The 142,043-nt window shown below is 51.0% G+C and overlaps 3 protein-coding genes across 3 annotated transcripts in view; 1 reads left to right on the top strand and 2 right to left on the bottom strand.

Annotated features, from left to right (window-relative positions):
• Nucleotides 1-17,667: 17,667 nt before the first annotated feature.
• On the top strand, nucleotides 17,668-39,084 carry IGFBP5 (insulin like growth factor binding protein 5). The gene is made up of 4 exons (XM_075152946.1): nucleotides 17,668-18,996; nucleotides 37,506-37,732; nucleotides 37,908-38,027; nucleotides 38,440-39,084. The coding sequence occupies exons 1-4, from the start codon at nucleotides 18,666-18,668 to the stop codon at nucleotides 38,569-38,571; spliced, it is 810 nt and encodes a 269-aa protein (XP_075009047.1). The 5' UTR covers nucleotides 17,668-18,665; the 3' UTR covers nucleotides 38,572-39,084.
• A 7,598-nt stretch (nucleotides 39,085-46,682) lies between these two features.
• On the bottom strand, nucleotides 46,683-111,033 carry IGFBP2 (insulin like growth factor binding protein 2). Its single transcript, XM_075152945.1, has 4 exons — nucleotides 110,631-111,033; nucleotides 52,950-53,173; nucleotides 51,337-51,477; nucleotides 46,683-49,106 (listed from the first exon to the last, which is right to left on the bottom strand). Exons 1-4 carry the CDS (start codon nucleotides 111,031-111,033, stop codon nucleotides 48,939-48,941), a joined length of 936 nt encoding a protein of 311 aa, XP_075009046.1. The 3' UTR covers nucleotides 46,683-48,938.
• A 27,706-nt stretch (nucleotides 111,034-138,739) lies between these two features.
• Nucleotides 138,740-142,043, bottom strand: part of RPL37A (ribosomal protein L37a) — a 10,599-nt gene continuing 7,295 nt past the window's right edge. Inside the window, exons 5-6 of the transcript XR_012674067.1 lie at nucleotides 139,458-139,613; nucleotides 138,740-139,350 (exon numbers count right to left, since the gene is read on the bottom strand). The gene's annotated coding sequence lies outside the window, so the exon portion shown is untranslated. The remainder of the gene's footprint in view (nucleotides 139,351-139,457; nucleotides 139,614-142,043) is intronic.

Below are 142,043 nucleotides of genomic sequence, written 5' to 3'. Positions count from 1 at the left end.
ACTTTACGGGTTTTAATCACAAACGGTGCTCTCAGCAAGAGAACCCAACTTCCCACAGCTTTGCATACTCTACTGTAGTCCCATAAAGGACCCCGTTGCACCTCAGGCAACTAAACATCGACTGCTGGCCAGCACCTCGGCTGCACAAAGTGGGTGTATCAAAAACCAGCACAACAGTGTTTCTGTGCATAACTGGACATTTGTTCCCAGGTTCAGCCACCTCTACAGTTCAATCCAGCCCTTGAAAAACATGTGAGTGTGGTGTTATCACTCAGGCCTGAGTGACCTCAGGCAGGAGGAGATCTGATTGCTGGAAGGAAGAGTTGGGAGCCAGCACCAAAATCAGTGTGAGGGTAGATGGCTGCAATGGGCCAAAACTCCAGGCATACTGGAAACAAAAATCTGGGGTTGTCTCACGCAATCACCCAGCACTTGATGGAGGAAAGCATCATTTTCCAAGGCTGCTGCTCTGTCTCTGTCCCTCTGTCTAAGTGTTCTGTTTGCTGAGGAGCTCTGCTTTGCACCACTGGGGTTAAAACCTGAGAGATAATGCAAGACAGAAAGAGAACATACTGTACAACTGTCTACCAGGCACATCTGGATGCAGTGTAAAACTCACCTCTTCATCAATATAATAGTATGCATTTATTTCTCCCTCTGGGAAAAGCAAAACCAGTTCAGATCTGTGAAACAACAACAAAAACTAAACCAAAACTGTGATTAGTGATGTGGAAATGCTGCTACAGGAGGACACCCTGCAAAATGTGGACTGGTTTAGATAAAGCAGGTGAAATATCCAGCTCTGTCCAAAACAGAAGCCAAAGCCCCCTTCAACCAGGTTTTCTTTTCCCCAGGGGAAGGAAAAGAGAAGCACTGAACTGCAGGACTGCTCACAATGGCGATTACCCCCATCTGCTCCCTCCTGGATATAACCCTGAGAGTTATTGTCTTCTATAGTTTCAATGGACTTCCCACTTCCCACTCTCCCATCCTGGCCACTGTGATGTAACAAATGTGACAGCTTCTCCAGTTCTCAGCTGAGCAAATATCCCAGCCACAATCATGACCGCACCGATATATCTCCTAAACTTCCCCGCCGCCTCCTTCCCCACCACCCTTCCTGCTTTGCCTGACATGATGTTGCCCACGTGGGACTGGCCACCCTCATCCTGCCATAAGCATCCCAAAAGTTTCCTCTGCTGTCCTGCCGTCGCAGTAGGTTTCACAAGAAGCTGACACCAGGCTCTCCTCTCCTCACATGGTCCACATCCAGCAGATTATGTATAAGCACAGATGGCTCCGCCTGCTAACTGGGGATTGTTCCTTTTTATCTAGTCACTGGGGCTTGTCCTGGGCAGGGGCTGCCTCATTTCTTTCTCTTTGATTTCAGAGGGTTTTGTAAGAAGTTACCAGGCAGAACTGAAGGGTTGGTGGACGAGGCTTTCATGAATGCCTCGATTTGCGTGGTCTGCTGGGCGGTCTGTAGCTGTGCAAACACACCAGTGGCTTTTCAAGGATCTTACCCTACCTGCACCAGGCAGAAGGGTTACGCAGGATGTACAGAAATGTGACCCAACAAGTCCCCAATCCCCAGGACAAGGATGAAAGTGGATTTAGAGTAGGGATGGCTATGTTTCTCCTACCGGCTCACCCCCTCTGTCAAGTCCCTGAGTACCAAGGGTGAATAAGCTCAGCATGTGCCACAGGCCATGCGTAATGAACTGGTTTTATCACCCAATTCTCAGAGCTACATAACATCCATGCACCATTCTGCTCTGCACCGCTCTGCTGGGGATGATGCATGGGAACGCTTCAGCTCAGAGCAGCTTATGCCTCGCTATAGGCACTTCTCCATCACTGCCTGCCCATGGCTGTAAAGCATGGGCCAGGATGGTGCATGCAGGGAAGTGACTCCTTCTGGGTGCCTTTGAACAGTCTTTTCAGGCCACTACAACTCCTGTCTCCCTGCTCTGCTTCCCTCCCTCCCTAACGCACCTTAGCCTCTCTGCTTGAGGCAGCCTGCAGCACAGTGACAGGGCGAACAGTGGGCAGAAGGAAAAGCTATAGTACATCATCCAGATGGACAGAAAGACAAGTGTGAACACTGGAGATGTTGCAGAAGAAAAGCTTGCTTGGAAGTGTGGGGAGAGCAAAGAGAGTGCCCCAAAAGCCATCCATGTCACAGCGATGGAGCTGTGCCTCCCACAGCAGGGGAGCAGGGAGGAGGAGGAGAAGATTTCGAAGTAACAGCGAGCTCCAGCTCCACAGGAGGATCAGCTACAGCAATCGCCTCACGCATGTCAAACCCGTAGCAACGAGCAGGCTTCACAAACTGCTCAGCACATCTGGCCACACGGTAATCTAGCGTGGCTCATCCCACAGCCTCCATTCCCCTTGTGGACACACTCTGCCGGTGGTTCATGGGAGGGCTGAGCTGATGGTGTGATTCTTTCCTACATTAGCCTTTAAGAGGGAAAACAAGCCTCAACTAGGACATCCAACACCTAATAAAAATTGGGAGAGACTTCTGACAATATTCCTTAGACCCCACATTTCAGTTACACGTAGGCACAAAACTTTCTGGTGGCAGGGCAATTCTTATGCCGGTCAGGCTATTGGTGAGTATTTCCCAGTGTAGGAACACCTTTGGCAGAGGAATGAACTGTCTGGTTGCAAAATATCATGCAGGTATTCCTTAGACGGCCATGACCAAACCCCCACCAACTTGGAACAAGTGAGACAGGCAAATAGACCTTCGACTCTGCTGTCGAGTAGCATCTCAGCAGGGGAGCGCTCCTTTGCCCTTCCTGTGAGCATCCAGGCATCATTAGCATCCCTAGCATGTGGAAATCCTCATCAAGGACATGACCTCATTGTTTCAGCGGCTGCACAAATGCAGCTACAAGCTGGTCTCTGCCCCCAAAGAGCCCATAATCATGTGTAAAATGCTGGATGGGGAACACAGTTTCATTGAAAGAGAGTGTAAAGGAATAATAAGATAATACTGTAATATGTCCTTGGCATGCCTCCCTTTCCTCAGTGTGTTACTCTCTCAACCCTGATGATGTGATGTCTCATTTACAATTCTGGAAATGCAGGCCATATATATCCTTGTAACTAAGAGATCAGGGACCGTACTCTGGAGTCTGCCTGGCACAAGTCAGCTCAGCTTGGCTCATAACAAAATTCCCTTCCCTCCTCCATGCTGTGGTAGCCACCTCCACAATCCTCACTGGGAATGGCCTTGGGACATGCTATTCCCCAGGCCAAGCCTAGGAAACACAGGTATGAGCTGGCCAGCTAAAAGGAAATGTTTATTATGCCCAGTGTATAAGGCTAAGAAGTTGAGGCTAAGACTTGCCTACGGCCATGGGGAAAGTCAATGTCAGAGACCAGGCTTTCCTTTCCAAAGGCCAGACCAGGAGACAAAGAGAAGCATTTTTTCAGGTTAGGATTAGCCCTTATGGCATATCTGTTGCTTTTTTTAACACATCATTCAGAATTAGTTATCACCTAAGGCTCAACTTCATAAGAGTGTGCAGGCACATAAATCCTAATGTCTTGTGCTGCGTGCACTTGTGGGTCTTGCCGAGGTGTGAGACGTATTGGCTGCACATGCAAACAACCCCTGCCACACACAGTGAAGCCTTTTCAGCAAACATAAATTGTTCTTTTTCCACCAGTATATGGTTGGTGTTGCATATAGTGCCCTGGCAAAAATGGCCTGCAGCAAGTTATTGCAGTGTTCTGCAGAGGGCTTCTGGCATAGGGTACCTGAGGAGGATCAAGTTAGCTCCAGCTGAGCCTCAGATGTTCAGCCACAGCTTCTGATCCTGCACTCACTACTGAGCTGGAGAGCAGTTGTTATCAAATCTTCACCAGTGGTGTCTTTGGCCACTTTTGAATTACGGCTTGAAGTTAATCCACTGGAGGTGTTTATCTCCAGTGTCATGGCTTGTAGCATAAGGAACTTGGATCTGGGAGTCCTGGGTAGCTCAGGGTTCCCGTGAATCTCTACTCCTTTGAATTAGGAAGAAGCATTTGTCACACCTCTGTTAAGCAATTATAATTAGGAACTTTAAGCTACAAGATCACATTGCCTAGACGTGAGGCTTTACTGTGCATGGCTGCAATGGCAGAAATGTCACGCTGTCTGCTGGTGCTTCTGTCCTTCCTCTCTGCTGCTGTGGAATATCTGCAGTGAGAGAGTGGAGAAGGGATTTATTTTTTTGGGTGATATAAAGTGAGTGGGGAATAGTGAGAAGAGAACTGCTGATTTGACCTTGAGTGCTGGGAGAAAGCATAACACACAGCCTGTATAAAGTTTCCTCTTGAAGAAAAATAATAATAATAATAAAAAATCTTTTTGTTCCTCTACCAGAGAAGACTATAAAAATCTGCTCCTGCAAAGCTGAAGTGGATTTCACAGCCAAAGCGAGGTCATTCAGAAACTGTTGCCAGGTCAAGTTTTCACTTTGAACATTTTCACAGTTAAAGGAGGATCCAGAACATGTAAGAAAACACAGCCCCAGACTTTCCGCTTTAAACTGCTTCTTGCTTGAACTATAAGGTGCAAAGAAGAGAGGAGGACTGGGGGGGCTGGAGTGGCAGGGCTTGGGTGATTTGTTTATCTAGCAAATCCTTGCATCTGCTCTTTTGAGTGAAGTTCCCATTGCTTTTTTTTCTGTACTCCATTTTCCAGCTGTGTAGCACAAAGCACAGGCAGGTCAACAGCCTTGCCGAAGATCACAGAGTGAGTCAGTGGCTCTGGAGAGATCAGAGACAGGACCCCACTGTGTGCCAGTTCTTTGTGCTTCCCTCTGGTTTTAAAATTCATTTCAACCCCAGGTGCTAAAACAAGGTGAAACAGGACAAATTCCAGACGATGACTTTGGCAGAGGCTTACGAAGGACACGGTGAAAATGCCACCACAATGCCGTGACACCAGACACCGCGGACCGAACGGTGCTCAGTCATATTTATGCTTAGGGGTATGGGCATTTCTGTGTCCCCATGACTTTGCAATAGCTTTTGAACCCATCGGTCCATTTCAACCCAATCTGACAGCACTGCGGGGTCCTCTAAGATGTAACATTTCTACAGTTTTCATGAAAACTGGCAACCAGATAAATGAGAGAGCTGGAAATTAAGTACCCGCTACAGGAAAAGGTGACTCAGCCACAGCATTAGCCACCGGCAAATCCACACGAAAAAGGGGGGCATAAACCAGAGGCTGTGGCTGCACTTGCACAAGCAAGTTAAAGAAGACAGGGGCTCAAGCACCAGCATGTGACTGTCTGCGCTGTGTAATTGCTGGCACACTCCTCGTCACAGCTGTCATAGCATCTTCTAAGCCTTGGGATAGGTATCACACAGGCAAGAGAGATGCCCAGGCATAAGATGGGTGACATCCTCCTTTTTGGGGGGGAGAGAATGGAATGAAGTGCCATAGATGTGATCTGTGCTGTGCCACAGGACTTGGATCCTCCAGACTGACATTGGGTGTTCCTTCTTTTTCCTGATTGGACAACTAACCTATTAAAAGCGTTCTCTGCCTTTTCCCCAAAATTACTATTTCTTTGTGCTCAGTTAATCAAAGTTCTGGCCATAAGTTTTAATTTCTGAAATGGCTAAAACAACAAAAAAAATTATTTAGAGAGCTGTTTTGAGGTATTTGCAAAAAAATAAAAATATCTGACTATTTTGCCAGCAGTGGATCTCTATTTGTTATTGTAGGGTCACTCAAAAGTAATGGCTGGCAAGGGTGAAAGTAGTTTGCAAGCCCTGAGCTACATTGATTAATTGTGGCCAAGCTGCACAGCGATAGTGGGGTCTTTTATTGGGAGGTCACTGAAGGGTACGGGGCTGAACAGAACAGATCATTACTGGAGGGCTGCTGGTTAACAGAAACTATGGAGCTGTTTATGAACAGGGGGCTCGGCTGGTCTGAACAGGATATTCATGAAGACTGCGCTACAAAATGGTTCGTTGTTGTGGTCATGCGCTCTGGGCTGCTAATATTCGTGGGTGCACTTGTGTGGGCATGTTCAGTTTATTTAGAAAATAAGGGCATTGAAGCACTTGTTTTCTGAGGGAGGGGAAAAAAAAAGCACAGAGTAAGAATTACTCCAACTGTGCAAATATTGAAGAGAGAGAAAGGAGAATGTCTCATTCTCCTTTTTACAAGTTTTTAAATGACAAAGCGAAAGATGTGAAACGCTGGGCAGAGCTGTGCTTGCCATCGCCTGGGGTCCCCAGCGCAGCAGAAGGCTGCTAAACCAATAATCTTGCTTTCCTGACCTTGCAGCCTCCTAACAAATCCTTTCTACTTTAGCAGGATTTGTTTCAGAGAACGAGGCTGTGTAATCTGGTACTCTGGTAATGTCCTCATTCAACAGATTCAAGGCCAAATCCTGCTCATACCTCCACTGGCGCGGTCCCACCACTTCGGGTGCGACTGCTCTGGCTGAGAGCAGACCGTGACGTTTTTCCCATTAATCTCATTCCCCCTTCCTATTGTGTTTCATTTTACGGTGCCCTGGAAACTGGGAAACCTGTATGTCTTCAGCCATTGATGTACAGGAAATGTAGTCGCTTAACTAATCTTTTCCCTCAATAGAGGTTTTTTTTGGTTTAGTTTTTTGGGGTGTTTTTTTTTGTTTTTTGTTTTTTTTTCCAGAGCTGGCCTCACAATGCTTATGGAAACTGGTTATGGTAGAGGGGAAAAAGATTAGGGATGGTAACTCAGCAGCCACATACATCATGCTTGGTTAGAACTGTATCCAGGCAGCTCCAGGAACAGAAGTCCCAAGTCCAAACTTTGTCTAAGGCCACTCTCCAGCTACCCTTTCAGCTAAAAGAGCAGCCTTTCTGGCTCGTCCACCAGCTGGAACGGATGCAGGCATGACTGAGCCTAAGACATCCCGTGCAGGCTGCAGCTGTACCAGGGTGACTGCAGCCGTCCGCCCCTGCCTGGTCCTGGAAGCTGAGCGGCCGTCAGCCAAAGGGCTCCCAAGCCTGCTGGAAAAGCAGAGTCCAAGGCATGAAAGCCAGGCTGTTTTGGAGGAAGGACTGACTGCATTAGCCCTGCGAACACTGGAGCAGTCACCACTCAGTCAAGTGACCTTGGAAAGGACTGGATTTCTCAACATCCAACAAAACTCTCAGGTCTGGGGACATCTCAGATCCCCTACACCTATCTTTAACTATGAAAGAGCTCAACAACTACCTTCAGCCAGACAACCAACTTTTAGATGTGTAAAGAGAGGTGGGATGGAGTCTGCAAGCATAGCTAGTTAGGGTGTACAGGCTACTACATTGATTTGGAAGAGTGTGAGTAAAGTTGATGACGAGGTGGTGGAAGGATGGAGATGAAGGTCTTACAGGACTCTCAGTGTGACTCCTCCGACATCTTGCACCACTGCACTTGAAATATTTCAGATTTATGAAGGTTTCAGTGGACAGTGAGACATACAATACAAGGTCTAAAAACTTTGCCCGCTCTTTGAAATGATGAGATTTTAAGAGGCAGACAAGAAGGTCTTCAAGGAAGAAATGGGAAATCAGGCAACGTGCTGTTCACAGACTTGGAGACATCAAAAATGCATCAAGGATCAGGCAACAAGTAGTGGCTTCAGGCAGAGCTAGAGTGGAGAGAATAGCTACAGGAGCCAGTCACCTGGGAAAGCTGCTACAGTAAAGTTTATATTGGATCAGGCTGTCCTGAGGGATTTCTGCAGGAAGATTGAAGAGGTTGCTGAAAACTCTGGAAAAAGACTGCAAACGGGCTATAAAAGTGACAGCAAGTGGGAGGCATGATTTTTTTCCTTTGGCCTAAATTTGTGCACAGGCTTTTGTTCACAAATGAAGTTCTTGTCCTGAGGAAGAATCCATCACTCTGGTATATGAATGCCAGGATGCTTGTTTACTGTGCTGCTTCCTAATGTGACCTTTCAACACCAGGAAAGGGCTCTCCAGCTTTCTTACACTGCAGGAGAGGGAGATCCCGGCTCCTTCTCTTAACTTCATTGTAAATTGCCCGCTCTTCATGGCACTATGTCCTCTAAGTCTACCCTGTCAAGTTGGTCCACATTTCTTTTGAGCCCTTAACCCTCTGTTGCCCATTTTGCACACATTGGTTCAATCCCAGGCTCCCATCTGAAATGTAAAAATTAACTGCCCTAGAGGAAGCCCAATGTCTTAAGGCATCATTTACACCAGACTTTCTCCAGACAGAGGGATGGTGACCAAAGGTCCGTGGATCCCAGTGGAACATGAGACCCACAGCTATGGAGAAGCTTTCCTGGAATTTCCTTTCATAGGAGGGCTCCGCTTCCTTGCCCTGTTCCCGTTACCCTCCTCTTGCCAAGCAGCACACACTTGGCTGGCATTTTCCCGAGACCGTTGCGAGGAGTGCCTTCAAAGACGCGACGTCACGTGTACCAGAGCATGCCTCCTGTCTGAGTGAGTTCCTGTCAGCCTGACGTGCGGGAGGAATACTGAATTAATTCCTGATGCCGCTACATGCATCACAACACAAAGATGTCACCCACTGGCATGAGTGTGTTGAGTCACTACATTTCCCCAGGCTGCAAAAGCACAAGCATCATACCCGTTTCCCAGCACAGACCCATGAGGGTGCTGGCTCCTGCCGAGAGACCCACGTGCTCCGCTCAACCTCCCAACGTCTTTTCCGAGGAGTTAGCACCAATGCAAGGCACAAGCGGGTCTGCCTTTCCCTCTCCCTCTCTCAGCCTACCATGGCATGGCTGTGAATGGAAAATAGGAAGAGTCCAGAGAAACCTACGCGCCTGCCCCAGGTTGTGAAACTTGGTTCATATGAGGCTGTGGAGATTCCCCCCTCCAAAAAAAAAAAAAGTTGGGGGGGGAGAAAGGAAGAAAAAAAGAAATTATGGTTTGGACCAAATTCAGGCCTTTGATGTGTGCTCTGAGTCTGGGAGCCCAAGAGCCAGTTGTACGTTTAATGCCCCACTATTTCTGTACTGGGCACAGACTCCGTTTTCCCTCACCGCCTCCTGGATTGCATCTGATCTTATTTCAACTACCTTTTTTATGCATATGCTTGAATACCACTTTTTTATTATTTCTTTTAACATTGAGTGAAGCAATGATAGGTTTTATGGGCCAGTCTCAACCCTATGGACCAGCGTGTCCCAGGGCTGTTCATCAGAGGGTGGCAAGGACTCTTGCTGAGTCATCTGTGAGCGATGCTCCGCTCCGCCGGGAGGACCGGCAGGGCAGAAATGGGAGTCAGGATGCTTCCTAGGGAAAACAAAGTGCAAGGGAAAGGATGTCTTGTTCACAGGGTGAAAATGCCTCCCCTCACCAACGAGGCGAGGGAGTTAGGGTAGCAGACTGGTAGCAGGGCCCTACAGCTTTTGCTCTACGTACTTTTGCTACTGCTGCACAAGCGGGACAGCAAGGGGGACCACCGCCGCAAGCCATTTGTCAGGAGTGCCAGGGAGATCTGTCCCGGGCTTAGAGACACCCCCCGTGGCTCTCTGCTGTGATGACTATGCCTGTCTATGTTAAGGGAGCCGGCAACTGGAGAGCAGAGGAGGATGATGCAAAAGGGGAGGCAGGAAGGCTGCTGGTCCTGGATGGACAGACAGACAGATAATTATTGCCTTTTGGATCCTGGGGGACAGGTAAATTGTAAGGGAAGCTGCAATATGCCATAAGACAAATATCTCTTGTGGGGGCTGTGATTTGTCACAGCCAGGAGAGTTATGAATTTTAGTTCAAGAGTCGGGATTATTTTAGCTTACCCTCGAGGATCAGGATTCACAGGCTGGAGATGAAGTGGATGTTGTATAAAAATGTTTCCCCACTGGTAAGTGGGTGTTTCTGCTCTTCACTGGCTGGTCTGCGTGATACACAGTTTAGGGAGGGCATTTGGTATAAGGCATAAAATATAACACATTACAGGTGAGAATATGTGGGATCCAAAGCTTTTGATGGGTCTGAAGTGAGACAGCTCTGGAAATCAGATAACCGGGTCAATGACAAAACGTGTTAATTTAATGCCTTTGAGGTTTTGCTTCTGATGAGTATTTGGGTCCCCACACTTCTGGCTTAGGAGAGGAGGTGGGGTTTCAAGCAGGAAATGTCAAGCACAGGCAATGAGAGGAGATAATAACTTGGGCCGTGGCACAAGGGAGAGACTTCTCAGGGATCTCAGCACTGCAGGAGACTGGGGAGGACGGTGGCCTCCGAAAGAGGCACCAGAAGAAGGGGCTGGTTGGAGGACAGCCAAGTGCCTTTTGACATGTCTGCTCTCTTCCCTAATTGCTACACCCCTCCAGATAAATCAGGAATGGTCTGACTCGCAGGGGCTGCTCCGAATCGCTGTGTTTATCCATTAGACTCACCCACGCAAGGGCATGTTCCCGGGAGATCTGAATGAGGCACAGCTCAGCCCATAGCTAGGAGACGGCATCCCTTAATTCTTCTTTGCCTTGAGTAACAGCTTTAGACAGTCACCCCCCAGCCCTGCATCCTGCACCCTGCCTCTGCCGTGCTCCGGACTGTCAGGGGATTGGGTTAACGAAACATGGCACTGAAATTCGGCCTCAGAGGAGGTGGCAAACTGGCAAGCCAAGCTAGGAGCCATTCGCGGGAGCAAGCTCTGCTGTTGAGGGGGTGAAGCCATTCGCCCTCCCTCCACATGCACATTGTCCTCTCCCTCCCACTGGGGCGGAGGTGTCCCAGCAGCAGCTGCGAGTCACAAAGGACTTGTTCTAGAGGAAAAGCAAAGGCCAAAATGTGCACACAGGTTCCCCTGCAAGAGCTGATCCTCCCGCTTGTCAGCAGTGTAACCGTCCGGAACAGTGTAATTATTGTAAATGTAATTAATAGTGATCTGGGAAGATTATAACTTTCTCTCTCTCTTCTTCTTCCCACCTCCCCTCCAAACTTTCTGGTTGTGCTTTTTTTGGCAACCCCAAAATAGTAATTTGATGCACTCTCTGGCCACAAATCCAATGGAGCTTGATAGGCTTTAAACGAGGGGAGGGGGGACAGGCAGGGGTGATTGCCTTAATAACTGTTCTTGGAGAAAGGCCATTGATGTGTTTTCATTACTCAGAAGAAGAAGAAAGCCAGAAAGAAAACAAGTGGCAGGACAGCCATTAGAAAATAACTATGAATAATTATAGAGTGGGGGTAAGGGGAAGTCCAGGGAATTACTTCAGGGATATAATCATGAGCCCACATCCAGGCGAGTTACTGGTGGCTAAGAAGAGGATGTATCCAAGCAGTGTTTGAGGGCCCCTCTGGTTTGGGTCCGTCTCCATCCAGTCTTGCATGAGCCTGCATCCCCATCACAAAAGCTGTTGTCCCCGGTGTCTCAGCAGGACCCCGAAATGCTACACGCATTCCTGACCTTACAGCGCTCTGCAGACCTTCAGGGATGAGGCTCCAGGCATGGTCTGGGACGGGATGGAGACAGGATATTTTCCTTTCACAACGGGGAAGCTGAGGGTCTAAGCTGCAGCCTGAATTAGATCAGTGAGGATCTTAATCGTCCTTTGAATGACATGACTTCTCTACTCATTGTGGGTATTTAATGAAGGAGGCTGTACACAGGCATCCCACCAGCAGAAAACTCTGCAAGAAATCGAGGTGTGATAGTCAAAGGGAGGAGAAAGGAGTTTTCCCTAGTCAAAAGGGCTATAAATGGGAACAGCCAGTTTTTCCCATCCCCACATCCCAGAGTAGTTTGGATGTCCCTGGGAACTTCTGTGGCACCTTAGCAGAAGAGACAGCCTGGTTTCTGAGTGCTGCTCAGAGGCAGGCTGTAGAGGTCACATCTTCTCATCTCTAGAAAGCCTCCAAACCATCCATACTCACTCCTGTCAGCAGTGCAGCCAGACACCCACCCATGGGGCTCTCCATGAAAATTATACCTCTCTGCCCTTTGGAGAGAGGTTTTGGTGTGTTCCTGGTGGTGATATTGATTCAGACAAGAACGTTTCCAGACAAGTGGCAATGCAAAAGGAAATTAAAATCCCAAATCCATCTTGGCCCATGCATAGAGCAGGAGGGAATCCAGAGTGGTTGAAAGATGAAAAAAAAAAAAAAAAAATCTGCAGGGCCCAAGAGGTTATTTTCATGCCAACTCCTCAGGCACTATGCAAAGGTTCAGGAATGAACGTGCACACCGGCTTGGAGGGAGCTGATGGTCACAGTCAGGAGTCATCTCTTCCAGCACTGCTTACTGCCAGGCAGCAGGTATGTGATCACAGAGGCAAAGGGCACCCCACGTCACACCCAGCACAGAGGTCCTGTAAAGGACCTCTGGATTCTTGGTCAACTCCAAGCATATTTTCTACAGTAAATCATTATCCTAACGCTCACAGCAGAACCTGCAAAAAGAAGCATCCTTCTGAGGACAACTGCTTCTTCCAGAAGATGCCCTTCTCCTGCCACAGCAACAATCTATTGTATTTCTGGGTCACCCATCACCATGGCATCCATCTGCACAGCAAGGTTTCTAAAGCTCCTTAGTCTATGAGAGAGAGACACAGCAACCCCCTGTATTTTATTGCACTACAAGGTAAATAATTAGACAATACCTCCAGAAGACAGCAGGCTGGGGCATCTGTTCAAGTTTCCCAGAGACCATCTGAATTCATACTCTTCCTTTTATTTATACAATTTTTTTTCTTCTGGTTATTGATGATGTTTCTCATTTGTTTTTATTAGATGCAGGTGTTTTCTGCACTTCAGCTGGGAGCACTTTCCCTTTTCAGCCAATTCCAGATCTACTTTGTGTCTCAGTCACCTTTTGACTGTGATACTGGAGAGGCAGAGAAAGAGAGAGAGAAAAAGAGAGAGATACCGGTTTTTGCTGCCTCAGCAGATGTGTGTTAAAGTGTTTTAGTGATTCAGCCTCAGCGTCTGCCTGAGGCCAAAGGAGAGGCATTGTCTGAATCTAAAACAATTAATAACAAAAAAAGAATGTGGGCAGCACAGAGCGGGGGAAGGTGGAGGTGGAAAGCGAGCGAATCACAGGGATATTTCCAGCTTGCAGAGCACCTTGACAAGATCTCCAACCGCTTTCAAAGGTAGCCCTTTAAACCCACCCAGTCCCCCCCGAGACACAGAAGCCTCATCAGCCCTGTTGCGCAGATAGGGGAAACTGAAGCTGCTTTTGCAACTCATCCCCGGTCATCCAGAGCCTCTGGAAGAGGGCCAGCCTCCTCCCCAGGGCCAGCCTGCACTTCCCCGATGCCCCAGGGGAGCAAGACCCCACAGGCAGGCCCATACCCATGGCACGCGCGGCCGGGGGGTGGGAGAGTCGCAGCACCCACCCGTTGCTGGGCCAGGCACGTGTGCTGGGAGGGACGCCGAGCCACTCACCCTGCACTCGGGGACCGCTCCCAGGTCCTTCAAGAGCCACCAGCAATGCAATGACTTCTGCTCTCCGCTCCGTCCGTGAAGATGCAAAGGGGAATCTCTGTTGTCTGCTCATGATGAAACATCTGTCTTTTCCCCGTTAGTAGAAGAAACTAATTTTGTCTGTGCTCAGGCAAGAGGAATTTGTCCCCTGAGCCATTTCTGCCTCTATCATTTAAACATCCAGTATAGCCTTTATGCTTCGGTCCTTGTGAAAGACTCCGAGGACCTCTTGATGCTCAGGATCTGATGTCCCTCACCTACAGAATCCCCCCACCTTGCAAGCAGGCTCGGGTGGGCTACGGGGAGATGGAGACACCCCAGTCACCAGTCACCACTGGAAATCTTGGCAGCCGAGCCTTGATAATGTGAAACAGAGCCAACACAGCCCCGCAGAACACCCAGGCGCTGATCTGGTGAGGGGAGACTCCATTTCTACATGCGGTTTAAAATTGATACCCCCATGAGGCATGTTAGAAAGCAAAACATTGATGCTGTCTTCACTGGAAGCATCGGTTGCTTTGTTTTTTTAATGACACAGAAAGCTGCTTGCAAAGAGATAATTTCATTCAGCCTAGCCCTTGCTGGATGTGGAAGGAAGTCCTTGGAGGTGACTCTCCAACGTATCCAGTATGCCACCTAGCCCTCGCTAGCTCTACTACACCCACCGCTGCAGGACGGGTTGCTCGCGCCTGCTGGAAAGGCGCTCCCAGCCTGAAGCTGTGAACACTTGTTGGGGTTATCATCGCAAGGAAGAAGGCACCGTCCAAGGGAAGGACAAATATCTTGGGAAGAAATCACATTTTACTTCCGACACTCAACCTGGTCTCTATGCAAAGTGAAATATCTTGTCGATATCTGCACCGCCTGCTGTTGCCCACCTTCCCTTTCTGCACCGCTGTCTCAGACTTGCCCCGTCATTTTGCCACTTGTCATTTTTCCCTCCAAGGATGAAATATTGGCTTTTTTTTCGTAACGATGCTGCAGGCACCTGATTTCACAACCTGCTGGTGTTTTTTAATACTTGCACATGAAAAAAAATTATACATTCTCCTGTATAAGCATTATTTTGCTCATGAGTTTCAGATCTACACAAACTGGACAGTGTTTTTGGAGGGAGAAGAAAAAAAAATCTCATTCTCGTATCTGTGATTCATCTCTTAATGTTTCTAGATTGCCTGAACTTGTTTGATGTTCTAAGTGCCTCCAAAACACACAGATTAGCCCAAACTGATTAAAGCATATGTGCTATCCTCTTTATCATACCCAGGAAAGTCAGTGCTTTTGCACATTAGAGAGAGTATCGTAATGAAGTGTGACGTATCTGAGATGTAAAGAATGGTAACTGCCTTCCAAATAATTATTTCTTTTTTTGCAACAGAGCCGTATGTAACACATGGAGCCTATAGCAATGAAGTATATTAGAAGACACTAATAGAAACCTTGGTTTCCTCTAAACACTCTCTGTTCACTCCCCCAAAATAAGAAAGCATGTCTTACAAACATAAAACATGATTGTGATCTCCCTTGGAAGAGCACAAGCCAGGAGAAATGTGATCTTTGTTAGCTGCAGGCTCTCCTACAGCTCACGACCAGGGTAGTGGGGTTTTTTGGAGTGTCAGCAAAAGATGCCAAAAAGACAGCCCTCATGAGGAGCATGGACCAGGTGTTCATCTGCAACTCCATCCTGACTGCTGGGCTCAGTGGTTCACTGTAGTGGTAGCCCCAAGATCCCCATGGCTGAGGCTACTTTCACAATGTGGGAGAAAACGTACCATCAGGGCACATCTCATGGCTAACACCTTGTCATCTTCTGGTTGAGGATATGACTCGGTTTCTGGGCGTGCTTTCATGGATGAAGGTCCTCACAGCACAGTGTAGGAGTGAAATGAGGGTGGCTGCTAGACAACTTCACACCACCTGGATTTTGGCCTCCTCTGAAAGCCCAGGAGAAAGTTCCCGGGCAGACCTAAATTAGAGCAGCTTCCCCAGGGATCCCTCGCGGGATCTCTGCCCCACGGCGATCCAGCCATGCCAAAGCCTCCTATGCCAGGGCTTGCAGCTGGGCTCGATGGAGGCAGTTCTCTACACGCCTCACCATTTTGTGTCTCGCAGGTTGGAGTGGGAGTGAAACCTCCCCTCCACCCCTCTAGATACTCTCGTTGTCTCCATACCAGGTATTAATACATGGGGCACACTGTTTCTTAAGGGGTGGAGGAAAGAAGGAGGAAAGCAAATTCTCTCCTGCCCTAAGCCCTCTCACAAAGTGCTTCCAGATCTCCAGGTGAACAGTGCTCGCCCTCTGCCTGGTGCTATTTTCTGCAAAGCACCCATTCAGACTTGGTGGCAGATTCTCATAAAAATGAGTGGCAGGATGCAATTAATATGCTGTAAAAGTCATAAGTCTCAACTGGAGAAACCATTTAAAAACACTTCTTGATAAAATCCTAGGGGGTGGCTTTTCTTACCTTAAGGGTGCCTATTTTTTGGCAGTTAACTGTGATCTAAGCAGAGATTCAGGTAGGATTAAATAAAACCTCTGGAAAACCTCTTGGTAGAAAGAAAAGCAAAAAAAAAAAAAAGCTTAGAAATGTGGATTTCTTTTTTGAAAAGCAGGGGGGAGGACAGGAGTGAGTTGATCTTTACTACAGAGTCCACATGGGGCAGGAAGGCAGTAAAACATGGAACACCTGAGGGGTGCAAAAAAAGCCTTAAGCTTGGAAATTTTGGAGAAGAAGGAGTTAATGCTTTTAAGCAACCATCCGTCCTCTTACCATAGATAAGGGTGCATTCTAGTGGCAAAATCCATGCAATGCAGCTGCACAGATGACTGATCTAAAAAGAAACCTGGGGAATATGAGGCTTTGGAGGAGTGTGTGCATATGTGGAAGGGGGGTTGACTTGAATCGCACATAAACCTCACCCAGAATTGGCCGATCCCTTTTAATTTCCCACTCCCCTGGTAAGTAATCCTGTGCTTGTGAGCGAACTCCCACCCCTTCCCTCAGCCATTCCTCAGGGCTGGGTTCAGCTCGTCCTTCTGCTCCAGGTGTAACATCCCGGTGCACAGCTGCCTGGGCGGGCCACGGGCCTGCACACTCCAATTTTGGAGATTCCCTTCGCCATGCTTCCAGCTTCCCCGCTCCGAGCAATGAATGAGCACTGAGGGAGGCAAGTGTGAAGGACCACGGCCCGGAGAGCTGCAACCCTTAGGAATGCAGCGGTGGAACAAAAGACAACAAACCCCAAGCTGCCCAGGACAGAGGATGAGCATTGCAAAGTGCTTTGTTTTTTTTTCTTCTCCCTCCCCACTTTGTGCAGGGCAAGAGGCAGAAGAAGAATGAGCTAAAACGTGCAAATTGGACTTCACATGGCAAAATTCCCCGTTTTCTGGCATGCCCTAAGCAACAGCGAACTTTTCCAAAGAGGAATCTAACACAGTTCTTACAAGCAGCCCAGCCCTCTCTCCTGCTCACTGTCCAGCTGCCTTAACCCTTGCTGTTTGGGGGTGCCAGGGGCACACCCTGGCACCGGGCAAAGCCTCACTGCGTTTTTAGCCCTTGCCCTGGGGCAGAGGGGCAGGAGAGGAGAGCTGGGCACCCTGCACACACAAAGGCTCCTTCCCATACCAGGGCCGGCAAGCGTGGCTCCCTGGCGCGCATCCAGCCATCTCCCTGCTGCGCTCACCTTTGGAGCTGATGGGAAGGTGTGTGCACCAGCTCCCCGCTCTGTGAAGGTCTCCAGCCCGCCAGCTGCCCAGGCAGCGGATGGGGGTCCATGCCCCACCAGCACAGGGTACAGCGTGCAGGATCAGGCCCTGCTAACACAATCCCCCCCTTCCTCCCCAAACTCGGAGCCCTGACCTCTCCCTCCCAGACTCCCTGCAGCCCAGGCTGCTGTGCAACCCGATTGCAATCACTTTTCTCCTTTTTTTTTTTTTTCGCTTAAACCGTGAAGATCTGAACTTCCCCCACCCCACCCCCCCCCCCCGCCATCCTCGGCTTCCCCTTCCCCCTCCTCCTCCCCTTGTCTCTCCTCATAATATTATCCTTGATCACTGCCCCGGGTTTGAAGCCCAGAAGTCAGAAGCTGTGCACCCCACCCCCACCGGCTGGAGTGTGCACTGATAGGGCCCTCGCTGCTGGCACCTAGTCAAGCTGAGGTGTCATTGGGATCTCAAATTGCAGCTAGGGGCTGGCAGGCAGCCAGAGGCAGTCTATTTAAAAGACAGCCTGTTCTGCAGTATTCAGTCTCTTTAGAAACTTCTCCAGGGGAAAAGTGTTGGGAGATCTACAAAGTGGATTTTTTTTTTCCCTCAATTTTCTTTTTTTTCCTCCCCCTTCCCCCTGTTTTTTACCGCTCCTCTGCAGCCTTTGCAACAAAACACTCCAACTTTGCAGAAAACTTTTCTTTTTTTCTTCTTTTTTTCTTTTTGCCTTTTTTTGGCTTTTTTTTTCCGCTTTTTTTGCCTTTGCAAATCTTGGAAGAGGAAAGCGGGAGGGTTGAACAGAGCCGATCGAAACACAACTTTGCTTCATACCAAGCTTCCCAGCAGCTCGCTGCGTCGGGAGAGACTTTTTCTCCTCCTGCAGAAGAAGAGAGAGGGAAGGGGAGCTTTGCATCCCCTCTTCCTTCTCCTGCGTTTTTTTTTTTCCTCCCCTCTTGACTGCTTTGATGCATTAATAGCAGGACACTGGTTTTGAAGGAACTTTGCTCCCTTCCCAACCTGCCTCCTCCCAGCCCTTTGGGAAGAGTGTGTGCGTGTGCGTGAGTGTGTGAAATCGCCGTCCCACCTCCCCAAACCCCCCTGCTCCCCCACGCCTCCCCCTGCAACCTGTAGGCTGTGCAACCCCTGCAGGCTTCTCTCCCTTTTCCCCCTTCTTCCCTCCCCCTCTCTTTTTGCGCTCCCGTGGATCGCGGTGTGAATCCCCCCTTTCGAGGCGAGACAAAGCTGAAAGAAGGAGAAAAAGGAAAAAAAAAAAAAAAGACAAAAAGCAAACCTAGACGCCCCCTCTCTCCCAACGCCAAAAGAAAAGCAGGAGAGTCTCGCACCCCGAGAATAAACCCCGGAGTGGGGCGCCTGCAAGAGGGGCTGCGCTTCCCGACCCCTTTTCTTTTTGAAATTTTTTAATTTTTTTTTCCTTGTTTTTGCCCCCGAAGGGGCAAGCGGAAAGCAAGCGCCGCCCGCCCCCCGCCCCCCGCCGGCGGCAGCCCCCCGCGCCCCGTCCCGCAGCATCCCCGCCGCGATGCTGCTGCGGCTCCTGGTGCTGCTGGGCGCCTGCCCCGGGCTGTCGCGGTGCCTGGGCTCCTTCGTGCAGTGCGAGCCCTGCGACGGCAAGGCGCTGTCGCTCTGCCCGCCGCCGCCGCTGGGCTGCGAGCTGGTGAAGGAGCCGGGCTGCGGCTGCTGCCTCACCTGCGCCCTGCCCGCCGGCCAGCCCTGCGGCGTCTACACCGAGCGCTGCGCCCGCGGGCTCCGCTGCCTCCCGCGCCAGGGCGAGGAGAAGCCGCTGCACGCCCTGCTCCACGGCACCGCCGTCTGCCTCAGCGAGAAGAGCTACCGCGAGCAAGCCAAGGCCGGTGAGTGACCCCCGCTTCTCCCACCCTCATCTTTCCCGGGTGCCTTTCCGCCTTGCCGGCTCCTTTTCCAGCTTTCCGCCTGCTTTTTCCACCCCACCACCATCTCCCGGCTGCTTTTTCCCTCTTTCCGGGTGCTCTTCCATGCCCCTCCGCTCGCTTTTCCGTCTTTCCGGCTCACTTTCCATCTTTCCGCTTGCTTTTCTACTCCCTCCCACTGGCTGCTCTTCCCTGCCCCCCCGGCTGCTTTCCCACCCTTCCGGCTGCTTTTCCATCTTCCCAGGTGCTCTTCCCTGCCTCCGCTTGCCTTCCCGGCTACTTTTCCGTCTTTCCGCCTGCTTTTCCATCCTCACCTTCCCCAGCTGCTCTTCCATCCCCCCTCCCCCACCGTGTGCTTTTCTGCCTTCCCGGCTGCTCTTCCATTCCCCTCCACCACCACCAGCTGCTTCTCCATCTTTCTGGCTACTTTTCCATCTTTCTGCCTGATTTTTCTCCCACACGCACACATGTACACACGCCGGCTGCTTTTCTATCTTTCCAGCTATTTCCTCATTCCTTCCCCTCCCCACCCCCTCCACCGGCAGCTTTTCTAAGCCCCCGGTTGCTTTCCCACTGCTTCTCCACCACCACCACTTCTGCTGCTCTGCCATCCCCCTGTTGCTTTTCCACCTTTCCAGTTGCTTTTCCATCTTTCTGGCTGCTCTTCATCCCCCCCCAGCTGCTTTTCCATCTTTGCAGGTACTCTTCCATTCCCTTAGCTGTTCTTCCATGTCCCCGGCCCCTTATTCCCATCCTTCTTTCCATCCATGCCCTGGTCGAACCTCCTGTTGCATCATCTCACAGCCTTCCCCACCCCCCCTTCCATCATCAGCTCTGGGTTGTCCCATCCTCAATGGAAACCTTTTCTTCCCCCACCTTCCAGGTGCACCCTCTTCGTCACAGCTGCATCCCAGTCCTTCCCCAGTTGCATCCTTTACATCTTTCCTGCATCCCTGTCTTCACCCTCTCCCTGACCCCTTTCTCTTGCCATATCATCCCCCTTGCTCTGGGGCCCGAGCTGGCCTCTGCGGCTTGAGATACAGGGGAGGGCAGGGCACCTCCTTGCAACCATCTGCCTGATCCCCAAAGTCCTCAGCCCCCCCAGGTTTGTTGCTCAGCCTCCGGCTTTCTCCTTGTGATCATTGCAGCCTGCTCTTCCTGGCTGCCCGCTGCTGGACATCTTTGTTGGGCAACGGGTTTTAGCCCAGGGAGGTGCAGGTGCATTGGGGACAGGGAATCTGTGAAAGCAAAAAATAATGATGGTGTTGCTAATAATCAGAAAGAATAGGTTACAAGCAAGGCTGGTGTGGTAGCAGCAGTGCAAAGCCAAGCTTCTGAAATGTTTGCACCTTGCACGTGACAAAAGCACGAAAGAAAGCGCTCCTTCACTTTGGCAGGCGTTAAACTCCCATTTCTGGATCCTGTAGCTTGTGCAAGGACACTTTCCCTATATTCTTCCAAATACATCTGTATTTCTGCCACGGCGCGAAGGGGAGGCAGGGAGGATGTCTGCATGTCCAGAGGACAGGGAACCACTTGGCAAAAAAACCCGAGAAACAAGCCCCCGCTTTTTTTTGGTCCATGAAAAAGTCATTTTTGCTTGTTAGCAAGCTTCTGCTTATACCCGCGCAATGGGAATCCGTTTCTCCTTTCTAGCACCTAATAAATCTTGATGCTTTTATTATTTTTCCCCTTTGCTTCTTGCAGGCAGTGGTTGTGCTGCTATGCTCCATCTTTCAGAGCAAAACCAAATTCTGTGTGTATAACTTCCCCCCTCCCGCAAATGACAACAAATGTCCAAATTCCCTTAAAATCAGCCAGAAACAGCAAAGCTGAGCTTGGTTTTCTGAAGGGGAGCTGGAAGGGCGAGGGCTGGGAAGGGACCTGCGCAGGGAGCGGAGGGTGAAGCCAGGAGCCGCGTTCCTGCCGTGGAGCCCAGGAAGCCGGGCAAAAACCCGCTGGCAGCGGAGCTATGCGAAGTATCCCGGAGCACGTCATCCCCGGTGTTTATTTACTCTGCGCGTGTGTGTGCGCGGCTGGGGGCAGGCGGTGTGGTCGGGAAGGCAAAGCTATGCAGCCGAAACCCGGCGGCGGCAGGGAGAGTGGGGCCGAGGGTGCCCCGTGCAGATCGAAGGCACCCGAAAAAGCTTTGGCGCTTGGCTCCCAGCTGAATCTCCTTTCATTCCACCTGCCTCGCTCTTCCCAAGGAAACTGGTCCTTTGGCAGGTGCTTTGCGTGAAAACTTTGGCCGGTCACCTCGTAATACCGCTGCTTTGGGTTTTCTTGGGATGGGGAGTTGAATGAACAAGGAGAGGACAGGAAGGAGGTTGCAGGTCTGTTGCAAAACCAACCCCCTGGCACTACCTGCACTTCCAGTTTGGACTCCCGAGCGCCGCAGGGGGCTCTTTTCGACGGGTTTTGCTCGCAGCCGGGAGATGAGCCTGGATCGGAAAGGCTGCTGCAGGAAGCCGCGGGAGACTGGCAGGCTCCTCTTGAGATTTGCGCGATTGCAAAAAAGAAATAAAAAATAAATCAGGAATTCCTGAGGACGGGAGAGGGAAAAAACTCTCTTGGCATTCAACTGGTAGCGTGTGAGAACAAAGTATATTTTCATAGGCGTGTTTCTAAGCAACGGGAAAAGGAAAGAAATGAAGTTTGACTTGAACTTTCTGGCCTCTGCCAGTTTGGCCAGCATTGCAGGGACCGTGCACTGGGGAAGCTGGCCTGGCCCTCTGATCTATCAATGACCAAAATTGGCCCTGAGCTGCGAACCGCTGAGAAAGAATCAGCACTCTGCAAAATAAACTTATGTGACAGCGGCGAGGACTAGATCAAACCGCATTTCTATCTATTTCTGCTCTTGCGCTGGCCAAGTTTAAAATCGCAGATGCTTTCCTCCTTATAGTCGAGGTGGAGACGCAACAAGCAGAATCGCAAGAGCCTGGGAGGCCGGGCTTGGCTCTCCTGTAGACCAGATGTCTCGCCTGGGGACAAGATGCTCTGCGTACCGTGCCTCAGTTTCCTCATCTGTAAGCTGGGCACAGCGGTACTGAGAAACGCTGGAGGTGCTGGGCGGGATGTGCTCCTGGTTTGCTGAGAGGTCGGAAATGAAAGCAAGTGTGGGATTAGGAGCTTTGGTAAGGCTCGTTTTAAGTAGACGGATGTGTAGGTACTGGCGGGACGGTCCCCGCAGTCCTTCCTGGCACAACAGTCAGACACTGTCCTTTACCAAAAGCCAAACATCACGGCTGTAATTGACTGTTCCTGGTAAAAAACCATGAATGAGCTTCATTTATGGCATAGGCTGCAGGATTCGGATTTTCTCTGTTTTGTTTAGGTTTCCTTTGAAATACACCACGTCTTTCCATTTTTCTCCCCTGTGCTCCCGCCAGGCTTCCTCCTGCTGAGACAGCAAGGTCAGGCCGAGCGCCGGGGAGCGGAGGGCACAGATTGGAGCCTGCTGCCCTAAAAAGGCTCGTGGAAAAACAAAGGTTGTCAAATATTTCCTTCGCCTCTCTCATTCCTGCTCTCTTTCTAGAAAGCGAGCAAGACTTGGCAAGTTTCCTCATGAAACCGTGAGCCAACGACAACCAGGAGGGGAAAGGGGGGGGTGGAGAATTAGCCCTAAGAAAATCGTCTTTGCTGCGTCAGCTGGAAGTAGGCAGAGGAGAAGTGCTGCCGAGCCCAAGTTTCCTGCGGCTCGTGTTCGGTGCAGTCCTTTATCCCTCCCCAGCACATTCCCCCCACCCCATTTCTCCTCCCCGTTCGGGGATGCGGGGCTTCAGGGGCGAGCGATGGGGACGCGGCGGGGCAGGTGGGCAGCCCCGCGCCGAGGTCCAGGGCGAGGGTGAGGGTTAGGGCAGGGGTCGTGGGAGCAGGGCGCTTGGACCGCGCCGGCTTGCGGACATGTGTCGCTCGGGGAGGGACCCGGCTGGTGCCGAGCGGCAGGTCCTTTGTGCGAAGCAGCTCCCAAGCTGTCAAGGCAAAAGCTAGTAGCAACAGGCCTGCAAAGCCTCGGATCCGAAACAGGAAAATCTCCATTTTTCTTTTGATCTGAAGTTTCAACAACAATAACAATATATTAAAAAAAAAGCAAAGAGAGTGAAATCCATCGTGTGCCAGCAAGAGAGCTGGGTTTTTGCGGGGTGTGTGTACGGGGGAGGGAGGGATGGGGTGGTTCAAACAGGAAAGGAGGGGCCTTGGCTGGAAAGATTTTTCGGCAACTTGGTTTCTAAGGAAGGAGCGAGAATATTAAGTAGTTGATACAAATGAAATTCCTGCCGGGTGCCAGCAGAGTTCACCGGAGAAAAGACGTGGCTCTGTGCGTGCGTGCGTGCATGAGCGATAGAGCTGGTCCCGGGCTCCCGTGCAGCGCTGTCAGCCTGGACCCGCTCCAGGTGAAGGAAGGGAGCCCCTCCAGAGCCCGTACCGCTGCGGGGGAGAACAGGGGCTGGCCTCACACGGGAGCCTCTGCAAACCTGAGGGATGCTGGAGGGAGGCTGTGTGCCTCCCCGTGTTGGTATTTAAGCACCAGCATCCCGTGCCCAGATGACCATCGCGGCTTTGGCACGTTTGGCGTGAGCACGGTCGTGTGCGGCTGGAAGCGTTTGCGTGACTGCGGGGTGAGGTGTCCCGTCAGGCTCGGAGGAGAGGGGTAGGAAAGCTCGGGTACGTTTTGTGCCAGCTTCGGGACAGCCCCTGGTTTCTTTTGGTCACGTAGTTTGGCACACGTGCGTCAGGGCAGCCGGAGAGGAAGGAGAGGAGGAGAAGCAGCGAGCGGGTGCTGCCTCGCTCGGAGCGCGGTGCTCTGCTTCCTCCTAACGTCCGCTGGAAGCGTTACCCACGCTGGATCCAAAGGCGTCGCGGATGTAGGAGCAGCTGCGGGAGCTGTTGTAGCGGTGGCGGTTCCCAGCGCTCTTCACCCAAACTGGAAAGCCTGGGAGCAGTCTGGGAAGGGGGGCAGGAACCTCAACCCCTCCGGGGCTCGCCCTCCCCTGCTCAGCGGGGCGAGCTGCTAGGAACAGCTGCAGCTCGGTTCACCTGTGCTAAGTCACAGGGGAGATAAAAGGGCCCAGGGCACAGCAAATCCTGCCTATTTTTTTACCGAGCACTTAGTAGTGCAAATTCAAGGTCGGACATAAATAAAAGCAGAATTTCGCTGGAACACACCTGCCCCTCGATGTGGGCTGCAGAGCAGCAGGATTAATATGCACAAGGAAGATATGCATGTGAGCATACGCACACATGTACCCGTGTTCACACGCCCACGCACGCCTGCACAAACATTTAATGTGTGCAAACACACACACGGAGCATTTTTGTCTCTGGGAGCAGAATGGTTTCCAGGCTGCACACACAAACCTCTCTTAGGTGCAGTGGTTCTGCTTATGACTGGCACATCGGTATTTTGCTGTCAAGATCAGATGTTGGCGTACAGACTGGCCTGCCCTATCCTCCCACTGAGGGTTGAGAAATGAGGTGCAGCAGGTGAGCATATCAAACAAGGGGCGGCAAGGAAGGAGATGGAGGCAAGATATTCCTCCCAGCCAGCTGTGTGGATCCGAACTCACCCCCCGTGTTTGGAGGTGGGATGTATTTTCTGAATGGACTAAGTCTACATTAGTTAAATACCCCGAGAGATATCCCAGTGAAGGTGCAGATAGGTTGTGGCTTGCAGAGGGCAGCCGATCCTGCCCGGTGGCAGTGGTTGAGGAGACGGTGCCTCGGGCACTGAGTGCGCCGGGACCCTGCAAACTTCTCTTTGCCCAGGCAGCAACAGCTGGCCTTTGGGAAAGTGGGAAAGAACTGAATTGGGAAAAGATGGCAAATTTGCTGAAATATGGCAAGCTGAGGGCAGGAGAAACAACTTCCAGCCTTGAGGAGGAGGAAGCAGCAGGACTTGAAGACATGGTGCATGCAGAGGTCAAAGATGATCCGAAGAGTTTGGCCTGGGTGAACTCGCTGGCAGCCAGCACAATAACCACCTAGTCATTTGTAAGGAGATTTTTTTTACAGGTAAGAAGATAGATATTATCTGTTTATCCTCAGGACAGGTGTAGCCAAAAGCACAAGGAGGCTCTGCTGGCGAGGAGGAGAGGGATCCCTGGCCCACATGCTGTGATCCTCCATGACCTGGACCCCCCAGGCCCACTTAGCAAGAGCCTCCATGCCAGCTCTCCCTGGGGCGATGTGCAGGGCTGCCCGTGGGTCACAGAGTGGGGTGGCAGCTGTGCCAGCACGCCTGGACCCCGGGGCTGCCCATTTGAGATCACTGGGCATGGGTCATGCCTGATGCCCCTGCCCATCTGGGAAGGGTCACGTCGCATCTGGTGATGAAGGAGTGAAATCCCCCACCCTCTCACCACTCAACCCCCATGAGACACGCTCTATTCCTTCAGCCGCATAGCCAAGGCAACTTTCAGCAAGATTTGTTTTTGAGGTGGCTCTTTGATGCTAGTGATCTGAGGGGACCTCTTAGTGTATGTCAATCCATGGCTCGCAGTTAATCCCAGCGGAAACCAGCGTAATGTGTTTGCGAAAATTGGGGACTCTCGGGGGTTTGATGTGGACAAATTTGCTCTCAAGAAAGCCATTTCTCAGCATGTTTTGGTGGATCTCCTGTCTGTTTATGATGTTTCCAGGACAAGTGTGCTAACTGCCCATCAGTCCATGTCTTTTAACCATCAGCTTCTGGCTGGGAGACCACACCTGCCTTAAGCTACACCTGCAGGAAGGTCCAAGCCTCCCCAGCTGCAGAGAGACTCTGGTCAACAGGCTAAACCTTGAAAAGGCATCTTAAATTTATGCCTGTGAAGTCAGTGGGCACTTCTTGTGTGTGTTTGCATGAAGCCTTGCTCTCCCTATTGCTCTCATGCTCCAGATCCCTCTGATATTCCCATAATTTTTCCCTGTGCCTCCACCCTTTTGGTACTGCCTCTTTCACGCAGAATGTGGAAATGAGGTGTCAATACCCCCCACAGCACACTGGCACATCATTCCCTATTAGCCTGGCAGGGCTTGATCCTGCAAGACGCTGAGCACCTTTTCAGTAGGCCCAGAGCATCATAGGCTTTCAGGCACCTAATCCCCTTCATGGGAGCCAGCTAACTCAGTCCTCGAAGGACTGTGAGGCTGAAGCCAAAGATGCTGTTGGCTTCAGTAGGATTGGAAAGCTCTTAGCAGCTGCCTGCCTCGAGGGCTGTTATTGCAGTTTGGTTTGTTTGCTTGTTGGATGGACACAGCTGGCTCACTGATGGAGACAATTGTTATGTTGATGGAGATAACTGGTCTGGTTGCTATTTAAGGGCAAGAAGGTAATCTTGACAGATACCTGAGGAAATGATCCCCTAGCTAAACAAGAGAGGGAAGGTATCTTAAAGGTAACTTTGGGGGCAAAGTTAGCCAATAGTCATAATTATTTTTGTAGAAAACCAGTAGAAATGTTTTCTTTTTCCAAACTCAGATGGGATTCATCTTTGGAAGACAATTAAATCAACAGACCCATTTATTATTCATGCTTAAGAAATCAGATGTTATGTGTTGGACTAATGATGAAAATCTAGTAATTAAATAAGCCAGTGAACAACTATGGAACCTGGCTTTCACTTTTTAATTTAAAGGACATGCTGGAAAATGAAAAAAAGTTTTATGAGGGAGGAACTGCATGTCTTATAGCTGTCCAGCAGTCAATTATGGTGCTGCCACAGCCACATGTATGTCTTAATACATCTTAATAACGTCTAAACACAAAGTGACATACAGTCACTTTGCTTTCACTTGTGACTCCTGCTTTCCTGAAGAAATAGCAGAAATGGGTGAAATTTTACCGCATCATTTAATAACCATTTCAGTGTTCAGTTATTTGGTTTTGTAATAGCAAGGCAGATTGAGGTTGCAGGAAAAACAGCGAAGTGCAACAGGGATTTTATCATTCCAGAAAGGCTCCGGACTTGTGGCAAAGGGTGACCAGTTGTCTTTCTTGGAGTTTCAGACCCCAAAATGGAGGTCTGCACCCTTTGCTCCATCAAGGGACCTGTGATTTTTTTTTAACATTGAAAAGCATCTTTGCATCGTGTTGGACCAAAGGGAATTGGTTAGGGTATTCAATGGTACAGTGCAGGAAGGGAAATGGCTAGAGAGGCAAGAGTCATCCGTTAGGATCAAGCTTGAGCAAGTTTCTGCTTATTAGTATTGTCAGAGTGTGAACATCAAAGTTCTGGTACTTTTTTGTGGTACTGCTTTAAGTGGTACTACTTAGGAGGTCGGAGAGATTAAATAATGGCCAGGCCTACTCAAGGCGAAGGCTTTCTGAGAGAAGGAGCCATTAAGAAAGTAGAAGGGAATCCTGAGGGCAGAGGTGGAAATCTCATCACTTGGAGCTCGTAAAAGTCAGGTCGGACGGTACATGTGACGATGTGTCATCTGGTGCTGACACAGAGATGAGCAATGGATGATCTCACAGATCTTTTCCATCTGGTTTAAGGCAGAGCTGTGAAAGTCAGTCTGAAGACCTAGAAATTAATCCAGGCTAGGCTGGAGGTTGCAATCACAGCTGCACGCCTGAAATACTTGTGGTGTTGGACCAGTTCTCATCCGGCACCTGACACAGGTGCATCTCCAGACTCCACCTGATCTGCCTTCACCTCTCTCTGGGGCGGGCAAAGGGTTTGACTTTCTTGGCTCTCCCAGTTACTGGCTGCTGTTGACACTGACAGAGACCCTCAATAACATAAGTGAGGATGGATCCTGCAATGGAGACCACCAGCCTCCAGTGGGAGCAGCCTCTCCCAGATTCAGTTCCAGTAGGCCAGTTGTTAAAAGCTTCTGCTCAGTATGAAACTAAATCAGATTCAAAATCCTGACTAAAAGGCAAAAGCCACCTTTACCCATAAGCACGCCAGAGAGCTTAGCATAAACTGTAGTGACTACATCTCTGGTAGGACATCCTCTTCTCAGCATCATCTCCTTTAATATAGAGGTTTCCTCTTAATTGCACATTGTTCTCAGGGTAAAATGCTACAATATCCACTGTGATATCCCAGCTTTTGATGGCCGCCAGCAACACTCTTGGTTGGGTTACGGTTCTCTTTCTAAGGCCTTCTTAGCACCTGGCTCTACTATGATTTGTCACGTTTAGGTTTCAGTGATCAAAATAGTATCAGCGTCCTGGCAGCATCCTGCTTTCAAGTCCAGGTTCCTTGACATCTCGTGTATATTGCCACCCACCTTCAGCTGAGTTTTGGAGATAGGCCCCACACAGTCCAAGGGGGCAAGGCTACCTACTCTTCCTCCCTAGTGATGTTTCCTCCACCACTGCTGTTGAGCTACCTCCATCCAAAACAGTCCTCCTTGTTCCCTTCTTTCTCATACAATAATGATAGTTGCTGGATGCTATTAGGCTTCTCTTCCAACCCATCATACCTCCTTCATTCCTAAAGACATAGTGAGATTTTTTTTCAAGTGATCCCTTCCCACCTGGTGGCCAGATGAGCAGTTCACACCCTTTTGTTTTCATTCAGAAGACCTGAAAATCTGTTTGTTTTCTAGGAAGGGTTTTCCTGTCTTTTTGCCACAGATGATAAACCCCACTGAGAAACTGCTGGTAAACAAACGATGCTTGTCAGGGGCTACTTTAGATTTTCCTCACCTTTACTGTCAATTAGGCTGAGACTGTCACGCAGTCTTCTTCCCTGAGTTTTCCTTCTTTGCGCTTTTCTGCTCTTAGTTCCTTGGCAGCCTGGTGGGGTTTTTGCCGCCTTTATTACAACCCATGGAATCTGCCGCTAGGGTGGCTTTGTTGGAAAAGATGCAAGACTAAGAAAGACTGAATGATTTCATCCTTTCCAGGAAAGAAAAATATGTCTTGGTCAGTATGATATTGAAAGATGATTTATTTAGATTTCTCTGGGTCATTCTTCAATTCAGCTCTCAGCTTCTGCAGTTTCAGCATATGGAATGGGGAACATCTGTAGTCTCCAGATGATGTGAAGGAAATATGTTTTATCTTCCTATCGTCAATGCATCAGCAACAGGAGCTTCTTGATGTAAATCTAATCCTGAAATACTTCCTTCCCCTCCACTTGCCAGCTCAGTTCCCTGGAAGATAACTTTGTTCAGGAAATGTCAGGCTGATACAAGCAGCTATCTAGAAACAGAGTGCCTGCAATTTTGCAAGATAGCGCACGTTGGCATCATTTAATTGTAATGGATGGATGTTTGTTCATCATCTTACCGGAGGGAGAAACTCTGGAAAGTTTCCCAACTCTTTTACCGGTTAGACATTTTGGGTTCCCTCTTGCACTGAAATGGTTGTTGCTGGGATCCCCAGCAGGCCACACTGCCTGTCCACCACAGGCCCAGACCTTCACCTGAACTTGGTGTGTCCTGTACATGCATTGCTAGCTCCCAAGCCTCTGCTGAGAACTGATCATAGCCAGATTTAGGAGCTCTCTGGAGAGAAAGACAACAGTGAGCCCCAGTCCTTGCCTGTACATCCCAGGTCAGAATGAGCCCAGCCCTCCAGCTGATGCCCAAACTTGGTTGTGCCAGCACAGCATAGGTGCTTGGAGCCTGCTGAACTAACAGCTAGCAACACGTAGGGAAGGAGCTTACATCATGGAGCTCCCCGTCTCTAAACCTGCTTTTCTTCTTGCTCTAGAGAGTTGCTCCCAGGGAGTTTTATTTTGTGGCTGCAGCAAGGAAGGGCAGCTCAAGGAAGTATCATTTGGCACACAGCAATGCAGATCCTTCCTTATGGTTCAAGTTCCCATAGCCATACCTCTCCCACCTCCGCAGCACTTGCTGGCACTGCGGAGAAGTGGTGCTGACCCAGAGATCCGTTCCTACAGATAGGCCCTGCGCTTCCAGAGCAGACCAAAACATGAGCTGGTTCCCTTGAGAGCTCCTTTCCCACATGCTGAGCTGCATTTCTCCCCCATCCAGCTCTGTATGAGGACACCGAGGTCATCAGGACGATGATCTCCCTTTCCCATGAATCCTATGTGAACCTGGGGGCAGCCCAAGCACCTGATATTCACGCTCTGCAGGTGAGCCCTGGCTGATGCAGCAGAATCTGCATCCGCAGGTTTCTGCTGAGGAGACAAAAATCTCCTGAGAAAGAGCTGGTCTTCCAGGCTAGTTCAGCAGAGCCCAACAATAACTTTAAAAAAAAAAAGGCCACACTATAGCACATCCCTCTGCCATCCATCCCTGCTCTCTGAGGCTCTTCAGGTATTCCTGAGCTGTTCCCAAGCATCCTGCTGGGTCTTGGCTTACTAAAATGGAGATAAATCTTAACTTAGGGTTGAGTCCTTCCGGCCCTCTGGCTGCTTTTCCATCTCTTCTCTGAGCTTGGTCCCACTGATCCGTATCCTTCTGTTTAAAGGTGTCTCTGTGGGACAAGAGAGTGGGGTCCCAGCAACTTTCACCATGCTGTCACAGGGATTTAAGGTACTGGGATACCTCAGAACTCTCTTCCAAAAGCTGGTGTGGCTTTTGGGCCATGGACTATTTGGACTCTGATCATATATCTTTGGTAGGGGACTGGGCATGGTGGGGCAGAGTGGGTGTTTTTGTCGGTGCTCCACGATGCTTTGACTGCTAAAGACTTCCTTCCACACTGCAAAGGTGATTTGCTGCCTATGGCAGTCGTTGAGGTACCTAATTCCCAGTGAAGGAAATAGGATCTGGGTTTTCTTACCACTGCTCCTGTGCCTGTAAAACAGTTTGGCACTGCCACCCATGAGAGCTGCACCACAGGCTGCAAGGGGACCAGTACTGAAGAGGTGGTGGGATTTATCTTTCTTAATTTCAGACCTTTGGAGGCCTAAGTGAGACCATTGGAGTTACAGGAGGAGAGACTGGAGTCTCCAAAGATATGTCGTTCCACCCTAAAATCGGCGCCTAAGCCAAATGATGGGGCTGGTCACAATTTGGAGGGTGCAGCATCTCTGCAATGACTTAGCCATGGAGTTGAGCCATCCAGCAAAGCCCCAACACCTCTGTGTTAGCGGACGGGCGTTATTTGACACAGATCTGTCGTAAATGCCTGTTGCGCGTTGCTGGGGCTTGGGGGAGGTGGGGTGGCAGTCGAAGCAGGGCAGCTGTTTTTGTGTCCTTCTCGGTGTATGGTGTCTCCTTCCAGTCTCTCATTGCCTGCGAGCATCACCAGCATGCTCCCTCGCCAGTCCCCACCAGACCGGCCGCACCGGCCTGCCGTTGAGACCCCACCAAAGCACAAAAGTTCGTCGAAAGTCCAAGGCACATTGCAGCTGGCTCTCTGGCAGCCAACGCCCTGGGCTAAGGACCGGCCGGAGGGACCGGCCGGAGCCTGCATCCCCGGCCCTGGCTGCTCCTCCTCTGGTGGGTGCCAGACGGCCTCGGGCTGGGCGGCCGCCTGAGATCACCGCCTGACTTCACCGGGGCGGTGGTCCAGAGCAGTGACCCCAGCCCCGGGCATCATGCCTGAGCCGGCTCCACTGCCCGCCCCTGCGGGGCTGAGACGAGGGGCTGGGGGTTGTTCACCGCCACGCTGGGGGCTTCTGCCTGCGACGGGAACATGAACGAGCTGTTCTTCGTTAGGGCGGTGAAAGCTCCCTTCTGTCTCGGCTGATCCCGGTGGCCTCCAGGGAGCTCAGGAATGCTTTTGCTCACTTGTGCTCTCCAGCTGCCAAAGGGCGCGAGATGAGATGACCCTCCTCGCCCTGCATCCCTTCCCTGCCTGCATTTTGGGAATGCAAACACAGCGGCTGTCCCTCTGTGCTGACCAGGAGGGAGGGATTTTTATTTTCCCGTCATGGTCACAGGTGCAAGTCCAGGCTGGGGAGGAACTTGCCTGCCCATCCCAGGAGGTTTCGGCGTAGGTCAGTCCCCTCCTCTGGAGTGGGGACAAGTGGGGAGGGCCGCTGGGGGAAAGGCCTGATGGAGGTTTTTACCAGCCAGGGACCTGAGCACAGATTTCCTGCATAAGACCCAATCTGAAGAAAAATAGGTACACCTCTAACGTGATTTGCAAGCGCAAAAGCTGTTTTCTGGGACAACACCGACGTTCCTCCTCTCCCAGCCACAGGGAACCCAGGGAAGCTGTTTTGCATTGCCCAGCAAGAACCAGTACCATAAAGGATGGGGAAGGAAGGAGAAATGGGAGGATCCCGTCCGTCCGGCAGGTACAGGGAAGAAGACAAACATTGATTTCAGCAATCATTGCCTCTGCCTGTGTGCATGTGTAAAGTCCAGCAGGAAAATGTAAGAAGCTGGCATGGGGCTGGGCAGATAATGGAGCCGCCGTAGATAGGAGTCTGCAGCTGGTTGTGCCGGGTGCTGTTGTTTATGGGTGAAGCTCGGAGGGAGTGTCCGGATCTGGGTCTGATTAGCACTTCGGGGTCCTGATTGATGGGAACTGCAGAAAAATCTCTCCTTCTCTCCCGCAGCCTCTCACGTAAATTTTTTCCCTTCTCTGTTGCCAGTGTCGGCTGCCTAGGTGACTGATCCCAAAATGTTATCCCTCCCCCCAAAAAGAAAGCCAAGGTGTCAGAGATCACCCAGCTAGGTTTGGAAAATGCCACGTTGTTATAAGCAGTAATGGGACAGAAACTGTGGTCCTCCAAAGACAGCTGCCACCAAGGCCCAAAATCACAAGGACCCTGTTGGAAAAGCAGCGTGGGGTGTCACTCATGAAGCCCTGTGGCTAAGGATATTCCCTTCATGGGAATACTGGGAGGTAGCTTTTCATCCTGGGGGTAAATACTCCCCCGGTGGAGAGCAGAGACATTGTGCGCTGTTGCACCGCGCTGTACAGTGGGAGAGACTTGCTGCTCTCTAAGCAGCGATGTTTTAGCCCTGGGTAATGTAAGCCCTAATTTCCATCTTGCAATAAGCACCTCTGAACAGAGATGGACAGGTTTGGGGGACAAAGGAAGGACTGGGCAACTTCTCAAGGTCTCCATCAGTAACATTTGTTGTCGTTCCTATGCTAGAGGTTTAACTGAGATCCCCGTTAAGTCTTTCTCCAACTCCTTCCTGCTGAAGCGGTGTATTATGCTAGTGCTCATGCCGTAAATAATAATAATCACGATAATAATCAAGAGGGCTGTTTAGCAAGGTTGTCCTATGGTTGTGCTTGTCCTTCTTAGGTGCATGTGGCTTTTTTGGGGGGGTTTGAACAGGACAGCAAGTCCTCTAGCAGCGGGCTGTGGATGTAACGAGCACGGATCATTAGCAGCAGCGGTCAATAGATACTTTTCCTACCTTCCTGCCAGAAACCGATGAAAATGTGTTACGAAAATTCAAGCCTCCTAGCCATTTGGAACAAGCTTCCTGCTCCTCTCCCCAGCAAGCAGGGAGGCGGTGTTCCCACACGCCCCGCACCCACATGTGTACACACACACACACCCTGTGGGGACCTCACACGTGTCCAAAACGTCTGGAGCACAGAAGCACCCAGGCTGGGTTTTGGCCCAGGTGCAGGAGGGTGCACGGGCTGCTCGGGGTGATGTCTGTCAAGGACAGCAGGCAGCCGGACAGGAGCAATTTGCAGCTTCCCACAAACTGTGCCTGGTATTCTGTTACTCTGTGTCCCTTCTGTAGGGGCAGGGTGAAAGGGTTGGAAACGGCTCCTGCTATGGAGCTCCCTCTGGCCAGCCTGGAGCGGGGAGAGGGCACTAAGCCCTCAGCCCCGGGCAGAGGACAGCCCGTGCTCTGCTGTGGGTATTTTCTGCCTCCCAGGGCTCATGGGAGCCTGCATGAATTAGGACATCAACAGCACAGTCCTTCTGGCCTGACTTGTGTCAGGAGCATCTTCAGATGCTCGCCCCTTTTTCCTAGGTCCTCCATGGGCACCGCAGCATCAGACCAGACACGAAGCCGTGGGGTGGCTCTGAGTTAAGTTCAGTCTCTTGCCTTGGCTGTAGAGTCAACACTCCCTTGAGGTGGCTACAGCCCAGGTCTCACCTCCAGGCTAGCCAGGCATCCTCAGCTTGGCCAGCAATGTCATTCTTCTGTGTGGCCAGCGAGCCTGGGACCTCGCTGAGAGGTGACCTCCTCCTGAGGAGTGGGGAGAAGGGATGGAGATGTGAGAGCCACCTACCCCCTGCTTCCCACTGTCCCCTGGCTGGGGACACGGTGAGTAGGGCCTTCCTGCCTACGCCTGGTGCCCATAGCTGAAACAGGGAGATGTACCATGCTCTGCCTCTGCAAGCAGCCGCCTGCCTGCAACGCAGTTGCCGGGTTGGCAAGGCAGATGGGAGTAGGCGGGAAGGGGCTGTGCAGCGGGCCAGATCCTGACAACGAGGGAGGAGGAACTCCAGCTCCTTCCTGAGTCTCAGACAGGCACATTAGGGCTCATTCAGGGAAATTGGGTGTTGCTCCTGCCAGCGTCTCCTCGGGAGCAGAGGTGCAGCGGTGCCAGCGCTGCCTGCCATGAGCCAGCCCCGGGGTGGCAGATGGAGGTTAACGAATGAGCCGGTGGGTGAGGATGGCGGCGGGTGCAGGGGCTCTGGAGATGCTGACGTGGGTGTCTGGTGCCGGCTGCAGCGGGCGGCTGCAGGTGGATGTGGACGAGCCGGCCAGGAGGCGAAGCGGCAGGACTGCGTCGGTGCTGCCTGCCCTGGCTCTGCCTTTCCCTCTTGCGTTGGCACCGGGAAGGTCCCTCACCAGCTGCCCAGAGCTTGTCAGGAGTTTGTGAGTCAGAGACCTCTGCCCTTCAGTTTGTCAAAATCATCTTGTTAGTATCAAACTAGGGAACTAGTCGAGTGCATGAGCAGGGACTGCTTCAACCTTACTGCTGAAGGAGATGAGGCTATAAAAAACATCAGAGGGTGGAGGAAAGGGATCCCTCCAAGGCATCTGTGGGGTTCTTACTGAGAAACAAAGACCCAAACTAGACACCACTGCTGAGCAGCAGACGCAGGAGTCCCACCACAGCCATCCCTTGTCGTATCGCTACTTGAGCAGGGACCCGCGCATGCTAGGGAGGGCAAAGGGGGTCAGTCCCAGGTGCTTTTTCGGCCCTGCAGGAAGCACTGGCCTCGGGCTGGGAGCTGGGCAGCTTTCAGTGCACACCAGCCCTCGGCTCCTTCTGAGAGCACTGGGCTCCTGTGGCTCCCATCTCCCCTTGCCGAAAGGGCTCTATGTTAGTCCCCAGCTCCCAGCCCGCTCTGGCAGCTTGCAGGAAGCAGAGAAATAAGGTGTTTGGAGAGGCTGAAGCTGCTGACCATATGAGCAGGCTGAGCTGCTGCAAACAGCCATTGCACCGCGAGTCCCGGGGACTGGACACCCCGTGCTGTTTTTCTGACTGAATCCTCGCTGCCTTGTCCCATTTGTTTGTTATTTTAGGTTTGCCCAGGTAGCTGCGCCTCTCGTATTTGTTATTGCAGAGGTAATGAGCTGTGCCCCTCTTGTGTTATTGTAGGGTTGCCTGCGCCGGTGTGAATCCTCCCCTCCCCTTAATTACCGTAGGGCAGCCCAGGGAAATGCCCTGGCTCTGCCGTGTCCGGCCCTGGCAGTCGGTGCCAGAGGGGATTCCTGGGACAGATCACAGCGTGTTTCATTGCCGTGGAAGGGCTTAGTCACTGCGGATGTCTCCAGTCTCCTTTCAGACCTCAGATTGCTGCAACATCTTTGTGGCACTTCTACTGCACCTTATACAGTGTCATTTCCTGGGGGACAAGATCATTCCCAATTTAATCAATTCACTCCCTATCCCTTGTCTGTCATCCCCTTATAATAGAGGAGCCCCAACCTGTGGGGGCCTTTGAGTCCTGCAGCAAGAAAAAAACCCCAAACATATGAGCATCATGGGGCAAAATGGCAAGAGAATCCCATCCTGGGGATACGTGAGAGTCCTGGGGGTGGTGCATGGGGCTATTTACATTGCTGTGGGCAGTTAGGAGGGTGCTGAGTCTGGGATGCTGACCCAGCTCGGCTCCTGTGGAAAGAGAAAAAAAAAAGAGACTGGTTTAATAAATAAGTGGCCGTGGAAAACTTTCCAGTTTTGCTGGGAGAGGGCAGGTCCGCCTTGGCAAGGAGGGAGGGGAGACTGGCAGCCGTGGCAGGCTTGGGGGTCCAGCGACCAGCCTGTCCCTGAGGCCACCTCCGAGGCCACCCCGCTGGGGGGGATGTGACAGGCCGGTGCTGCCATCTGCCGCTGAGCAGCGCCTCTGTCCCCCCTCGCCGGGCGTCCCCCGGGCACCCCGGGCAGCCCGGTGGGGCAGAGCCACCCTGCTCCCCCCGGGGTGCATCTGCCAGTCTGCAGGGAGACTCCTGTTTGCCTTGTTGGGGGGGTTTATCCGCTTTTATTTTCATCCTAAGCCTTTTTCTTTTGTCCCAACAGTGAGGTTGCAAGGAGGGGCAAAATCGGTGCCCTGCTATCTTCACCATGGGGTTGCAGGAGGGGATGAGCTGGGTTCACTGGCATCGAAGTCACAGGAGATGCCGTGCAGGGAGGAATTTCAGCCGCTCTGATGCTTTTCCTCCTGCCGCAGTGGGTTCCCCCGTGCCTGCCCGCTGGCCCCAGCACAACCCTGGTGTCAGCGCAGGGCTGCTGGGAACCAGGGACTGGGAGACTGGCAGCCTCAGGAGCCTTAAACTCTATTCAAATTTAGTCCAGAAATAACCTTTTTTCACGCCGGTGGCTGTACTAAATGTCACAAGTCATCTAAGTTTAGACTGTCACCAGCTCTCTCCTATATATAACCACGCAGGGCTCCTGACTGCATCCTGCTGGCACGGGTCACGCTGGGGCGATCCGGGGGGTGTATAGGAAGGCGACCGCTGTGGGCAGAGCCTAAGCGCGCTCCTCCCTTGCCTTCGGTACTATCGGTGGCAGCTCCGGTCAGGCAGCACCGCTCGGCAGCTGCTCAGTGGGTGCCAGCGGACGGGGCTGGTTCGGTCCCGTGAGCGTGGGGCTGCAGACTGAGGACCCTGGAGATCCCAGCATTTGTCAGCCGCATCTTTGGCATCGCTGCTGTCTGCCCCACCACGTGGTGGCTTTGCTGTGGGATTGACCTTGACTTTGGAGCATCCCTGGCTTTTGCTCTTGCATCTGCAAGGCGGGGTGGGGTGTGAATTTGTCACTTAATCCTCTCACCATGACTAAATAGGGGCTTCTCTGCCACGTTTTGTGTGTCATCTGGTCCTTTCTGGGTTTGGGATAACCCTCCCACCAGTCCTTCTCCACTGACACTGCAAACAAAGGTGGCCTTATATGTAGGAGCCCATCCTGACGCCCTACTCCTCCATGCCTTCAGACACCTTCCTGTCCTGAGCTCGGGGGTCACATGAAAGCCACGCCAAGTCCCACACAGTGGGATAAAGCCAGGGCTGTAGGCAGCAGCTGGGAAGGGGATTTCTTTGGTCATTTGTTCCCATCCTGCCTGGTGCAAAGATGTCCTCTGGGATCGGACAGGAGGCTCTCTGTGCAAAAGCAAGCCCCAGTCAGCTCATGGAGACCTGATGGTTTGGTACCCCTTCCCTTCCAGAACGGGAGTCCCGAGAGCATGAGGAGCCGACCACGTCAGAGATGACAGAGGAGACCTACCCACCCAAGGCCTACCGGCCCAAGCACGGGCGCCTCTCCGAGCTCAAGGCTGAGGCCCTGAAGAAGGACCGCCGGAAGAAGCTGACCCTGGCCAAGTTCGTGGGCATGGCGGAGAACACAGCTCACCCCCGCGTCGTCATCCCCGAGCTCCGGCAAGAGTTTGAGCTGGTGGGTGCCTTCGCCTTCCCTCTGCGGGGTTCCTGCGGGCAGGGGGCTGCGGGAGGGCTTTGCCCCCCTGGGGAGCAGGTGCCGGTGGAGGGGACAGGGGACCTGGGGGCATTTGCAGCTGGAGGTTTGCTGCAGCGTGCTCCCCTTCTCACGCTCCATCTCTCCCTGCTCGCAGGGCCCCTGCCGCAGGCACATGGAGGCATCCCTGCAGGAGCTCAAGAGCAGCCAGCGGATGGTCCCCCGCGCCGTCCACCTCCCCAACTGCGACCGAAAAGGCTTTTACAAGAGGAAGCAGGTAAGAAAGAGCCCCACGGAGGGATGCTTCCCACCCAGGGAGGGTCTGCTGCCCTGGGAGGAAAGGGTGGAGGTTTTTCCTCTGCTGGGCTGGTGGGGAGGTTGCTGTGAGCATCTCCAGGCACGGCTGGTGGCGGGTGGCCTTGCTGATGGCTCCGAGTGCCGTCCGGCCTGAGGCGAGCACCCTGAAGGAGCTGGTGTGGGAGGAGGAAAAGTCAGCGAGCCCCGGGCTGGGGTAGCAGCGGGGAGGGAGATGTGCTGAAAGCAGAGGGCAGGAGCTAGGTCCTACCCAGGGGATCGCATCGCTGGGGTGAAAGGGGCAAAGCACAGGGCTGATCCTGATCCCCAGCGCGAGGGAGCCACGCGGCGTCTGGTGGCCAGCTCCCCATCTCTGCCCTTGGGTGTCTCCCCAGTGCAAGCCCTCCCGGGGCCGGAAGCGTGGGTTGTGTTGGTGCGTGGACAAATATGGCATGAAGCTGCCGGGGACTGACTACCTGAGCGGAGACCTGCAGTGCCACGCGTTCGACAGCAGCAACGTGGAGTGAAGTCGCATCCCCTCCCTCCGCCCCATCACTACCTACCCAGGCTCCCTTCCACCCTCCCCTCCGCACCTCCCCGCGCCCCGGGACTCCGATTCCTTTCATCTCATGTAAGAAGAAAAAAAGAAAGGAAAAGAAAAAAGAGAAAGGAAGGAAAAGAAAAAAGAGAAAGGAAGGAAAAGGAAAAAAGAGAAAGAGAAAGAAAGAAGAGAAGAAAGGAAAAGCAAAAAGAGAAAAAGAAGGAAAGGAAAGGAAAAGAAAAAAAGAAAAGAGAAAAAAGAAAAGAAAAGAAAAAAGAAAAGAAAAGAAAAGAAAAGAAAAGAAAAGAAAAGAAAAGAAAAGAAAAGAAAAGAAAAGAAAAGAAAAGAAAAGAAAAGAAAAGAAAAAAAAGAAAGAAAAGAAAAAGAAAAGAAAAAAGAGAAAAGAAAAGAAAAGAAAAGAGAAAAACAAACCCTGAAGAAACTGAGGACTCGGAATCTACAGCAGCCTCTTGACAACAAGGACTCAGCAAGGAAAGGACAGAGCCAGAGACAAACCAGCCGCGGCTGCTCCGCCGTCCCGTGCCTCTCCCCAACGCCACCCGCACACCCTGCCGCGAGCAGAGGCCACCCTGATGTAGGAAGCTCTCCGAGTTGGTGATTTTCCAGTACGGGTTTCGGGCGGGTTAATTTTTTTTTTTTTTTTCTGGGTTAGCCAGTCATTTTCTAAAGGGTCTTAAGAGAAAACCTTGCGGCCACCAGCGTTCCTCCTCCTCGCTGCGGTCCTCCGGAGTCTCTTCCCCATATCGCTGGGACTCACTCGAGTTGATTTGATTTGACTTCAATCTCAAACGACCGCCCTGGATCCAGGCAGATTTCAACACGTCGGGAGGAGGAGTGGGACTGCTGGCTTCGTGTCTGGAGATGAGCCGGGGAGGGAAACACAGCTCCTGCGATGGCATGAATACTCCCCCCAAAAATATCCATGGACTTCAAAAAGAAATCATCCAAAAAGGAAAGATACCCTTCTCCGTCCGGTTCCTTTCGAACGGGAGGTCAGAAATCTTTTTGGACAAGCGGGACTCTGACCGTTGTCCATCCAGGTGTGGAAGCGTTTGTCGCCTGCGTGCGTGTGCGTGCGTGCGAGCATGTGTGTGCACGGACGTGGCTTTTCCTCCTTGCAAAACTTCACCTGCAATCTGGAGGGCTTAACTGTAAGCAGGGTGAGAGATGGTCCCCCCTCCCAAAAAATAATAATAACCTGCCGGACTAAGCACGGGAGCAGAGTTATGGAGGAGCATCAGTGCCTGCGAGATCAGGGCCCCGCTGACGCCGAGGGCTGCATCCGAGCTGACCCCGCAGATACGCCATCGCTGTCCAGACTGAAGCATCCCTACATGGGGATAGGGGGATCGGGGCCAAAACTCTTCACCACCCTTTGCCGCCACGAGGAAGAACAACTATGGAGATTTTTTTTTTTTTTTTTTTTTTCACAGCCAAAAAAGTGGTTTGCTCCAGGGGAAAAAAAAAACAAACCTACACTTCGTTTTGTCTTGGATTTTTGTTAAGGCTGTTTATAGCCTTCCCCGTGGGTAGGAAAATGCCGGTCTCCATCCTTTCGCATTGAGGATACTGCTCACGTTGCCACAGCTGATTCCCGCCACCCTGCAGTAAGATCCTGCAACGGGCCCTTGCCTTTAACCTGGGATCCAGCTCCTTGTTGAGTGACAGCAGCCACCACGCCGCGGAGACCCACTGACTCAGGCGTGCTGGGACAGCCCTCAGCTGCCTTCCTGACTTTTTTGTTGTTTTTAATTTTTACGTTAAATTTTGGGACTGTTGCCTCTCGTTTCCCCATGACAAGGGTCTCCAGGATGTTGGTGCTCAGAGGAGAACCTGCAGCAAAAGGAAGGAAGGAAAGGAAAGCGAGCCGTGGGGTCTGGGGGCTGCGGTCCCAGTGGGCAAACACGCACCCACTAGGGACCACATCCCACCACCGCGGCTGGAGCTGGCAGCCGGCACTGCCCAAAGGACACGGCTGATCTCAGGGGGAAAGTTTCTGCACCCCCGAAGCCCCTTTGAGCATGCCAAAGCTGGGCAGGGAGGAAAGGGGGTCCGCAACGCCACCAGGTCCCCGCTAGCGGGGATGGGACAAGGGGGATTCGACACTGAGGGGCTCCAGCAGAGGCTCCTCTCCATCATGGATTGGGCACCCTCGTAGCCTCCCACAGCATGGCATCACTCCCCCGAGCACCCCGCGGGCCCCCCACCAGGACACTTGCCCCAATCAAGGGCAGGACTGGACACCCCACAGTTATTTCCCCCGGAGTTACGGTGGGGGCGAGTTTTGCCGATGGACTTCCACACAGACCTGGTGGGGCATGTTTAGAGCTGGGGGCGAGGCATCTTCCCTTGCTGAAAAGAAGGGGGTGCCACTAAATGACCCCCCAAAAAACCCACAGGAGCAGGGTGACCCCTGTGTTGCTGGAGGGGAGCACGGCAGGTGCTGGGGCCAAGGGAGGGACACCTCCGGGCTCTGCAGGGCTGATGGAGCAGGGTCAGTTTGACAAGGGTGGGGGGTTAACGGTGCGGTGAAGCTGGGGTGAAGAATGGGGTAAAGAAGGCAGGTGGAGGAGGAGGAGCCACCTGTGCCAACCCCAAGGGCCATGGGTGCCATTATTGCCACTGTCTCCTATCTCCTCCACTTGCCGATCCCCGTGCAAAACCTCCTGACTGTTACAGGCCAGTACCACCTTCCCCAGGACCCTTCCCTCCTTCTCTCTCCCTCTTTCTTGCTTTTTTGTTTGTTTGTTTTTGTTGTTTGATTTCCCAAAACTTGAAAGCCTTTGGCTGCAGAGAAAGGAGACGTGCCGCCGGGGCGGGATGGGAGCGGGCAGAGGGACGGCAGCTCCCCACGGACCTTGTCTTTTGGGGCTGATGCTTTTGTAGGGTGAGGGTCAGCTCACAGGGGATGCAGCCCAGCTGGGGGCCCGGTGGTGGTCTCATGACATGGCCACCACAGTGACACTGGGAGGGGGACACAGGGTGTCTCCCCAACCTCCCCCTACAAAGCGAGCCTCAGCCATGGCCTCGGGAGCCCAGAGCACCAAAATCCATCTGGCACAGCCTCCCTTCCCCTTGCACATCCAGCACTGGGACGGCACCCCCTGTCCTGTGCCCCCCAACCTGGGGGAGGAGGATGTGAGGAGGGGGCTGCACCACCCTCACCCCCCCAGGCCACCTCGGCTCCTGGGTCAGGGCACCAAGCGACCCCCCGGCTGCCCGCTCCCTCGAGGCTCCCCGGCAGGACGAGGCTGTTTGCAGGCTGCACTTAATATTTAGGACCGGGGTTGGGCTGGGAGCGAGAGCGGCTTCAGGAGGGGTTGGCCATCCCCTGGGGTGGCAGTGACGAGGTGCTCCCATTCTCAGCACCCAGCAGCACCCCTTTGCATTTGGGGTGAGAAAATAAAAAGGGGTAGATTTGGGAGCTGGGGAGGGCTGGGGAGGCCAAGGCATATGGGGAGATGGTGGTGATTCGTGCATCAGGGGGAGGTGTGAGGCTCGGGGGTCTCTGGCCACGGTGTTTGCACCGAGCCCGTGCCGGTACCCGGGATGCTGGCTGGGAAGGAGAGGACAAGGATGGCGCAGAGGTCAGGACAGCCCTTCCACCACATCGCCCCGGGGAGCGGCGCTCAGCGGCTGGGCTACCCCTTGTCTGTACTGCAGTGGACTTCGAAAACCACTAGTACAAGAGCATTTTGCACTATTTCTCCGCTCTCTCCCCCCACTTCTCTTTCTCTCCCCCTTCCCCATGAAAACTTTCTTTTTGTTGTTGGGTTGGTTTTTTTTTTGTTGTTGTTGATTTTTTTTTTCCCAAACGGAGCATTGTATATTTAAGGACCGACAGTTCACCTCGCTTCCAGACCGCTGTCCTGGCCCTGGCTAGGAGCCCTGCCTACTGTGCCCCGTCCCCAGCCCCCGCCACTGCCACCGGGACAGACGTCACCGCGCACGTTACCCACCGTTGTAACACAGTTGTTAAAACACACCAGATTCCGAGTTTCCTGCCTGGTTTTTATCTTTAAGCAATACTCACTACACATTTTACGGTAGCTTTTTATAGCTTTACATACATACGGTAGCTCTGTTGTTTCGTTTTGTTTTGTTTTTGTTGTTTTTTTTTTTTCCAGTAAACAAGAAATACTCATAATCTTACTGGTGGGAAAAAAAAAAGCAGTTTGTGAAAAACTGACAATGGAAGAAGAGCTTAATGCTCTGTTTAGCATTTTGTACTTAAAAAAAAAAAATCTCACATTTTATTAAAAAGTGAAGATTGCTGTATACTATTTATTCAACTTATAATTTATGTTACTCTTTGATCTTTGTCTTTTCTCATGACAAAGCATTTATTTAATAAAGTTATGCATTCAGTTAGCTTGTGCCTGACCCTCGTGGAGCGCCTGTCTGCCGGGGCCTGCCAGTGAGCTGCTCCGGCCCCGAGCATCCCCCGGCTGGCCACGCCAGCATCCCCCTGGGGGGCTCAGCCAGCTCCATAGGGGTGCTGGGGGAGGTACAGGACGCGGGGTAATGTGGTGGCAATGGTTTAGGAGAGCTTTTGATACTGGAGCAATCTGCTAAGTCAGTGGTAAAATTGAAAGTTTGAGTTTAGAGCATCCTTAAAGCAGAGCTGCCCTATTTTTTTTTTTTTTTAGCAATTTATTTGCATGTATGTGGCAGTGGGGCACAGCACCCGCATTCAGCTGGGTTATGGGGCGAGAGGGCCTGGCTGCCGGTGATGCTGAGCCCCCAGCTGCTGTCCCAAACTGAGCCCCCCTGTTTGGGCTCTGACGTGATACTTGAGCCTCAGACCTCTCTGGGCTCAATTGCGAAAATTTGCCCCAGGGCCCCCATGTGCAGGAGCATCCCTGTGCCATCCCTGGGGCAGCCCAGCCCAGCCAGGCTGTGGTCCTCAGACACCTCGTGGGAGCCCTCGGTGGCCATTCCCACTCACCCATGTCCTCCCCAGTGCCGGATCTGACCCCCGCCCTCCACCGATGCAGCCATCGCTCTTCATCCTCCCACTCCCCCCTCATCTCCCTCCTCCTGTGCCCCCCCATCCCCTCCATCCGCCCAGCTGCCAGCATCACCCCCTGTGCCCAGAGCAGGGTACAGGCAAAATCGTCCTCTTTGGCCCCCGGTGGGGACCATGGGTTGCCAGGGATGTGCTAACGCGGATCCCACATCCCATTCGCACCACTCGGGGCTGGCAGAGCCACCCGGTCCCCGATGGCCTTCTCGCCCCATGGCACAGCTGGGGCCAAACCTGCTACCCCAAGTGAGCGAGGTAGGGGGCGGTCTGCACCCCGGTGCCCCCCCATGCCACCCCGCGAGGCTGGGCCCGCTCTCCCCGGGCACCCCACGGTGCAGGAGGCGCACGCTGCCGCAGCTGGCACCAGGCGGCGCGCCGAGCCTGCCTGCGCGGCCTGCCCTGCCCTGCCTGCGTGGCCTGCCCTGCCCTGCCTGTGCTGCCTGCCCTGCCCTGCCTGCGCTGCCTGCCCTGCCTGTGCGGCCTGTGCTGCCTGCCCTGCCTGCATGGCCTGCCCTGCCCTGCCTGTGCTGCCTGCCCTGCCTGCACGGCCTGCCCTGCCCTGCCTGCACGGCCTGCCCTGCCTGCGCGGCCTGCGCTGCCTGCGCGGCCTGCCCTGCCTGCATGGCCTGTGCTGCCTGCCCTGCCTGTGCTGCCTGCACGGCCTGTGCTGCCTGCGCAGCCTGCCCTGCCTGCCCTCCCTGCACGGCCTGCACAGCCTGTGCTGCCTGCACTGCCTGCGCTGCCCTACGCTGCCTGCCCTGCCTGCGCTGCCCTGCGCTACCTGCCCTGCCTGCGCGGCCTGCCCTGCCCGCGCTGCCGGGCAGGGAGGCATTGCCGCTGCTTTCAGCCACCCAGGCACTGAAAATGAGCTTTCCACCCGAAAAGTTAGTATTCTTCCCCCCCGCCCCCAGCTAGTGGGCTAGTAAATCATACCCCTACCCACGAGCTACAGTTATACATAGGTACAGCCATACAGCCTTATACTAGTTATTTATATGAAATATTATTATTTGTATTACACTAGTGTATAATTTTTATGCTACACTAAAAGTGTAGTTTGCCCACGGAGGTAGTTTTGTGTGTGTATGTCAGAGCTGCTGGGTTTCAGCTAGCACCCCACGTGCTGCTGGCCAGGTCCCGATGCCCGACCACACGCCTCATTACCCCGAGTACAGGAGGCACAAAGGCGGCCCAGAAGAAACCCCGGAGCCAGCACCCAAGCAGTGACACCCGTCACACATGCACATACACACGCAGGCTTCAGGGCTGTGTTGCAACCCTGGGGAAACCTAACCAGGTTGCTCCCCTTGCCTTACTGCTGTGTCTCTGCCCCTCTGCAAGGAGCCTGGCCGGCTGCAAGCCCCCTTTGCTGGGCTAAGGGCACATGTCCTCCTCAGGCCCTTCACTCAGGTGCAGAGGCCACCTCCAGCCTTTGAACCGCAGCATGGCCGAGGCATGGCCGGGCTCTGGGCTCGGGCACCTCTGCCACCCCCAGCCCTCCCTGGGCAGCACCTTGGAGCATCTTTGTGCTCCACAGTGCTACTGGCATACGCCCTGCGGCGTACTCCCCTCCTGAGCCGCCTTCAGCTCCCCGCAGGGGAACAAAACAGGATGATATTAAACATTAATTTTGCTCCTTTTCCGATGTTCTCCAGCTTACATCCCCCCCCCTATCCTGGCTGTCCTCCCCCCCACCCTGCAGTCCCATGCACTCGCTGCCTCCTGTCCCCATACATTTTCCTGGTGCTCCCCGCCACTGCCCATCCCCTCGGCATGCATCGATCCCACTCAACATCCTGGCATGGGGTAGGAAAAAACAGATGGGGAAGCAGCCCGGTGGTTTTGCCTTCCTTTGGCGAGGCCAAAGGGACACTGCAGTCACCTGGATGCTGGCAGTCAGGCGCCACACAGGGTCCTCTCCCTCAAGACTGCGATTTTAATTCAATGCAGTATGGGTTGGGGTTTTTTTTATTACTATTGTTCTTTGCCTCCCCGTGGCGCCCCAAGCACGGAGCTGCACCGTCACGCTCCCTTAGGCAGCACCTCTCACCCTGGGAGAAGGTGCAGGACCTTCAAGGGACCTGTCTCCACAGCCCCATGAGTGGAGCAGCTCAGCCAAGCCCCGATCTCACAGGCAGCCCAGGCCTCCCTGCATCTTCCCAGCAGCCCATTCTGGGCAAAGACTTCACACGGAAACACTAAGGCTGGCTTTTCGGCTGGCTCAAATTTTGCTCTCCTTGAGCAAACAAAGGGGAGAGCCCTTGGAGGGTCCTCCGTGGAAACCCATGGAGGGTTTCTCCCTGCAGAGCCCTGCTCAGCTGAGAAACTCTTTGCATGGCGTGGAGAGACCAAAACCGTAACGAGATGCTTAAAGGAGCCTGGATGATTCATGGAGAACAGGTCCATCTGCTGGCTAATAAACAGCACGGTTGGATGCAACTGCCAACACAAGAAGCACCTGAAATACCAAGTTTGGGAAGCTGGAAAGAGCAGAGCTCCCTTCTCCTTACAGCCTTTGCCCAAGCATCTGCCAAGGTCCCTGAGTAGGGTAGGAGGGACCTTTCCGTGCAAAGCTGCTCCCCTGCTCAAGGAGCAGGAAACCACTGCTCTCACACAGCCTCTCGGCAGCTCAGGGAGCTCCACGAGCATCACACCGGACAGGGCATTCACGTTGCCCACCTCCCTGCCCAGCAAAGTGGGACACAGCCACCCTTTTCCACCAAATATAGCTGCTGTCAGGCAGGGAGATGGTCTCCGCACACGTGCTGGCCAGATGCCAACTTGAGAGGACTCGAGGGCATGGTTGCATTTTGCAGACTTACAAGGTACCACGCGTGGAGCAGGAATGTAGCAGGCCAGTGGATGAGCGACACCAGTTCCTCCCCGCTCATCCAACTGGGACCAGTAACGATAAAAGGCCCAACTCCCATTGCTGCTTGTCCGGCCCACTGTTTAAACACTTCCAGGACAAAAGCTGAACAGGCCCAAATTTGCGTGTGATGCATCAGGAAACGTGTCCTGTGAACAAAGGGGAGTGGGGAGGGGGAAGATGACAGTTTTCTGGCATCCCATTTAATTTATTCCAACTTTATGCAGCTCAGCTTTTCCAAAAGAGAAAAAGAAAAACACAAAAGAAAATTTCCTGATTCCTAAACAAAACAAAAAGTACAAACTGCAGGTGAGAGCCAGCATGTGCAAGGTTTACATGAAAAAGCAGAACACCCTCGGATGTTAACAGAAAACAGGTAGCATTTTTACAGTTACTTGGCTTTGCATGCAGGTGTGTTTTCTTCTCTCTCATGCGCCCTCGCTCCCCTCATACACATCCATGTGCACGCTACCTCAACCCCCGACTTTCCAACGGGGGTCCTTCCCCTGTCTCCTCCACTGCCACATCCAACTCCCTGCAAAGTCGTGAGGGGCTTAATTTGCAAAGACCACCTGTGCCCTTTGCACTCGGGATCTGAAATGTGGAGCCAAGAAGGAGGGAAAATGCAACAAACCCCAGCGCTCCCCTTCCTCCAGAGCCCGTTGGGCTTTTTGCTTTTCCTTATCCAGATCAAAGTCCCCAGATGAGGGGGTGTCAGCAGTGGCGACCCCGATGCGGTGTTTCTCCAGCACCATTTGGTGTTTCTGGGGTGTGCCGGCAGTTACCAGGGGCTGGCCCCATCCCAGCTTTGCTGCCTGGCTCATGCGGTGCAGGCACAGGGTGCTCCCAGCCAGACCCCGCACTTGCCAGGGAACCTCTGTCCTCCACCCTATTCAACCTAACCCCGTGGAGGACCTGGGATCTGGAGGCTGTTTGCTACTCGGAAGCATTTGCCAGAAATTAGGAGATGCTTTATTTCCCCCCCTTGATTTCATTTAAGGAAAGCCCGAGACTTTTACTGTAAGGAGAGGATTTTTGCAATTGCTCTGCAAATGGTATCCATGTTAAAAAGGAAAAAAAAAAAAAGAAAAAGGAAGAAAATAATAAAATCTCCTTGCTTAGGCGACGGGGAAGTTATTTATTCTCAGCATTGGTGTGTTCTATACAGAAAGAAATCAACAGGTGAAATAACAGCAGAGGCACATCTCTCCTCAGAGCGGCATGTCCAGCGCAAAACCTCTCAGAGCGCCTGGAATCACTTGGATTTAATCTGTACAAATGTGTGTGTGGGCAGAAGGGGATGTGTGTGACAGGGCCTTTACAAAGCAAGATATATATTGTAACTTACTTACAAAAAAAAAAGAAAAAGTGTGTGCTGAATAGCAGATGCTCACTCCAGTCCCAAGCAAAAATGGAGGGACAAGGGCAGCTGCTTGGGAGTGCAGGTTTTGGGTTTTTTCCTATCTAGAAACAAAGAAAGAATGTGAGAGAGAGAGAGAGAGAGAGAGAGAGAGAGAGAGAGAGAGAGAGACTCCCTGGCTTGTTATCCTAAATCTACACAGGCATCCTTCTACCCAGCCCCAGCAAGTTCACTTTAGCTCCCTCAGCATAAGCTGATCCTAAGAAATACTGGGCAATAGCCCTTTAAACCCCCTGGAAAACCAAGCATTTAGCTTCGCCGTCACTCAAAGGTCCCATCCTCCCGGCCCAGCAACTGGAGCCAGGTCCCTGCAGGTCTGGCTGTGCCCCAGCACCAGGAAGGGAAGCACCCAGGGGTATTTTGAGGCGGGCTGTCTCATCCTTAGCCCTTTCCCTCACTGATGCCTCCTTGGGGGATGCATCCCGACCGAACCGGCATGTTCCAGCTGGGAAGCCGGGGGCTTTCCTTCTTCCCTCCCTCCAACACCACATCCCATGCCAGGACTGAGGGCTGGGCTGGGGCACAGGGACCGGCAGGACACAAGAGGCAGGCGACACAGTATTTACAGTCTTTGGTCTTGGGGAAGGAAGGGAAAGAGGGGGGAAAGGACGGGTTTTTTCCTTTGTTTTTTGTCCCCCTCCTGCCCATGGCGAGGGGTTTTGCCCCCTGGGAGGTGTTGGGGAGCACACAGCGCTCCGTGCTGGAGGGTGCGGGAAGATGCCGCGAAGCAGCAGGGAGGGCAGGGCCGCGGGGTGAGGAGCAAAAAAAGACCGGTTCTCTGGCTTATGTTGGGTGAAAGACTATAGGAAAGCAGTCCCTTCTCCTTGCAACCCCCCCACTGCCCTTCCCCTCCCGTCATCCCTCCCATCCCCAGGAGCCGGGCAGCAGGGGAAGGAGGGCAGCACGCAGGACCCAACCCCAGTCTCTTCCAGAGCCTAAAGAGACACACTGAAACCCATGTAAAATCCAACACTGGGGCCACGGCAAGCCACCTCCAGAGAGCAGGATCACGTCCGTCTACTGGCTCCGCAGGGCATGTGCTCCCCGGTCCTCCTGCTCGTGGGCTGTGTAGAAGAGGTGGCACTCGGGGTCCCCGCGGATGGTGGGTGCACCCTGGATCACCTTCCCGTGGATGGGGTCCACGCACCAGCACTCGCCGCGCTGCCCATTCACCGACATCTTGCACTGCACGAGGGGGACAGGGCAGGCATCAGCTGAGGAAATAGGGGAACAAAACCCCTTTCCCCAGTCTCACCAGTCCAAAGCTCAAACACAGGCAGAGCTGGGGTTTCTCCAGGGATTTGGCACTAGTCTGGATTAAGGCAAAGATTCGGGGATGTTGCACTCAGAAACCCCAGGGTCTGTGCTGCACCACAGGGGCTGTGCCAGGGACCAGGAAGCCAATTTTAGTGAACCACGAGGACAATTGCCCCTGAGATGCATTGCTCTCTGTCAACTGTGGATGAAAGCATCCACAGAGTCAAAAATCCCTGGGGGAAGAGGAGCTGTGTAAGCTGCTTCTCACCTGCAAATTGGGCTAAACAAACTGAAACAAGAGAGCAAGGTCCCCGCAGCCAGACCCAAACAGGGTCTCACTCTGTCCCAGCACAGAGGTAGGGACTGTGGTGCATCTGGGCCTGGACTCTGCCCGCCCCAAGCCTGGTCTGGTTAGAGAGAAGTTTCTTGCCCTAACGGTTATGATCCGCCTCTTGCCCTGGAAGGGCTGCAGGCACTTTGAACCTGATGCTCATCCCTCCATGCCCAGCAGATACATCTCTCAATAGGGCATAGCAGGAGACGCAGAGGTTACTCCAGCGGGCTGGGCTCTGCGTGCACTCTGTAAAGCTGAATTCAAGCCATTTTCTGCAGCTGGACTGAGGTCAAAATGCAGCCTTGTTCATGGGAATAAAAAGCACAAAAAGAGAGGAAGAAAAAGCCTCCCCAGCAGGAGAATGCATCCAGGCACCCTCCACCCAAGTGCTGGCCCATGGGAGGTGGGAGCAACTGGGAATGCTTTTGTTGGCTTCCGCTTCCCAGCAAATAAAAAGGAGCTGATGCTCAGCTCTGGAAGCCTAGATGGAGGGAAATGGGTAAAGCTTCACATTTGCCTGGTTTGCCCTTAGCCAGGGCAGGGCAGGGGGAGAAGAGAAAGCAATTTTTGTCCCCTCTCTTTTTCTGCAGCAGAGACCAGTGTGCAACCCATCTGCACCCTTCAGTGCAGGCTGACTTGTTTCCCAGGCACAAGGAGCAGCAGAGACTGTCTTTTTTTTTTTCCTGTAGCACACGATGCACTGCTGCATTGCCCAGGCTCGTTCCCCAGACCCAGCTCATCTCCTTACAGGGAATTTGCCAGCTCTGCTCCATGCACCCCTTCCAAGCGTGCTCATGCTGGGGGATGCAGCAGGCCCATGGGGTGCTGCAGGGCGAGGCGGAGGGTGAGGGTCCAGGTAGGACAGGGAAGAGAGAAGGGATGGAGGGAGATTATCTCAGAGCATCCTAATTTTTTTAATGCCTTTTTTTTTTTTTTTTTTTTTTTTTTAATGTTCCTGATCAAGTGGTAGAAGCAGCCCTGAGAAAAAGACTTAGCCATGAAAAGAGCAGGTTTTCTGGGAGCCCCTCCAAAGGCTCAGTCACACATAGCTATAAGGGGTGCTTGTATCCAGGTACTATTCACACGTGGCTGCCAGGCAACCCTGGACAAGCTGGTGTTTTGCTGCCCAAGAGGTTTTTCCTGGCGTTTTTTTCCCTATGCCTCAGCCACTGACACCTGCTGGTTTTGCATGAATGAAGTCAAGAAGTCAGAATTCAGACACACAACATTAAGTCGTATGAGTCCTTTTGGGTCCCATAAATACCTTCAGAAGCATGCTGCACCCCAACCCCCACCTCACCTGGAAGGAATCCCTCATGGAGCTGTGGGACCAGCCTCGATTTGTGGAGGAAAACCAGTAAAGTGTGCTAGAAACCTTGCTGACCCCTGGAAAAGTGCTTTCTGCTTTGTCTACAGGAATGGCCAGCATTCAGCCCTCCTCTGCTTCTCCCCTGTAGCGGGGCCCAGCCAGGACAAGACTTGGCTCAAACCACATGAAAATAGACCTGGACAGATAAGCAGCTCTCGCGGTGAAGAAGGGGCTCTGAACTAAACAGATTCTCCATTTCTGGGCTGCCCACAGCCACGTGTGGATGTGGGTCTCACATCTCCACTTGCTAGCCTGTGGCTGCAGATGCAGCTGTTGCTAAACCTGTCCATGCCACGTGCGGTATTTGCCATTTACCTCACACCACGCACGCAACACCAGCCCAGCCCTGAGCTGCTGCGTGTCCCTCTTGGCTGGGCACGGCGGGGACGGGTGTTGAGCCGAGGGCTGCTGCTGGGAGTGCAGCCAGCCCTGGGGCTCTGTGTCTCCCCACTTGCCTGTTTGAGATTGTACAAGCCATGCTTGTCGCAGTTGGGGATGTGGAGGGAGTAGAGGTGCTCCAGGGGACCTCGCTCATCCGGCAGCCGCATAGTGGAGATGCGTTCCAGGACCTGATCCAGCTCCTGCTGACAAGGGGTCTGAAAAGAGCCCGGAAAGTAGAAAACAAACAAACAAAAAAAACATCAGGGCATTGGGACCATTCACAGTATCAACAATTTGGACAACGAAAACACCAGTAAGGATGAACACCTGTGTGCACCTCCTCAGGACACAGGTTTGCCACTGGGCCCCACTGCTGACTTCACCTACAGGCACCCAAAGGCATGCCCGCAATTGCCGATGTGTGGAGATGTGCACATCTCTCCCACGTGCCTCACGTGGCCAAGAGCCAACATGACAACAGGTCACAGGCCCTGGAGGCACGGAGGAAGAGAAGCCTCAGAGATGCTTCCGTGGGTCCCACTGGTGGTGATAAGTGATGTGAAGCAGGACTCATCTGGACAGACCAGGAGGGTTTCCATGAGCATAGCCCAGATCCCACATGCGTGATGCAGTTTTGGCCCAGAAGTGCAACTCAAAGCATGTGAGACCCCATGGCAGTGGAGGGGAAGCCCCGGGAACGAGAGCACCCAGCAAAGCCAGCTTCTGGAGGCATCCCTCTTGCTCCACAGCAGCCCCAAGCCAGGGCTCCCAGCCAAGGCAGCCTGGTTGAATTACACCTGATGTGAGCCAGAGTGAGTCCACACCTCTCTGCTTTTGCAGTTGCTGTTTTTTTCTCCCCAAAGGAGCAGCAGCAGTGGGAGCTCTCTAAGTTGGTGATGCCTGCACCTTATTTTGAACCTCTGCTTTGCCTGTTTCTTGGAAGGGATGAGGGCTCTCTTTTAAAGCCTCTTGCTGACCCTGCACTCCCCAGATATAAATACGCTATGCGTTTACAGAGATATGTATTACGGACCTTTTGGGGTGGCTTTCCATCCCCATCCCATCTAGTTGCCTTGACCAAGCTGCCCACTAGAGGGAAACCATGGCCAAGGACTGGAGGGCAGAGAGACAGGGACAGGGAAGAAGGGGACAGGGAGGACTCCAGGCACTCTCCCTGCTATGTGACAGCCCCACAGCCCATCCTCGGGGGCTCTGGGTCCCCCCCTCAACCTGGACTGACGCTGCCCTACAGCAGGCAGACACCCTCCCACCCCCCAAATCCCCTTGGGCCATCCCTGGCACTTGCTTAGGGAAAAAGGGTGTGAGAAAGCCAGTCCACGGGCAAAGGGCACGCTCGCACCCCTGCGGAGGTAGGTGTCGAGCCAGCGGGACCCCCCTTCCCCAGCTCTGCCGTCAGGAGGTGAAGCTGCAATGAAAATAACGCCTTCTCACCAGCACATCAAAGTTCATTAGATGGTGTGTTCGGCCCCAGCTTCAGGCCAAAACAAATGTTTGCTTTTCTTTTTTTTCCTCTCCCCCCTCTCCATTCTTTTTTCTTTTTTTTTTTTCTTTTCTTCCCCCCCTTCTTAAGACAGTTTGTTGCAGATGTCACTAAGACCTTGCATTCAGCATTTCCCGGCAAGCCCACAGCTGCCTCCTTAGCTCCCCACACCCTCTGCCCTCTCACCCTGCCCGTCGACAGCCGTGACTTCTTCGAGTCCTCGTGGTTGTGATGGGGCTTGCCGACTTTGCCCATCTGCCGCTGCTGCTCGTTCACCTTCTCCCTCATAACCGCCAGCTCCTTCATGCCCGTCTTCATGGGCTTCCTCCCGCCAGCTCCGCTCAGGATCCCTGTGGTGCCATCCACGTGGTTCTCAGCAAGGATGCTCTCGGACCGGTCGTCACCATTATCTGCAGGAGACAGGGCAGACAAGGAAAGGGTCAAGCTCAGCCAGGCGCTCTCTCGCATGTTCATCCCATCCTGGATCGCTTTCAAGCATGGCTGGTTACCAAGCCATAAAATCTTTGCATGCAAAAATTTTAAATTGCATTAGCCCTTTCATCTGGAAGGTGAGAATAGATCCTTTCATTCTGGAGTTATTACCACACTAAAAGGCAGTTTAGAGAGCAGGGGAAATCGCTGCTGGAGAAGTTCTTTCTGGTTTTCTTTTGACCTTCTAAATTACTTCCCGAAGAATGTAATTTTCCCATCAGAAGTCCAGTTGGGTTAGGGATGCCAAGTGTAGTTCAGCTCCAAAACTTAAAACCACAGTGATTAGTAACAATACCTTGAGTCCATCTATCATCCCCCAGTGTATCTCCAGGAATACTTACTCAATATTAATGTGCTAAAATAAATTCTCAGGCCTGCTTTCAAAAATACCTTGCCTCTGTTTTATGGCCACCCTAATTTCCCTCAGAGATCCTGCCATTTCAGTGATCGTCCTTGCCGTATCGTCTTTCACATCGTTTGTCATATAGTGCATAACTCATTTAGCTTCTACCTGCTTCTGCATTTGGCCACTTCTGCTGACCGTGGAACAGCCCCACGTGTCCTGGGCCCAACTCTGCCACTGCTGCAAGCCACAAGACCCCCAGCTAATTCAGCCATTTCAAAATCAGTTAGCAGAAATCTGGGGAAAAACACTGGACTTTTTCCACCTCCCCCACTCTCTGCTTTGTGCATTTTCCCAGTTCACTGGGTGCCGTTTCTGAGAGCAAACCTTGCCAAAGTAGGACATGATGGTCGCTATGCTGCAGATACCAGTCCCTTTGGACTTTGTGGTGGGAATGAGGGCAGATCTCAATTGCTCCTGCTTGCTCCAGAAGCCCAAAAGGTGACAGCTGACCCCTCCTTGGGGTCTGATCTGGCTGAGCAAGCACGTCTAACACTGTAGCTGGATCCAACATTGAAGCAAGCTGGCCCTGCTTTAAGCAGGGGCTTGGACCAAGACCTCCAGAGGTTCTTTCTAGTCCGAATTATGATTCAACCCATGCACACACATCACCTCTCACCACAATAACCCAGGCTAAGTACGTCTCTGTATATAGGAGCTCTTCAGCAGCTCCAGAGGTCCCACACCAGTGACAGACTAGGCCATTCTGGTCCTACAGCGGGGACAAACATGAAGTGTCTTTTAGCATATGCCAAGGAGGAACTGTAGCACCCAGCCTCCCAACATCAGCATTCTCTCTGGCACCTCCGATTTCAGCTTTCCAGCACTCCAGAACTCAGGCACTTATATAAAAGTAAAGAAATCACATCAAACTATGCACGATGGAGGGCAAGCAATGCTTTAGCTCGTGTGACAATGCTTAATTTATGGATCTCTCCTGCTTCTTGGAAGACCAAGTAAGCAGAGCGTTTACAGATTTTAACATTTCCTTTGTTTCAGAAGCTGCATTGTGATGTTTTGTCAGGGCATAGCTCTACTGTCATGACAGAGAGTGAAAAATCATAATAGCAGGTGTTTTATTTCTGCCACAGCTTTCCAAGCTCTTTTCAGGTGTTACAACCGCAGGCTCACACAGGGGAAACTGCAAGAAGAGTTTTGTCTGAACTTACTCAGCAAATGTGTGGCTGCCTGCAGACTGATGGCAAGAGAACGGCCCAAGTGGGCTTGATCAAAGAGCCACCCCAGCCCAGCATACCATCCACAAGAGACCATCAGCAGCTGTCTGGGGACACACATCAGAAGGACCATTCCCAATCTGTGCTGCAGACCAGCAGTAAAAGCACTTTCATGGCTGGAGACTGCATCTCACCCACAGGATTTAAAAGCCACCAACAGACCCATCCCTCAATGGATTTGTCCAATATCCTTTTGAACTTCCTCACCATTTTGGCCTCTGATCTCCCAATACTGGGATCGTCCCACTTCCCAGAAATACTAAATGCGTTTGGTCTGCAGGTTTTTAGCTGCTTAGGTAGCAACTGAAAAGCAAACACCGGGTAAAACCAATCTGGCAAAGTCCACGACTTTCCTCATACTGGTTCCAGATGAGAACTGGGACCAGGTTTGATAGCCAGATGAGCAAGCTCAAAGTCTGGGCTGCTGTCTGGCGATTGCCGTCTGGCTGTCATCCTGGGAGCCGGACAAGGAATATTTTGAGCAGGAATCTTCTGTTTATACACCAGTCTCCCCGTTAATTAGAAACACATAGTGAGAAGAGAGAAGGCCATGAGGCTGCCCTTCAGACAGGATCAAATGAAAAATCACCGTGCAAGAGACGGGCAAGGCTGGCCAGGCTCTGATCCTCAACGAGCTGCTTAGGAGGGTTTTAGCCTTCTGACATCTTTTGTGCTCCTCTCCTTGGTGTCCCACCAAGCTGTCAACAGCAGCAGAAGAACGAGCACAGCAGCAGGGCAGCATCTGAGACACGTTGCAGTCCTCTGCTTCATTCAGAAAACCAATGGTACAAACTGACGGAAAAGCAGCAAACTGGAAGCGGTGCCTTCCCCCATCGATTCTCGCTCCTTCCTGCCTCCAACTAAAATATATAGACATCTGCCCAAATAAGCACTGCGCTAGTAAATGAAGGCGAGCTGGTAAGCCTCTTGTCGGCTGATTCATTCACAAAACCTGCTTCTGATAATATTTTCACTCGTTTTTCTCACTTTCCAATGTTAACAAATATCAGCCCAAAGAAAACCACCGATGGGAGCAGAGTGTGCAGGCCCATGTGCGTGAACACACCCAGGGACAAGAGAGATTGGTCTTGGCTCCCCGGGCACCATCACAGGAGCAGAGACCAGGAAGGTCTAGCTGCTATCGACTGCAAGCTCTCCTCTCCAAGGCCAAGCCAGCCACGGTGAGCCATACCTTTGGCCTGCTGCCAAGCTAGACTGATCCACCTGGGGCTGATGCCAGAGCCCCATCACAGCTTCTCCCTCTCCCAAATCCGGTGCCGCTCTTAGGAGGAGCTCTCCTGACCTGGGACTTGCAGGGATGGCTCAATCACTGGGGAAGGGAGATGGGACAGAAGAGGTTGGCCCCACGTGCAAAGCACCAGTGTTTCCTTCACAGACCAGCTGCGTGCACAGGAGGAGGCTGAGCATCAGGTGTGATGAACCACATTTCAAAGAGCAAAGGGCTGGGTAGCAACAAGAGCGGAGACCATCAAGCCTCGAGGTTGGGGGAACACAGAGCACGCTAAGAGCCAAACAACACCTTTTACAGCTAGATAATGGTTTTTAACACTGCCCAAAAGGAGCAAGTTGTGTGTGCTTGCTTTCGACTGTCCATGTACCAATTAAGCCACCCATCAACCCTACCAGCATGGGATGGGCAGGTATGGAATTGCCTCAGATATACAACCCTAATCTGTTTGTCATCCTGGCAAACGCCCTTTTGCTGACCAATTTCAATTCACGCTAAATATATCTGTGAATGGAGTGGTGCCAAACTCCAAAACAATTAAGTTTTATAGTTCTTCCATTTTCCTATGGCATGTGGAAAACATCTCCTGTGCTATTTTGGATCAAAAGGTAGAGCACTTTGTGCAGGGTGGGACAAGTGTGGCAGGAATCAAAGCAGATAGCTGAAGTTCTCCTAAACACTGATGTGGAGCCCATGAAACACCTCTCTCCATGCCAAGAAAATGATTTCTTTATGGCCTTTTTCAAGGAAAATTCCCATTGGCTTCAATGGGGCGAGGACTTGGCTGAGGTGAAAGCGTGTTCAAATGGCCATCAGCTAATGTCTGTAGGGAGCTGCACAGTCTCGCCAACATTTTCAAAAGCGGCTACCAATTTCCAGCACTGAAATTTTCGGGAATCTGGTTTGACACCTCTAGGCACCTCCGCTGAGACGACTGAGAAACAGAGGGGCTTAAAAACAACCCGCCACTTCCAGAGCTACAAGAAGAAAAAAGCACCGCACAAAAAAAGGCAGCTGCCTGAAGTTAAAAATACATCTTTATCCCTTTGAAGAGCCCTGAAGCGTATCTGGGCTGCGGGACGGGACCGAGCCAGTAGCAGTCACTTAGAATGAGAGGGCCAGCCTGTATCACGGGGAGCACGCACCATGCCAGGGACCGCAGCCGCCCTCCCCAGCGCTGCTCCCTCTCTGCACTTGCTTTCCTTCCACGACAACTTGCCCGCAGGTTTCACATGCATTTGCTTATCTGTCCGGCATGTTTGCGTAGCGTTTAAGTGCTGATTAAGGTCCCAGACCCACAGAAAACTTCACCCAAGTGGCCTTCAACAACGTGCCTGGAGCCGGGCTAGACTCAGGTCCCAGCTCTGTCCCGGGCTGAATGGGGCTTACACCTCCCTCCCACAGCAATCGCAGCCTCCGTTGGCCAGCACTTTCCCTCTGAAGACATCAAAGCACTTTGCAGTTCATTAATTACCCTGGAGAGAGAGGTGTTCATCCTGGGTTGCACACGGTAAAAAACAAAGGCACGGAACAATTTGAGAGGGTTGCCCAAAGCCACGCAGGGAATCGTGCACAGGAGCGAGCGCACTTGGGGCTGTGGGAATGCAGCATCCAGAGAGTGATTTTTCACCCTGAGCAGTGTTGTCTGTCTCATCTAGCTTTTTTTTTTTTCTCCCTCCAACACTTTTAGCTTCTTGTGGCCACGAGTTCTACCATTTCAGGATAATTTAAGTGCCTGTTCTGGGTTTTGCTTGCCACTTTTTATTTTAAGGAGCAGAGCTGCCTATCGTGGGCTGCCAGGAACCCAGCACTTGTCCTTCGCAGCCTGAGAGCAGACAGGGCCTTTAAACCTGACCTTTAACATACACAACAGCCATGGCTGGAGAGTTACTTGCAGGAAGGTGGGGAAGGAGCAGACAAATCCCGACCGCAGCCCCGCTGACCTCTGCCTCATCAGTCTACAAAGTATTTCTAGGAGAGCCCTGGGCAAAGGTTCCTGTGCAATAGCTCTGGTGTGGGCGTTGTTGACCTGGAGCTTGGATACCTCAGAAAACGTTTGCCAGCAGGGATTATACCAGCGTTGCAATTTCCTCGCAGCAAGAGCTGCCAAGAACAAAGTCCCCCCCAGGCCCTCTGGCCCATCCTACCCCAAAAAGGACCCAAAGTTTGCTGATTACCGCTGCCAGACTGCAAAACGCTGAGCCACGGCACAGCATCCGTCGGTGCTCAGCCGGCGGCAGAGGGGAAACGCGGGGGCACCGGTACGTGGTCTGGCCCCAGGCATAATCAGGCCGAGCTGGATGCAGCTCTCCAGAGGCAGACGAAACCAAAGCAGCTGCTCAAGTTTCACTCTTTGCTTTGCACAAAAAAAAAGCGCACCTGGAAAATGCCACAGAGGGAGCACGAGCAATGGGCCGTGTAGGAGAGGGAGCGATGGGAGGAGAAGGGATCCATAAGGGATGTAGAGCAGAGAAGCAGCCCCCCTGCCCCAGGACGACATCGCTCACAGGGGCCAACCGTGGATGCTCAGGGGAGGAGCAGAAGAAAAGACAGTTACAGAGCAATCCCTCCCTAGCTTTCCTCCTGGCAATCAGCAGTTCAGGAGCCAAAGGTTGCATCTAGACTGGGTTTAACAGCCACTGACAGGCCTAACTGGGGAGGAGTCATGCGTGATCCCTTTCTGGATTCAACTACAGGGACGCCCCCATACCTCCTCCTGGTCCCCTCTCCCCAGCCAGCAGCCTGTTCTGCTCAGCCTCATCCCGTTCTGCACAGGCGACACGTGGATGTTTAAGCACTTGATTTGGTTGCAGAGGACACACAGCCAGCATTCCTGGGCAGCCCAGGGGTGTCCGTGCCACCCAGCTTCTGGGAGGGCTGGCAGGAAGGCTGGTCTCCCAAATCTCTCAGAACCGTGGGCTCCCATGAGACACAGAGATGGAGATCAGCTCAGAGCATCTCTCCATCTGCCAAGGAGCTCCTCAGGGCGGGTTCCCGGGATCCTCTGCCTGCCTGCACTCCCCAGGGTTATTTCATCACGCCAATTTGCTCAGTAACAGCAAGGCAATTGCACACCACAGCCAGAAAATTCCTGCATCAGTCTCTAAGAACTTGTTTTACTTCTGTGATAAGCTGTCCACAAAGCATTCTGAGATCCCCTGGGGCCAAGAGCCCTGCGGCTCTGCAAACACCCTTTATTTTTACTGTGAGATCTTTTCAGCCCATCTCTACCAGCAGGGAGGGCAGGACTGGGGAGGGAACGGCATGTTCTGGCCAGGGGTTGCTTAGCAAACTCCTCTCCCTGCCCTGAGCGTCTGGCACCGAGGGGTGATCCAAGGGGCACCCAGTGCCTTCCTTTGGCTCGGGCATCCCGCAGGAAACGCTTTATGCTCCTCCAAAGTGCCAGGGACATTGACTCAGGGAAGTGCAGCTTTCAGCAGCCTGCTTCTCTCTCTTTTCTCTGCCCATTCCTGGTGACTGGAGAGAGCAACTTTCCCTCCTCCACCCACCTAGGTCCAGAGCCAGAGAAAAACCTCTTACCCAGTCACAGTGCCTTGTAGTGCCCCATCAGACACAAACTCCTCTGGCACCTTGGAGCAAGCACAGAAGCGATACTGAAATGGAGCTGATGCCAGATGAGGGAAGAAGAGGAACCAAGATGTCCCTTCCCCTGGGCTTTACTTCAAACAATCTTTTTTTTTTTAATAATCATGTTTGTAGACTGGATTCCCAAGGATACAGGACTTGTGCAATAACAAAGCCTGCCTCTATGTGTTTCTGCATGTACATGTGTTTGCACGACTGCCTGTCTCCCTATTAGTCCTCCTCCTCCCCCTCCCAATATATCTACAAACACGTCAGCAAATGCCAACTACATCTCAAACAGGAACAGAATTCTCAAAAATAGTAAGTTTCCACCATTTCACGGAAATGTGCAGCCAGGCTGAAGAGAGATAAAATAGCAGGGTTTGTTTTGTTAGCTTTCTTTCCAAACGATTCGACTGATGGGCCATGTAGCACATCACCAGCCCACTCTGTGTGGGCCCGGCGGAGCACAAACCACTGGGGAGGGTCTGCTCCAGCCCTCCTCCTGCCAACAGCGAGCCTGCAAGTGGCGTTTGCAACATCCTGTTCCCTCCCGCGCCAGCCGTTCGCTGCGTGCCAAGAACGATAAGGTAAAACGCTGTTCAGGTCCCTCAAAAATGCAGGGGAATGCTTCGAGTCCCCTCATTTACCCAACTTCCACTTGCAATCCTGCTCTTCTTTCACCCACTTCTTCCCCCGAGCATGGGGCTGCTGAGCATCCCGACACGCACCTACAGCAGAGACTCTGCGGACTCACCTACAAGCCGAGGAGCCAGAGGGTCTCATCTTGTGGCTGATGACAGCAGTTTTGAGCATGTGCTTAACTTCAACATGTGTGAAGGCAGCTTACTCAGGGGAGAGACCTTAACATACTTGGAAGCTTTTGCCGACTGAGGCTCTCGGAGCTCCCTGCCACCATAAAAGCATTCCTCCTTGTTAGTGAACCGTATCTCAGCCCTTTCAACACACTTCTCCGATTAGCCCTCCGCAAAGCTGCAACCTTCCCCGCAGAACCAAATGAATTAACTTGAAAACACTTCCAAGCATAAATTAATTGCACTGCAGCTTCCTGATTTGACCTTGACCCCATCTGTAAAATCCCCAAAGTAGCTGCTACTTAGTCATTAGGGGCTTCTCCCTGAATGAAACAAGCCGATAACCTTACCAGGCCAACTCTCTGCTCTCCTTCCCCGCTCACTCGCATGTATCCCTGTGATCTTCGGTGCCGCAGCCACCCCAGAAAGCCTGCGCCGACTTCTAGTACAAGCTCAGCTCCTAAATCCTCAGTTCCTATGAATTTCCAGAATGAAACCAGACAACAAAGACATCTCGTTCATTTCCTACAGGTTTTACCGCTGTGTTTGAGTTACCTTTATTTCCCCAGTTTGTTTTAGGAAACCCAGGTTCATCTCTGACCCCGAGTCCAAGCCCATCGGAGCTTTTCCATCCCACAGCCCAGACTATGCAAGCACAGAAGAGCTTTCCTCTCCGCAGCCTTCATGAGGGTGCCTGCATGTTAATTATTATCTAGATGATCTCTGTTTGGCATTGGGATGCTGCACCTCTTTTTCCTGCAGGAGAGCCAGAGGCTGGCAGAGTTACAGCAATTGTGAATCTTAAGAAGGCTGATTCCCAGGTGTGACACTCTGCAGCCCGCTAGAAAGGGCTGATGAAGGACTGATGATCTGATGGACACAATCACAAACAAGAAACTCTTCTCTGAGTTCACACTAAACATTTCTGCCTTCCTCACACATTTTTGGAAAAAATATAATATACAGGACCTGTTCAGATGCTTCTCCTATTTTAAGATGATCACCCTTCTAGGTGTAGGCAGTGACAAGCAAACACCAAGTTAGCTGGAGACAGACTGTTAAACATCAGTTTGAGCCTGCACCAAGGAAAGACGTGCTACTGGAGGATGTGCTCACATCTGCCCATCGGGGTCTTCAAACCCACATAATGTGTCTCTTGGATAGGGTGCTTTAGCCCAATACAAGACATCTTGCTCCAAGGAGAGGTGGCTGAGGGAAATTTTGTGGTCCTTATCATATAAGAAGCTAGGGGAGATAGTCCAGGGGTTGCTTCTGGCAGTGCCATCTGCCCGTTCTGGCTCCTCAAGGATGGCTTAAGCTTACCAGAAAAACGTCCTCTGGCTGTGGAAGCCCAACTGTGCCCTTTGGTGCCGGATCACAACCCCCACCAAGATCAACGGCTGGTGGGGAAGCGGCTCCGGACAGGCCATGACCAGGGGAGCCTACAGTAGAGTATTTCTGCACGCATTCTGGGAAGGCTGTGTGCAGAGCAGCCAAAAGTCTGACCTTCCGCCCTGCAGAAAGGTGGAAAAAGCTTCAAAATCAGGAGGAAAAAAATACAAGTAAAGCAAAAAAGACTTAAAACCCCCAAAAGGTCAGAGCAGTGCCCCACCCTGCCTGCAAGAGCCATCTCTCGCCTATCTCCGGTATTGCTCCACTCCCTTTCTCAGCCACATTGGCTTCTCCGGTTATTATGACTATTGCGTGCAAATGGAATGAACTTCAGCCATTTGTATTACTAGTTTTTAAATAACATCTCACTTTTCCACAGTCGATTTTCCAGACAGCGGCTCAGTCCAGAGCTCCCCTCACCACCCACCCAAATCTCATTGCACACTTCCTCAAAGTCTGCCTTTTTCAAAACGCACTATTATTATGGTAATTCCTTCCTATCTTCTCCGCAGAAACCCTGCCAGAGCCCAACGGCAATTACCATCAGTGTCACCTCGAGGTCTGCTGGACCTACTGTCCCCATGCAGCCCCCTAGCCAAGCACCAGCCCTCGAAGCCAACCCTCTGACCACTTTTCCCCCCCGGAACCTGTATTCCCCAGGGACAAAGCACAAGTGCCTCCAAATAAAACCAGAGCACTGAACTGTAGGTGGAAAGAGGCAGTATCTGCTGTAACTTAGTTGTGAGTCTCTTCTGCCCACCAGCATCTCCCAGCTGCCTCCAGCACTCATGGACATTACCCCTCCCTCCTCATGGGGGCTATTACCGAGTTGCCATATCCCACATTTAAGCCCCAAGTTGAGCTGTTCAGATTGTGGTTTTTTCTCATTTGATGTTCAAGTTAAACAACATTGCAATTGTTTCAGGTTATGTCAAAACACTTTGTTCATCTGTTCTTGGGGCAGTATTTCACTCAGTTTTGCAGTCACTTTGCTGGATTTCTTTAACCCTTGTTTCATCCTTCTCCCAGGGAGGGGCAGAGCTGAATTTGAACCCTCAGTGTTAGAGTACGCCATGAGAAGGGACTGAACCTGGTCTTGCATGTGTATTTATTCTGCACATTTACTATTTATCTTACTATGTGCATTTACTGAAATAAGGCAACTGCCACTCTCTAGGCATGAAGTCTTTATTGATACAACACTGCTATTGAAATAAACAGGGATTTTGCCAAAATTAAGACTTGTGGATTTGTCCCACCGCTGAATGACACGCGCACACACGCAGTAACGCCATGAAGGGTTCAGACTCATGGACAGGCTACCAGAAGGCAGCAATTTACTGCAGATCGGCTGATCTGTAATAACTGTTTATGGCATACAACAGCCATGCATATGCAAGTAATGCAAGTTACCTTTATGGTCCTTCAGTGACTTCCATCCTCCAGAGCCTACAGCATGGCCAGATCAACGTCACGTGGCCTTCAGAAGGGGAAGTTTCCTCCCACACAGGTGGGAGGGAAGTGGTGCAAGGCAGCCTGCTGCTTCGCCCTGCTGTGTCATTGCTTTGGTCTCTTGCCTTTATAGAGAAAGGGGCTGGAACTCACTTTGTTTCCAAACGACTCTGTATTTTGGGCCACCCATGAAGTTGCCCAAGCTCCAACCTCAGGAGTATGCAGACTCCCGCTGAGCAAAAGGCAGGAAGAGAGAGTCATAAAACTGTGGTAGAGGAAGGAAGAAAAGAAAGGGGAAGATCAGTCGGCCGCATTCCCAAGGAGGAGGGAGGCATTGCAAAGCTTAAAAAACAGACCACCACAAAACACAGAGTGGTGGAGACAGATGTGATAAGCCAGCTGAACCACTGGAAGGGAGGCTCGGATGTGCAACGGTCAGTTCTTCGCTCAAACAGCTCCAGAAACCATTTCATGTCCAGCCAGCCAGCACGCTCAGCACCAGTGCCCTGGTGTGTTTGCTGTGCACCTGATCTACACAGCACCCCTTTCCCGCTGGGAGGATCTGGCTACCACCTAAAGGCTTGGAAGATACCCAGGCTTGTGGCAAAGAGCCCTTTAAAGGGGAGAGCTGCTGGTATGTGGTAGTGGGGTGGTCCCCAAGTTAGCACAAACCACCCATACCTGTGTTAACAAGCCAAATAGTTAAAACACTGAGCTTCTGCAAGAAAATGCCAGGGAATCCCCTGGCTTCAAGAAGGATTGGCGTTCGCACGGAGTTCACCCCAAAACGCTGGACAGCTTCAGCTGGCTTCTGGCATACTGATGTTTAAGTCCTTTTCCAAACCAACCCGGCACATGGTCTAAGCCTGGCCCAGGTGAGCCTCCTCAGCCAAAACCCAGCTGGCTGCTCTGAAGCAAGTATCACTCACCCCGTACGTTGCAGGTGGTGTACAGCATGTGAATAACAGGTTTTACCTGGCCTTTATCCATCTTCTTACAGCCGAAAGCATCTCACAGCTTTCTGCTGCATTTTTGAACCCCCAAATTTGCAAAACAAAATGTGGCAGTCATTTAAGGGCATGTAACTCCCCAGGCATAAGGTCTGGGGAAGGAGCACATCAAGGGGGCCACCGCAACCTCCCAGGAGCGCTAAGGTGGGAGGCTGTCATTAGATAAATTGCCCTGGAGGGCTATAATTAACCCACCCCCACTGCTCTCAGAGAGACCACCGCAACTGAAAAGCACCATAACCGCAGCCATCCCAGGGACAAGGGGGCAGGAGCCGAGGGGACAGTGGGAAACATCAGCCCCGAGCACCCACATAACCCTCCGAGGGCTTTCATCAGCCCCCAGAACAAAAGCGCTGCTGCGCCATTCCCTGTCGGGAAGCGATGGGCACACACGCCTACCTCCATCGCACTCGGTCCATAAAACTCCACTTCATTAGAGCCACTGTTGCCACATCTGTTAGTGCTTTAAAGCACGTACATCTGGCTTAATTGAGCACTTGATTTTATTGCTGCTTTATCTCCATTTTCTGAACAGGCCTTGGGGAGAGGGTTTTGTGCGTTTTGGGTTTGTTTTTTTTTCCCTGCTTCCTTTTTAAAATTTTTTGCACTGAAATCCCACCTGAAGCAGGAACAAAAGCCCCTGTGACAGTTGCTCACATGCTGTGGGCTGCTTTTAGGAAAGTCTCCCCTGTAGACGATGAACCCCATCATAAACATTCTAGTTTATGTGCTCCAAAGCTGTAGAGCCTCGACACACCAATCCTCCCCTCCCACTCTCCCTCTGTCCCCCCGGAAGAAAAATCAGAGTTACTGGTGGAAGGTGTCGCAGTACATGCCAGGGAGAAAAGAAAGAAAAGGAAAAGGATCTTGCTGCCCCTGCAGTCTCTGAAACTTTGCCTCTGCCAAGTTACAACAAACAGGAAAAGCAGAATCAAAACACAGCCCCCACGTCCCCCTCAATCCACCCCGCGCAGGCTGCGCTAGTGCCAGCTACCGCTCACAAAGAATCATGCTGCGAGCCTCCTCTGGCACATCCTTCCAGGTGGCCTGAACCACAGAAAAGCCCAGCTCAGGAAGCCTGCATCCGATGCATGGGGCGCTTGAAATCCCTTCCAGGAAGCGCAAAGGTCCTTCATGCCCCCAGACAGAGGAAAGGTTACCCGCAAGCCCCTTTGCCAGCTCCTACGCTGGAAGATGCTTGTGTTTCCCCGTGAAAGGAGAAGCCAGGCACGCAGTAGCTGGGAACGGAGAGAAGTACTGGCTGCAGAGTTGGCTGTTTTCCCACTAAGCCACCCCAAGTGCTTCCCAGCCACTGGGAGAACAACAGGACTGGTCTCTCCTGCGGGAAGGAGTTGGGGCACCATTGCTGGGCTGCAGCATCCTCCCAGGGACCCGTGCCCAGCACCTTTCCGCAGCTTTCAGGCCATGATCTGGCATGGGCAGGTATCAGCAGTGTCTCCAAAGCCTGGCTTTAAAACACTGCCCCAGATATAGTATTTCTCTTGCCACAGACTGAGGCTGGGACCGCTCAGCGGGCAGCCTGGCTTTCACCAAGCACCAGATGCACAGCAGATCCATTAAGCTAGTTGATGCTAACAGGGGATGCAACCCACACATGCAGCCCAGGAGTTTTATACCTGCTAAAAGCAGGACGACCTGCTGAAACCAGACTACCGCATCTTCAAGGTAAGTGGCTAGGTGAAAAGTGATGCCTCATCACACCACCACACACCACAGCTGTGATGCATCCCCACAGTCTGTTTCAGATGCTCAGAAGCAAGCTCCTTAGTGACACCACTTGCTTTTCACGCCCGTCAGGTACGTTCCTCGCCCTCATCGGTCATCTCCCCAAATGTGCTGCCCTGACCATCAGCTACTTGTTCTCCTGTCCCCCACCCACAAGGCAGTCCTGTTCAGCCAGCGTCACTCTGATCCTTCCTTGTAAGCTCTGGCTTTCAACTCTTCCGATGGAAGCAGGCGTCGGTGTCCTGCCTGTCCCCCTTCCTACGAAAGTAAGATATTCAAAGCACTGTCAGCTTTCCCAATGCTATGTTCCAGTTTGATTTCATGCTGCGGTGCTGAGTCCAACTATCTTTTATCCCCGCTGCCTGGTATCTTTTCTCAGATGTCTAAACACAAAAGCCACCCCTGAAGCAAGCAAAAAGCAAGGCATACTAGCAGCAGCCGAATGAGCTCCCCGGGTCCTTCCTGCTCCAGTCCAACATGACTTCAAGCCCAGGAGAAGAAACATCTGAATAGCGAAGTGAAAGAGGGTCAAAATGTAATTAAGCTCTGCCCTTCCTATCCCAAACTGTTAGTGGGTATTGCTGTGGATTTGAGAGTCACTCAGGCACTCCTGTTTCACTGGAGAGGAAAACAGTCCCGTCTTTAACAAGACAAGCTCTTCTGGATTCCTTGGGAGGACAGCAGTAAGCAAATTACGCTTTCTAAACCTCTCCCTGTCCTCTTCCCTTCCTCCAGCAAGGCTCATACGCACAAAGCAGAGACATCTTTCCTATCAAAAAACCCCTCTAGGCTTTCCAACTGAACCCAGCTGGGTTCTACCCATGGGAAGATCAACCCAAGTCATCCTCACAAGGACACCCCATCTTCCGAAGTTGGGAAAGGCAGAGAATTTAGATACTGCAGTACATAAGAAGCAAAACCTGCAACCCGAGCCTCTGACTGCACGTGCTCTGCTCAGGGTCCACGCGCCCCAAGAGCCAAGTATGGCTTATGCGCACCCCATGTTAACCCCCCTTCAGCTGAGAGCCATGGAGAGGTGACAGCGGAGGGCACTTGCAGCGATGCTCGCCAGCGAGAGAGGGAGCAGGCTGTGGCGGTTCCTTGTGCGGAGACCAAACCAGTCACGAGTCCAAAATACAAGCTGACCATGACGCAGAGGCTCATCCACACAGAGGCTGAGGAAGGAGCAGAGCAGACCCGTCCAGCTGCACGCAGCTTCTTTGAGGCCCCAGCACATGACTCTCCTTCATGTCTCCTTGCCAAGGCACCAGTGTGCTCTTCCAGCATCGGGCTGCTATCTCCGTGATCCACCAGCAGCTACAGCTGTGGTCAGCAGCAGATGTTAGGAGGAGCGTAAGGACTGATCTTTTCCTCTGCTTCTGGAAACCGATGGCGTAGTGACTTTCTGAGCTAGAGGCTGCACATGGATCTTCCTATTCCATAGCCAGCCATCCTCTGTGAATTTCTATACTTCCTTTTAGAAGCCATTTGCACCAAGGACATTTCCAACTTCCTACAGCAATGACTTTCATGGTTTAATTCTGTGCCCTGCTCCCCCAGATGTGCTGCTTGATCTTTTCATGGGATGCCAAAAGAAACTGAAAAATAGTGATCTTCTCATTCCTCCCCCTATTCACAATTTCATAGCTATCCATCTCAGCCCACAGGAACAAGTCAGCAGACAGACCTAAACACTGAAGTGCAGGTCTTCATACTCTGTTGAGACAGGTCTTGAAGACCACTTAATCAAGGGGTGACCTTCAGAAAGCAACGTGTACCTGCTGCATGCCACACATGCCTCCATCACGCCTCTGAAATCAACTGCAGCCCTCGCAAGGGGCTGGGAGCCAGGACACCTCTTCTTTAAAGAGAATGTGAAAAGGCCGGGCATTTTTCTAATACAGAAGGCCTTGGCACAAGCTGAGGGCACAGGAACAAAGCCAAAGCACATGGAAAACAGCAGCAGCAGCAGTTCTTACTGCTGCCTGTCTAATTGGAGAGCCGGGACACCACCCCAGAGAGGGGGATTCATTGCAAGCTCCTGACAAGCGGCGCGGGGTGCCCTGACACGGGGAGAGACCCCTCCGGTGCCACCCCCACTGCTGCCCCGACGGCCCCAGCCCATCGGCACTCGCTCTTGTCGCAGGCTGCTCTTTCTCAAAAGCCTGCGAAGCATGTTGGCTGGGCCCCAATGAAAGCACCTTCTAATGGGATTTTTCAGGTTTCAAGGATATCAGTGTCTGGCACAGACTGAAGTAATTAAGAGGACGTCCAGCAGACTATCTGGCATTGATTAACCGGCTATTTACCACTGTGAACATTGCAAGTCTCACTCTAAAACTCTGCACCAAAACACTCGCTTTTTCCTAATTGTTTTCTCCCTTGCCCCATCCCTGCCTTTCACAAAGCCCAGCCGTGGCCTCCCTCACACCGCTCCCCCCGCCTTGCCGTGCTTTGCCTTCCTAAATAAACCGTGATGGTGTCAGCCAGGCTAAAGCTGGAAGGCTTGCTGAGGGTTAAAGGGAAATGTGTGTTGCTTTTGGCAAACAGATAAACCCAGTTTTCACTGAACAGGCCTCAAGATGGACAGCCACATGCGCTTGCAATCATCATGTTTGCATTTGACTCTTCCCATTGAATACCGGGGTAAGAAAATCCTTGGGCTGATCTCATTTCCACCCACTTCACTGGGTTTGTCCCTACACAGCCACTGATCTGTTCACCATCAAGTTCTTCCAGACTGGAGATATCCCTAAAGCTGCACCAGCTCAGTTATAGACTCATTTCACTCATTTGTCTCCCTCCTACATCACTTAGAGCGTGCCTGGAGGAGCAGCAAACAGGTAGCCCTGGAGGGAAGGGTTTGTAGTCAGCAGTGAAGAGTTACCAGTGGCATTTAACACCTCGCGGGAGCCGGAATGCAAATTCTGCAGGGAGAGAGCATTCAAAGACAGGATTTGTTACAGCAGCCGAGACAGCAGGAGTTGGCAGGTCCAGTTCCAGGGAAGCAGGCAGGGTCCCCCGCCGCAGCAGAAGAGGGCCCCCGTGCAGCAGGCTGAGCGAGCCCTGCGCAAAGTTTGTCAGCGGGTCTCATCACGCAACAGCCCAACACACAGAGGACAAAAGATCGGTGGGTTTTGAACGGCAATTGCTGTTTCCATACACAGACCAGACTGCATAATGCACTGCATGGGCCACCTCTTCTAGACACACGAAGCGAATTGTCAGAGTACTCCCACTCTTTGCATGAAATATCACCAGTGGGTACGTCCTCCCTCTCTTTGAAGGAGAAGTAGGAAGGGAAGCTTCCCAGGGAGCTCCAAAGGAGCAAAATGCACTCAGCATCTCCAGTATTTGCATCCTCCCCAGCAAAGCTGTATCATCTCTGCTCCCAGTGCCCCCCCAGTAGCACAGGAGATGCACAGAAAGACCAGAGATCTGTGGGGCAGGATTCTGCCTCTTTTCATGTCTGCAGAATACTATGTAAATTGATGAGGCAGCACAAATATTTATTATTAAGGGAGTGTAAGAGAAGAGGAGAATGGAAACTGCTAATCAATAATGAACAACAGAAGCGAATAAAACCTGCACAGAAAATTCCCCTTCTTATTCATTCCTAAAATACAACTGTAATGGAGCACCACAGAAGAAAGCAGGATAAATTGGTCAGATAAGATATTAAAAAGGAAAAAGAGCAGCCAGGTAAAATTTGACTTCACCTATAGTTAGGTATACGAAGGCCAGAAAAGAATTAATGACACTTGCAAATAGTCAACTGTTACTGAGATGGAGACTTTATTGGATGCAACAGAGAAGGATGATCCAATTAATTAGCCACTGGTACAGTTTACAAAAGGGTTGGTGATGGTGTCTCCTGTTGTGAGTGATTTTAAAGTCAAAACTGAATGTATTTTGTAACGTTCTAGTCAAAACAGCAATTCACACAGCAAAATTCTGTGGTCTGAACTGGACCAAGATTCAGGCTTAAGGATGGGATACCCTCATTCTGGCCTTAAAGCTGTGAAAAATGAACCCAAAAGTATCAGAGATGGATGCACCTAGGAGAAGACCTGACATCGCATGGGCTGACCCCCCATGAGTACCTCTGCCAAGGAAAAGGGCAGTGCTCAGATCAGACCTGCTACTGTAGAGCTGGTGAGCGTGGGACAGAGGTCTCCAGATGATGATTCCTTACAAAAGCAGCCTTGATCGGTTGCCACGACTGATGAGGTTGGAATAAATCCTTAAATCAGACAGGAAACGAGGCAACATTGATACAACGAAACAGCCCCAGAGACGGACAAAGGAACAAACTCTTAATAGAGCATCAGGTGGTGGAAAATGTGAGAAGTCATTGGAGAAGTCATCCAGACAAGTTAACTGGAAAATGGCAGAAGACTGATGAATATTTGGCGCTGAAACAGCCATCAGCCTCCCTGGGAAGTTCCCAGAATGAAACTGTAGAATGAGCCATAAATAGTCTGAAGTGCATCTTGCTCCTTTGCCCCAAAGGCAGCACTGCCGCACTGGGGGAGCTTGGAGGTGGGGAGAAGCAAATGCCTAAAATCCAACCCTCACTGAGTCACCGGAATAAATCACTCTACAGCAATCTACAACGGACCACTGTAAGCTGGGGAAGAGCCTTCTGGAGACCTTAAAGGCATGTGACACTTCTCAATTTCTCTCCTGCCAGCTTTTGTTTCATTTGCAATTAAAGTATCGGAGATGCCAGCTCTCCTTCTCCCTGTTTCTGTCGGGGCTGTTGGCCTCAGACAATGTACCTGATACCTCCTCTTGAGCAACTGATTCTCTATCAAGGGCTTCCTACCTTTACCACATTATCTAGTTATTGGCATTGTACAGGGGCTTTCTTTTAAAATCTTCCCCCATTTCTCCATTGCAAATATTCACTTTCAGAGCACTTGCCATTCTTCCATTCCCCAAATCCACTTTCATTGAAAGTTTAAGGTCACAAAGTACAGATTTCCACATTTCAGTTCCCCTCAAAGCTGGAGTAATTTGGCTTGGCTGCAGGGCAAACGCTAGAGCCTACAGAAAACAAACACATAGGACACTTCTGTTACCCTGAAATGCTGAGTAATAATATCTCAGTAAATAAATACATGGAAATTCGCTTTAGGTCAGAGCATGTCATGCTGCTTGGTTTGCTACAATTAAAAATAAAATCTATTTTAAAAAAGAAAACAGACAGGCAGACAGGGGTCCTGCACCTAAAAAACAGTATTAACAAAGGCAGTAAAAAAACCCTCTACATCTCCACTCCCTTTGAAAATTCAGTACAGTAACTTAGTGTGAAAAAGGAACACTGCTTTAGTCTAGATCCAACTGCAATTTGAACCAGACCCCAAATTCTGAGAGCACAATTTTATTTTGAATTTGGTGGATAAATATTGATCTTTAACAACCACTCTCGCATGACAAAATGTCCCTTTTGCCAAGCCGAAGGAACATTAGAATGGCAACGTTGGCCCTACATTTCCATGGGCACTGACAAAACCTGCTGGGCCCACGAACAGAACTAAAAAAAATTTAAAGAAAAAATCAAATCTTGTTTAAGGGAAAAACACAATCCTCCTTGGTATTAGCGCAAGGGCCTCCTGAGCCACTGGATGTGGGACTTGCCACCAGCCACATCGCACCACCGTGGGAACAGCACCTTCCCTCCTTGGGAACAGCAAAGCATCTGCCCTGCCCTCGAGGTTTCACCCGGAGAAGACGTCCTAGAAGGACAGTGCTCCAGCCAGCAGAAGATGTTTTCTAGATGGGCTATTATTAGGGCCAAATTCTGGTATGCTGTTCTCATGCCAACACTCTTCTCTAGCTCAGGGCGCTCTTTCCCCTCCCCGTCTTTGTTCCCCTCCTGCATCTCGAGGGAGCAGCCAAGTCCTCCCCTGCCAAGCCCTCCCCATGGCACATGCTCCCGCTCCCCTGGAGCTCGTCCCTGCACCTGCGCCTGCCCACATCCATTTTTTCAAGCTCATGACTGTGGCCAAGGGCTCGCCAGCTGCCTTCAGAGGGGTTAACGCTTCCCTCCCCCTGTGGGACAGTTCCCTCTGGATATAGGGTGAGCCTGGGTGGTTTTTGCGAAGCAGGACCTGAGTGGCAGTCCACACGCACCCTGGGATCGATTAAAACATTCAGGTCTTAGTTCTCCACTGACAGATTTTGCTAGCAAAAGTCCGCTCATGGAAGTCTCCAGCCTGGTCTTTCACTGCCTGTCCCAGCACTCTCTGCTATTCAGTTTTATCCCATTCCTGACCCCGTCACCCCTCCACATCACTTATCCTAAAGAGTTTTCATGAGCTTTCTCTTTCCATGACAATGAACCTAACTCAGTGCAATCACAAGCGTTCAACACCTATGGTTTCCAGAAGGGCCATCCTTGCAAACCTACAGCCAGGTACACCTCACTTATCCCTGGGGTCTTCTGCAGACAAATCCCACCATCCCCGCACAAGCCACTGTCACTCCCTCACCACTTCTCAAACTGACTCCCTTTGTCCCTATTTTAAGGAATATTTTCTCACATGCATTTGTATCTACTGCTCCATGGGAGATGACACAGACCAGATAACTGATTTTTCAGAAAACTGCAGTGTATCAGGCAAAAGTGTTGGCTCAGCCTGGCATGATCCACCTTTGTTTCATCTGCTTGGTGTTTACCTTCAAGTCCTTTATTACTCTGTCCTCCAGATCTGCCAGTCTCATCCACAGCTGAGGTTGGATTAATGGGTCTGTATTTGTTTGAATCACTCCCCCACCTTTGGTGGTCTGAAATACTGGGTCCCTGCCTCCTATTTACCACCATAATCTAAAAATCTTTATACATGACACAGTGATATTTTTTTTTTTTGTGTGTCCTGGTCCCTTCAGAAAGTGGGGCCAATGTTCCTGGCCTCTGCTCTCTGACCAATTTCAATCAACTTAAATTCTTTGACTTCTGTTTTTTCCCCTCAGTTTTCAAGGTTTCCACGTCCTCATCCCCTCCAACTGTACTGAACACTACAGCAAAGTTCAGTTAATACTGGAGCCATACCTAGATCGTCTTTAATCTCCAGTTGGTCCTCACTGCACAGCGGCTTCAAGTCTCTTTTTATTTATATAGCTGAGAAACCTGTTGCTATTTGTTTTAATTTCCTTTGCCAGGCCTAAAGCAGCTTGACTTTTGGCAATTCTCATTTTATCCCTACCCCTCCTGACCTCTAAGACATTGCTTTTTTGCCGATTAGTCTTTTTTTCCATTCCTTACAGACTCTGTGTTCAATCCCAACTATCCTTTTTAAGGTGGCTATTCACCAGCTTCAGCCTGCAGCCCTTTCCCGCTGCGTTTTCTTCCTTTGCTTGGGATCCCTGGTCCAGATAGTTTCTGCACCTCTGAAAGAGAGGGAGGCTCTGCATCCTCTGCACTCAAGTTCTCATGCTTCTCTGCTCAGATGACTTCACCCACCAGGTTTTTTCATTTTTCAAAGTTTGCCCTTTCAAAGACAAGTATCCTAGTTCCAGACCTACTTTTGTTTAGGCTTCCACATTTAATTTAAAAGGAATCCGTTTTATGAGCACTAAGTCCAAGATTCCTCTGTACAACCAAGCCCTCCTGTAACATCAACACTAGTTACCAAAACAAAACCTAAAATAGCACCTCCATTTGCTGGTGCTGTTACTATTTAATGAAAAAATCTGGGCTATCACATCCAGGAATATCTATGTTTTACCTTATTAATACAATGTGTTTGCCAATGTGTATTCCTAGATATTAAGATACATTCCTAAGTTCCCACAGCAATATTATTTTGGTAACATTTATCTTTCTAATAACATTACAGAGAGATCTATCCACACAAGCCCTGCCACCTGTCATTTCACAGTCTGCAGCTCTATCTATCTGTCCTCCCGTGGCTATTTCCCGAGGTACTCAGATGAACTGCAGTCTAAAGTATTTTGCGAATACCTTCAAGTGGTCCTATCACCAGGATGTCTCTCAAAACGACCAGCCCATCACACGAACAACTGTACCAACTCAGACTACAGGTCCACACAGCCTCATCTCCTACAGTAGACAAAAGTGGGTGGAGATGGAAGACTGTTTGAGGGGATTTTAACCCCCATTAACTTCCCCAGTCTCCCCTTGAGCACTCAGAAATTTTGAGCGTTCACAGCATCCTCTGGAAAGTAGTCCCACAACTCAGCTACTGACGCTATAAAAGGCACATCCCTTTATTTGGGCAGCCTCTGACCTCTCAGCCGTGGTCCTCAAGAGACCCATAAAACACCTTCAAAAGGCGAGCTTGGAAACAAGCATTTATAACTCCGCTAGATACTAGAAATCCTGGTTTCAACAGGGAGATTGGCTTTACTGCCTGCTGTAGTTCTGTCCTGCCTCCTCCCAGCTAATCCCACGTCCAACAGATGGTAAGTTGTCCCTCTCTTCCCCATAGAAGGTAATTCCCTTAATTTCACTTTCTTTGCTAAGACCCCTCTCATATGCAGGCATGAGTTACCTTTCTCTCCAACAACCTACCTGATCAACATACCTCATTAAGTTTGGAGTATTTGCTCTCAAACTGAATGTAGCTTTGAAGATTGCCATCTCTGTTCTAGACTTCAACTTGTGTGCCTGAGGGCTTGGCCACCAGCCTAACAAGAGAGGTTACCCTTCCCCACAAAGCTTGCCTTGCCTATGTCTTTAGACTACTACAGCTAGGACAACACTACCAGTCCACATAGTCTACATGCTAGTGCTTGTGGAGTCACAAACTCTGGGGCCCTTGACTTCTGATCACAGCCACCCAGACCCTCCTCTTTTCTGAGGATACTATTAAAGAAAACAAAATACACCACCACACAAAAACACCACCACAAAAACCCTTCACTGAAGATCATTTAAGTCTTTGCTACTGGTGTCCTCATCTTTGGTCTGTTTGAGACGGGTTCAGAAGTGTTTTCTCAATACGAGGGACTGTGAATGGACTTGTCATGGAAGTCACAGGCTCTGGCATGTTTCTTCGTCAAAACCAATGTTATCCAAAAAAAGGGGAAAGGCAAATGAAAGAGGATAATTAGACTAAGACAAAAATGGATTGTGGTAGACTAAGATTCTTAAAGCCCCAGTTCCCATTCTGTTACTGACTGTGAGGCCAAAGAGCTTTGCTTTCAGCACTGTCTTTGTTCGTGCTCCCACTCCAATTTTTGTGCACCGTGTTTCACAGTGAAGTCCCTGAAAGCAGCTAATGTGGCCCTGGCCGTAAACTGCTTAAGGCAGCTGACACTGGTGCAATATAGCTGACTTCAGGGAAGTCAATCCTGACACCAGGAAGGTCCCATAAACAGTCTCAGGGCCAAGTTCATGAACTGGGATTCAAGAGAACTGGATTCAAGCCCTCCTACCCTGCTTCCCCCTCCGTAAGAGACCTTGAGGAAGTAATTTTATCTCTCTATCCAGCAGTACACATCTATAAAAAAGGGAACATAAAAATCCCATCCTTGACAGAATGACTGTGAGCATCAAGCCAGCAGACAGAAGGAAGTCCTTGTAACTATGGCAAGGACAGCCGTACAGCCACACTGAATAGGTATTTAGGTGCAAGTCCCTTGCTCCGACACTGACCGTGCTTTTAGTGCCACATAAATAATTCCACTTTATTTTGGCACACTATTATCTCTGCACATACAGGTTAAAGTGAAAAGGCGGGCGGGGGGAGAAGTCAGGTTTCTTTCTCTCTTCAGCCCTGCAAAGGCTGGAGCTGTTCAGTGAAATCTGAGAGGAAAAGGATTGTGGTAATTACCTCACCTGCCTCACTCCGAAGATTGCCTCTTCACAAAAAATCCTCATGCACTGCAGCTGCCCAAACTGAGACAACCCCAGGCATTAACCCTGAGCTGTGCATCTGACTTGCTTTTTATCTCAGGCTATGCAGATTAAGCAAAGCTGACCCCATGCAGAAACCCAGGAGACAGCTGCCTCCGGATGCTTACCCTGACATGGCTCCCACCCTGAACCACCCAGCAGGGTGGGGGAAACGCAGCTGTTTCCCCACAGCACCAAACAGAATCCACCTAACCATATCACCTCATTACCTGCCGAAAAACTCCTATTCTTGCTTGGCAGCAGGCCCTGTGATTACCTAGTGTGGCAGAGGTTGGACACTCCTCAAACTCGGGACTTTCAGGGAAGATTTGGGTGTGTCTTTTTTTTCCCTCCCATACAACAAGAATCAGCAATTTTGCAAAAGTGATTTGCATTTTCTCAACCCAGTCATTTTTCATATCAAAGAGGTGTACGTGCCAAAACACACGTGAGCCTAGGCACGTAAGAGGCAACAGTAGTCTCCAGCTTGCCCTTGAGAAAACTTAGGCAGTAATGAGCTATTTACTCATGGGGAGAAAGTTGCTCCCAGTCATTAAACATCTTCAGAGGGACCAAGCTTTGGTCCTGAAAGAACCGTAAGACCCTGGGAGCAGAGGTCAGACTCTGCCTCCTAGAAGTGATAAATCTAATTCTACACCTGAGCCACTTCGTCAAACGCTATTGTTATCACTTAAGATGAACATGTTGACCTGAGGTCCGTTCAGAACAACAGAGTCCCAGCATATAATTTGCTCAACAAACCCATTTAGAGATAATCTTGTCTCCTAAAGACTTCTTCAAAGAAAAACAGTCAGGCTTTAAAGGAAGAGCTGAGTATCCCTAATCTCATTGCTTCATGACTGGATTAGCTAATATGGATCTCCAGGTTCAGGTCCTGAAGCTGGGCTCCCTCAAATCCACCTGCTCCTGCTGAACCTCCTGGGGCCTGGCTGACTCAAAGGCTGCAGTAACCAGCCACATTATGGAGAAGTCCTCCAGCCCAGAGCCTTCATTCTCCTTGAATGCATCAAGGTTTATAAGTTCCCTGAAATCAACACTGCACTGCTTACATACAGCAGACAGGCAAGCTGGAGCAACTGAGGGTCATCTGCTCAAGATCATGCAGCCATCAGTGGCAGAGCTGGGAATAGAGTCCTGGGCTCCAGACTCCAGCCCTTGTTTTTTCCACAATGGATAGCGTAACTCCAGGGTTAGGCAACTTGACTTGCACAAGACTGGACTGGCTGCTCCTCCCACCATAAAGAATGCTCTTGCCCGCTCTCCGTTGTAGGGTCTCGATGGCCATGGGTTTGGAAGCAGGACAAGGCAAAGACAAGGGAACAATACAGCGGTATATGATACAGCCTGGTCTCTCATGTTGCCCTATCTCCTCAGCTGGTTATAATCTCTTCCACAAAACAAAATAACAAGAGGATGACTAATGACTGGAAGATGAGAGCGCCTTGCTTAAGCAACACAGCAGGGCAAAGGACTCTTGCCAAGAGCAGTGGAGAATTTTATTTCATTGCTTCCATGAATATAGCAGCCATTTACCTATCTCACCAGATCCATCATGTCTTCAGTAGGCTGCTACAATGAAAAGAAAAAAAAAACCAACCCTTATCTTCCACTGAAAGCACTGATTAATGCCCCCAAATCACCTTAGTTGCTCTGAACTTAATGAGCCAGGCCAGTTCTGTGCTCTTCCACCACAGCTGTTCACAAGCACCTATTAGAGATATCTCAAGCACCCAGGGAAAGCAGCATGAACAGGATCAGCCAGGAAATCCCCAGATGGCCTACGGGGAGGAAAAAAAGGCTGCATGATGCAACCTTGTGCTTAAGTAAACCTGCCCTAACCAGTTCCCATCCAGAGTAATTTCTTCCCAAGGCAAATTAATTTCTTCCTGAGACAGCTGTTCATTCACATACAGATGTCCAGAGGCAGCTACCTCCATGTTTCTGTTGCCTTGTCTCCACAAGGCCACAACATCAATTATATCTAATGTATTTCACTCCCTGCTTCACGCAACAACAGCTCTTGTTTCAGGGAAGGACACTCTTCCCTCTTTTCTTTGTTTCCCCTCCATGTTTCCACATCTTGGACCAAGCCTTTGCTGTCCCTCTTCCGAGAGCAATGTTAGTTTGTGACCCTGTCCTCCCCTCTGTTCTGACGCCAAATAAGCAGCAGTCCAAACCCATTCCATAATGAGGATTCCCACCTGGATGAGCCGCCAGGGCCTACAGCAGTTTTTGTAGCAGCTTATTCCGTACTTGAAGGTTGTGCTGTGCTGCATGATCAAGAAACACTTGGAGAAAGGGAATTGGGCTCAGGGAGCTGAGGAGGGAACCAGGAAGATCTGATAGATGTCAACCTGCCATCAGCTGGGGTGGAAGCAGCAGCAGCTCTCAGGGAGAATGCAGAGAATAGTAAAGAAAAGGTTTGACAAGGCAGAAAGGAACAATTGCCTTAAAATGGCCAGATTTCTACCAGAATATTCTTGGGTTGGGGGAGGATGAGGCTAGTTTCAGCATCTCTTCTGCCCAAAATGACAATGCACTGGTGGGTCCTCCAGGGAGCAGAACCAAGGAGGCCAGCTGTCCAGGGGACCGGCACGGATGAATGCTTTCTATGTGGTTCTCTGACATCAAATTTAAAGTATTAATAGGGTCTCATCTCTGCCAGTTTTCCCCAAAATGAATAACAAATAGTTTAAATGGCTTCACAGATTATTACACCCAGCATGCAATGGAATGACTGAAACATGGAGAATGTCACCACTTATGTTTGTTTAAAAACAGGCTGAGAAGTCACCCACAGGACCTGACTGCCGTAGTCAGTCTAAAGACTGACAAGAGACTATACATTTGCCTACCACCAAATCTTTCCTTCCGGAGCATTACCCATCCCCAAAGTCAGCCTAGCATGCAAGCGCCCAGAGTGAAGGTGGAGCTGGAAAAACTCCCGGTGCCAGACACTAGCTGTGTGTCACTGCAGCTGGACAAGGCAGAGAAAGAAAAAGGACTTGGTACATCCAACTGATGGTGCAAGACAAGCCAGTGAGTCTCCAATGGATGTCTCCCCTCTAAGAGACCTAACACCCATAGGAAATGCAACAACACAAGGTGGTCCATGAGGTTCCCCTTCCAGTCCCCTGCTTTAGCTCCTCACGCTCACCGCAGAGTGTGTGACCTTCACAAGGGGAACAGAGACGATGCTCGCCCCGGGAGAAGCTCCAGAGAGGCCCAGAAGACAGACATCACTGCGACAGGAGTCTCAGCAAGTCATGTCCCAGAGCCAGAAATACTGACTAATTAGAAACATCTTTAAATCCCCAACTGGGGAGGTGCCTGAAAAAAGCCAAAACATAATAATGATGATGATGATATTTGTAACTGATGTTACTTGTTATCTTCTCAAAATGTTGACAGCCGCTCTTAGCAAGCACGCACCAGTGAATAGCTTACATGCACTAATTCTCTCTTAAAAAGCACATGTTTAACCCTCATCAGGGAGAGCACTTCTCCATTCCACATGCGACCTTAGGGATTGCCAAAATGATTTAAAACCCTAGCAAACAAGAGCTTTTGGAGGTGATAATCAACCCCCTCTTGCCCACACGTGACTCTCAAGGTTTGTTTCTCATGCTCTACAGTTTCCAGCTGGGACCCATCAGCAAGCTATCAATTGCCCCTTACATACAGATGAACAGGTAATTAGTAAAATGACCTAATTAATATTAATGCACCAGAGTGCTAGAACTAACAAAGCTTGCTTTTTAAGGATTTTTTTTTTTTTTTATGTAGCTCTTTCCTGAGACTGTGCTCAAGAGTTGGTTGTTGGTTCTCTGATGTCTAATACTGAGTTTCTGCTACCACCCATCCGGGGACATGAACAAGGTACAGTCCCACCACCCAGCAATTATTCTGATAAACGCTGCAGGAAACCAGTATCTTAGAGCTCGATCCCTCCAGTGGATTTTCTGGTTCAGAAGTTTTCAGGGTAGCCATAGAGACTAAGATAATCCACACGTGCCCACACACAAGGCTCATTTGGAAGAAAGCCAGGCTCAAAATGGGACAGCCAGTACACTGCTTTAAAACAAGAAAAAGAAGTCTTTACTGAGTTCAAGAGCTAAACAAGGACCATGTTTGCACTTTATCGCCCAGATGCCCTCTCGTCAGAGTTAATACGGCATGGCACACCGCAGAGATGTTAAGGGGGAAGGATCTGTACTTTGACTGTAATCAGATGCTTAGAGCATTCTGGATACACAAAGCGTGCATGCACATGATGGAGATCAAAAACGTAAGATTTGGGAATTTTAAGGGGTGGGGGAGAGGCAAAGAACGGGCACAGTGAACCCAGCCTCACAAAACACATGCACGCACTCGCCTGCGCTAAGCGAAGATGCCGAGAGCTTCGGCGTCAGGCCCTGGAGCAGTGCAGGGGATCCTGCCCGCCCTCCCCATCCCTGGGGCTCAGGCGGTGGCACAAACACGCGGGGACAGACGTGTTACGGAGCAGCCCGCGGGGAAGCAGAAAGCCAGCTGCTCACCTCCCCAAGCCTGCAGGCAAGGCTTGCTCGCCGCCTGCCCGCCGCTGCTGCGGCAAGGAGACGTGGTCCCTGCGTGCACGATGCCAGCAGGGCAGCACCCCAGGGCAGGGGCAGAGGTGGGCAGCCCTGCACGTAGGAATGGGATGTTTTACCCCAAACACCATCCAGGCCTGGAGGTGTTCCCATGTTTCTGACTCCAGCACATCCCATGTGGAGGAAACCCAGGGGACAGGGCTGGATCAAGCAGGAGGAATTAAGTTTGAATTCACTTAAAGCAACTTCAGGACCCAAACAAAATCCAGCGGGTCGGGGGAACCCCAGGACACTACAGCTGAGGAATTCAGGGGCACCTTCGCCCGGTGAGAGACCTCCCAACCCCAGTTAGCCTTCTCTGCAAGGAGCGGTATTTGCCCCTGTGCCACGTCACCCAAGAGGCCATCGAACCAGTCAGCAGTTCAAACATTCTCGCAAATTTTCTGCTTTCCTCAGGTTGGGACAGTGTTCAAGGAACATTGTCAAGGCTGACATACCCCCCCAAAAAACCCACCACACGTCGCACCCTCAGCCTGAACCCTTCAAAAATGAGAGAGGCAGAAGGAGAGGAGAGAGAAAGGAAAAAGCTGCGTCAGGATGAGGACACAGCACAAAGGATGCAGGCACAGGCACGTCGGCAGCCCCTGGGAAAGGGGGTGGGGGGGTGAAACACCGCCCAGGCCTGCCGCTTAGCAGCTGGGATTTTAGCACTTGTTGCAGCAAGAGAAATTAGTAACAGAAATCAGCACAGGGGAAGATGGGGGTGTCAGGTTCAAGGCCTGTGCTGCACCAAGGGAGAGCAGCGAAAGTGGTCTTTTAGGGAAGGGTCGATTGGCTTTGTCCTGCTTTCTTTTACTTTTTTTTTTTAAACAGTTCTTCAGACTCCTGACCACAGTCCCAGGAGATGTACACCCTCCCTTAGATCTTCCTTAGATCTTCCTATTCCACCATCTTGGTGCATCTCCAAGGCATGAACACCTTGGAAACGAGAACAGCAAGTGAATTTTTAATATTTTCTCTACTGGAGCTTTTAGGGAGTCGAAAGAAAATTCTTTTGTGAATGGCAACAGCTAGCTTTGTTATCTGTAGTCCCTTCCACTGATCCTTGCAAAATATTGAATGGGAGGAGTAAAATGAAAAGAAAAAAAAAAAAAAACCACGTTACCCCATCTCACAGCAGTTCAGCTCCAGCCCATGTCCCACAGATGTGTGCATCACCACCGTAAATCAGAGCCAACGTGTGTGTCGGCACTGCCCAGGCATCGCCCACTGCACGGCTCCTTCAGCACGAGGCCCCCCCACAGCTCAGACCCCCTCTCCTCCAGGGCGGGAAACACACGGGAGTGAAGGTGATCAGGAGCCACACTCTCCATTTTCTCAGGACAACCCCATCCCCATATTCCTGTTGCAGATACTCTGCAACCGTTGGGCCCTGCGGCAAGAGCGCGGGCGCAGGAAGAGCCTTCCCTGCCATCCCACCAGGCTGCACATGCATGGGATCCCCCTGACCCAAGAGCAGCACTGGTGCAAGTGCATTTGGGGCAGCACAGGGCGCTCACACCCCACTCGGAGCAGCCTCCTGGGCCACCAGCTGAGCCATGGCAGCCACCCGCATGCAGTGCTCCCAGGAGTCTCAGCACGTCCAGCCCCTCGCTTCCACTTTAGGCGGTTCATAAGAAACTCAAGCACCTGGGGTGATTTAGGCTAAGCCATTTTGTTTCACATCTGGAGTGGAGGAAGAGGAGGCTTGTGCTCAGCAGCCCCGCTTCCGCCAACAGGAGAAACCTCTGCCCCACAAGACGCTGATGCTCATGCCTACACAGACTCAAACCCCACGCAGGTTCCCTGGAAGTGGAGGATTATTTTTACATAGGACTAATGAAGCAATAATCCTTGCCAAACTATGATTTTTAAACTGATTAGCACAGGTAGGTTCCTGTTTGAGATTTAACAGGTGCCAGCAGCAGCTCAGGTTCCTATTGCAAATGGCAGAGCTCTCCTACATCAGGATAAGCAGTGAACACCTCCATCCCGCATCGGAAATTGTTTGAGCAAAATAAAACACTGAGCTCAGCCACCGCTCATCTGAGCCAACATTGCTGAAGTGAAGGCTCCTGAGGTTTTCCCAATACCTTTGTGCTAGTTCAGGTTATGGCTGCAGAGGATCACGCAGCCCTCTGCTTCTGAGATTTCTTCCTGCAAGGAATGTGAAGTGCTTGGAAATGCTAGTGGCTTTCCCACACGGATGTAGGGAGGGAAGCTGAGACACCAGGCAACCGCAGCCTCTCAGAAAAGAATTTGTGATGAAATATGATGGCTTTCCCTCCCGGTGGGGGTAACCTTAAACTAGGAGACACTCTAGACCCACATTCTGCACTGCAGCCACTTGCTCCAAGCAGAGATCTCGGAGCACAGAGGGTTGCCGCATCAGGACTGTACCTACACATTAGGACTCTTTCTAAAGCACGTCAGTCAATGAAGAGACTCAGCAGGAGCCTAGTTGGGCTGGTGGACAAAAGGGAGGGGGCGGGGGAAAACTGTGACAAATTGAAAATTCAACATGGATTGCATAACTGCATGAATAATTCCTTTCAAGCCAAAAGGGATTCCTGCAAAAGAGGTAGTTTGCTGCAGTCTCTCAGCTCCACTTAATGAAAGAACCCCCAGACAGTTGAGTGGTTTTGGTTTTTTGGTTGTTGTTGTTTATTGGTTTGGGGTTCTTCCCCCCCCCCCCCCCCCCCCCAAAAAAAAAGGAAAAAAATGCTTATAACCCTGTTGCAAGCTATAAGATGCAACTGATCTTCCATCAGCAGAGAAGAGCTGGGGGAACCAACCAAACAGGCGACACTGGAGACAGATTTCCCCACTCTGACTGGACAAGAAATTTGCTCAAAATGGCAAAGATGCTAATTCCCTTTTGCTAGAGACAATTTTTCATTAATGAAAACAATGTAAGAGATATTCATAGGAGGGGGGGAGAAAAAAATCTGCTGACAAATATTTTCCCTAAAATGCTGAGATTTATTAAAGCATGGGATCACCTTCCAGCAGGAAAGAGAAATTGGTGAAATGAAGAAGGGAAGGCTGGAAAAGCAGGGATAAAAAACAGACCCAACAGTAAGACCTACTCAAGTCATTGAGTGGCATGCCCAGGAGTGGGGAAGCCCCATCTCTCAGGCTATAGGACACGAACCTGGAACCACCCAGCACAAGGAAGGGCCCCCTCCCCTGCATTGCCCAGCTGCCACGGCAGGGCTAGGCTTTTTCCACATGCAAAAATCTAACCCTGCAAGGATCTCTTCTGGCCACATTGTCCCCAGGAGATACTGGTCTCACTGTATTTCCATACAACCCTAAAAGTAGCCAAACTGACCCAGATCAAAGGCCAATTTTTGCCCAGCATCTTGTCTCCTACCAGGGCCAACCAAGATGCACAGGAGGGTGTCCGTACCCTGCAAGACCAACAGCCTCCCCAAACCCCTGCAGCTGACAGTATCCTCTCAGCAACAGCCAAAATGACAGCAGTCCCCAAGAGGTGGGGAGGGGTGTCCAAAGCATTTCACCCGGTGAGAATAGGAAATTGGGAGGTGGAAGGAGGGGGTAGAGGCCATTCCTGAACTGAGGGGAAACCTTATCACTCTCTACAACTACCTGAAAGGAGGTTGTAGCGAGGTGGGTGTCAGTCTCTTCTCCCAAGCAGCAGGTGATAGGACAAGAGGAAATGGCCTCAAGTTGCACCAGGGGAGGTTTAGATTGGGCATTAGGAAAAATTTCTTCACTGAAAGGGTTATCAAGCATTGGAACAGGCTGCCCAGGGAAGTGGTTGAGTCACCATCCCTGGAGGTATTTAAAAGACGTGTAGATGTGGTGCTTAGGGACATGGTTTAGTGGTGGACTTGGCAGCGTGAGGTTTAAGGTTGAACTCAATGATCTTAAGAGTCTTTTCCAACCCAAATGATCCTGGTCATGGTTTTGGTGCAGAAAGTGCGTTGTTTCCCAAAGGGAGAGCCAGCCATTTCAGGAGCCGTGCTACCCATGAGTGCCTCTTGGGCACTAGCACCCACATAGATGCCCTGATGTCTAATATGGCACACTACAGCCTTCCTCTCCAAGCGGGCACTAGCAGGGCCTTTCCTCCTCTACCTGGCCAGTGATTTTCACCAAACTCTCTGGCAGGAAATGATTGGTCAGACCTCTGCACCGCCCCACCTGCAGGGAGTGGGTCAATGAATCCAAAAACTAGTGGGAAAGGGAAAACCTTTATAGAAATCAGGCTAAAAAGCATTCCCTCCAGTGGGATCTTCAGGAGCCAAGCCCACTGGCTTTGGCGCTCCCTCCCTGAATTCCACATCATATTTTACACTGTTTGCCTAAAACCAGATCCCCAACTCCCTGCCAAGCCCTCCTAATCCATCGGCTTCGAGGCCAGGACTGCAGCCCACTCCACAAGTTCCTCCTCCTCTCTCCCGGGCAGCCCCAGCTTCTCCTCCTCTTTCCTGAACACCAGCCCCACAACTGCTTATTCACCATTTTCCACCTCCACCCCAGTTCCCTTTCGTCCCTTTTCTTGCTTCCCACATGAACATCGTGAGCCCTAACTCCCTTCCTGGTCAAACCCAGGTCTCATTTTTTTCAGGAGAGCCTGGGTGTCTATCATGAGCTCCAGGGCCAGGCATGAAGACCAGAGAAAGGGACGGGATGGCAGGCTGGGCGGTTTGGAGGCTGCTGCTCATTGGGAGGGTGGGAGAGCACCAATCCCTTTTTCCCTGCTTGTGTCCCTATTTGGGGGTAGAGATGCATGAAAGAGGTTCAGGACTGTCTCCTTCTCTAGCCCCTTGGTTGGCAGAAGCAGTTTTGCAGCTCAGTGCTTCAGATCTTTTGCTCAGGATGGCTCTGAGCATCCACAAAGGTACATTGCTACCAGGAGATGCCACTCCACGTCCTCCCAAACCACCCCACCCAAGACAGCGCTCACATGGCAGAACCGAGTCTCTCCATCCTCCCGTCCGGCTCAGCTGGGGCACGAGCAACGAAACCCACAGCCTGACCCCCAGCTCGGGAGCAGCCGTGCTGCACAAGCGCTGACTCAGGCATGAGCAACACCGGGGAGAGGGCATCGCCTGCCCTCGGCATCCGGGACCCAGACTGCCCGCAGCTTCAGCCCAGAACATGCTCTGCCCCGGTGAATCACACACCAACCCCGGCAAGTCCTTTCAAGACCCATTAGTCACCAGAGGGGAAAAAAAAATTACATGCGCACAAAGTAATTAGAGGTGTAACCCTCTCCCCTCACTCTGTGCAGGCTTAATGCTCCCTTTGTCCGGGCATGTTTGCCTCGCTAAGTCGTGCCTCGGGACAGCTTTCTTGACAGAAAACAAAGGTTAATTAATAAAAAAAAGAAAAAACACAAAGAGAAACCCCTCATTAAAATGGCCACCCTCCTGGCATGGCTCTCTACCCAGAGTGGTCCTTCCTGGGAACAGAGCACTGACCCATGGCCGTGACCCCTGCAAAAAAGCCAAATTACACACAGCCAACTCAGGGCCATCTCCAGCGACGGAGGGGTGGGAAAGCAGCCAGCAGAGCCGACCCAAGACGCAGCAAGGTGCAAGCCTGATGGTTGTTACCTACCTCACCCACTGAAATCCCAGCCTCACTGACCATTTGTCTCCAGTTAAATTAAAACCTCCCCCTGGTAGCTTGGTGGCACAGGTCCTATGACCTGCTGTAGTTCTGCTAACACCCTGCACCAACGGCTCTTAGGATTGTATTATGGAGGATGAGATATCAACTATCAAAGATGCTCTGCTCCCATCCCTCCTCGCCTAAGCAGCTGAAACCACAGCAAACCTCACTTCCCATTTACCACCTGCATTATCAAATGCTTCACCTCCACAATGGAAGTCTCTCATTACAGCACAGACATGAGAAACGCAGGTAAAAGTCTGCTTCAAACCTGCACTCTACAACTGCAAAAACATCTCTCCCACATACTCATCCAATTTACCTCATGAGCACTTCTAAGCCTGTTAGCTAGAGAGAGGTGGTGAAAGCACACACGCACGTGCATGCTCACCAGCCAGCTCATTAAATCTAATTAGACAGTCTTCCACAGGGAATTTTGAAATTCATATCCAGCAATTGCTGTGCACTGCTCTTTCCTCAACCCTCTGGATGTCTCAGCATCATTACTCACCACATGAAAAATAAAACTAATATGAAACTTAAAGGAGCTGCCACACTTGCACATAACAGAGGTGCACTGTAATTTAATCAGAGTCTTCCTGCTTGGAGACAAATATGGTGGCAGCAATACAGGGAAAGAAGAACACCCAAGCCTCAGATTTGGATCCAAACCTCTCCAAGAAACCGACAAGTCAGAATGCCAGAAGCTTTCCCCAGTAACCTCATCAAAAATTTACCCTGTTGACATTCTGGTGTTTAAGGTGTGGAGCCAACACACACGTGTGCAACACCATCAGCACCATGAAGACAACTAAGCAAAAGTACAAGGGACTGAATTCTCAGTGATTCAAGGAAAAAGAGCGAGCCCTCTCCATGAGCTTCCAGTATGGGAAAACTGTGGCGTCAGACCCAATATATCACGTATAGGATATATGAGGGCTAAGCACTGAAGTGGAGGGTTTAATGCATTCCCCAAAGTGTTCTCCAGCCCCACCTCTACCAATGTCACCAGCCAGGGGCAGTTAATGCCAGCTCCAGGGACATTCCCTGTGCTCAGGACAGATGTCCTTTACAAATGACACTTCACTGCATCAATTCATCACACAATAAAATCCCTCAACTGGCCTGTTTACACAGGGGAAGCTTAATCTGAATTCACTTTCACAGTAGAGTAGCTAAACTATGTTAAACATGCCAACTCAATACAGAGCATCCCTCCTTTGAGTTTGCCTTCTTATTTGCAGGGAGAATTCTACTTACTTTGAACAAGGGGCATTTCAATTCTCAATAAGTGTATTGCATTAAACCTTCTATAGATAGAACTAATCCAGACTATATATGCGTCATTAATTCCTGGGAGTCCCTGGGCATCCATGCTCAGCAGCCTCCCATTGTGCCTAATCCAGCAAATCCCAGATGGGTTTGGGAACTCCCCGGTTCCTTGCTGATTTGAAAACACCCCGGCAGGTTTGACCAGGAGGTGCCAACAGCATTGCTCATCTGCAGCAGCCTATGGAGGGTACTCAGGAGACTAAATAAGCATCTCTTCTGGAGCCCATCATTTCTTTATGCTCTTTGTTAGGGCGATTGGTCATCTAGAACTGCTCTACTGAAAGCAAAGAAATGGTGTCCATCGAAACCATTTACGCACACGTAAAATATTTTAAAAAATATTTCTCTCTGGTCTCTCCATGGCCGAGTCTGAACAACCAAACCCAAGCAACACATCACTCGGGACACAGAGCTGTGGTATACCTCTGATCCCAGCAGCAGTAAGAACTAGTTTCATCTCCAGACCCACCTCCTTTCAGAGGAGCTTTACAAATGCTTTTAACACACAGGGCTCACAAACAACATTAAACAGACATGAACCACTGAAAGTTAAAGAGCATTTGGCATTTCAAACCCTAGCATACAGCATGGAGGCCTTTACTTGGCCAGGATTTATTTCACTCCTGCTAAGGGCAATGCTAAGCTTCTCAAGACAGTTCTGCATCAATACAAGGTCCTGGACCAGAAGCTACAGACCTCAACTGCTGTTCCTCTTTGAAAGAAGTTGAAAAACTCTCCCTTGCTCTATCATGAGTGTCCTACTTCCAGCTCTACGCTCCCTGGTGACTTTGGACGAAAACCACCCACAGACTCAGCACCTCCAGACTGCATCACAGCATCTGGCTACCCAGCGATCAACATTATGATAGCGTGTAGGGCCAAGACAGGCTCCAGTCCTCTCCAAAGCCTTGCACAGGACCAGCCCTGTCAGCAGAGGACAGTTGCACCCTGGGCAGGCTCAGGGAGCAGCTATGTTTGATGGGAACCACAGAGCCATCAGTCTTGGGAGCCCATGGGGCCAGCGCTCTCTAGGGCACCAGCCAGCACAGCCTTTCTGCCACCGTGCAATGGGATTGTCCCAAATCCAGCCACACCGATGCACAGAGGCATCTCAGTGCACATGTGGATATAGGCGGCTGTGTGTCTGTCCGGTCACGTGACACTGGCAATTTCACGACAGACACTCTGAAAACAGGAACACAGATATGACCAACACAAACACCACATATCACAGCTGTCTAAGAAAGACACTTCCCTAATCCTTCTCAGATATACTTTGAGTCAAATCCAGCTGCAGGCAAGGATGATGGAAAGGCTCCCACTGACCTTCTGGGAGTTGGATATGATCTTCATGTAGATGCACTCACATAGGGCACAGCTAGTTAAGCATAAGGCTGGTACGCTCAGTGAATTTGCAAGCTTGGCTAGTGAAGCCAAAGGGTTTGCAATTTCCATAAATCAAGCCACTGCCAGTTTTTTCAACCTTGCTCTTTCAGGTCTTAAAGACAAAAAAAGAAAAGAAAACAGATACTCACAAAAAGCTCCTACACTGAAGTAGGAAAAATCATGGAATACAATGGACTAAAACAACCGTCACTCATTCATGTGATGACATATCCATAGGATTTGCCTTTGTTTTTCTTGCTGTTTAAGTATCTAACTTATATTCCTACTGTTGACAGTAATAAAGACAAGTCCTAAAATGTGCAGGATGACAAGTATCCAGCTAGGGTCAGTGCCCACAGCTGCACTGACCGAACTGTTCAAATTTTATGATTATTCCAATGATACAATTTTGTCTAGACACTACAGTTTCAATTTAAAAGACATCAGAAATTAACTGTGAACTGCAGCATATAAAGCTAGAGAACAGCTTGTCAAAACAAGACAAAAAACCCAAAAACATTTTCACCAACAAGACCTTTCAGGAGAAGATCAAGATTTCAGCAAAGTGATACAGCCAGTAAGTGATGGAAGAAACTAAAACCAACATCTTTCCATAATTTTTGTGACCCTACATTACACGACTTTTTGTTGTGGCTCATGATCAGAGACAGCAGTGACATGTTTTCAGCTTTTTTTCCATTGTGGTCTGAAAACTTTGAATTGTAGCAAAGACTTTAAATAAAAAGAGAACTTGTAAAAATTGAGACACAACGCAACCAAAGGCTTAGCTGTATTACAGAGCTGGCTTTACTCTGTAAAAGTGTTGTTTCAGCAAAAAAAAAAAAAAAAGAAAAGAAAAGACATTTATTCTGACTACTGGAAAATACAGATGTTAGTCCTAGATTATATCCTGTTAAAAACAAAAGCTATGGGAGGGGAAAAACTTTCTAAAAGTATTGGAGTCACAACAGCTCTTTCACAGAGACAGAGAGAAGCAACTTGAATATAAATAAGTGTCCAAAATAGGTCAGCACTCTTTTCTTGGCCACTGAAGTTTGATCCTTTTCACTTGAGGTTAGCCTGGACGGCGGTGGCAGGCCCGCTGCGGGGACGAAGGCTGAGCCCAGGGGCAGCTCCCAGCGTGGTGCGAGCCCCGTGCCCCGGGCGCGGCCCCGTGGTGCCGGGTCGGGCTCGCACGCCGAGCACCAGCAGGCACGCTCAAGGCAGCGGCCGCACGCTTTGCAGCGGTACCTGGGTTCCCGCTGATTGCGCAGGTTTCCAGTGCAACCTCACGCTCGTCCCAGGAGGGTTTTGAAATGCTGTGTGTCCACAGCCGGTTCTGAGCTTATCAAGCAAGAAGCATGATAAGAGACACAGGGGTTTCCACGGCCCCCGCTAAGACCCACCAGCTCCATGCATTCAGCGCCGAGCATCCCGGCCACAGCCTGGCAGGGAGCAGCTCTTTGTGCCAGGGCAGGATTGGGCCCTGCATGATACAGCTACAGTGGGCAAAGGCATTACCTCCCCGCCAGTGGTTACAGCCCTTGAAACCAAAACAGAGAGCAGTTTTAGACCCAAAAATCAGGCCACAAGGTGCAGAGCAGACACCTCAGCTGCTCTGCCACTGCTGCCAGAGGGGAGGCTGGTAGGGATGCAGTAACATCAGGCTGCAGGAGAGTCACCGGTTTTCTCTTTTTTTTTTGGAAAGCAAAAAAGTGAACAAGTTATTTCTACAGCACTGAGAGGCAAGCCTGCCGGTCCAGCCTCAGCAGCATTCCTGCCTAGCTCGGCTTGTTTACCACCAATAAAAAGCCCATTAGTTGCACAATGCGCCTGTTAAAAATAGCTCCAAAAAAATCATCACTGGCAAATTAGTAAGACATCAGGACGCGCAGACACCTCAGCATGGTGTTATGGAAACCACAGAGGAGTCAGACTTCCCTCAGGAGCTTTTCCGAAGGAAGATGAGCCCGGAGATTTCTCTCGAGTGGACCCAGCTAATGCAAAGGGCTCATCCAGCCAACCAGCCTGGAGTTTCCCATCAGGTGACTTCCAGAGAAAGTAAACTCACCGGCTCAAATGCTGCTGGTTTGTGTCAGTGCTAATGAGAGCGTAAGGTCCCCCTCACACAGGGGTGGCCAGCGGAAGAGGCTGCGATGCCCCAGAGCTTCCCCAAAACTTCACATCCCTGCCCAGGGTCTGATACAGCAGCAGCAACGAGTGCTGACTCAGCACATCCCCCTCCCTGGCCACCCAAGGACCCTGCTTTAAAAGCATCGCCGGTATAAACCCAAAAGGAGGCAGGGGGGAAATCATAAACTGCCCTCCTTCATGGACCAGACACTCCTCAGCAGCCTCCTATGGGCACTGCTGGCACAAGGAGAAAGCCCTACATTTTTCCCACACATCTTAACAACTGCTGTAAAGAAATACCCAGCTCCCAGCCCAGTCCCTGACCAAATGAAACAAAACTTTGCCTCGCCACCTGCCCCGCACACCATTACTCTCCAGCTAAGGAGCGCACAGCAGCACAGCTCAGACCTTCCAGGCAGGGCTTAGAGTGCCTTTTCTGATCATTGCCCCCAAATTTGTGCAATTCAGAGGTCACTGCGAAGCTGACCCAGGGGTTCACACAGGCAGTGGGAACAGTGGAGGCACGGCCTGGCTTCCCACAACCCTCCTTGAGCACCCAGAGCCAAGAGTGAGAGGTAGAGTAAGTTTGGGAAGGTGCTGCCCTGTGAGTCGTGGGCAGAAGAGACAAGCGGGTTTACAGTACTGTCCCTCTTCACACCCCCCTCTAGAGACTGAGCAATCCTGGGAGCTGCTCTAAACTCAAGACCAGTGCTGCTTTTTCTCTTGAGCCCAGCCAACTTACGCAGAAGCTGCCCCAGCCGAGCAGCCCAAATCCCTAGCATCACCTCCAACCCCACCATTAACTAGTTAAAAAAAAGTAAGATACCACTTTGCAAGGATACACGCTAACACAGTGGGGTGTTAGGGGACCTAATACAACCCCCACAACAGTGGGGTGTCTGCAGCTCCTCTGCAGTTAGGGTGTTTCTGCCTTTCCTCCACATGAGCACTCACAATCCCTTCCACAAGCCCAGCCATCCCTCTCTCCAGCCCCTCAAGAGGAAGCTCCTTTGGGAATGTACGAAGCAGAGCTACACATTGATGACACTGCATTTATGAAATAGGATGAAGATCCCCTTCTGCTCCCAATGTGGTAAGAGGGCCCTTCAAAAGCAGCTGCAAATATCCAAGGTGGTGATTTAGACTTGGTTTTCACAAGAGGAAACTTTCTCTCCCCTTGCCCACACAGGACAGCAAATATATTTTTCAGACACGCACCATATCCTCTAGATTTCTAAGAATGAAAGTGTGGCCACACAAGCAGGTGAGCAAGCATTGTGCTAAATCCTGGCTGAAAATACAATCTCTGGATATAAGAAATAAAGCATCCATCAGCACAGAGGGTCCACAGTATCTGCATTACTGCTGTTACTAACAATTCTCCTACAGAGAGACCGAACACTGAAAATTCCCAGGCAGGACCCAAATGCCACACCAGAAACACTCGCCATCCTCATATCAGAGGACAACAGATGGCAAAACACACCTAACAGACTTACATGCAGCCTCTCAGCCTGGGAAGGAGAAACAAACAGCCAGCCTCCCTGCCTACCCCCACCTAACATTTAAATTCAGGTGGGACTTGATGGAGACAACAGAGGGATAAGAGCTACAACCAAATTAGTAGTTAGCCAGTGTTTGGGCTGGGATGATGAAGATGCTCAGCTGCTTCAACTGTGATCATCTCCAGCTGGAAACAGGTGAGAGCTGCTCCCCTTGCAGGGTCTCTATTTCTGAAACCAGCATTACTACCCTCAGGAACAGCTTTCCCACTGCCAACAAGCCGCTTCCACAATGAGTAAACCAGTAACGCCACTGAGGTTACACCAAGGAAGAGTTTGGCCTGTTAAGATCCCTACCAGAAGGAGCTTCTTCAAACTGAGTCACCAAACTGCAGTGTGCTCTGAACGCCTCGCAGGGATGGGGGTGGACGTGGCTGCCTCAGAACAAGCCGCAGCAGCGCTTTGCTGGACCACTCTCCGCATGGAGACCTCATCGGCCATGGCTTGTGCTGGAGTGCCACCACCTCCAGCCCCGCTGGAGTTATGTATTCCCACATCATTTCAACTAAATCGCTTATGTCAGGGTTTCTCAAGATGCTAACTCCATCCTGAGGATGCTTAAAATCAGACCCAAACCTCGATGGCCAGTGAGCTGCTCCGCGCTCATCCCTGAGGCATCTGATGCATCTGATGCATCCAAAACAATTTTGGGGGAGAGGGCAGGAGGGGCGACTCCGCTCCAGCAGATTTCGTGCCGGATAGAGTATCGCATCGTCTGCGCCGCTGTAACACGACGCCGACGAGGTACCGCCAGCCCTGCCACTGCGAGGCAGCGAGCCAGCACAAACACCACGTCGGGTGCTCCGGTTGGTTCGACAGCAATGCAACCGCGTCCTCGGGCCGGATCCAGACCACGGCCTGCCAGCCGAGCCGGACACACACATCTCTGGTGCCGATGGCCACGGAAACCGAGCTTCAGTTTGCCCTCGTTAAGCTGTTTTTGGGTGCAGCGCTGCCCTCTGAGCAGGCGCAGGGGAGGTGGGGGTAACAAGCCCCGGGAGTTTGCAATAAAGGGGATCTGTGTGGCTGGCGAGTGCGAGGTCTCCTGGGAACGGCCCTTTTACTGGGCTCCAGATGCTGCGGAGTGATTGCTTATATGAAGGCGGGGGAGGCCTCTTTACTGTTTCTCATTTCCTCCTTTTTTGCTCCCCCCCCCCCCCCCCCGCCCCGATTTCCTGGTTTTGTTCAGAAGCACAAGAGAGTCATTCATCATTTTTCTTCCAGCACAAGGAGCGCTCTCACCTCCCCCTCACCCCTAAATCCCTCCCCACCAGAAAAGGGCACGCGTTCGCCAGCCAAAAAGGCTCGCAGCAGGGAAGGCAAAGCTCCCCGGCTCCCACAAACAGCTCCGGCACAAAGGGCCACATTCTCAGCTGGGTTCAGTGGGTGCCAGCCCCCAAAGGGTGAAGGCCAAAACTCAATGACAGCAGAAACGCTAAGTCAGAAAACGGAGATCAGCGGTGGAGGAAAGCAATTTGCACCGGTTTGAATTATGGGCGACGCAAAGCAGAGAGGAATTTGCATGCTGAGGAGACAGACAGCGCCTCAGGTAACCGGAAAAAAAGAGCTAAGAGATGAAGGTCCGCATCCGTCTCAGCCCACGTGCCCTGATGGTCACTCGACTTGCCGAAACCTGGGAAAACTTTCCTTGTGGAGTTGTCCCCCCACACTCTGGAAACTGGACGGGCACCGGTCCAAGTGCAGTCCAGGCGCTGGATCTGCACCGCTCTACATGACAGCAAACCACCAGCTTTGGGATGGGCTTCCAGGAAAGCCCCGTTCGGTTTGCAGGAGGCGGGAAAAGGGGTGGCTACAGATGCAGACATTTAACCCATCTGGAGGGTCAACGACACACCCAGGAAAACCTCATTGTAGGGCTTTGCTCCAAAGCCCACTTGGGTTCACAGTCACACTGCTCTCTCCATAGCTTCTTGATGGCCTTCTCCTTGCGCCATCTTGGAGGGAGAGCGCCAGGACTAAAACATCTCAGTACAGCTGCAACGGAAGAGAATGTCTCTCCAAATGCCCTTGAGAAAGAAAGCGAGCAGGAAAACCTCAAAGTAGTTCAAATTCTTGCACACATTTTTATAAAGCAACTGTGCGTTTGTGTGAAAACCAGGACTGTGCAAACACTTAGGGTCTGTTTGGGGCCTTTTGGTTTGCCTGATGACCCGGAAAAAAGGAAATACAACCGGACATATAAAAAATGTTCCAGGTTTTGGTGTTGTTTGGGTTTAATCACAGCAATAACAGTCAAAAAGGTCTGCTTATGGTCAAGCCCAAGGCTTCTTTTGGTCCTTTTAGAAGGAAAAGAAATAGAAGATTGTGGTAAGTACTGGGGCTGGTTGGGTGGAGGGGAGCCTGCGTACTAGCAGCTCCACCGAGGAGGTACAATTTCAGCAAGAACTGGAAGAGCAATGAAAACACAAGCCATCAAGAGCCCGACCATTTGGGGCTAAACTCTTCCACAGCCAGGGATCCTGGGGCTCCTGCAGCTGCGGCTCAGGAGGCTCACCAAGCCAAGCGGGATCGCTGCACTCCTCCAGTCTCTCCCCCAAACACCACCAGTTGCTTACGTGAACTGAAATGCCATCATTTGGCAATACCCAAGTGTTACAGTGCAGGAGCCCAGACAGCCTGTGTTCACGTCTCGGGCAAAGGAAGAGTTTGGGGTCACTTTTTGCACATCCTGGGTCACTGGGTAAACTGGTGGCGTGCTCTTCGGGGACACTTTTGAGAGTCTGGCTGTCCCTTTGCTTTCTTTGAAAATGTTCAAATGGGAAACTATTTTTGCTGCTGGTGTCCCTCAACATCTTTGCAAGCTTGTTTTGAGGTTCCTTTGTGCTCCCAAGGAGAAATGCCATTATTTCAAAGTTACCTGTATAAAACCTTAGGTTTTGCTTTTTTTTTTTTTTTAAATGGTTTGGCAGCCAAACTGAAACGATCAGCCCCAAGCAGGAATCAACATGTGGACTCCATCGTACTCCAAACCCAGAGCGTGTCACCTCCACGGCTCCCAGAGGTGCTCAGGCAGAGCTCTGCGCCTGACCCTCCCACCCCGGCGGGATAGCCCCTGACGGCTCCTCTCTCTGGAGCAAACGGCAGGTTTCAGCAGGTCTTCACCGAGCCAGACAGGTCAAAATGAGCCTGCCAGCACCCCGCTGAAAATATGCAAAGTAAATCTGAGAGCAGGCATGGGGACAGAAGGTGAGGCTGGCAGAAATGCAGCAAGAGAAAACAAGAGGAAGAAAGAGAGCGCAGCACTTTAGAGCAGGAAAAAAATAAACTTGCTGACCAAAGAAATGCAATGGGGAAAATGTACAGGGCTCTAGGGAAAAAAAACAGCAGCAAAGGAAGAAGGCAAGAGGGGCTGGGATGAACATGCTGGTCTGAATGCACGTGGTCAGCATAGGTATAATGGTGCATATTTTCTTCTCCACACCCAGAGGGCCCCCAAAAGCCTTTTGCAAATCAGGACCAAGCTCTTGACTTCTCCTGGGTGCAGCAGCTGCTGGATCATTCCTTAGCCGTCGGGCGCTCTCATCACACAAAAGTCCAGGCTTCTGCTATTGGAAAGAATATTAAAATAAACTCCAAAAATTCCCAGGGGATTTTGCATTGGAAAACACTTTTCAGTGTTTCCCTCACCCTGGCATCTTCAAACTAGGCGACGTGTGGCACCATCATAGTTTCTGTAGTGTTCATCACTGGAGCAACTAGCAGGCTGTTCAGTCTAAGAAATTTGCTCTCTGGAGACACAATCCCATCACTGGGTCTTCCAGGACCAAAGGATAAGTATCCCCAAGAACAACACACCCAGTGGCACCTGCCTCAGCTTCCCTGACTTCCAGGTGGGGCTTTCCATGGTGCAGTAGAGCCAAACGCAGGTGCCCAGGGCCAGGCTGTGCCTGAGGCAGCAGACCCACAGTCGGGGAGGGATGAGATTAATCACACGAATAACAAAAAGCCGGATGCCAGCCCCCACCCCACGCAGCTCAGACGGCAGCACAGGGGATGCGGGAGGGAAGTGAGTGGGCTCAAAACCCAGACAAGCTCCCAAATGAGGCCAGACTTACCCTATTCCAGCTACAGACCTGCATCTTGGCCTTCACAAGGGCCAGGAAAAGTCCTGCGCATTCTCTTTAGAAAGGAGCACAACAGTGAAAAGCCCCCAGTAGGAGAGTTTTCCTTTCAGCCTGACCTGGACCGTCCTGTGTATCCACCGCAAGGGCACGGCCACCGGGAGCCAGCTCGCCCGCTCGGGGAGGAGAAAAGGGAAGTTAATTTTTGCAGCCAAAAGAAAATAGGGAGTTCTTTTCAGATGGCAGGAATATAACCGTGATGTTTAGTCACTTGCTATTTCTGTTTCTCGGGTATGTCTCTCCACAGGAAAGCCCTGCACAGAAGTCTCTCCAGGCAGCATTGCAACATGTGTTTGCCCAAACTTTGGTGTCTAAACCCCCTCCAAGGTCACCACACCAGCTCCTTGGGGAGCCGCAGGGTTTTCGGGGAGATTCAGTCTCGTACGCTCTGCGTGTTGGCTGCCTTAAAACAGATGCATGTGTCTAGCTGGAAAAAGAGCAAACGCGCAACCCTGGCCTAAGGCCGCTCAGGGTCTGACTCTCCAGCTGAAAACAGCAAAGCCCCGCTCTCCCCGCGACACGCGCGCCAGGACGGGACGACAGCGCTGCGCTGCACCAGCCCCTGCGCTGCACCAGCCCCTGCGCTGCACCAGCCCCTGCGCTGCACGAGGCCGGGTTCGGAGCGGAGAACCAACACCGCGTCTCCGGCTCTGAAGTGCAGCCGTTCACCACCATCATGATGGGGAATTTGCATTTGCTCCACGTTGAGCTATGACGGTGAGCAACCCTACCTCATGGCATCGCTCCCGCAACGGAGCTAGCAACCCCAGCTGAACTCCCCAGCTCCATCACGGGGACAGAATCTGATTTGCAATGTCCTGCCAGTCTGGAGGGATGGGTTGTGGCTACGTGCCCTCCAGGCACTGTGCATATGTCCACGGGTCGGCGAGAGGAGAGCAACCCAGCTCGGGGTTACTCCAGTACAGGGCAGAGCGCACACCTTGCACAACACGCCCCGGGTACCGGCGTCAGGCAGTCAGCCCAGCTCAGGTCACGCTGCTGACACCGCTCAGCCACGATTTCAGGGATTTCCAAAGCACAGCCCAGTCTGCCGGCTGCTCACAGAGGTACCTGCTTCGTTGTGTTACCACACTCATTGCAGTCTCGCATTGCAGACGCTTTCTGCCACACAGCCTGAAGTCCCACCCACTCACAGCTCTTTCATGGACAAAATTGTGGGAACTACCCCCATTAAAAAAGTTTCCTAAATCTGATGGAGTGCACAGTGGACTGCTTCGAGAGAAGAGCTGCAAAAGCTTGCTGCAGACGCTGCAGAGTTTCTCAGGCTGTAATTTATCTGGCAGTGGGCAGCCCACAGTGGGTTGTAAACACTCCCACAGGAGTACTCACACACTCAACACTGAGCTCGATGTCAGTCTTGAACATGGGTAACGATGACGGGAGACAAACAAGATGCATGATTTAACTGCCAAAAATGCAGCTTCATCACGGGATGCCATGGAGGGGATATGCATTCAATTCACTATTCCCACATAGGCAGGGAAAAATAAAACAGAAGAACTGGAGGGAGAAAAAAAAAAAAGAAACACAGACTCAGTTAAATATTTATAGGGGGCCGCTGCATTTCAATCGCAAGCAGTTTTTTAGGTCAGCTGAGACATTTCAGCTCTGCTAGGGCAGATCAGTTCCAGGGGACAGGACACTGCCAACAACCACAACCCAGAGGCTGAACTCTCCTAGCACGTAACTCAGGGAAAAAGCAGACCTGGGCAGGGTTGTGCGTCCACTGGGCACAGCCCAAGTGATGGGACCTCCCTCCTCGCCATGGCTGCTGCTCCTGGACGGATGAGGTGGTGGGAGATGGGAGCAAACTGGATTCATAAGAGCAACCCTAAATTGGTCTTGTCCATGGAGATGTTCCTATCCCAAAGCCTCAAGACACTGCAGTGATATAGACAGCCAAGGGTTTGCTTGCCTCCCCCACTGCTTGAAGCCCCACTGCTAGAAGTCAGGAGGGCCGCTCATCCAACGAAGAAGGTACCTCTGTGAGCAGCCGGCAGACTGGGCTGTGTTTTGGAAATCCCTGAAATCTCAGGCTGAGCAGTGTTGGCAGCGTGATGGGTTTCCATAGCACTGTTCCCACCTCGCAAGGCTCACTCCATACTCTTTTCATAAATTTCCAATTTGTGCACCGCTGGCTACCACCTAAGGCAGGATTATGGGCTTGATGGACCTTTGGCCAGGTTGGTCTGCTGCCCAGTCATATCTGCACTGCCCAAGCGCTTTCAGCGTGGTCTGAATTTGCAAAGGTCGGTTTCAGCACATGCAGGACCAGCCTAACGGCCAGGGGTCAAGGTTACAAATCCTTGAAACCAGCCTGATAAAAAGAATAAACAGAAAAATGAAGGAAAGCAATAACTGAAATCAATAACAAACATTATTAGAAAGACGGAAGCTTTCCAACTGTCTGAGATTAGAGGAATCTATGTCTGCATTATCATTTTTTACTCTTTTTACCAGGCACATTTTGTTAATGCTGAAAATTTTGTGTTTCAGCCCTTTGTCAGCTCAGCTGGCCTTAGTCCCTGCAGGATGGGAGTCACAACTCTCAAGAGGGCTGAGCACCAACCAAACCACGCTTTGTGCAGTGGGACCTGCAGGAACTTTACCACCTCCCTGGTCAGCTTTGCCATGTCGAACTCACTTCATCCAAAACAAGGGGAAAAAAAGGCAAACAAGTCAAGCCCTGGTTCTCAAAGGTGAGGCTGAGCAGAAAGGAGGGGTTAGACTCAAAAGGAGACCCCCCTGTCCAAACACAAGTATCTGAAGCAATATTCGTAAAGCAAACACTGGAATGACCAGCAAGCAGCACGCATTTTGCACACCTGCCCCTTACCAGCAAGCAAATCTCAAGACAATGTCAGCACTTCTAAAAAGGGATTAAAATAAAACCACACTGAGTCCACGGACAACCTTTGTTTAAAAAGCCACGAGAGAGGCGATAAGTTTCTACAGGCTGACTCCCCACAAACGTAAGCAAGGGAAAGTTATCAGCTCTGGGCTCCCAAAATATTTACTTAATCTAATGTTATTCTGGCTGCTTTCAAGTAGACCTTTCCAAAGTCCCATGCTGTCATTTTTTTTATGGCATACCCTTGACCAAAACTCAGAGCACCTTTTCCCAAGGGTATTTCCAAGCACTTTACTACCATAGAAGCAAACAGTGTCCTTGCAAGGTAGGAACAGTGCTATGGAAACCCATCCCATGCGGGAGAGGAGGCTGAAGGTGTGCAGCCTCCACTGTGCAACATCCAAGGGTCAGATCTGAACACTGCATCAAACTGAAACTGTGGGAGTAAGTAAGAAATCTAGATGAATGGCTTAAGCTGAGCAGGGACCAAGAGGCTGAGAGAAGACACCCTTCTGGAGCAGGCTGGGGCGTTTTAGTGGCTGCAATTGATGTAAAACGTGGGTTTAGATCTCATCTGGCCAAAAGCCACAGCTTGGGAAGCACGTCTGGTGGAGGATGTCGGTATACTCTGTGTGTTTCCTCACAAAGGCTTGGGATACCAGCTTTTATTTTTAGTACTATTTTCATTTCTTCATGTAATGAGTTCAGTGTTTCAGGCAGCCCTGGAGGAGCAGGAAGGACATGTCCCGTAATAAAACTAATTAATTCATGTGGAATTTCTAGCCATTATTGTGAAAGTGGCCAAATTCCTCACTCCTGAAAAGCTGCCAAAATGGCCATTAATCTGGCTGTGGTCACGAGCAGGATTCCTGTGGCCTCCTGCAACAGCCGGCCGGCCCCCGGGACAGAGACTGCAGAAACCAAAGTGGATGTTGTTATTTCCTCACACCGACTCCCATAGCCCGCGTTTTACTAAACAAGACAGTTGCCTCAGAGGGCTCCATGCCAAATTCCTCCCAGTGCCCCCAGACCAAGCATGCCCCAGTCACGTGCAGAGAGGTCCAGACCTCCAAAATCAGCCCACATCAGAGTGTTCAGCATTATTCAAAGCTCTGCGGACCAACCTGCCCAGCCTTGGCGATGCTCTCAGTGACAGGTGCCCTGCAGGGACCAGGGTACCGTATTTGTCCTGGAGACATCAGAAGCTGTATTCCCACCACCCAGCTGGGCGTGCGAGGAGGCTGCGCTTTTCGGGTCCCATCTGCAGGCAGTGGGAAGCTGGGCTCCTCCACAGAGAAATTCCAGGCAAGAATCTCATCGACCGAAATCCCTCAATAATGCACAAGAATTAATGGAATCTGTCTCACTCCCTGCGAGCTGGGGGTGACAGGGTCTGCAGGGTCTGGCAGGGAAAAAAAGCACGGAATAAACTTATTTTAGTCACTAAAATCGACAACAACAAAATGTCTCAGAATACCCACAGGGAGCTGACCTGTTGTGTAAGAAAGCACCGTTTTGCCATAGTCTTGTTTTTCTCCCCCAGTTCTGGACTGCTCCTTAAATTCAGTGATGGGTTAGAGGGTTCGCCTATAATAGCACCTCTAGTGCTGTTCCACCATCCAGTCCCAGGAATGGACATATTCCCTGAACACCACTAGAAACCCAGACCTTCTGCCCCAAATGTCCTGTGTAATGGACTATCTGTAACAACCTGGATTTCTAACAGCCTAAACAAAATCCTCCCAAAACCAGCTCTGCACAAGCTGTGGAGGCAGCACTGTTCACCACGGCCAAAGGAAGAGGTCCCCTACCATGGCCACCCATTGCCTTAGGCCTCCTCATCCCAGATTCCATCATGGCAGATGATTTACCTGTCCATTCACAGCACAGTCAGATCAAGACGGTGCAGCAGTGATTTCCCTGCCATCAATCAATCATCATCAATCCAGTTTATGTGATGTTCAGAAGAAAGGAAAAGTGCCCTCTATACATCAGGGATTGTACCAAATTCATGGCCCTTGGTTAGCGGTGGGTACTATGCTAGAAAAAGAACAGCTGTTGGAGCCCAGTAGTGCAGATAGGAAGAAGGTTCCACCACAGGAGTGTTGTCCTTGACCAGTTGGACTAAGAGATGCCTTGCCAGAGCCTGGGATGAAGCCTGGAGCAATTCTTCCAAACTTCAGAAAGCAGTGGTAAGACTTGTTATAGTGTTATCACTCAGCATTTTCCTTGCACTGGTTCAGCCGCGAAGCAGCTACCATGTGGAGGGTGGATTGCAGCACCCCTGACAAGCGCCCCAAGAAGCAACAGATATTCACCAAGGTAACTGGAATTTGTCTTTAGCAAAGGCACTGCAGGGTGAGCAAGGAGGACCAGGAGGATCAGAAAACAGCCATGGAAAGCCCCGGGGCTGTTGGGTTAGCCTCACTGCTAACAGAAACACCGTGGTGGCCAATCACCCCAACCCTACAACCCCCATACCAAACTCTCCCGGTGGCCAGGACCCAGAGGACACAAACGAGGCACCTTGGGGAGCCCCCAGGCCAGGCACCCCAGATTATCCACAGCCTCAGTAGCTCCACATCCCTGCTGGGGCTACGGGGCAGAGTCCCAGCACCAGCCCTGGGCTCCAATGGTGCCGGAGGATGGAGTCCCGCGCCAGCCACCCCTCCCGCTCTTCCTCCTCGTGCCATTCCTCTTCGCTAAACCTGAGTTCCTCTCCCCGTTTCTGCTTGCTTTTGAAGTGCCAGATGAAACAGCACCAGATGGAGGCGAGCCGCTCGCCCGCTGAAAGCAACGGGAGACGAGCGTTTCCACATGGGCTGTGTGGGAGGGCTGCCATCGCGCCGGTCGCAAACCCTGCGTCTCCCCCCGGCTCAGCTCACAGCCGAACGGCATGCCGAGTGCCACAGGCAAAACCTCCTGGATTCAAACAGAAAATGACCCCCAAGCAACTTTCCAGATGTAAAAAAAGGTCAGATTCTGGCCAGTTTCACTACTTCTGCTCTTCTGCCTTCACTGGGGCCGCTCAGGATCTGTGCTGCTCCCCTCGAGAGCAAAATTTGGGACTTCTAATATACAGGGCACTCCCTACCCTACTGGAGACAGGTCACACTGCAGGACACACACCTGATCTTTGGAGGTACCAAAAAGGTCTTGGAGGACACCCAAAATCACAAAAACACCTTCAACAACTCACTGCACCCACCAGTCCCCCCAGACTGAACAGCAAGCACTCCTGGGACGTGGACATCAGGTGCCCACCCTTTTCTAGTTCTAAAACAGCAAGAGGAAAACATGTGAACATTATCAGACAACCTCCTCACCAAGCCAAGAGAAGTCCATTACCATGGACTGGGTCTTCTACAACTAGCCAGAAGAGCTGAGAAGAGACTGCCCTGGCTGAACTCTGAAAAGCAAGATCTTACAGGGAAATCTTGCTGTGGTCTCAAGCAGAAGTACTGGGCAAGGCTTAATGTTCCCTACATTATAGGACTACGGGATTCTCCCGTAGACAACACCATGGAAGTGACTGCAACAGCACGTCACTGCTGTAGGTATCTTGCATCACTTGGCTACAAGGACAAGCTGCAAGGAGGCACAAAAACTCCTCTCTAAAATTGCCTCCAGCAAATAAGATGTTGGAGACGCTATTAATTTCAAGAGCAGAGCATTAGAAATCCCCTCATCCCACCTGCGCTGGTTTATCTGCAGAAGATTGTAAGGAAAAGCAGGGATTTCAACACGGTCCAATTCCCACCAGCGCTTTGTGTCACTCTCAATTACAGTCCAGAATGAAATACCAAGAAATCGTTCCTTGCGGCCGGCAGAATTAATGGGATCTTTGACTACAGAGAGCACCAGGCAGTGAACTTGTTCCCTTACCAGCCAAGAGGCACAGTGCAGCTTTCTTCAGAATAAAAGCTGCAATGTCAAAGGATAGTTTAAGGCTTATAAAAGTGACCTGATGTTTCCCAGTATTCCAGTCCATAAGAAAGGCACGTGATTACTGACCCTTTCCTTTCTAAAACAATTTATTTCTACCACAAGCTGATGCAGCAAGAGACTTTCTCTTCCCTCTGGTATCTAGCTAAACTACGTGTGGGGCAAAACAGAGAACAGAAGACGATCAATAATGCAGTTACATCAAGCTGTCAAATGCTGGGCTGCAGCAAAGCTCCGATAACTGTGCACTAACCCCTTTCTCTTAAGCCTTTGTCCAGGATAACCACCACATCACGTTCACTTGTAATTAGATCTCAACTCACATGCTTAATGAGGTCACACTCGGCCAGTTCGTGAATGAGAAACACCTCCCAGCTTGCTGGCAGTGGCTGCTGAAGGTGGGCAAGGATGTTTCAGTCAGAGACTCGGTCTGCTGATGGTAGTTTGTCTTTGTGGAAACAATAATAAAACTGGATTTGCAATCTGCTAAACTGGCAGAAAACTCAGAAAAGTGAAGATTTTGTTGGGTTAACTGCCTGTCATGGCTCACCCAGGGTCCAGACAAGGACCAAGACCTGTATGATGGAGCACAAGGATGCGCACAAGGACAGGGAGGGAGGAGGGCACAACTGCCACGAGATCAGCTCAGCAGGAATGAAAGGCAGCCAAGAATAATCCGCACAACATGTTAGGACCCCAGCAAGGGGGGACTCCTTCTCTCCTGAGTCCACACCAGGAGCATGCACCATGGCTGGCCTCCAAATCACATCGCACACTCGGCATCCGTGAAGCAGCATGTTGTTGCATGGCACACAGCAAAGGGACATGTATGTGCTGCTAAAGGACACCCTCAAAAGCGGTCACACATGCGCTGATTCAGGCAGCACCTCCCCAAGGAAAAGCCGGGGTGAAGATGGGTGGAAGCAATAGTGGAAGCGCATGCAATGGCAACGGCTTTGCATCCCTCTGATACAGAAGGAGCCTGCTAAGCAGCCACCGGATCGAAGTTACGTATTTCATCCTGATTCAAGGAAAGAAGCCAGGAATTCTTACACCTGGAAACTCAGTACACCACCAAGCTCTACCCTCCTCCTGTGACAGAAATGCTTTAAAAGCATCTTTACATTTTACCTTGACCATCTTCTTACTCTGTCTGCCCAATGCAAAAGACCCTCCCTGAAGGAATCGGAGCCTCAGCAGGGAAGGCAGCTGTGACCATGCTCAGAAAGCTGGAATTGCCCAATCCAAGCAGAAACACAAAAATCCACCAGGAAAAACTGCTGTTCCTCCCAGGTCGCTAATGCTGAACAGGTGACCAGGAAAAACAGGTACGGGAGTGCTGCTGGCCACTGGGATGAAACCCTGCCTTCACAATCCAGTCGTGTTTGCAGGTAACAGTGACAGCCGCCCATCGGGCAGATAAATTAGCCCCAGCTAATACTGCAGCCAGGTCTAGTACAGAGCCATACACAAACACACCTCTTGCATTCCAGTTTTCACTGTTTTGCCTCCTGAATTGTTTATCTCGGCTCAATTCCTGGATGTGGATAAAACAAACGACATGGACTTTCTCACAGATGGGGCTTCTTGCTGTTCCCTTGACAAATACCATGCTCAGCGAGTATGAGCCTGAAACCCAGAGGAAAGGAAACAACTGCAAAGGGCAAGAAGGAAACGGATCATTTGCCAAGGGACAGCATGAAAACACATTTCTCCTTTGGGTGAGAGCCTTGAAATCTTCCCAGGCTTCCCCTTCCCTCCAAACCACCATTTTCACATCACCATCACCCCTCCTACAGCAAACTCAAGTGGGACTGGGGCAGGGGGTAGCATTATTTTCAAGAAGCTGCTCCACAAGGTGTTATTTATTGTCTTAATACTTAAAGATGACAGCCAGCCCAGGGCCTGACCAGGTTAGCTCTTGCCCAGACACAGCTACCACGAAGGAGCTTGGACACCTGGTCCACCTACTGGCAAAACCCCAGAGGCAGCAAGGACAGATGAGCTGTGTGGTTTTTTTTCATTCACGTATCATCCTTAGAGCTGTTTTTAATTGCATTTAACTTTTAATAATTTCTTTCATGGCAAGGAGCTCTGCAGACATTCGGTTTAGCCTGGGCAGAGCCGCTGTAGTGGCCGTGGACATATTAACATGCTCCTGTGGATTTGGTTCTTGCAGGTGGCTTCTATGATGTCTAGTAATGTCCAAGCTTGCATAGGCCAGGCTGAATGCCTGGTTGCAGCACTTGTAACTAACCTCCCTCTTGCTCATGTGCTTCTGCCTCAAAAGGCGTCTAGCACGGGGCGAGGGAGACACTTGTAGCCTGGCTCTCCTCTCCCCTTCACCCACTTTTTAGCAACACGGTGCCTTCAGGACCTCCACTGCTGTGCTAGATCTGGCCAACTTGACTGACAGGCTCAGAAGTTGTGGGGGCAGAAGGGCAGATACACACATGCACATGCAGATCATGACGGATGCTTCATTTCCTTATAAAAGCAGGAGAAAAGCAGAAGTCTTCCTGGCAAGTCAGTGGACGTGAAAAATGCACTCACAGCATTACTGGCATGGTTTTCAAGTTGCTGTTAAAATTCCACTTATATTATGCTACCTCCAACCTCAGAGTCCTCTGTGTTTTGGAGCAATATATTAAGCTGTCTTTTAGCAGCTGCCTGCCAAGGGGAAATGGAGGTTTTGACATTTGACCCATAAGGAAGGATGTGTGGCATTTGGGGCTACCCAAATAAGGATTTTAGTTGGATGCTAAAACGAGCTGTGTTTTTAACAGTTAACTATTTTGACACTGTTTTTGTGTCATGGGAGTTCAAAGTGGAGTCCCTGACCAGGTGAATGAGGCAACCCCATCCCTGCAAGTTCAAGTTTGCCTGGGGCCGCGTTCTTTGCACAGCTCTCTTTCCATTTGGAAAGGTTACTTTGCACTGGCATGGACTAAAAAAAACATACTTGTTTTAATAAAAAAGTGAGATTCCAAAGCAGGACTTAATAGCCAGCAGTGGGTTCAGAGGCAGATCCCGCTGAATTAGTACAAATATCCCAACAACAAAATAAAACAATACTACAAACCCAACTGACTTGCACTGGCAAAGGGGAAAAAAAAATTCCCTTAACTGGTCATCTTTGAACAGTGGCACGAGAGCCTTTTTTTTCAGAGTAGAAAAAGTTTTATTCCTAGGACCTTGTTTCCATTAGGAGAAACCAGATGTTCTTCAGCTATTCTCATAAGTCGGGTAAGACAGTTTAGGACATTTGCTGACATGGCCATGATCTGCCCTGTTCCACCTCCTAGCACAAGTTCCCACCTTGGAGCAGCACTGGCACCCTGCTGCACCTTGAGCCAGTGCAGGTCATTGACCTGACAGAAAACCATTGACTTGTTTCCTGGGACCAGCTTTGTGCTGGTCCTTTGTTAGCTCCTGAGCCAGCCTACTCTGGCACAAGGTGAGCGCTAAACCCAGCAGAAGGAAGGAAGAGGGATGGTGCAGCTGAGAGCTGGACAAGACCACACAAGCCCCCAATTCCAGTTTGCCATGGCCAAAGCGGAAGGCAGCATTCCCACCCTCCGGCTGAGATTGGAGAGATTGAGAGACCCCAACGCTACCTGAAACATCTCTCAAAGTACGTTGTGTCTCCAGGACCCATTTGGTTCTGGGCTGCCCTAGACCTGCTTGGAGAAAAGGTGGCTGTTGGGGACTGGGACGTTATCTGCCAGGACACAGACTCCTAACACGACATGCAGACAGTCCTCACTCTGTGCGCAAAACAGCGTGCCGATCTCGCGGAGGTGCTGAGAGAATAAACATACTCGAGACTGGCAGGAACTCTCCGCGAGCTCCACGCGCACGATAACAACCTTCTGTCCCCAGTTCAGGCGGTTTCAGTCAGCAGTACGTAAAGTTTGTTACGCGATGACCTGAAATGAACTGTAGAACAGTGTGGTCCAGTGGCATCAAAACTATTTCGGAGGCCCTGATCCCTGGAGGTGCTGAGCCTCCGTCTCGCTCCCACCATCGGTGGGAGTTCGTGCGCTCGCCTCCCCGGGGAGGGGGGTAGAAGTTCTCAGCCTGATTTCCACAGACTGCTGCTATTTTGTTCCAACATTCCCAACATCTTCAAAATACCCAAAGCCTCTTGTGCAATGAGCAACATCCCCTGCTTCCTAGCTACATGGTGGTTTATGTTACTTTCCGCCTACAACCATTTCAGGATTGGCTTTACAGACCTAAGTGGAAGACTAAACAATGCTGGAGCCACAGCAGGAGAATTTGCAGAGTTTTATTCCTTGTTTCATTTGGGCAATCCTTTTGCCTCTCATCAGGGACAAAAAAACTTGCCAACCTCTTAATTTAGGAATAGCACGAGCTCTGCATTCCAGCCCTGAATCAGCCAAAGGAGCCTTTTCAAGCTGGAAAGGGGAAAAAGGGCAAATACCTTTAAGCACATTTAAAAAGAAAAAAAAAAAAAAGCCTCAACACCTGCCTTTTGCAGGCAAAAACCTGCTCTCGGAGCACTCTTGAAACTAGCTTGACATCAGCATTTGAAAGGGAATTCCAATCCCTGCTCTTTCGGGTGCCAGACTGCTTTCCCTGTCACTGCTTTAAACGAAAAGCAAACTCTCCCTCGTATATGTTTTGCAGGCACGCTGCAGATGGAAGCGACAAGTGAGTCTGAAGAGAAGAGTATCAAGCGAAGCTGGCAGATTCGGGTTTTGTTTTTGTTGTGGATTTGGTTGCTTTGGTTTGGTTTTTTTTTTTCTAATGGCTACAACAACCTGTTAAAAGTTTTGTAATCTGAAGAAAGCAAACCCTTTTCTGGATGTCCAAGCTCCTCTGCCAAGACATGCTCGACTGTGAATATTCCAGCTGCATGTTTCACATCATGCTGGTTAAGGATGTGCCAGTATTTTTATTATTCACCCCCTATGGACATTACAGAGCACCACATACATTAAAGTGTTCTTAAACTGTGCTATTTATGTGTGTGTGTATTACACACAGAGATACGGTCAAATAAATCACATCCATTGTAAAGGAATAAAGATAATAAAATCAAGCAAAATACCCAGAGAAGTAACATAATTCTGAAATAAAGTCCATAAAAGCAAAAAAAGCAGCATTAACTCAGAAAATCACCTCTCAAGCCATCACTGCAATGCTCTCCGCCCCCCCCAACTTCTTGTAAAAGCATAAGCCTGGAAGTCAGCGCCAGATTCCTTAAATCTAAATGCCCTTGGCTTCTTCTGGAGAGTGTAAAATTCACTCCCTTGACACTCATATTCTGTAGTCAAGCAAGATTTCACATCAACGTGTCCTCCAGACTCCCGGCTCTCCGCAGCCCTGCGCAGCTGGGCAAAGGAGGGGGAACAGGAGTGGGGACCGCAGCAGTCGCAGCCTAGGTGCACGGAAGCAGCAACTTGCAACGTGCAAAGTTTTCCCTGCTGCTGGTTCTTCTTCACTCCCCTCTCCCCACCTCTCCCCCTCGAGCGGAGCAGCGTGCGCAGGTACCCGGAGCAGCGTGCGCAGGTACCCGGAGCAGCGTGCGCAGGTACCCGGAGCAGCGTGTGCAGGTACCCGGCTGCGCGCCCATCCTCCCGGGGAGCGAAGCCGAGAGGTACAGCCCGGTTCAGAGCGCTTTTAAATAAAGCCTCAACAAGCGGGAAGGGACAGAATTCAAAGTCGTGCTGCTGAACTAGTTATGCAAACAGGGTCAGAGCCCCAGTTGTAGCCAGAGGAGCAAAACCGGCAAGGAGGCATAAGTCAAGGAGGGGTGATTTCAAAGGAGAAAGTGCTGGTTTCTACCCCCAGACCTGATTCGGCAATTTTCAACATCCCACGGAAAGGGAAAGAGCTTGCGGCCGATCGCAAGGGAGAGGAGGCGTTAATAAAACCAAGCTCTGCTGTATGGGCATCCCCAGGAGCGCTCCCTCCCACAGCAATCGCAGCAACAGGTCAGGAGCCTGTTGGCGTCCCCGTCCTCAGGGCTATGCCCTCGGGGGATGCTCCTCTTCCCACGGCACCCAGTGCCTGGACCAGGGGGGCCAGAGGGGCCAAGACCCCCACGGGAGCTGGCAGCGGCCACCCCAGAGCTCCAAGGTGGGCTCTGCTGGGAAGGCAGCCATAGGAACGGGCTCCCCATATAGCAGGGCCCCTGCAGTCCCTCAGCCACCCCCTTCCCACCAGGCAGCACATGGTTCTCCCACACCGCCTCTCCCCGTATCTTTGGGGTATCTGTCGCCCTCCAGGGTGATTTTACTCCCCCACCAAACCCAAATCTGAACCTCCACTTCTGCTCCCCGAAGGACTCCCCCTCCCCTCAGCTGCATCTCCCCAAACTTCACCCTTCTCTGCCCCCATGGGTTCTCTCCTCTAGAAGACCCCAGCCTCCACCCTGCCCCCCGGGGTAGTCCCTGCATTCCCCCCCGCGTTACACCGCACCCCTGGGGTTCCTGCCCCGTGCCAAGGAAACCTCTCTAACCCCCGGGGTAGCTGCACCCCCAAATATCCCATTTTCCCCACACCCCCAGAAATGCACTCACGCTCCTTCTCCCCTTCCAGCGCCCCTCTCACTCCTGCCCCCTCTGTCCCTCCGTGGACTCTCTCTCTCCTCTCCCGCAGGGATCCCCCTTCTCTGCCCTCCCGAGGGGTCCCTCTGCCCCGGGAGGATGCCCTTTAGGTCACCCTTTAGGATCCCTTTGTCCCCTGGACGTGCCGGTGCCCCGCTGCCCCGGCGCTGACCCCGGCGCTCGGTCCCGGGTGCGCAGTGCCCGGTGCCCGGAGCGCGGTGCACAGTACCCCGTCCCCGGCACCAGGTCGCCGGCCCCCGCTCTCGCTGCGCGGTGCCCGGTCCCCAGCACGCCGCGCAGGGCGCTCGGTGCCCCGTCCTCGGTGCGCGGCTCTCCGTGCGCCGTGCCCGACCCGCGGTCCCTGGTGCCGGCTGCGCGGTGCCGGCCGCTGCTCACCTGCGGGGCGCTCGGCGCTGGCGCCGTACTCGGCCGTGTCGCGGCGGCGGGCGCAGGTGCCCTGCCCCTGCACCAGGGCTTGGAGGGGCAGCTCGGCGCCGGGGTCGGGGTAGCAGCGCAAGCCGGCGGCGCAGCGCGGGGTGTAGACGCCGCACGCCTCGGCCTCCAGGCGGGCGCACACCGGGCAGCAGCCGCAGCCCGGCTCCCGCACCAGCTCGGGGCAGGGCGGGCGGGCGGCCGGGGGGCAGGCGGCCAGGCGCTCCGCCGTGCAGGGCGGGCAGCGGAACAGCACCTCGGGCAGCGCCGGCCCCGCCAGCGCCAGCGCCGCCGCCGCCGCCGCCACCAGCAGCCGCGGCCAGGCGGCCCGCGCCGCGCCGCCGCGACCGACCCCGCCGAGCGCCATGGCGGGACTGACGGGCGGCGGGGCCGGCAGGTGGACACGCCGCTCGGCCCCCCGGCGGCGCGGCGCGGCGCGGAGAGGAGCGGAGCCGAGCGGCGCGGCACGGCACGGCACGGCACGGCGCGGCTCGGCGCGGAGCGGGGCCGGGCGCGCCGCGGCGCCGCCGGGTCCTAGAGCCGCCCCCGCGCCGCCCCCCCCACCCCGCTGCCCCGGAGGGGAGAGGGGGGTACCCCAAAGGGGCGAGGGGATCAGCCCCAGAGGGGGCCGGGGGCTGCCGCACAGGAGGTTGGGGATGCCCCGAGGAGGAAATGGGGGGACTGACCAACACGGGGCGAGGGCCTGCTGCGGTGGGAGTCAGGGTCTGCCCCACGGGGGATGGGGAACTGCCTCGCAAGGAGGTTGGGGTCTGCCCCGCTGGGCAGAGCGGGGCCAAACCCAGAGGGAATCGAGGCCAGCCCCAGAGGGGGGTTGGGGCCTGACCCACAGAGACCCCTAGCACAGAGAGGGGTGGAGAGCCTACCTCACAAGAGAGTTGGGGTCCTGCCCCACAGGGACACCCAGTGCTGGGGGGGAACTGGGTGATCTACACACCCCCAGAGAGAGACGAGAAGGGGGCTCGGGGGCAGGTGGGGGCCCACTCTCACCCCGCTGTCCCAGAAGTGCCAGGCCAGGCATGAGCAGCCACGTTTCGGGACAGGTGCCACCATGGGGATGGGGCGGCAAAACCTGGGCTCAGGGACAGTCCCGCCATCCAGCCCCCCACCAAATGCTGGGCCTGGGAGCCACCCTGCCTCCATGGGAGCAGGACCCTGAAGTTGGGTGAGCCCCCTTGGAGACCCAGGGCTCCGTGCCCATAGGCCTGCCTGCATCTCCAGCCTGGCTCCCCACAGGGCATATACACCCGCAGACCAAAGCCATCTGCAGCAGGCTCAGCGCCTCCCCTGCAGCACTGCCCTGCGAGGGTGCCCGAAAGCAGGGGTACAACCAGGGGTGCAGGGGCAGAGCTCTCCAGGCTTTGGGGTTTTGGTGTGAAAAACCCATTTCAAACCCTATCACGCTCTTCTCCCTGCTGCCCGACTGTCACGGGCTACGCAGAGGATTTTAAGTACAAGGGGTATTACATAGAGGTGACTTTTTCTCACTCATAAAAAATAATAATAACAAAGCCAAGGGAATGCAACTGAGCTAATGAAGCTGGAAAACTCGGTTAGTATCGTTGTGGGGTTGTATGGGTAAAGTCAGGCACTGAGGCAGCCTGAGTTCCCTCAGCCGTGGGAATGTCAGCTTTGGGGCACTTAAAGTTAACGTTTGCCGCTGTAGTTTTTTGTTGCTTTGGTTTTGTTTTCTTCAAATTAAGAAAAATGCAAAATGCTGCTGTTGATGATTCGCGCAGCACAACTTTCGGCACAGGATTACTCATGGCCCTGGAGTTATACAACAACATGTTTGTTTGTGGGATCGACGAGCGCAGGGTGGGACGACGGTCTGCGCTGTTCAGCACGCTCTGTGAAATCCCTGTGATACATCCCGGGACCGAGCACGCAGTCCCATCCCGGTCCCTGGGTCTTCCCAAGCAATAACTCGGGTTTTACAAGAGTTTAATCAAGCATGGTCCCTTTCTCTGGCTGCCCATCACGCCGTGGATACGTCGTCGTGGAAGAGCTGCCCATTTGCTTTACTTTTTAAGACGTACCGTTGCTTGTTTGCACATCGCTCAAGCTGGGCGGTGATTTTAACCATCCCCGTTTCACTTCCGGAGGAATCCAGTTAGTTTTGGGATCCCTGTGGCAGCAGCACTCATTGCTGCTTGCAGCACTCATTGCTCTGAGTGTAGGGGACTCCGAAACTCCAAGCCAACAAAATGTTCCCCTGAAATTAGAAGCAAATAACGAAGATATTTTTATTCCACGTCACGTTACAAAATCCCTTTTTGTATTACAGAACCCAAATTTTAGCCTGAGTGACTCAAGGAAGGCTCTTCAAGAAGACAAAAATATATATATGTAGAAAAAAGCCCAGCACAGACTTTGCATTCGTTACTCCCACAAATCGCACAGTGGGAAAACGGGATGCACAGCCCTGCACACAAGCAGCCCCTCAAAAGCCTCCCTTTAAAACAGATTTGCCATCAGATGTTCAATAGAAAATGGAGCGAATTATTTTCACCGCACACTCATGACTTCTCGGGGATGGGGGGAAGGAGGCTCTCGGTACCTTTTTTATGATCTGCCGTTGACTTCACTAATGACTCACATTTGGTTCCAATGAGATATTTTCATATGACTAATGAATCTATATTTGGAGGCGTAAGAGGGTTTGGCTAATTATCTGTTGCAGTCAGTTAAATATTCCGAGTATTCAAAGTAGGTTTTCTTCCAGTGGCAAATGTTATGCCCCCACGGTCTGTCTTCTCCTGGTGCTTTAAAAGCAGCCCAGCACTTAGACTCGTACCAAGCTGACATCTGGGTTTCTGCATGTGTAAGCACAAGAGATGGCCTGAACTTAATTATACAGCGAACCAATCCTGCATTTTTTAGGTGGCCAATAGGTCATTCCCCAAGGGACGATTTAAACCCGATTTTTCAACACGCACTTGATGCTTGCAGCGGCCCGTTTTGCTGGGGGCATTTACTGGGGTGCCATTAATAACTCCTGGCAGGGGCAAATTCCTTATGAGCACTGTTGTGTAGGCTGCTTGTGCACAAATCATTTTTCCACAGGGAGGGCTCGAAATCTGATGAGAGAAGGGAAGGGAGAGAGGAGGGGGGAGGGAAGGGGCTCCGTCGGCTCAGCTGCCTGAATTGCAGGAGGACATTAAACATAATGATCCTGGAGGGAAAGAAACCGAACGCAGCTCAGATGTGGGAACGAGCCAGGATTTCCTGTTCATATGCCTCTTTAGTAGGTGCTCGGGCTGTTCTCCTTCTTTTATCGCCGTCATTTTCTTTGTCTGCCACCGAAGCAATAACGCTGGTGCGGATACAATGGATCAGATGTTCCCCCTGCCCCTGCTGCTGCAGCCCTCGGCCGGCAGACCTCTCTGTGCCGCTCTCCAACTCGAGCAGAACAATAAAGAAGATTTTACAGCTGTTGTGGGGATGGGGGGAGGCAGGGAGGCAGAGGGAAAACAGCTTGAGTGCCCGTGGCCAGCTATAATTTCTCCAGTGGGTCTTTGCTGACAGTTTTAGGATTAACAAGCGAGCTCTGTTCCCAGGCATTTACCCCTCTGGATAAGCTGGCCTGTTTGTTCTCAAGGGTTTATTTTACCCTACAAAATATGGCATTGCCAAACAGATGTAGGCTTGTTCCTAGAAAGGCAAGTTATAGCTGAAGCTGCATCTCACAGAGGCTTTAGCCCTTGGAATTGTTTGGAAATGCTACAGTATTCCTCCGACCCTTTTCAGGGCAGTTTTTTCCCACAGACGTGCTGGTCGATTCTTTTATGGCTCTGTCCTTTGTCAAGGATGAATTAGGAAAAATAAACTCGCAAACAAAAAGTGGAGGCCCAGCACGGAGATCCTCTTGCTCCCAATCATTAAGAAGTATTTTACAGCTCTGGGTGTGTGGGGGGAGAAAACAATGTGTCCTCCTGCGTTTTTCTTTCCCTCATTTTTAGCTCTGTGGGTAATGGAGCGGGGGGGGGGGGGGGGAGAAAGAAAAAAAAAGGAGGAAAGAAGAATAAAACAGTCTTATTATTTTTAAAGGCCTCCTTTTCAATAGACTGACACAAAGTGCTTTACGGCGAGTGCTGGAGAAAGCCTCCCGTGTCCCAGAGCTGGCATGGCGAGGGGCAGGTGATGAGGAAGGGAAGGCTGCGAGGAGGAAGGCTGCAAGGACGCATGCTGGGCCTGATGTGATTATTTGGTGGCCAGCATCTTGCTTTCTCTCTGGAGATTCAGCAAACTTCGGCCATGAGTAAAGGTTTGCCAGGGGGCTGGGACCTGGGAATTGCAGCGAAGCCCATCAGGGCTGGACCGAGGGGTCTGCCCTCCCTCGCCCCCGCCCCTCCCCAGGGGGTGGCAGGGGGACATGCCCAAGATCAGGGCGAGTCGGTAGTGGGGGCAGAAGGAGCTCTGCCCCGATCCCTGTCCTCTGCAGGGGGGACCCCAGCTCCCCCTCAAAAGGAACAAAATAGCCTTACAATCCAATTACGGAGATGCCAAGTATCTTCACGAGACATGTGTGCGTTCACGGTCTTGGGTGATGCCCTGTCCTTGCTGGCCAGTACGTTTTTCCCCTCAGCAGCAGGTCAAGCATGCTTTGGGGGCTGGATCCCCGCCTCGCACACTCTTGGAGGGAAATCCCACCTCCCCCACAAGCCCAGCTCCCCTTCCCTACGCTGGCGTTTGGGAAATGGCTCCTTGTCCCCTGCTACACGCTCCCTAGGACCGTAGGTCCCTGACACTCCAGCCCCATGCCACTTTGTCCCCCGGCTACAGGAGCAGGGAGGGCGAAACTTAACCTGCCTCCAGACACCCCAGTCCAGCAGCTTCGCCCACCGAATTGGGGCGGTGGGAGTGAGCTGAGCAGGGCACTGCAGGGAGGAGAGAGGCACTGCGAGACCCGCTTGATCCAGCCTGCCCGCTGCTCCCCAAGGCAATCATGCTGAAAATGGCAAGCTTTCAAGAAAATAAAAGAATGGCTCAGAAATAAGTTGCTGGCGTCACCTCTTCTTCCTCCTCAGGGTAGGTGCCCAGAGGCTTGCTGCAAACCTTACCTGTGCTGCCAGGGCATGCAGGAGGGAGCAAAGTTTCAAGTGGTGCAAGACCAGATTTTGCCCACCTACCAGGCTCGGTCAGCAGAAGTGGTTGAACATGGAAGCGGGACTGGTTCTCATCTGAAATGGAGCTCATGTTTTCTCACTTGGAGGAATGAGCGGGCTCCAAGCGCTTCGCCTGCTCCCGCACAAGGCAGGGACAGAGCTGCACCGCCTGGGTTGTTGCACGTCTCCCCAGCACACCCTCTGCCTGTCCCTGCCCTCCAGCCTTCGCTCCTGGTGGTGACTCGCTTTTGTTTGCCCTGCGGTAAACAAGCCTCTTACCCTTCCCCCCCACCAAAACCCATCCAGCACGTTTCATGCTTCCCTCAGCGCTTGCTCGCTGGAGCTTGGCTGGCTCCGGTGCGAGGAGCACAGGTACCCCATGAGCTCCTGCGGCTCTGATCCGCACCCTTAGCTCTGCTGCTCCACAGGTCACACTCAGAGGTAGGTCTGAACCTGCCTGATGCCCCAGCCCCCCTCTCCATCCTCAAATTGTTTTCCCCAGGTGCATCAGCCCGGCCAGAGTTCAGATGTCAGCAGAAGGCTCAATTATAGGTCACTTTCTTTACATTTACCCTATCTGAGATATTTTTAGAGCCGCCCTAAACGTATTATCTACGAGCCTGATCCAGTAATTACGAATGCTTTGGAGTGGTCCAGGCTAGTTTGTTTAGGCTTCTCCAGCACTGATCAGAGATTAGCAGAGCTAAAACCACCCATTAGCTAGAAGGCATAAAGCAGTGGTGGTTTTCAAGCTCAGGGGCCAGGTGCTTCGTACTTGCCCATCTCCCAGGCACTGCCACTCGCCAGCGAGGGTGCAGAGGCGGGAGGCAGGGTGCCGCGAGTTTGTCTGGTCTGCAGTTGCCATACACAGCAGAGGCTTGTAGATGCCATACATAGCAGAGACTTGTGGATTTGGACACCCTGGTAGCCAAACTCCTCGTTCATGCCTAAGCATCCCTCAAAGATGCCTTCATTGGTCTCAGGAGTACAAAGCAGTTTGAAACCAAGCAGCTGACCAGGAGGAGGTGATGCAGGAATGTTTAAATATTGACCTAGGCTGGTCAGGCACAGTGACTCAGCTTATAGGGATGATAAAACAAGAGCAGAGAGGATTTGTGTGGAGATTGTCCCTGACTTCAGCAAGTACCAGGGTTAATTGCTGTTGGAAGAGGACCTGGCGAGGATGAAGGAGATGTAGCTGAGGGAGGGGAAGGAAGAGCCTTTATCTCAGTCCCAGGTAGCAGCGCATCTTTGCAGAGAGATTCCTACTTCAAACAAATCTCTGTTTGACGTGCACCTTGGGTGGCTAAAGGACCTGGTACTACCCACAGCTTTTGTATCACAGTTTTCCGGTTGCAGTGCTCAGGATATCAGCAGAAGGTGACCTCTTTGCAAAGACCCTAAAACTTCAGCACCTTTTCAGACATCACAAAATCCCAGCCCTAACCTATAGGGAACGGGGATTAATACTCTCTGGGTTTGGTGGCTAACAGCCCTTGCTTCTTACCTGAGGACTTGTTCCTCTGCCTCAGAGACCTTCCCTCTCCAGGCCACTCAACCCCGATTTCCCTTCAGCGGTAGGAGTGCTCCCACGAACTCATGGGCCTGGGCATAAGAGCCACCGCATTGCTTACACCTACTGAGTCTTCCAATGTGCTCCTTGGTTTTCTCCTGGCTTTTAGATCCCCAGATAAAAGTTAGATTCAACATCCCTTTGTTTCAGTGAGTCTAGAGGGTCCGACTCCTTGGAAAGGGCTGGAACAGCCTCCCAGCCCCATGACACAGTGGGAATAGGAAATGGGCAGGATCCCCCTGATAAATATGAGAACCCAAAGATCCCTTTGACATTTACATTGACAGGCTTTCTCTTGGTGTCTGGTACCCCTTGAGCAGGGCAGCAGGACGAAAGCATTTCAAAGCACACGTAGATGCTTAAGAATTTTATTAGCAGCATCAGCCAACATTTCCACTTGCTTTGTATTTGCTGTTGGAAAAGTAATAACAGCTTTGGAGAACCTACTCGGGAGAGAAAACAGCTCTTTCCTAGGCACCACGCTGGGATACTGCTTTGAGTAACAACATTGCATGCAGGAATGGAGTGGAAAGGGGCTGCAGCCCCAGGAGGAGCAGGAATTGCTTACACGAGCCCACGGAAAGTGCTTGGATGGAACAGGATGAAGAAAAGGAAAGTGTGGTGTGACTACATATCAAGAAAAGACTCCAGCAGCTGGTCTCTAGCTGCCTATGTCAAAGCCTCCTCAGGGAAGTAACTTTATTCGTCTCCTGGGACAAATAAAACAAGTACTGGAAAAAATACAGTCTTGTGTTGGCTGGGGACAAGACAGACCATTCAGATCTTAACCCAGAGCACAGAGCTCTCCTAGGGCAAGAGAAGCATTTGAAGGTGCACTGATATTTACCTCTAACACAAAGGAAACCCTAGGCCCCTGCAATCTCCTGGCTGTTGAGGAACAGGAGCTACTCCAGAACCAGGGAGCACGCAGGGCTGTGCTGCCTTTGACCCCCTACCAGCTCCTAAACCAAGAATTTCCCCAGTCCCGTTTCTCTGGTCCTGTGTCTGCACCTCTCTTGGGTCTGGCTCATTTCTTGAGATGTGGCTGAGCAGAGGGAGACGGAGCCAAGAGCTGAGGGGACAGAGCATCTTGCAGAAACAGGTCCTCATCGCACAGCTCCCCTGGCCTCAGACAAGCTCTGTCCCACCTCAGTGGAAAAGGCAGAGATCACTCGTAGGGCATCTTGGGGCAACACCAACTCTGCCTTTACACCTCCAGACAAAACCCCTTGCCCTCCTCAGCAACAGCACAGGAAAAAGACTGAGGAACCAACTCTGCATAAAAGTGTCCTTTTCTGCAAGATGAACATCTCTGGTGAGCATCACGGCCGTTCGACCGATAACGGTATTTGACCAAGAAGCCAGCAGAAAAACACAGGGCCTCAACTCAGAATATTTAATCATATGCTTTAAAGCACGCTACCTGTCAAGGCAGGTGTGGGAGGAGGTGATCTGGATGATCTCACTCCAAGGTAATGCGATGAGTGAGCCCTCCTGCTCTGAGACAGCCAGGCCAGTGGTTTTCCCCTTGCAGGACACTCCCGTGGCAGCGAGTCTTTCCATTTCTTCAGTATGTTTATATGTACCAGCCTGTGAACACAAGCAGTGACATGCAGCCCACAAGCAAGACCTCTTCCGCGACCTTCTGCCCAAGCATCACTGCTCGTTTCTGGCTTGCCGCTCTGGACCCTCACTGATTCCTGTTACACAGAAGGAGCTGGACTAACAAGCTCTCCCCTTCCTTGCTGACATGGACACCCTGCCAAAGAAAATGCATGACAAAAGTAACAAGGAGGGGCCACCACTGCCCAAGGCTATACATTCCTTCCACCCCAAGAAAAGGACCCCTGGCGACCCCACAAATCAGTACCTCCTGCAGCCCCCCACCACAAGCAAACAGATGCTGTGCAAAGCAGACGGTTCGGCTAGAGATCTCCAGAGGTCCCCTTCAGAGCTGGAAAAGGTTGCTCAGGGTCTCTTCTGGTCCAGTTTTGAATGTCTCCAGAGATGGAGATCCCACAGCCTCTCTGGGCTAAACCACTCTCCCTGTGAACTTATTTTCTTTTTATCGAGACAGAACTTCCCTCGCAGCAACTTGTCACTGTTGCTTCTTGTCCTTTCGTGATGCCCCTCTGAGAAGACATCTGCTCCATCCTCTCTGAACCTTCCCTTTGGAGAGTCAAATACAGCAATTAGCTCTTGCCCTCTCTTCTCCAGGTTGAACAAACCCAGCCTGCAGCCTCTCCTCAGCGCTTGCTATCACATGCTAGTTATTAACCAGACCTTTTATTAAAGATTCTGTGTCTCACTGAGCAGTAGAGCATGATTTTAGGTTTATAGCTCTATGTCTATTTCCAAGAGTATTTTACTGGCCTGATGTACAAAGCTACTTAAACCTTAAAATGAAGTCATCTCTGCTGCAGAATACAGCTTGCTAATTAACCCTTCATAAAAACACTACGGCTAAGCTCTCAAAGCATGAGCACCAGCGTAGCCCCGTGAAAGGACAGAGGGCTTTTAGGAAGATAACAGGAGGGATCCAGATCACGGGTTTGCCTGGACATCAGAGCTGCATCAGCCAAGCTCTATTACGTTGCTTTGAAAGCAAGCGGACATTAAAGCCAAGGATGCTCCCACTCAAATAAACTAAATTTGGGTTTTAAGCACAGCCCCACTCTGCAAAGCAGGTCTATAAAAATGTCATTACGGGGCTTCCTGTTTATTGTCTCTTGCAGGCTCCAGATGAAACCCTTTCCACCAAAGACAGCTGTTTTCTAACGAGCCTTCTGCAAATGCAGGTTCTCCTCCCTCACCAGCAGCTCTAAAACAAAGGGTCCAAATGTACCTCCCCAAACCCTATGCAACACCCTGGCTTTTGGGATGTCCACCCAGCCAGAACCTGCTAATCCGCTTTCTTGCTCCGTGCTGGATCCATCCTTCTCCTCCAGCATCCGCCTCTCCTGGGGGTCACTCTGTCCCCGTGGGCACTGCTGGTGCGGCTGCAGGGAGGGTATGGGGAGCAGTCAAGAGCAAACACAGCCCTTATCTTAGGCAATAAACCAGTTACTCACTTTTTTACCTACCAGAACAGCTGTGAGTTGGAGTAAAGCTTACTTAGCTTCATTGCTGGGATTTTTCAGAAGAGCCTAACCAGGAGCCTTTGCACTACGGGCATTCAAAGGCAAATGAGTACATGATTTCCTACAGCATTTTTAACTTTCCCAGCCTGCAGCAAGTACAGCCCAATTCTGACCCTTTAAAGGAAGCAAATGCACAACAACTGGTGCTGTTTTTCCACAGTGTCTTTTGAGCCACACTTTAAATCACTTTGATGATGCACACACACTAATTTGTCCTGAGAACAAAGAGAGAGCGTCCCAAAAAAAAAAAAAAGACAGAAATATCTGCTTCACTTCAAACTTGCTTTTTTTTTTTTTAAATTTGCTGGTTAAATCTTAAACCTCAGCCAGGTCTAAGGGTGAACAGTGCACATCCCCAGAAAGAAGGGGACTTGATTAGGAAAATTCTGTCCTGCAGCACATGGGACTGTATACTTGCCAGCTGGAACAGTAACAGGTAACAATGTGAATGTATGGATGGTCTATAGCTGTAAAGGAGCAGCAGGCACAATTTGAGCAATGTTTGTGCACAGCTTGGGCAGAACTGCTCCTTGCTTATAGCAGGCAGGCTGGGGAAAGAGCAGCTCTTCCAGGGAATCAGCTTTCAAGACCCCAGGGCTTGTGCTCCTAAGTGGATCAAAAAAAGAGGAAGATGTCTCCCAAAACAGCAGGAAACAGACATAGGAAACAAAAACCATTCAAAAATACTTCTTGTATCTAGCCACATTAGTAAGGCTGAAAAATAGCTAAAAATTCATGCCAGCACCAATCAGGACACCAATGTAGCGAAGAAAAAAATATGGTGTTACCGGCCAGGAGAAATGGCAAGATGCAGCCAGGTGAAGAGGGGAATAAAGCGGTTGGATAATGTGACCTTGTCTGCTGAGAGCCCAAAACAATCCCGAAGGATCTTTCCTGAGCAATTTGCTGGATTTGCTGCTCCGGGCCTGGTGTGAGCGGCGAGGCGGGACTGCAGGGACAGGGCTGCTCTCTTCGCTCGCTTGCCCTCTGCCGGATGCCAGGAGCTCGGCGAGCCCAGCCCGATACCCAGCGCACCGGGGCTAACGTCAGCTCTTTTACAGTGCAGTGCTGCATTTCTGCAGGGCTGCATGCACTGGGAACTGCAAGGGGAGAGGGTAGGGAAAAGCTGAACACAAGGTATGGCAGAACTAGAAACTGCAATGGATACAGAGAGTGATGGAGGGCGAGTTAAAAGAAGAAGAAACATCTTCCTCTTGCCACTTGTACCACTCTGAATTGCCCAATGTCTCAATGAAACAAGCTTTTTCTAGCTCAGGTTCTCAAGATTTGGGTGTCTGTCTTCCCGAAGGAGATTAACACTGCTTTCTTGTGCTGCATTAATGTGCCTAGAAGAGCAAGAGGTGGATGTTGGGAGGGTACTGCCATCCTTCTGTCCAAGCAGGACTGCCCTGCCCCACGGAGAGGAGACGGGGGCACAGCTGGCGCTATTAGGAGACATCCAGCTTTCCAACTCCTCCAGCCACTTAGCCACTGCAGAAACAACCCCCAGCCCAATGGCTTTTGTGGGCCAGCCCAACCCAGCAGAGCATAAACACAAAAGATCTCCTAGGAAATAGCTTCTGCATCTCTTAATTTCATGGGACAAGTCAGGGCAGGGAGCTGCATGGGAGCCAGCCAGGATTCCTGTGTACACACACCACCAGCAGCCTGCACAAGTGCTCCCACAAGGTTTAAATCATGGTCTGTGGGAAAACATCAGCTTCTATAGACAAAATACTCACATCAAAAAAATCAACGGTAGTGATAAGCACCTGGAGAGGTTTGATAGCAAGCTCAGCGTGATCCACACAGTGCTGTGATACCCACTTTTTCACCTGCATCTTCCCAGACAGGTAGAGTCTTTCTCAGGACACCTCGCAGATCCCCCACGGCTGGGAATTCACTGGAAAACCCACCCTGGTGTGGCAGAGATGGGACCCAACCATGCGGCTTCCTATACCCAACACTGCTGCTTGCAAAAGCACCACGGTTGCCCTCTACACCCACTTTTTTCCCGCAAAAGCAAGTGGATGCTCCCACTCCGGCACGACGGTAACCTCTCACATGAGGACAAAGGGTGTCACCGCAGGCACGTTGCCATTTTGCCAATAAACACGGTCATTACTCAAAGAAGGGCAAAAGCACAATGAACAGTATGAAGTGCTCGGTAAACCAGTTCACCACATCGGTCTGAACTGGGAAGAGCTGTGATAGATCGGCCTGCCAAATCCTCCACTGGAGTCCTTCCAAATTACCCAAGCCAGCCAGGACAGCGCAGCCTGGCCGGGAAGCTGATGGGATGGGGCGTTGCAGGCAGCTGGACTTCCCCTGTGTCTAGACTGACTTGGGGAGGGGGGGTTGCACTCCGTGACTCACCCCAGGCACCCGGCAGCATGGCAGTGGCCTCCACTCTCCCCCGCAACCCAACAGCCAGGGTGGAGGAGGTTGTGTGCATGATCCCGAGGAGAACCGGTCTGCAGCTGGGCCTGGTGCCGAGATGCTCCGGCTGGGGACCAGGCAGTCTGGCTGCAACCTCTGTGCCCGGCTCTGAGAGCACAGGCAGCCAAACCCGCTCCATCACCGCTTCTGTCCATGCCACGTTCTGCACCTAACTCGTGGGATCACAGGGGACATGACTACTCCACCTGAGCTCGTCCCCAGAATGGGACTCGTCTGCTAGCCACGTTACTCTCGCACGAACACATGCCCCACGTGAGGCCTGGAGCCCTGCAGCCAAGATCCAAGACTCGGTTCACGTGCTCTGGGCGATCAGAGACACTGCTCCGGTCCTGGACAGACACCCAGGCCTGAGCCCTTTGGCAGGTCCTTTGAACATGAGCAGCTCAGAGATCTGGGTATCTGCTTTCAAACCCACTCTTGAACTGGCGGCATGGATGTCACAGCTAGCTTGTGGCTGCCACAGCCTAGCGTGAGCCCAGAAAGTCTAGCAGGGCTGTACTTCACGCTGGGACAATAAAGCCACCATCCCCTGGAACGGCAATAAACTGTCCCCAGAAAAGAACAGCTCTGCTGGTGTAACTGCACTGGGGACTTCAGTGAGCCCAGCTAAAGCCACTCACAAATCACATCACCTCCCACCCCTGACCCGCATATCTCTGCGGGTAAAAGTCTGTACCATTGCTCCGGCCAGAAACATTAGACATAACAAATGTATTTTTAAAACAAGGGGGAGGAACATTTTTCAGGCCTAGGGGGTAGAGGATGTTGGCTTGAACTGCAGGAGAAAGTTCAAGGTCAAATCCTCCTGCATGCAAACCAGCTCCTCTGGCAATGCTTTGCAGCAGTGCCAAGTATCAGCTCCTATTCTAACATCTTCCACACGAGCACCTCTCTCCTTTGGGCACACACATATTTCTGAAAAAAATCAGGCTGTAAATCAGCTCTACTCTTAGCTGGTAAAGTCCTCAAGGCAAGGAGAGTCTCCAAGTAATACCTGAAAACCATGCGACAGAAAGCCAGGTGATGCTGTCTTTCTCACACCAAGATGTGGGTGTATCAGCCCATGCTTCTCACTCAGGATCCCAACAGAAGGTTTGGGCTTCATAATTCTTGTTGTCACCTCTCTTCCAAGACTGAAACAGGCAGATGGACAAGCAGATCATACATCAGTAAAAGAGATCACATTTAGACCACCTCTGACTCTTCACCATGGTCTTCTTCCCACTGAGAAGCCAATCTGAAAGACCCTGGACCACTCTCAAGGGACACCTATCCAAACCCCCTTTCCCAATAGAGATTGCCTGAAGCCGCCTTATTTGTAGTAATTGTAGCCAACCAAAGGGCTACTTTGTGGATTGAGCTCCAGTCAGTTGACAAAAGCAAGAGCTAAAAGCAGACTGAAGTCCTGTCTTGGGCCTCACTGCCAACAGATGTAGTTTTATGAGCTCATTTTCTTGGTTTTTTAAGTATTTTACTCTCCTCCTCATTGGAAGAGAGGCAAGGAAGCGATGAAGCCCACCCAACTCACAATGTTTTGTTGATCTCACTCATCTCCCCCAGCCTGAGCCACAGCAGATACTGCACAAGTTAGATTTGTAAGACAGTTATCTTTTCAAATATGTTTATTTCGGCATTTTGGTGAGCAGTGTTTCCTGCAATGAAACCTCATCTCGTAGGTATGCTTACTCCCCTGAAGAAATGTCCTTGTGTACGGCGGATTAATCACTGTCCCCTGGGCATGGTGTTCCTTCATTTTTATTATAGTAAAGTATTTTCAGGAAAAATACTGCATCAGGAAATTAACTACGCTGCAGATGCTAAAAAATGTATCTTGTACGGCTCAAAGCAATCAGCATGGTCATTTTTCTGCTCTACCCATTTTCAGTTCCTTGCCACCCTTAAAAAAAGATTGAGGAGGGTACATAATAGAGGTACTGCAATTTTGCTCTGAGGTCTTTACCTGCTCTTTAATTCAGCTGAACCCTCAACAGAATATTTTTCACATGCCTGTCCAAAAGCAGTCCACCATTCAAGAGCTTACCCAGCTACCTGTGACTGCAAAGCACTCTTGTTAACCACTTACTTTATAGTGCTCCTCACCACATAGGCGTCCCACGCACTTCCCAAAGGTTTTGGGGAGGCAGCCACCCTGGGGCGGCACTCGGCAGCCCCTCGGCAGGGCTGAGCAGAGCCCTGCAGCTGGAAGGGGAAGCTCTGGACATCTCACGGGAACACGCCATCAGTGCAGCAGCGTGCCAGAGTCAACACTCGTGCTGACCTTCAACTGAGAGCAAGAAAATCCCATAACAGAGACTGTGCCACAAACATCTGTGCTCTTGCCGTGGCCAGGTGAAATTACTGTAACGGGCTGTTAATTGGCCTCTCCCTGAAACCGGTCCAGGGGCAGCAGTGCCAGGGATCGTGCAGTACAGGAGGAGCAATGGTTGCACTCCCCAATGTGCTCCCCATCTGGGCAGCCCCACTCCTGGGGACTGTGCGTTCACCAGCCGGGCTTGCAATGGGCCACCTCCAGGCCCCCTGGCTCAGCCAGGATCACCCCGTCTCCAACAAGGTCCTTCACCCCAGGACTCTCTGCTTGGAGGAGATCTGATGGCCTGAGCCACCCCTTCCTCCAGGCTGCCCACAGAGACCCACCGGTGGCTGGCCCACAGGGAACAGATCTTTCCCTTGATGCCTCACCTTGCCCTACAGACACAGATCTCCTTCTGCTGGTGCCTGGTGATTAGAGAGCTGCTCCCAGTGCCAGGTTCTCCTCCACTGCCTGGCTGTATGCTGGGACACGCTGGCTTCATGTCCAAATTTTTCAAATATTTTGCTTTGTGGTTTTTCATGCAGCATTCAAGATATTTTGCAAAAGGCACCTTATAAATTGACTCAATAAATACACATAAAACACCGGGTTTAATCCTTCATTTCGCATTCTTCTTTTCATTATTAAAATGTCCCCAACCTACTGACTCCCTCCCCACCCTGTGTTTAGGCCAGTTCAGTCCAAATTAAAATACTTTTGGCTTCTACAGGAAGACTGGAAAATGACTATTTTATTTCAAGGAAGCTTGTTTTGGATTAAAATCAGGGCTTGTAAATGGTTGAAGCAAAGAAAGGCTGTAAGGACTATCACATCAGGTGCACAAAATAACAACAGCGTGGTGGTGTTTGCATGCCAAGGGTCCCAGTACTGTACGACAAGTCCTCCACTCACCAGCCCTTCCTCTTTGGGGCATCCTGAATGGGAAAAAGTACATGCAAAAGAACAAATTCTCAGGGATGGAGAGGCTAAAGGACACCCAGAGCAGTGTGGGTACAGCCTTGGGGACAGGCAGGACCTGCCCACACCAATGGTGGGACTGTTCCCTTTGTATGGGTCAAAAAGGTGCTTGACTGCAGTGAATGACTCCTAAACGGTGGGTTCAGCCCCTCCAAAAACCAGGTCAGATGGGCACTGGTTTGGAACTAACTTTAGAGGAAGATCCATCAAACCTGCTTTGGTTTCCTCACCGCCACGGTGTTTGCATCGTATCCAGCACCAGGGATGCTCAGCCACCCAACAACTGTCTGCTGTCATCAGCCTCCGGCTCCCATCTTCTCCTTGCAGCCCAGCTTTGCTCAGCACTGATGGACCATCTCCAAGCCCTCTGTGCATTAAAAAAGTAATGGGACAAGCCAACAAGGAGAGGCAGCGAAGGTCCAATTGTAATGACAGCAGTTTAGCCTGCACTGGCCCATGCTCTGCACCTCATAGGTTTCCTCCAGCAGCTGAGAGATGGAGAGAGACAGCAAAGTACTAGAAGAGCATTTTGTACATCACCAGATAATACCTGAGCGTTCAGGATTTCCCCTGCCACCAGGTGACAGAGCCTCATCTGAAAAATGAGAATTAAGCTTTGTTACCTGCATCACAGCCACAAGGCACAGTGGGAGACTCAGGCCATCCGTAGGGATAAGGGGGCACCGTCATCTGACAGGGCTCTGGGTGACAAGCCCCAGAGGATAATATCCATGCTCTTTAAAAAGCACAGCGTTCCTAAATAGGGTCTCGTCAGCTAAGAGGTCAGAGCAGCTGAGAGACCACAATAGCCCAGATTTTGTTTGTAGGAGCCCTAACCCTATGGTTTAACTTTCTTAAGATTCCTTTAAGGATCACAATGTTCTGGACAAGAGACCTTTGGGACCTCTTGGGTAAACGTGGGCATTTCTTGTATTCATTACCAGCCTCTGGCTGCATTAATACCTTAGCTATTTCATCACAGGCCTCTCATGCCTGTTAATATGTCTTTTGGACTCATTTCAGCCCACAAGCCTCCCAGTTCCACAGTTTTGCTGAACAGCTTTGTCCTTTTTCAGAAGGAGCGGAGCACTGTGGTCTGGAGGTTAAAGCCCTGGAGGCCTGTGCATGGGACAGCTGGCCTCCGTCCCTGGCTCACTGCAGCCCGGGCACCCCTTTTACCCTTTCCATCCCTCTGAGCCCAACGGAGGGAACCTGGCAGCAGCAGGGTGACATGGCAGGAGGGGGAATTACCTGTGCACGGGCACATTCGTGTGTATCTGACGTTCTCACTTCTTCACCGATAACCCAAAGCATGATGGCAGCAGTGAAGCCAGGCACAACGCCGGCTCAGCCAGCCATGTCTGACACTTGTGAAGCTTTACTGCAAGACCTGAAAGGCAGAGACATCAGGCTGCTTTGTCCGATAAATGAAGGGATAAACCCAGCTTCTGACACAACTCTAATTATTTAAAGATCGCCACAAGCCCAAATGGAGCTTTGTCTTCAAGGTCTGGAAGGAGAAAGACATAAGAGTCCTTTTCATGGGATTTGTCTGGGGTTTTTTTGCGTAAATAGTTTGGTCCAGGGGCCAGGGAGACCCTGCAAGCAGAGCCAGAGATAGCAAATCCAAGCCCGTGTGCTCAACGAAAACCAAGCCCTGAGAAGAGGGCATGGCGATGACTTTCAATGCCTTCTGCGGGAGGAAGATGCACAGAGCAGATGAAGATCAGAGTCCAGTCCCTGCTCCATGCGCTCCTGGTGGCTTCCCCACCGTCTCCCAGGAGAACCCTCCTCGGCCCCTTTGCCTTGGAGGTGTGGAAAAACCGGAGCTCCTGCACGAGCTGGGGTTTCTTACCTCTGTGCAAGTGAATCCCACTGGGGCCAAAACCCCAAGGATTGGGTCACAGGAGTTGGCAACTAAATGAGTTGGGCTGGCCAGCTTATGGCACTGGACTGGCAAGGTTGTGGCACCGTCACCAGGCTGTTTGAGAGGGACCTTCCAGGCAGCCGGCTTTGCTGCCACCTAAGCATGGAGATTTTGTTCCTCTCTTAGGCTTTTAACAGTGGTTTAATGATGAATTAGCCAAGCTGGTCAGGAAGAAAAGTTGTTAAAATGTCGTTGCTTTTCCCTGCTAAAAAATGTCATTATCCTTGACCTCTTTTTAACATGTTCCTCAGGTTTAGGATGAAGAAACAAAACCTCCAAGGCTTTCAGCAAAGGCCCATAAATTTGTTTTAAAAGAAAATAACCTCAGAGTTGGGGTTATTTGGTCAGTTTCCCATGAAAAATCTAGGGAAAAAACCCTCAGAGAGAGATGTGCCCTGTTGAAATGCTCACAAAAAGGACTGGTTTTCATCGTAGCTAAACAATTCCTGTAAGAAAATTAGAAGCATGTCTGATGAGATAGTTCATATGCGTTTGGTTCAATAGGAGCTACTGGATCTGATACTCTTATATTCTTACCCTGTCACACTCTTTCTGAAACTGTGAAACTCTTTTGTGAAGAGAACAGAAAATACAGACATCAGAAGGAATTAGTGAAAAAAAAGGCACGACAATCCTGAGGAAAATACATCTCTTCCTGTTGAGCAATGGGAATAAAAAAATGAGAGAACCTGCGTTCTATAACCAGGTAACTAAACAAGACTGACACGTCTTTGCTCTTTTCGCTATAGACAGGGATTTGCTGTTGTTCTTGAAGGCCTTAATTTGCAGTATTTAACAGCTTAACGATTTCCCCACGCCTTCTGCTCATTAATTGCATCGGTGAAGGGAATGCATCTGATTTATATCCATCTACGTCAAAAACCATCATGAGTGACACTTTTTAATAGGAACAATGTATTCAGCAATAAGAGAAATGTCACAGTGCTTTCCAGGATGACAATAAACTGATAGATCTTAGAGATTTTAAAGCAAGAATAAGGTAAATTAATTCGGATTGTTCCTCCTGGTGCCAAGTCTGAAGCTGATGCCTTGCCAAATCTACTTTAGAAGTGCAAATTGGTGAGGAAAAGCAATGAAAGATATGAACTTGTCACTTATTTCCTGTTGCTCCAGACTGGATCTCAAACTACCTTCTCCAGAACAGCCGGCTCCATGGCACACACATCCTCCCCAAAGAGAAATTCTTGAAGAGAGTCTTAAGTCTTCCACCATGGTCCACTCAAACACTCCTTTTTTCCCTTCAAGGGAGCGAGTACAGGTCTCTCCTCAGTGTGAGCTGCAGATGATAACTTCAAGGACCTTATCGAGGGGTAGGAGGGCGAGGAAGGAGGAACTGGAAAGGATATTGACACTTCTGCAGGCCAAATGAAACCTTTCACAAGCCCAGAGATGCAGATGTGACTTACTGCTATCCAAAATGTACAGCACCTCTCCTGCCCCCACATTTAAGGAAAGGGCCAGAGGTGGCATTGGGCAAACAGTGTCTGGTTCAAGTGAACTATCACCTGACCATGCTTTTATCTACCAGCAAGCCCACAAGATACCCAGATCTGCTTGCCTTTCTTTCCATAAATGTTGTTGTGCAGGTCTGGTCACTGCAAACAGTTCCACGCTGGTGGCTCTGGAAACTTCATCCGTTTGTGCCCAGAGGAGAAGCCGACCAGCTGAGCCAGCACAAGCTTCAGTCCAGCCAAGGACGGAGAAAGAGGAGCCTGTCTTTTACCAGTGCCCTCTGCAGACAGGGCTGAGTTTTGGAGCTGGGGCTGAAGTATATGGGAAAGAAAATGACTGAGAACAAAAGATGGAGGAGAAGGACAGGTTCAGAGATGTAACTTCAAATCTGAAAGTGTGATGTGAACCATTCAGCCCGTCAATGACACAGCCCCAGGGTGACTTGGTTGAGGCAATAATTATGCACATGGAGAACAAAACTGACATGACAGGGGCTCTTCAGCCTGGCAGACAGAAGCATAATACAATCCATGGTATAGCAGCAAAACTGGCCAAATTCAGCCTAGAAACAAACTTGATAGAAGGAATCGCCCATTGGCACCACTCACCGACAGCTGTGATGGCTTTTCCATCACTGACAGCGAGTGGATATTTCCCTACAAGATTTGCTCTTGCAGTCTTGAAAACTTCTAGCGCTGTTCAGAAGACTGAATGATCAGTGTCCCCTTCATCTCACCTGAGCCACCGCTCAGCTACCTGCTGGGCACCACTTGAGATGACCAAGACAATCAGTTCATCAAAATGAACTGATGACCTACATTTTGGTGAAGGACTCTGCTTCAGCACCAGGCTCCCGAACAATGCAGCCTGCTGGCCAGATATTTCTCTCCCTCTGCCTAACCCATTAGCTCAGAAACCAGCCAGAAGAGACCAAAACGATCACTCAGTCTGAACTCTTGCACAAAACAGACCACAGAGCCCGCCCCAGTAATTCCTGCATGAATACACTGCAGTCCTCTGGAGCCACTGGGAATACAGGGCTGGAAACAATAGCTTCGAAAGAGCAAATCAAACTTATAAAACAAAAAAAAAAAAGGGGGGGGGGAGGGCAATAAAAGTCATGATGAGTCAAGGAGGTAATTATGTGTGATAGCAGGGTTTCTCTGGCTGGGGACCAGCAAGAGACACTGTCTGCATCCAGCCCTCAGGATGAGCGTGACAGAGCAGTTTGTGCTGCAGAGAATTAAAAGTCTTCAGACAGGAGAAAGGTGAGGGAAAAGGCAGCAATCTGAGATGGGGGCCAGCCTAACTCTGACACGCACAAGTCATTAAGCTAATGTCTCTTGGCTAATTGCACACACAGAGACATATCCTGCAAGGAAAACAGCCTGAGAAACAGCCTCATGTAACGGGCATTAAACAAACGCATTAAGCGGGGGAACAGTAATCCTTTTTCGATGCCAGCAGGGTGTGAGGCATTTCTCATCCACAGGACCACAGCCATTCAGTCATGCTCAGCCCACGGGAATCCCACAGAAGCAAGAAACTGCAAGAAGCCCATCATTCCTTCGTGTACAAAGGCTCAGGGCAAAGAGGAAGAGATCTGGCTGATGACACATGCCTGCTGTTAAACATACCTCCCTGGAAAGGACTGCGAGCCCCAGGTTTAGATTTAGTAATAAAACCATGAAATGGGAGCGGGGGAAGGAGGCCAAGACTTCTGGGTATTGTTTGCAGCTCTGCCTGTGTTTGCTCAGGGCTTTAACCCAGCGTTATTGGGTCCTTTAGAAACAGGCCATGAGTCATCCACACCATTGGTTTCTTCCCTCTCTAGCAAACCCCAACCCAGGAGGGTGAACACAGAGGAACAGCATTTTTCTTGATGAAACCGTTCAGCCTCCCAGGTTCCCCTATCTTTTCTCATGCCAGGTATCTGTAAGCCTCAAGCTCCTCCAAGCAGAAATGGAGGATGCATAGCCTGATGCCCTCAGACATCAGTGCTTGAAAGGTAGGACCTGTCATTTTTTAAAGCCAAAGCAAGAAGGGACCTCAGGAGGACAGTCTGCTTTCACTCCTCCAAACAGTGTCAGCTCTACCCAAGCCACTTCTGACAAGTGTTTGCCTAATTTCCAACCCGAAACTTTGAGATGACATTACTACCACCTCACTTCATCACTATGTGGCCATCCTTATTGCAGGGAAGTTGCTCCTATCGCAGAATTGTAGAATTTTGAAGCTGGAAAGGACCTCTGGAGGTCTCTGCTCCAACCCCAACTCAAAGGAAGGCCAACCAGATCTACCTGGGCAGATGTTGGCCAACCAAAACCTAACCCGTATCCCTCTTGCTGTGGTTTCAACCATCACTTCTTGCCAGGTCTGCCATGGATACAGAGAACCAATGAGTACTTTTCACCTTACAGCAAAATCATTTGTGTATTTAAAAAAATGTCTTCAAAAAGCCTTTCCTTCTTCAGATCCTTCAGCCTTTCCTCATAGATCATGTTTTTGAGACTGCTGATCTTTTATGCCTGCCTCCCACAGACAATTGCTAGTCTCCAGCCACACAGATCCTGGAGCTGCCAACCTCATGAAGACTACTGCAACTGTAAATGGGAAGACTTAGAAGCACGTGCCTCCACAGGCTTCCTCCATGGAGAGGAGAAGACAGAAGAAAGGCAGGCAAAGCAGAAACAGCTCATCAGATGCTCTGAACACCAGCCTTCCCTTGGGCCCCTTCTCCTCACGTCTCCGACAACCTCGAGCGTGAAGACGCATAAAAAACCCAAGTTCAGTTCAGCTGTTGATAGCTGTGGTACTTCTTTCTATGCCAACAATGTTGCATGACCCAGCGCTTCCCCAGGGCTAGCAGCATAAAAGAGTGGAAAACCTAACTCACGAGACATTACTGTTACTGTTTTCTAACAGGGCCGTGCTAAAAAACCCTCCACCCAGAGGAAAGCCCTTTTGAGCCATGAACAGGCCAAACACAGTCCAACTGCTGACCGGCAGACTGGGAGAAGAGGCTTATGGCGAGATGTGTTCCTCAAGACCAAGAAAAGTTAGGACCAGGTCTCCCTTGGCTGTAAGCCCACTCTTGGATATCCTTGGCTCTGCAAATCCCTCAGCTGGATCACCCCATCCTCTTCCTAGACATGTCCTGGGAGCTCTGCTTCACCATCCTTCCTTGCCTGTCCCCATTCCCCCAGAGCATTTGCCACCTCCCCAACCATGAGAAAAACCCTCATTTGACTTCTCTTCAACCTGCCCTAGTCCTGCATTCTCCCCACGTCTTCCCCCTCCCCAAACACACGCGCATTTTAGGGCTGAGAAACCCCAGTCAAACAGGAGGTGCTTTAGGAGAGCAGGGCTTTGAAGAAAAAGGGCCTTGCCATGTTAACTAGAGGCGCCTGCCAGCCAACGGCCCGGCCTCCGGACGCGCAAGGAATTTTGACCTCACATAGTGAAATTTCCTAGAACTTAAAACCTTTGTTGTTGTTGTTGTTGTCGTCGTTTCTTTGGCTCTCTCTTGCTTTTCAATTTTCCACTTGGCAACCGCATTGAAATGATGCAAGGAAGTAGCCACTGCTTCACTGCAAATTATTAATTAGATGCCAAGGAGTCTGTGCATGACCGCACGCAGGGCAAGGGGGGCTGTGTCCTACATTACAAAATCAACGGACCAGCTTGGCATTGCTTTTCTGCCCTGAGATATAATTTAGTGGCGAGTCTCCATTTGCTCCAGAACCGATTCCTAAAAGAGGAGGCACTTGCACAGTCTATTGAGGGGGAGAAGGGGAGAGAAAAACAAAAAACCCTCCACCCTTGGTGACCAAGGGCTGATCCTTTAGCTGTTGAAACTCTTTCCTAAGAGCCTCAATCACTGTTAAAACAAATACTGATTGTTCTTAGCTAGGGGCTGGCTAGAAATAGTCTCACTGAAGACGTTCTGCTGTAAAATACCAATCTGATGAAATTGAGAAAGACTTCAGGCGCTCGGGGCTACCCAGCTCTCCAGGTTTTCCTAAGACTTACTGCCACCCCAGCGGGAGCTGACACCCCTCTGGTGAGACAGCGTGTCTGGCCACACGCGTCCTTCCAGACTGCTGCAGTGCAACTGAAAGTAGGTTTGCACAAGCCATGGCTGAAGGCGCTGCGGTTTTCGGTGCTGTACGTACACTTTGCCCTAGACACGTCTCTGCTCAGAGGACCTCATAGTTTAAATACTCAAGACCAACAAACATCCCGGGGGGGATCTGTTCCAATGGGTAATTACCCTCATTGTTAAAAATTAACAACAAAACAATAATCGTAGACAGCTGGGCCTTTCGTGCCTTTTATAGCATCATTCCCACAGCTCCGCGAGAGACATTGTTTGGGATTCACAAATAAATTTTCACCCCAATTCAGGATAAATCCTTAGTCGACTGTTTCAGATACTTTCCCAAGAGGGAACGGCCACTTCCCATGTGGCTCTAGCCATGGCATATCTTCCTGGCATGCATAGCCCAGGCAGCAGGGCTGGGGGACTTCAATGCTTGTAGGAGCCGAGCTCCAGACCATGCTTGTGCACCCGGAGTTGCTGCATCCCTCATTTTCTGCATGTTTTAACTCACAGCATTGCCTGGCCTTGGCACTGACAGGGACTTGGGAGCCTTTGGTTGCCTCCTCCCCTCCAAGAGGCTGGCTGGTGGCAGATGGCCCAGGGCAAAGGGAGGCTCAAGGAGAAGTGTAAGCACGTAAAAAGCTGCAGCCACCTCATCTTCAAGGGCGTAGGCAGAGGTGACCAGGAGATGGACTTAAACTGAGCAGAGAAACAACCCCAGCTCCTGCAAGCCAAGCAGATAACCTAGGAGAAGACTGGTAACAGCCTGACAGGAAGGGTGGAGGGAGGTTGGTCAGCTGTGATGAGGTCCATCCTACAAAGCCAAAAGACCACGCTTGGCTTGGAGTTCTCCGAGTCCCAAACCCTGAGTGGTCTTGGAACTGTCATTTGAAGGCAGACCTCAGCTGCACCCTGCTCAGCTCAGGCTTGGGTATCCCCTCCCTCTACCACCCGTAACAATTCATATTTCTGTATGTGCTAACCAAGATAAAGGGTGGGGGCTCGCAAGTGGCAAGAAAAACCTTCTGCAGCTCCCCTAGACGCTGCAGCTGATCGCCGCCGCTCCGCAGCCTGACGCGAAACCAGAGCAGGATGATGTAAACCATCACATAGATCCTGTCAGGGTTAGCAGGAACAGCCAGTGCTCAGTCCCGGCCCTGAGAATCAGAGAGTCTTCGTAGTCCAGACCGAGAAACATCTCCGGGGAATCTGCTTCACTGGTTAATCACCATCGCCCTTAAAAATTAATAACAAAACAATAATAGTAGACAGCTGTGCTTTTCCTGCCTTTTATAGCAACGTTCCCACAGCACAGTGAGGGACATTGTTTTGGGTTCACAAACAGCTTTTGGGCCATGTTCTTGCCTTCCTCTCTTTTGCCATGGCCTACCTCTCACCTGCTGGACTCCACTCACCAGAAGGCAGCCAGCCTGCCACTTCCACTGCAATAAAACCAACCAGCCAGCAGAAAAGCACACGCAGGCAGCAAGCTTGGTCCTAGCCTGGGTGAAGCTTAGCATTCCTTCATATTCTGGGTTGTGGAAAGAGTTGTTCAAACCAGGCTCATAGCAACCTTTTAGACGTTGCACTCAGAGTTATGTAAAATATTTTCCCTGCTTTGGTAGTTGGCAAACTTTGTTTTATAAGACAAATGGAATTTATTAATGCAAAATATTTATCGAGTCTTTGTATTTTTTTTTCCAAGGGAGTAGAGAGGTTGACCAGGAGTCTTTCATCTTGTTGGCTTCTGAATGTTAAAAATGCAGCTGATTTAGAGCAAGACCACAAGCCAGAATCTCTCTCATTTCCATGCAACCCCTTTTTCTGCAAGTGATGGTACCTTTGACAAAGGTACCATCTTCCTGCAGTGATGGCAGGGAATGCTCCTGAAATGTATTCTCAAAGGCTTGGGTGATCTCCATCCTACAGATGAACAACAGAGGCAAAAGGCAGCGGGCAGCGTCCTCTGTGCTCAGCTCTCCACAGACGGGCAAAACAAGAGATTCCATGCCTCAAGGACCTCACATCCTCCAGGAAGATGCATGTAAGGTGAGAACACACCGAAAAAGGAAACAGTGGGAAAGGGGAGGACAGTCCATTGAGCAAATGAAATAGCCTGATCCCCACATACAACCACTCTGATCACTGATCTCCATCCTTTGGAAAGAAAAGTAGTAAGGCAACCAGCAGCTCTACCACCATGTCTAATGCCTTAGATTCTCCAAGTGAGCAATGTGAAATGGCTTATCACTGCTTAAGGTCCACACTGTAAAGACCATCACTGTCTTAAGCTGCTAAGCACTGATTCGGTAATAATAATCGAAACCAAAGCTCTTGGCAACGGCCAGACTGCTGATGGGCTCAGATCACAAACCAGATTCTTTAGGCTTCCATACCTGTTTGATTGTTTATCATCTTCCATCTTTTCCTTTGACTATTTTCTTCTTTATTTTAGTAAGTATCAGCACAGTCTTCATCTGAGGTTCATATGGACTATACTGGCATACACAAAATTTTTGTCAGAGGTGGACCTACTTTGGAATAAACACCTCTGCTTGCTACAGGAGGTTGCATTTATTTCTTATACTTCATGCACAAAGAAGAATACATCTTCAGCTGACTAAGGTTAAAAATCAGTTGTTTAATGCCTGGATTATTTACTTGTTCCCCTTCTTCCCTTGCATGATTTCGGTCTACTCTTTTTAAGGCTTTTTTAAATGTTCCCTTTACAGATTTGCCTTTTAATCTTAAATCCAATCCATTACAGTAAAAACAGTTTCACATCCAACAGCTTGAATGAAGACAGACATGATTGATAGAGACCAAGATCCTATCTTCAAGCAATCAATTTGGCCTCACAGCCAAGATATTGGAGACCATCTTGTTCTGCATCAAAACTTCTCCCTTCAAAGGTGAGGCCCAGTAGTAGGTGGTGACTTTGGAGAACTTTATTCAGTGAAAAGGCAAGTTCCCTCTTGGTCCACCATTTTAGCATATCCCATGAAATAATATTTATTTGGAGGAATCGGGTCTTCTCTCTACACTTTCAAAGAACTGGAGCCATTCCAGAACTGCCTGAAGCGGAGAGCAAAGCAGCGGCTTGCAGGACATTTGTCTCAGGGTGGGAAAGAACTGCAGAATAAAATGTTCCTCTTACAAGATGAGATTTAATCAAAGAAATGGAGAGGGCTCACAGAGCAAATTCCTGAAACCAAACTCATGAGTTATAAATAAATACTCTCTGGTGTGGACAGAGGTCTCTTCGGAAAAGCCCACTGAAAATATTCCATTTTAGTGCACAAAAAAACAAAAAAGAAGTCATCATTAATAGAAGAGCTACAAGATCCACGAGGAGCAGTTCTCCACTCTCCAGGTTAACGGGCCCATTTCATGGGAGTGGGCCAAAGTCACAACGCTTCGAGCAGACAGAACGCGAACAAGAAGCACCTTCGTGGAAAAGTAAGGAGTCATCACACGGCCTGGACTACCCTTCCAGTTGTCTCAACTATGGCCTCTTCTGTGCCAAAGTCTGCCCTTGGCTTTCCAGCCCTCTGCTCATCCCAGGCTGAAACGAGATGAACGCAGGCTCTGTGGCCCCACAACTCGATTCCCTCTGCAGCACCTTCCCCGCATCCCCCGCTGAGCTCTTTCCATGAAGAGCAGGTAGGACTCTGAGCACAGGGCGGGGAATCCAACATCCCAACCCGAACACAAACGCTTGCTCCCAAGATGTGACCATCAGATGACCAAAGGCCAGGAGAGTATGTCGGAGGCAGAGCGAAGCCCAGGGAATCTTTTACAGAATTCACATTTTAAAAGCGCAGCCCAAAGCCTCAGCTGGTGTAACCTAGCAATATTGTGCTTGTAATTGCACAAAAATAAGAAACCCAGGCCAGCTCTCCCTCTGCTGCCACAGCGGCAAGGGGCAGCCGTGACCGTGCACACCACAGCAGAGCTGGAGAGGGCAGCTCCAACCCATTTTGCCTCCTGAGAAATCAGGTGGAGGCACGCTGCCCGCAAAGCCCCAGAGGTGCAGCCCCGCGGGGCTGACCGTGCTCTTCCCCTGGCTGCGCACCGAGGAAGCTCGGACACTTTCCTGCAGCGACACTGCTCACACTCTGGGTCAGGAGGTAAGAGAGGACAAGAGAAGAAACAAGAGGTGAGCTAAGGTCGAGGGAAAGCCGACCCTTTGGCTCTCCAAATGCTTATGCAAGATTGTCTCCAGTGAAGCTCAAGGGAGGTTTGTAGCCTGACATACCAATGGATGCCAGAGTCCCAGGAGAAGGTTGCTTTTAGGGAGACATTGGGGTTTCGGCGATGCTGCGCTCCCACCTTTCTTTGCTTTGGCAGTTCAAGATGCCAGAGCGGCACCGCCCTTTGCCTGGGGCAGAGGCAGAGAGGCAGCCTGGGCCTGAAGCTCTGACCTGCCCGCCCGTGGGTCCCTGCCTGGCTGTGGGTACCAGCTCCAGAGCTGCTTCTACGCGAGGATAAGCACTGGGGGGGGGGAACAAACAGGGAGCAGGACAGGCTCATTTACTTGCTAATAGGCTACTGAAAGAAAGACATCAAATCTATGATTGCTATGCAAGGATACAGTCCAACTTGCTAAAACCAGGAAAAAGCAAGACAGGGCAAAAGAGGAGAGGAAATGGATTAGGTTTTCCAGAAGCACCCCGAAACCCAAACTTCTAATTCAAGAGGAGCCCCAGAAGGCTGAGCAGGGCAGTGACACCAAACTGCTGAACACCAAACAAGCACTCTTTTTTAGCTCTGGTTAGAAAAATCCTTTGTTGAAGAGCTGCCATAGTTCATATGCTCAGAGCAACACTGCAAAGAAAGGAGAAGGGCTGGGGTTCTTTTGGGAAGGGGGGTGGAAAAAAAAAAAAGAGCACAAACCCTGTGCTGGGAAAGCCACACCGATGAGCTTGTTAACATTTGAAGAGACTGCTTGGCGTGATTCCTTACAAAGATTCCTGCCAAGAATTTGCAAGAGGAAAGTATATTTAGCAATCCAAGGCATGCCAAAGCCTTGTCAAGAGAAAAAAACACTTTGAATATGTGGAATAGCAATTAGACATTTTCTAAGCAGCCATTTTCAAAACGCATCCAGGCATCTAATAAGGGCACCTGAGGCATATCCACAACTCCACCACACTCCATGCCTCAAAAGACATCCGCTAAGGATCAAATACTCGGAGGAAGGATATGTTACCGATGGCAACTGCCTGCTTCCAGAGCACTGGGGCCAGTTTCAAGCAGGCAATTCTCTGTCACCCTGAGCCACTGGAAATACAGAGTCTCATGTTACTTTGTAGCATCCTTTGAGGAATCATTTCTCCAAGAAAAGCTGTGAGCCATGCTGCATTGCCAGGAAGCAGAGGTGTGCTGCCTGCCCACTTCTTTCACGGGAGCTGGACCACCAGCATTATGATTTGTTTCCCCGAAGAGAGCTGGTGAACATCCAGGTGAGACGAGCAGCAGCTCAAAGCTGGGACAATATGTAAAATCAGATGGTGACTTGCAGCCCGTTGAATGGCACTCGCATCATACCCCAGTCCTGGCTGGCTGACTCTCTCATGGGCCAACGCTCTGAGCTGCAAAGCCAGCAATAAACTTCATCACTAAAGCTCCCTTCTTTCTAGGGAGAGACCTAGAAGAATTTCCCAGGACAGCGTGTATCTGCCCCAGGAAGGTAACTCACCTGCATCAGTCTCTCTTGTTTCTGAAGCGCTGTTGGGAATCTCCTGTGATGCAGCATGGAGGAAGAGGCATGAAGAAGCTCAGGAAGGCAGTGGGCAGCACAAGGTCTTGCACAAGGATGAAGGCGGCCGATCATGCAGTAAGGCCAAGACATTTGCTGTTCATGTAAGTTAGAAATCACATTGGGATATAATCCTTAAAACATGGTGTGTATCGCTCATACCTGTCAGGCTCTATTACAGTCAAATCCCCAAGTAAGACACAAAGCCAAAAGCGTACCTGCCCATGGGCTGAGCTCACATCACCTTTAAGTCAGGGCACACAGAAGGGACAACCTTCTGTGGCTGTTTCTCATCCCCATGAGCCCTAAGCCACAAATGGTGCCCCCAAGGCTTGGTGTCATGATCCCCTACAGACCAAACAGGCTGCCAGTGAGCAGGAGGGAGCAGGAAGCACAAACGGGGTAAAGCCAAAGCAATTATTTTCTTTTGGAAGCAGATAAATGCTTAACAGAGAAATCAGAATAAGGACTTTCAATCTTTAGTTTCCAAGTTTCTTTGGGCTCCTGAAACGCCTCTTTGATTATAGGCACCATCCCCTTGGGTTATATCCTTGATCCAGCATAAAAATCCCATGGGACTGATAGATTGCTCTGAGAAAGAGGTCCCCTTCCCACTTGCTCTTCAAAAGCAACCAAGATCAACCAACCTGCTCAGCCACATCTACAAAAGTCAGTCAGATTCAAAGTCTCTATTTCCATCAAACCCTCCTCCAATTCCCATAGCTGTAGCAATCCAGATGGGTCAGACGCTGCCGTAAGCTCACACCCTCCAAGACAGGAGCCAGCATTTCGCTCTCTGCTTCCACAGCACCTAACACAACTCTATCCAAGTTCCTGACGAAGGGTCAACAACAAGTATACTGAAAGCAGTAAGTAAAATTGCTAAGAATTCATGTTTTCACCCTAGATTCCCACAGGAAACAACAAATTTCGAGGATCACCTGGCCAAATCACATAGTTGTTGATACAACAAATTCTCCTAGGATATACGCAGGGTTTGGACAGAGCAACAACACAAATTCAGCTCTGTTAGAGGTGACAAGTGACCACAAAACCCCTGTCTCCAACCTCCCCATTCCTATTCCTACATCCTTATCTCTTGGCACAGACCCCTGTTTCAGTCTAAAATCACTGTCACGGTCTAATTTAAGGGGAAGCGTGAAATGCTGAGCTAAGACGCTATACTAGGCGTACAGGTGAGCAGAGCCTTTCTCCTGGATGGGAAGGGAAGCTGAGAAGATGCAGCCAAGCAGCAGCCTTGCAACACGGAGCAGCAGAGCGGCAGTGTCGCCCGCTGGCCGCTCGCAGCATTGCCAGCTGACAGTGCCCTGACCGCAGCATTCTTCCTCTTTCCTGCCCTCTCCACCTTCCTCCCTGCTCTCACTTTGGGGAAACGTGCCGAATTGGCAGACCTCAAGGTTCGCCGGCACAAAACGCCTCTGCTCAGGAGCAGGCCAGGGTACCACAGCGCTCCTGGGAGAAAACAAGCAGCCCAGGAGCTCTGCGGGTGCAGCCCATACAGGGATGCAGGTAGGACCACACAGCCCAGATCAAAAAAATCATCCCACATCTTCATCTTCTCTTCCTATTTCCACCCTGTCCAGCTTCCACTCTCTGCAAATATTAATCCCAAAGGTAATTAATAACTTTCTCCGCAAGAACAGAAGTCACCTTAGATAAGATACCTGTGCAATCACCCTGGGATACCAACATATCTCAGCACCCAGAACTGGGAGGGGAGAGGGACATGGAAGTGTGACCCAAGCACACCAAGTCAAGAACAAAAGGCAGTATGCAGACCACCACTATCCTGCTTGTAAAGGCAGCAAGAACTGGTAACACACACCTCCACACAGCAGCTGCCACAGCCAGCTACAAGCCTTTGAGACAGCAGATAAATGCAAATTTGCCAGGAGCACGCTCACCAGCTTGCCACTTACATCTGGTTTTAGCGGCTCAAGAACTCCAGGAGAGAGAAGGACATGCTTAACCAGGGGACACATGCAGCTGTTCCAAGGACTAAGCAGTACTTTTCTCTGGCACATCACTGAGGCATAGCAGTGACTTTCCCGTGGCAGATGAGCCACATCCGTGGCCCCTTTATCACTGCAGATCCCTGTGAAGTTTTGCTCCAGTAGGAACACCTCATGCAGGTAGTGCTGAAGGTTTGGATCTCTTCTGCAGCTTCACTGAAAACAGCATTTTGCCCTCCCATCCTCAAGCCCACCACCCAGGACGCTGGGCTGCTCTTTCCAAGCTGTCAGGCCTCCCCTGCCTCAACTGGCTGCACAGTGCCTCCTGTAGAAACGTGGACCTCCACAGAGCAACCCAAGCCTCTCAGAAGCCCTTCTAGAGGCAGAGCTGTACAGCCACAGCACCAGAGGAATGTCCTCCCAAGCACATCGAGTGTTTTACCAACAAAGGCTTTCACATAATGAAGTAGCAAGCAAAGTAATCAGTGCTCATGTGGTTTCATCACAATTTCCCAACAAAAGGGGTCACAGGAAGACACCTTTAGCATAATGG

The sequence above is a fragment of the Calonectris borealis genome, chromosome 6 (genome assembly GCF_964195595.1).
Source record: "Calonectris borealis chromosome 6, bCalBor7.hap1.2, whole genome shotgun sequence".
Taxonomy (NCBI): Eukaryota; Metazoa; Chordata; class Aves; order Procellariiformes; family Procellariidae; genus Calonectris; species Calonectris borealis.
Note: the sequence above shows the minus strand (reverse complement) of the source record. Positions and strands in the feature narration are given on the sequence as shown.

Bases quoted from the DNA above. Each gene is read 5' to 3' on its own strand.
- IGFBP5 (XM_075152946.1), top strand. From the start codon at position 18,666: ATGCTGCTGCGGCTCCTGGTGCTGCTGGGCGCCTGCCCCGGGCTGTCG. The intron at 37,733-37,907 runs GTGGGTGCCTTC...CCCTGCTCGCAG, and splicing joins TCCGGCAAGAGTTTGAGCTG to GGCCCCTGCCGCAGGCACAT. The intron at 38,028-38,439 runs GTAAGAAAGAGC...GTGTCTCCCCAG, and splicing joins GCTTTTACAAGAGGAAGCAG to TGCAAGCCCTCCCGGGGCCG.
- IGFBP2 (XM_075152945.1), bottom strand. From the start codon at position 111,033: ATGGCGCTCGGCGGGGTCGGTCGCGGCGGCGCGGCGCGGGCCGCCTGG. The intron at 53,174-110,630 runs GTGAGCAGCGGC...TGTCTCCTGCAG, and splicing joins CAGCGCCGAGCGCCCCGCAG to ATAATGGTGACGACCGGTCC. The intron at 49,107-51,336 runs GCAAGTGGGGAG...CCCCTCGTGCAG, and splicing joins GCTTGTACAATCTCAAACAG to TGCAAGATGTCGGTGAATGG.